Consider the following 137,225-nt stretch of genomic DNA (forward strand, 5'->3'; position numbering starts at 1 on the left):
AGTCATGGTTTTGCGAGACTTCTCAAGAGTTCTGAGTCCAGGATGCACCTTTTGAAAGAAGGAGCTGGAAGCCCAGGGACAATAGCGGTCTGTCCCACATTACACAGCCATTCAGAGGCAGGGTCCGGGCTAGAACCCAAGACTTCTAATGCGAGTCTGGTTTGCCCTCAACACACCGGGCAAACAGCCCTGGTCTGTGGCTGGAGCAGGTGGAGAGGCGGAGGTCAGACACGTGGGGCGGGACGTTCGAACTAAGAACTGACTCTCAGATTCGGCTCTGCCATGTGGGACCTCTGAGATTTCAGGTCATAACTTTACTGTCTGCCCCTAAAATGCAGCCCCTATGTCTTCCAGTTGCTGTTAGGCCAAGCAAGAAAATTAATACAAATGTTATTAGAATTTACTGAGCATAGGATCAGGCTCTCTGTTAGGTTCTTTCACGCCTTGTCTCGTTTAATCCTAAACAACCAGATGAGCTGGGAACTGCTATTGTTTTCCTTGTTGTGGTTCAGGTGCTAAGTCGTGTCTGACTCTTGGTGATCCCATGGATTGCAGCACGCCAAGTTTCCCTGATTTTTTATTCCGTTAATTCATTAATTTCTTTTTTTAAATTTTTGGCTGTGCTTGGTATTTGCTGTTGCTCCAGTCGCAGTGAGCGGGAGTCTACCCTCTAGCTGCAGTGTGCGGGCTTCTGATCGTGGTGCAGAGCGTGGGCTCACAGGCTTAGCTGCCACGAGGCATGTGGCATCTCTCCTGACCAGGGATTCAACCTGTGTGTGTCCCCGGCATCGGCAGGCAGATTCTGAACCACTGGACCACCTGGGAAGTTCCGGGAACCACTATTGCTTGCTGTCCTCCTCCATCCACGCCCATTGTTCGGAGGAGGAAACCGAAGCTTGGGAAATGTTAACTGCTAGCCCAAGGTCATCTAGCTGTGACTGCAGCCGAGCCAGGACAGCACCCGGCAAAGCTCTGCTCTGGGCCACTGAGCCACTCCACCCTGTTGCCACATAGGTGGAGAAAAAGAACCAGGAAGGCTCCGTGAACTCACCAGATGGAGTTGCCCAGAAGGAGGACGGGGCCCTGGGGGTCACACTGAGAGTGGGAGTGATGTTAAAAGGAGGGCATTCATTGATGAAGTCAGGACTCATCTAGTCTGTGTCCGTGTCCTGCCGCTTCTTCCACGTGACCTCCCAGGTCTCCACCCAGGGAACCCTCCTTCTGGGGCCGGGCGGTAGGGGTGGGGATCCATACATCAGCCAATTTGCTTGAGCTCCTGGGTGTCCCTTGGGGCTGCAGATCCATCGATGGCCATCAGAGGGCGGGCCAGCTCTGTGCCAAGTCCCGGGGACACAGCGCCCCGCAGAGAGCCCTGCCAGGTGTCCAGACCGGAATCAGATGAGCCCTTTCACTTTGACCCGAGGGCCATCAGCCTGGGCTTCCCCAGTGCTCAGTGAGCAAAGAGTCCACCTGCAAGGCGGGAGACCCGGGTTTCATCCCAGAGTGAGGAAGACCCCCTGGAGGAGGAAAATGGCAACGCACTCCAGTATTCTTGCCTGAAAAATCCCATGGACAGAGGATCCTGGTGGGCTACTCATCCAAAAGGTCGCAAAGAGGTAGACAGCACTGAGCAACTAAGCAAACGTACCCACATCAGCTTCCATCCCGTAGATCCCCAAACCTCTAACTGCAGAAGTTCAGTTCCATCCGACAGGGTGTCTGATTCTACTGAGATAAAGACTTAAGGATCACCATCCAAACAGTAATGACAACAGCTGCCACCGCCAACACTCGCAGAACCTCGTTTCACTAAGCCCTTTCTCATACCTTGACTTGCTGGAGACTTACTGGTAAGCTGAAGCATAACTGTGAGTGGTATAATCCCATTGTACAGATGAGGAAACTGAGGCCCCAGAAAAAGGAAGGCATTCTCTTTGGGTCACCTAGAGGACTCTGGTCTTCCGGAAGAGCTGTTTCCAATTTTCTGCCTGTCTGTAGGACAGGCTGGGGGTTGGGGGGACGGCCCAAGGGAGGGGAGGAACAAGAGGTGGGAAAGCTCTCCTGGGAAGATGGTATTTCCTGTAAATTGACACCCCCATCGCCCACCCTCGCGCCATTCATCCACCCGACCTGTTCATTGAGCACCTGCTGGGGACGCAGAGATGGAGGTGGCGAATTTCCTGCCCTCAAATAGCTGGCGGTCTAGTAGGGGAAAGTAGTGAGTCAGCACATAATTATAGGCAACCGACGCCTGGTAGTGGGATACGTGAGCACAGGGAATGTTCGCGGACTGGGACACACCCAAGTTCGAGGTGTCTCTTTGGGCTCCCAGGCCGGGATCATTGGCAGGGGCGCCCCCTTCCTGCAAGTCATCCTGGGATGGGAGCTCCCCTCCCAGCTCTGGGACCTGCCAGTATCGGGGGTCCCGGGTCCCCCCCCCAACCACCCCCTCTCCAAGAGCGCCAGCCCCGGGACCGATGACAGCGCGCACCTGAGTCAGCCCGCCGCCCACCCGCCCCTCTGCGTCTGTCTCCGCCTCGTGTGATATTTCGCTCCCGGGAGCCAGCCCCACCGCGCTCCGGAGCCAGCCCGGCAAACAAACCCAGCGACAGATTGTGCCGCGGCTCATTCCGGGGAAGGCCGCCAAATCCCACCCCGCTTCCCCCAACACTCCCTCCCCGCCGCCCCCTGCGGGCCCCCCTCCCGGGCGCGGGCGCTTCGCGGAGTGGGCCCCGGGAAGCGCAGGGACCCTGCTTTCTAGAGATGCGGGAGGGGGGACAGGGGCCCCGGGGCCGCCCCTCTGCATTCCCACCCCACCCGAAGGCTGAGTCGCGGGGAGAGGGCGTTTAGATGCTGGCAGCCGGGGAAGGGCAGGCAATGGAGCCGCCTGGGGGGCGCCCGAGCGCCGAGGGGCAAGAGGGCTGGGAGCCCGCGACTGAAACCGGGTGGAAAGGGAGCTGAGAGACACGAGGCCCAGAGATGGAGACAGGGGGTCTCGAGGACCGGAGGCGAGCGACAGACACACGGACAGAAAGGCGGACGCGGAAAGGGAGCGAGAGGGAAAGGAGACGGGGAGGGTGGGAGGGGACGGAGACCGGGGCCGTGAAATTAAGAGTCGGGGAAGAAAGGAGAGGAATCGGACGCGGACGAGGGACGCGTGAGACTACGGACGGACCGACAGTGAATGGAAAGATGAGATCAGCATTTATAGAGCGCCGACTGTATGCCAGGCGCTAAGTTGTTCTTCTGGCCCGGGAGGGAGAGGAGGAGCCCGACGGAGCGCCGAGGGCATCTGTCGCTTTGATCGCGGGCGGTGCCATCCGGGACGCCTGCGGGTCCTGCGCCGCCCGCCCCGGTCGTCCAACGCGCCGCACTCACATCCCCAGCCCGACCTGCGGCCCCGAAACGGCGACCCCGAGGGCCCCCCGCCCGTCCCGTGCCGGGGCGCTCCCGAGCTCCGGGTGCCCCTCTCCCTGGAGCAGGTGAAGGCCGGGGTGAATCCCACCGCCGCCTTTTGAGAAAACGCTTCGCTGTCGGCCCCGCAGGGATCGCCATGAGGGGCGCGAAGGGGTCCAGCAGAGGTCGGAATGCACCCCTCTGGAGAAGGAAGTCCGGGCGCGGGTTCCACCGCCCTCGTGGAGGAGACCGCGCGCACCCAAACTTGCCCCCGCTTGCGAGGGCATCAAGGGGCGTACACACGCCAGGACACACACACCCCGGGCACCCCGGCCGCAAGCTCGCCGGCCCCGGGCTCCCCATTCGCGCGGACCCGCGAGCGGGGGAACACCCGGCAGCTCATCGGTTCGCCCACTCAGGTGCCCGGGCCCCGCCCCCCCCCGCCCCGTAAGAAAGGTCAGGGCCAGCCCTGTCACACCTGCGCAAGCATCCTGGCTCGCGCGCGCTCACGTGGCCCGGAGCTTGCACCCACAAATTCTTGCTGACACTGTTCTTACACACAGGGCTCGGGGTCTGGGAACAGACGCGAAGGGGAATCTCGGAGTTCTCCCAGAGGGAGGAGCGTCCGAGGCCTGCGCTTCGGGGCCCCGGGCTGCGCAAGGCGGGGGGAGGTGACCCAGGAGCCCTTCGGGGGAGTTGCGGTGCAGGCGGGAACTGGGCGAGTTCACGGGTTTCCCGAACACGACCGCACCCCCTCAGGCGGGGATTCCTCCACCAGCGGGGTGATCGAACACAGCCCTCCGGGCCCCCCAGAAAAGGGAGGGGGCCGGACTGCCGGGGGCCGGGAGCCACTCCGCCTCTTGGCGGGCAGGCAAGGGTTAAGCAGGCGAGCCGGGAGGCGAGGGCGGAGCCAGTGAGCGCGGGGAGGAGGCGGTGGGAAGAGCTGCCTCGCCGTCCGCACTCTCGCTCGGCGAGCGGCCGGGGCGCGCGGACCGACGGACTGACGGACGGGCCCGCGCGCAGCCTGCGCTCCTAGGGGCGCGGGCCCCGGGCGTCGACGGCCAGCCCTAGCCCTCCGCGCCCAGCCGCGCCCCGCCGCGCCCCGTCGGGGCCGATGGCTGCTCCCGAGGCTCGCAGCCCGGGGGGCGCGGGGTAGAGCGCCGCGGCCCGGCCACGCCGCGCGGGGCCCTCCCGGAGCCCCGCGGGGTCCCCCGCCGTCCGTCCGGCGGGCTCGGGGAGCCCGTGGAGGCGCCCTCCCCCCGCCGCCCCCTCCTCCGAGCGCCGCGACAAGATGCTGCCCGGGCTCGGGAGCCTGCTGCCAGGTAGGGACCCACGCGGGCGGAGGGGAGCCGGGCGCCCCGGCCCCCAGGGCGCGCGGGTGGGGCCGCCGTGCGGGTGGGGGGCGGCCTGGCGGGGTGGGGGGAGCACGCAGCCCCGGGCCCCGCCCCCGGAGCCCGCCGGGCTGGGCGGGAGGCTCCTGAGCTGGGGGACACCCGGGCCGGGGGCAGGGGGGTGCTCCAGTCCCGCCGTCCCGGCCCTACCTGCTCCGGGCGATGCTGAGCACTCCAGGCGGCCGGGCAGCGCCGACTCAGCAACTTCTGGCTCCCGGTGCCTCAGCACTTTCCCGTCGCCAGGGGGACGGGGGTGAGGGCAGGGCGCTGTCTGGGAGGGGCGGGGGGCGGGGGAGACCCCAATGGCCTTCCCCGGTAGGAAAGCGCCGGGGGGGGGGGGGCGGCGCTAGAAAGGGCCTCTCTCCGCGGACAGGTGTGGCCGACCGACCAGGGTGTGGGCCAGGGACCGGGGGCTGGGCTGGGCTGGGAAGGGGCTGGCAGCGAGGGTCAGGCAAAGAGCAGTCAGAGATGGAGAGGGGTCCGCGGAGGGCGGCAGGGAGGGGGCGGATGAAAGGTTAGACGGGAAAGCTGGGAGGGAAAGGGGACCCCGGTGAGGACGGGGGGGGGGGGGGCGGAGAGAGGGGAGACCGGGCCGGGGGCGAGGAGGGCAGACCACTAGGGTCCGGCCCGGCTCCTGGGGGTGGGAGGGACGAGAAGGCGCTGAGGACTGCGATCTAGGGATGCTGAGGGCGCGGGGAGCGAGCAGCCAGCCCGCGAGCGGAGGAGGACCGGGCGGTGGACGGAGGTGCGGGGCCGGGGCCAGGGGACCGTGAGCTCCAGGCTTGGGCTTGGGGAGGCAGGGAGGAGAGAGGGGCCGGGGTTGATCAAGACCGGACCGAGGGCTAGGAAGCGCCGAAAGGAAGGAGGCAGAGGCCGGGGAGAGAGAGACAAAGAGACTTCTGGTGAGCACGTCCACGTGGGGAGCCCTCCATTTCCAAAGCGCCTGCCCGCACACCGCTCCTCGCAGGGAGTGGCCGGCGGGCCAGCCCCCCGCCCCGGGCTCTGCGCTGCGGGCTGGGGGGGAGGCAGCTGTGAGGGGGATTTGGGGGAGACCCGGGTGTGGGGTGGCAGCCTCCAGGGGTGGGCGCCCTGGCTGACCGCAGCTGCCATTTATATCTCTGGGCCCCTCTGGCCGTCGGAGGAGGAGGAGCCTGCCGTCTCCGCCACCACCGTGGCTGCTTATTTCGGGGTGTTACATTCTGGCAGAGTGAGAAGCTGTTTGCGGCGGCTCTAAACCTCCGTCACCCGCGCCAGTGCTCCTGGGCCCTGCGTCACGCCATTGCCTCCCACCTCCTCTGCCCCTACCCCCTCAACATCTGCCCGCAGGCCCCAGCCCTTCCCCGCCTTTTTGGGTGTCAGAACCCCAGGCCTGGACTCCCTCCCCAGGGAGCATTTTCCCTGGGGCCACTCTTCCCTGCCTCCTCCTCCAGCTTCTTCTCTTGCAGCGATCTCTGGACCAAAGGCTGAGAACTTTGGGAGCCTGAGGCCCCAGGGCGATCGCCCAGCGTCCTTGACGATGGGCCCGCGGTGAATGGATCATTTCTGGCTCTGGGCCCCTCTGCCTTCCGGGATCGGTGCCATGTTCCGATCTCTCTCCGTTCCCTCCCGGGTCAGTTCTGGCCGCATCTTCTGGACACAGGGCCTCTCTTCCTGCCTCCTGGATGGGGTGTCACCTCGGATGACCAGAGCCTGGAGCCCAGGGAACCAAAGTTGCAGAAAGCCCGGGTTTCCCCCTCGCCTCAACCCTGGACAGGCAAACAGAACCGGCATCACTGCTGGCCCAGCCTTGTGCGCCTGGGCCCAGTTTCCATCCTCGCTTTCCCCCAAGCCCAGCAACTCTCACACACAGGGTGGCTTCCATGGCTGACGTGGGGTCTCCCAGAGAAAGGTCAGAGAGTCCCTTTAGACAAGGAATTGTCCCATCCCGGTTCCGCCTTGGACCAGCTGCACGACCTGAGGCAACTAATTTCACACTTGAGAGCCTCCCTGTCCTCACTTGCAAATGGGGGGCCGGAATCTTGATCTCACGGGGGTGATGCTATGTTGATTCTGTGCACAAAGACGTGTCCAAATGCGGTGGCTGGCACACAGTAGGTGCTCAGTCACAGACGGTTTCTGCCCATCACTGCTCCACACTCCCCTGCAACTTGAGCATCACCTACCTACTGACTTCAGTGAAAAATAAAAAAGAAAAGACAGGGTGACATGAGCAGAGAGGATGGGAGGAGCTGTTGGAATGGGCTTTCCTTGGCCCAGATAGTGGTGGGGGGGTCAGATGGAGCCTTGGAGAAAGGGGCTGAAGGCAGACTGAGATTCGGGTGAGGGCCTAGGCCGCTCACTGATGGCGTGGCCACTGAGATAAGGGTCAGCCCCTGATGGCTGACGAGGTGTCCGCCATTCCTGCTCTGAGATTCTGTGCCTCTCGCCCCAGTGGTCACCAGGGATGCACGAGATGGGGCCTGGAGTGGACCTGTGGTCCTTGGGGAAGAAGGCGGGGCCTGGGGGGCAGGGATGGAGTGCTGGTGGGGAGAGGCAAGGGGCAGGGAGGGGGGTGGTGATCCGGAGGACCCCGGGCAGGGGCTGCAGGGAGCAGAGGGGGGAGAAAGGCACCGCTCACCAGGCCCCGGGGGCAGAGAAGCCCAGAGCCCCTCAGCCTCCCCTGCGCCTGGCTTCCAGTGTGAGCCGCAGCCTGAATTATGGATGAGGCTCCTTGGGTTTCAGCTGCCTTGCATGGCGGCGGCCAGGGCCAGAAATGGCAACAGAGTCACTGTTAGGCGGCAGCTGTCACAGGGGCCCCCTGCCCAGGGCCCTGCATCAGAGAGGCTGCGGGGGCACCACTAGACCACGGGGAGGTGGGCCGGAATGATGGGGGTGTCGGGGGCCGGCAGGGGGGCAGGGAAGTGTGGGCTAGAGGGTCTGATAGGGGCCCTGCTGAGCCCCCTGCCCCACCCCAGGCTGGAGGAGACCCTGGTGCCCTGGGGACTGGCTCTGACTCTGGAGCACTCTGGAACCAACCCCAGGCCCATCTCTCCTGGGGGTTCTCTGCTCTCTGTGTCCCCCTGTTCTCTGGGGGTTCTCCTGTTCCCTCTGCCTCTCCTGGGGGAACAGTCAACCAGGAGGCTGGGGAAAGAGCTCCATAATACTGGGGGGACAGGGGGTGGGGTGGGGTGGCTGGCTGGCGGCTTTCTGAACACACACGCTGCGAAGTGATGGATCAGCCGCAGGATTAAGAGCTCAGAGAGGGATTTGGCTTTCTCTGGTGTCGAGTCCTTGGGGAAGGGAGCCGGACGGGGACCCCACCAGGAAGGGAATGGCCCTGGCTGGCCACGGGGACCCTCCACTCCAGTGCTCGCTCCGCTCTGCTGTGTGACCTTGGCTGAGTCACTCGGCCTCTCAGATCCCTGGCCAGCAGGTCAGCAGAACCAGAACCCGGATGAGCCTGGAGGGCTGCCCGGCTCTGAGCGCTGCTGTCCTGGGCCCCAAAGCTCAGCCCTCCTGAAACCCCTGGGGCTCCCACCCCTGCCTGGTGGGGCTGAGGGGTGAGAGACGCGCCCCTGCAGCCCACGTGGCTCCCAGAAACCCCGGGAGGAGAGAGTGATCGTGAAACGCTGCTCGGGGGAGGGGTGAGAAGGGCCAGCAGCGCGGAGGCGGTGTGAACGAATGGAACAGCGGCGGCTGTGTCACTGAGTATTACATCACACCCGGCCCACACACGCACGGGGCCCGGCACTCACACACTCGGGGGGCTGCGGGCACACGCCTGCACGCTCGTGGGGGGCCGGGCGCCGGGGACAACCGCGCCTTTGCCGTCTTCCAGGGAGGAGGCTTCGCCAAGCATTCCTGACATCCGCTCCACACACTCGGCCTGTGTGCCGCCCTGGGGTGTGCGCTCCGTGTGTGTGTGTGTGCTGTGTGTGCGCGCCATGTGCCATCCTGTGTGTGTGTGCCGTGTGCACTCCGTGTGTGTGTGTGCCATGTGTGTGCCGTGTGCCACGCCGTGTGTGTGCCGTGTGCCATGCCATGTGTGCTGTGTGCCACGCCGTGTGTGTGCCACCCCATGTGTGTGTGCCAAGTGCCACCCCGTGTGTGTGTGCCGTGTGCCACCCCGTGTGCGCCGTGTGCCACCCCGTGTGTGTGTGTGCCGTGTGCCACCCTGTGTGCGTGCCGTGTGCCACACTGTGTGTATGTGTGCCTTGTGCACTCCATGTGGGTGCCATGTGCCACCCCGGACCCAGGAGTGCTACATGTACAGAGCACCTGGCTCACAGACGCATTCACACCTCTGATACCGGGGGTCACCGGAAGGCAGGGACCCCCTCAGGCTCTCCCCCGCACCCCAGGGCCCAGGATCTCAGATCCTAGCGTCCAAGGGAGCGGGTCTTCGGCCTTCCCAGGCCTAGCACACTGCCTGGAGCAGAGGGTGCCCTTTCCCTGTGTGCCCAGACGATGAGCACCTGGCCTTTGGGGGCTGCAAAACCTGCCGGAAGAAAATCCCGAGTCGTCGGGAAGCCAGCATCAAGGGTAGAGGTCCAGGTGGCCCCAGAACTTCCTCAGCTGCAATGAGGGTCAGAAGGCCAGGGTCAGGAAGGGAGAGGGGCCCACTGCCCTGCTGGCGCTCGGGGGGCGTGGGGGTCTAGACGTGGCTCTTTAGCCCCCAAGCCCCTGGGTCTGCCTCTCCATCTGAATCATAGCCAAGCTTCAAGAGTTACTTTGAAAAAAAAACAAAAACAAAAACAATTTTTTTAAAGTGACTTTGAAGGAGAAAAGCCTGGGGTGTAAAGTGAGGTTCCTGGACTGTACCCCTCGGGGCGGTGATTCTGCCCAGGCAGGGCCCAGAAGCAGCTTTCCTTCCAGGACACCCCATCCCCACTCTCCTGCAGGTTGCTGCTGGCCACAGGGAGAGACCCCCTGCCCCTGGTCCCTGAGAGCCCTTCCAGGGTGGAGAGGTGAGGGAGGAGGGCTGCGGTCACCAGGGGGCCAGAGGTCGTTAGACTCACAGAGGGTCTCCGTTTAGCTCCACCTCTTCCCAAATGGGGTCAGTTTTTCTTCCCAAGTGATACTGGCAATGATGTCTGGAGACCTTCTGGTTCTCGTAAGGGGGAGGAGTGTCACACATCTAATGCGAAGAGGACAGGGGTGCTGCTAAAGCCCCATACAGCCGCTCTCCCCAGCCTTTTTGGCACCAGGGACGGTTTCATGGAAGATGGTTCTTACACGGACCAGGAAAGGGGGTGGTCTGGGGGTGATTCAAGCGTGTTAGGTTTGTCGTGCACTTAATTTCTGCTATTGTTACATCAGCTCCACCTCAGAACAGCAGGCATCAGGTCCTGGGTGGGGACCCCTGCTGTATAGAACGTCATGTAGGACTGCCCTCCACCCCCACCCCCCCGGACCACACAGCAGTATGGCCAACACTTGACATTCGGGCCGTTCTTGACCCGGCCCAAGACCAGAGTCACCGTCAGGCCCATCACAGTGAAAAGGGGAAGGAAACTAGACCGCCACTCGTCAGACAACTTTCAACCTATCAGAGTGTCCTCTGGGCTTTGATCTTAACGTACCAGGAGCCTCCGAAAGTGGAAGTGGCCAGGGCCTCCTGCAACTCTTGCACCCCGAATCCCAGCCTCCCCCAACGTAGGAAGGCAAGGCTCTTGGCCCAGGTGCGCTTAGGGGTAGGTGGGGGGGGTGCGGCGGGCCTGCGGCTGGCACACCCTGCCCCCGCACCCCACCCCACCCCACGGCAGCCTGCCCAGCGCCCCCCCCCCCCCGCCGTCTGCCCGCAGGTCCCCTTCGGGGTAGGTGGGTGGGGTCTGCTAAGCCCCCGGCAGCCCCCCCAGCGCCCATCTGCCCGCAGGTCCCCCGGCCTGCGTCCTGCTGCTTCTCCTGGCCGCGGCCCCCGCCGCCGCCCGCTGCCCCATGCTCTGCACCTGCTACCCGGCGCCGCCCACCGTGAGCTGCCAGGCCAACAACTTCTCAGCGGTGCCGCGGGCCCTGCCGCCCGGCACGCAGCGCCTCTTCTTGCAGAACAACCTCATCAGCGCGCTGCGGCCCGGCTCCTTCGGGCCCAGCCTGCTCACCCTGTGGCTCTTCTCCAACAACCTCTCGGCCATCTACCCGGGCACCTTCCGCCACCTGCAGGCGCTCGAGGAGCTGGACCTGGGCGACAACCGGCACCTGCGCTCCCTGGAGCCTGACACCTTCCAGGGCCTGGAGCGGCTGCAGTCCCTGCACCTCTACCGCTGCCAGCTCAGCAGCCTGCCCGGCACCATCTTCCGCGGCCTGGTCAGCCTGCAGTACCTCTACCTCCAGGAGAACAGCCTGCTCCACCTACAGGTGAGCGCCGGCGCGCGGACGCGAACACAGGCGTCCCCTCCTGCTCGCCTCTCTCCCCCGGGACCCTCCCTACCTCGCGCCCCGCGCCTCCATTGCTCAGCATCTCCGTGTCTCACCCCTTCCCTCTGTGTCCCGGCCTCACCCTCCACCTCTCACCCCTTCCCTCCGTGTCTCACCCCCTCCCTCCGTGTCTAAGCCCCTCCCTCTTGTCTAAGCCCCTCCCTCCGTGTCTCGGCTCCTCCCTCTGTGTCTCATCCCCTCCCTCCGTGTCTCGGCCCCTCCCTCTGTGTCCTGGCCCTTCCCCGTGTCTAAGCCCCTCCCTCCGTGTCTCAGCCCCTCCCTCCGTGTCTAAGCCCCTCCCCCGTCTCACCCCCTCCCTCCGTGTCTCACCTCCCCACCCTCCGTGTCTCGGCCCCTCCCCCGTGTCTCAGCCCCTCCCTCCGTGTCTCAGCCCCTCCCTCCGTGTCTCGGTCCCTCCCCCGTGTCTAAGCCCCTCCCCCGTGTCTAAGCCCCTCCCTCCGTGTCCTGGCCCCTCCCCCGTGTCTCAGCCCCTCCCTCCGTGTCTAAGCCCCTCCCTCCGTGTCTCAGCCCCTCCCTCCGTGTCTCAGCCCCTCCCTCCGTGTCTCGGCCCCTCCCCGTGTCTAAGCCCCTCCCGTGTCTAAGCCCCTCCCTCCGTGTCTCAGCCCCTCCCTCCGTGTCTCACCTCCCCACCCTCCGTGTCTCGGCCCCTCCCCCGTGTCTAAGCCCCTCCCCCGTGTCTAAGCCCCTCCCTCTGTTTCTAAGCCCCTCCCTCCATTTCTCAGCATCTCCCTCCCTTCTGAAGGCTTCTGCTCCTCCCCTTGGTCCAGGGCTTTCCTTTGTCCCTTCCATCTTTCTCTGCTCCCCTACTCCCCCGTCTGACTCGCTGTCTGTCTGTCTCTCCCTCGCGGCCCCTCTCCATCTTGCTCACTGACTCTCCTCCCCCGTCTGTCTGCCTCTGCCTCTTCTGTCTGTCTCCCTTCACGCGCCCACTCCACACACACCCCCCCCCAAGTCTGTCTGGGTGGAGGTGTGTGTCTCTTCCCGTGATCTCTCCTCTCCCCCTTGCCTCCGGGAGACTCTGCCTTTTCGCGGGCAGTGCAGCCTGGAGGGGCATCGTGGCGGCTTTTCTCGCCCACCCGCAAGCCCTCCCACGCCCCGGGCAGGGGGACACGGAGGGCGGCGCCACTGCAGCTGGCACGCCACAGGAGGCTCCCGCTCACTGGGCTCACTGGGTGCCGAGGCCAGGGGAAACCCTACCCGTCCTGGATCCCATCCCCCCAAACCTACTGTCTCAGCGCAGTGGGAGGAGACAAGAAAGGGTAATGAGCTGTGAAGTTGCTGGGAAATGGATGCTCAGAAAAAGGGAGGAATAACAGTAATTGTTATTTATTATTATTATTGATCTAAATATTGTTCCCTGTTGTTCTTATGCTGACTGTCTGACAGTCAAGTCCTCCCACTGTTTCCCCAGGAAGCAATAACAGACCCTCCAAACCATCTAAGGAGAAAAGCCTCCCCTTTCAGTTTCAGGCCTTTGAATTTCCAACTGCAACCCTCTCCCCACACCCACCTGGACGGCCCTTCTCCCTCTCCACCCCGGGCTGGGGCCTGACTGCTCAGCACTGTGCGCATTTGATGCTGATAACGACAGTAACGATAGCAATAATAATCCAGCACTTACTGAGCACCCAGGAGGTGCTTGCTGGTGAAAAAAGGGCATCGAACAAAACGGAGGAGACCCCTGCATTTGTGGAGAGCATTCTAGGGGTGGGGAGAGACAGGAAGTACAATAGTGCGCTGGAAAATGTGTCGTGTTTTGTTCTTACTGCCTGTGCTTAGTTGCTTAGTCGTGTCTGACTCTTTGTGACCTCATGGACTGTAGCCCCGCCAGACTCCTCTGTCCATGGGAGTCTCCAGGCAAGAATACTGGAGTGGGTTGCCATGCCCTCCTCCAGGGAATATTCCCAGCCCAGGGACTGAACCCAGGTCTCCTGCACTGCAAGCATATTTATTGCATAATTACTGATAGTAATAGCCCACTAGCCTTCAGCCTAGTGGCTCAGTGGTAAAGAAAGCACCTGCCATTGCGGGAGACATGGGTTGGATCCCTGGGTCGGGAGGATCCACTGGAAAAGGAAATGACAACCTACCCCAGTATTCTTGCCTGGGAAATCCTGTGGACAGAGGAGCCTGGCGGGCTACAGTCCATGGGGTCACAAAGAGTTGGATAGGACTTAGTGACTAAACAACAAGCCATTAGCAGGCACACTAAGTGTCGGGTGCTGTGCTAAGGACTTTACAGGTATCAACCCTGTCATTTACAAGTGTGTGACATTTATAACCTCCCTGAGCCTCAGTTTTCCCATCTGTAAAATTGGAGTAGTCATAGCATCCATCTCCTAGGGATTTTAGAAGCGTTAAGTGCATGAATAATTTGTAAAGCACTTAAGATAGTGCTTGGCATACGGTAAGCATGCTATAAATGCTTGTTAAGATACTATTTTAAAAAGAGAAACCCGCCTCATTGAATACTGGTCTCGGTGAAATGGCTCATCTTGGGCCCTATCCTGAAGATATGGGTCAACTTCAAGGATTCTGCTGAGACCAGGGGTGGGTGCCGGAACACTCCTTTTTTTCCCTTCCTAACTTGGCTTCTCACGGTTTCCAAAGTGTGCGCAGTCACTTCATCTCATTTCTGCAGCCCTGTTGGGGGACTGTTCACACCTCCTTACAGATAAGGCAGCTGAGACCGAGGGTCCCAAAGACTTTGTCCCAAAGTCTTGTGAACACTGTCCCTGTGCCTGGGGACTTGCGTGATCTCAGCATCACAGGCCTCACAGCAAACGGGGAGCAGGGGCACAGAATGACGTTTCTGAGGCTGCACCACCAGGAAGACCCGGCAGCGCTTGAACCCTTGTGATCTGGTGACATTTCAGGCCGTTTTCATCACTCAGAACACTCCATGGGGGTCTGACCAGGTGCGGGGGGGTAGCACTCATAAGAACAGCAGAGTGGGCTTATTTCTGAAAGCCCATGCTTTAGAATCTGCCAGACCAGAGTTCAAATCCTGGCTCACGTGTGACTTTGGACAAACTACTCAACCTTTGTCCACGTCCATTTCCTCTCTGGCAATCATGATAGTACTTAATCATATCAATACTGATCTAAGAAGTTTCGTAAGTATTAAAATGTAGGGAATTCCTTGGCAGTCCAGTGCTTAATACTTAACACTACCCTTCAAAGGGCACAGGTTCGATCCTTGCTCAGGGAACTAAGATCCCGTGTGCCACGTGGCGCAGCCAAATAAGAGAAAATAAAATTTAGCACAGGGCCACATCAATAAATAGGCACTATAATTATTATTGCTGCTAAATATTACGTGCAACAACCACTGTTACTGAGACCCTGACCTCCTTATCAACATGTATCGGTTATGCCATGCAGGCTTTTAAAATGATCAAATCTTTGAATCATTAAATCTTTTTAACGATTAAAAAAGAGCCATCCGATTGCACTCCAGTAGGTTAGGGAATCTAGGGTCAGCAGACCTGAGTGCGCATCCTTGCTCTGTTATTTTCCAACTTGATTTCAGCAAGTTGGTGCCCCCCCACTCTGAACCTCAGTTTTCCCAACTTTAAGATGGGACTAGTAAAAAGAATACCTTCCATCAACAGCTGTAACAAGTCAATGAACTCATATTTGTGAAATCCTGTGCTGAATCAGTTTGATCATCACGGCCTGACCCGCCATCACAAATGGCAGCCGAGGCTGAGGGTCAGGAATGACCTGGGCAGGGGGCACCTTGAGGGGTGCTGGGCTCTTCTGAAATGGGGTGTGCCGGTTCTGTACGCCCCTGGCCTGAATGGCACGGGCGTCATGGGAAGGAAACGCCTGGCCCTTCACAGAAGGGAAGGAGGCAGCCTCTGCCTGTGAACGGCCGGGAGAGACTTGCCCGGGAGATGCCACAGGCAGATGGGGTGCACTCGCGGGGGTGAGGTCCCCAGGGTGCAGGCGTGACCCGCGATGGTGCCAGGCCACCCGGGAGGGGCGCTCTGGTGGAGGGAAGAGGACCCCAGCGGCTCAGGAGGAGGGTGGTGGAGCTGGAAACGGGTCGGGGGGTTCTCCCAGATGCCCCACCCTGGGACAAGCACCTTCCTCACAGCTAACTCACTGAGCACAAGCCAGGCTGCGTCCTAGGTTCCAGGGTGTCAGACGTGACCAAGGACAGGGTCCCTGCTCTCCTGCAGCACCATTCCTACTGGAGAGGAACTGTGTGATAGAGACACCGATCCTGTTTTGAATCCTTGGAGTAGCCTGCGTGGCACAAAAGAGCGGTGTTTCCATCAGGCAGATCTCATTTGCCCTGTGGCTTTGGGCAAGTTACTTAACCGCTCTGAGCCTCAACGGACCCATCCGTGAAATAGGGACAATGCCTTAAACCCCAGGAGTCCGTCTGAGGATTAAAGAGGATGCTGCTTGAAAAGGGCTCCGCGTGCCCAGTCCACTGAAGTGAAGTGAAAGTCAGTCAGTCAGTCCAACTCTTTGTGACCCCATGGACTATACCGTCCGTGGAATTCTCCAGGCCAGAATACTGGAATGGGTAGCCTATTCCTTCTCCAGAGGGTCTTCCCAACCCAGGGATCCAACTGGGGTCTCCCGCATTGCAGGTGGATTCTTTACCCGCTGAGCCATCAGGGAAGCCCTCTCCAGAGTAAGCATCATTCCCCTCATTCAATGGCTAAGGACACCGAGGCTCGGAGAAGTTAAGGCATCCCGTTCAAGGCCACTGAACGCATGAGCAGCACAGCCTAGAATCACTCCAGGTCTGTCTCAGTGCAGAGGGCAGCTGTTCGGAGGCCTGGCTCCAGAGTTCACGTCCGCACGTCACTTCCTATTGGGTATTGCACCCTAGGCCAGTCACTTGCCTTTCTCCGAGCCTCCCTCCCCTAATCTCTGAAAGGGGGAGGATAATATTTTCTGCCTCACAGGGCTGTGAGGATCCGGTTACTACATGGGATCTGTGTAGCACAGAGCCTGGCACATGGTAAGCGCTCGGTTACTCAGCTGCTGACGCAAATGATGATGATACCCGGGGTAGATGGGTGAAGCCGTCCGTGGGGGTGCCTGGCACAGAGCAGACACTCAGCGCAGCTTTGTTGAATGAATGAGGTACATTCCAGCACTCTCTTGCTCATTAATATCACATGAGGATGGATCTTAATGATCAATGACCTCAAGTTCCTTGTTTCACCGATGGGGGTAAAAAAAAAAAAAAAAAAGAACTGAGGCTCAGAGAGGTGCCTGCAGTTGCCCAAGGTCACACAGCCCAGCAGCTGACTGGAGGCTGGACCGGGGAGAGGCAAGGTTAAGAACAGGATGCTGACCAGGGAAGGGGGCAGGGACGCTGCGCTGAGATTCCAAATGGATGCAGAGAGCTGTGAACCGGCCGGGGCGGGGCGGGGGGAGGGGGATGTTGTGAGGGAAATGTGGTTTTTCCGAAGTGGAAGAGGATGACTTTAGCAGCTGCTCTCTGCCCAGAGGGAGGGTGGTGGGGGAGGGCGAGGGCTGTGAAAGTCAAGAGCTTATTAATGCACAGAGAACCGTTTTCAGAGCGGGGAGGGGGAGGGCTGTATCTGAGAGCTGCAGCCTAGAAGTGGCAGTGGGATTTGGCAACAGCTTGGATGGGGTGGGGGTGGGGGGTGGACCCCCCCCCCCCGCAGGCTGGGTCTCAGAAAGGGCAGGGGCAGGATTTCGGGGGAGAAAGACAGACTGGATTCAGGGAATTCTGTAGCGGAAAACTGGGGCTGCGGGTCGAGGGTGCCTGAGTTCTCTGGGGTCGCCCTTCCGGACCTCCGGAAGCCTCCGAAGTGCCCATCACCTCCGCCCTCTGTGCCCCTCCCTCCCATATCCTTCCTTGGACCCGGCATCTCTGGATGCATCTTACTCTTGCTGCCACTCCATTAAAAAGAGAAATGCTCATTAGGTGTTTGAGTGGAAGGCATTCAGCCCCCGCCCTGGGGGAGCCGAGAAGAGAAGGACAAGGACGCCTGGGCCCGCTGGACCAGACTCGAGGCCCCTGGAGGGAGACCTGAGCGGGGCGGGGGGCGGGGCGGCGGCAGGGAGCCTCAAGGTGGAGGGGGGCGGATCTCCGTGCCGCCGAGAGGAGGGTTCTTGGCAGCCGCGGTTCCTGTAGCGGAGAGGGCGGAAGCCAGATGGGAGGGGGCGAGACAACGCGAGAGCACAGGAAGGTGGAGGCGGGGGGGGGGGGGGGGGGTAGTGGTGGGTGTTGGGAGTCAGCGCCCGCCCCCCGCCCGAGAGCCTGAGACCCGGCGCCCTGGGTGGGGGGTGCCGGGGGGTCGTCTCAGGAACCGGAAATCCAGGGGGAGCTGGCTTGAGGGTGGAGGATGCTCCTGTCCCCCAGAACCAGATCCCTTGTGTCTGCGAACCACAGTGGTGTCTGCCACAAGGTGGGGGGGACCTCAGGACTGGGCCTCTGGCCGCCTCTCTGGCGAGCCCTTCATCTGCCTGGGTATCAGTGTTCTCTGTAAAAAAAAACCCGGTAGGTTGGGCTGGTGCACCCAGAAGCAGTCACTCCCTAACCAGGTTGCCCATCACCAATACCTTGGTGAACTGGCTAAAATACAGAGCCCGGGCCCCTGCTGGCTCCCCTCCGAGGAGCCCACCCACCCCACCCTTCCCCTCCCAGAACCCTTCCCCTCCCAGAACCACAGTTCAGGGCCCTTCCAGCACTAATACGATCCGATTCAGAGACTCCTCAGCCTTGGGCAGGGGGCACAGCCCCTGTCCCTGTGGGGTGGAGCTGCCAGGGTCCCCTTAATGTCCCAGCCTAGTAGCAGAACCTCCAGGCTCCAGGAAGGTCCTCTGTTAAAGGACAGGGGATGGAACCTAACTGTAACTAAGGCCCTACTGTCGTAATGCTGTTCTTGTTTAATAGCTGAAGTCATACCCAGCAAGACCCCATGGACTGTAACCCACCAGGCTGGGATTCTCCAGGCAAGAATACTTGAAGGGCTGCCATTTCCTTCTCTAGGGGATCTTCCTGACCTAGGGATCGAACCCTTGTCTTCTGAGTTGGCAGGTGGATTCTTTATTACTGACCATACAGGAAGCCCCCATTCATAATAACCATCATTTATTGATGGTGGTCTGTGTGCCGACTCGGTACCACATGGTTACCGGATCTCATGTAACCCCCCGCCCCGCCCCCCCCCCCACAAGTCTGCTGAAAGAGTTCTCTTGAGTTATACACACCGAGGAAACAGGCTAAATAACTTGTGGAAGGTAAAGCAGCTGCAAAGAGGGCAAAGCTGCATTTAAACCCTGACTTCACCCATCTCATCCGCACGTGGATTGTCTTTTTTAAGGCTCAAAACAAACCCAGGAGGAGGTACACTCACCCCCATTTTACGGATGAGGAGACAAATCGCTGGGCAAGTTCACAATAATGGCTAACTCAGGCAATGCCCACCCCATATATTAATACCTGTTGTTTCATTTAACCACATCTTACAGACAAGCACTGAGTCAAGTGACTTGCTCAAGGGTCAGTTAATAGTAGGGCCAGGATTTGGAGTCAGGAAGTCAGTAAGATGTGCAGATGAAATGAAACAAGGGAAATGCTCAACCAAATCGTAAGCTCTCAGCTCCAAGCGTGGCCCTCCCACCTGCAGCGTCTGCGTCACCTGAGAACTCGTGAAGACGTGCAGCATCTCAGCGCTCAGGCCGCAGACCTGCTGAATCGGAAACTGGGGGGCGGGGCAGGGCTCCGGGATCAGCAGGGGGTTCTGATGCACCCCAAAGTTCTAAGAACTACACTGCTTTCCCCGCACAAGTAGGTTAGAGGAGGCAGGATTCGAACCCAGGACTCTAGAAGGCGGACCCCTTCCTGGGCTGCCACGCTGCTCCCCGCCCTTCCCTAACGCCCTCCGAGGCCCTCTCATCTGTCTCATCTGTCTTCTCCCCCATGCCCTTCCCAGGATGACCTGTTCGCGGACCTGGCCAACCTGAGCCACCTCTTCCTGCACGGGAATCGCCTGCGGCTGCTCACGGAGCACGTGTTCCGCGGCCTGGGCAGCCTGGACCGGCTGCTGCTGCACGGGAACCGGCTGCAGGGCGTGCACCGCGCGGCCTTCCGCGGCCTCGGCCGCCTCACCATCCTCTACCTGTTCAACAACAGCCTGGCCTCGCTGCCCGGCGAGGCGCTGGCCGACCTGCCGGCTCTCGAGTTCCTGCGGCTCAACGCCAACCCCTGGGCGTGCGACTGCCGCGCGCGGCCGCTCTGGGCCTGGTTCCAGCGCGCGCGCGTGTCCAGCTCCGACGTGACGTGCGCCTCGCCACCCGAGCGCCGGGGCCGCGACCTGCGCGCGCTCCGCGAGGCCGACTTCCAGGCCTGCCCGCCTGCCGCGCCCACGCGGCCCGGGGGCCGCGCGCGCGCCAACAGCTCCTCCAACCACCTGTACGGGGTGGCCGAGGTCGGGGCGCCGCCGGCCGACCCCTCCACCCTCTACCGCGACCTGCCCGCCGAGGACGCGCGGGGGCGCCCGGGTGGCGACGCGCCCACCGAGGACGACTACTGGGGCGGCTACGGCGGCGAGGACCGGCGGGGCGAGCAGACGTGCCCCGGCGCCGCCTGCCAGGCGCCCCCGGACTCCCGCGGCCCCGCGCGCGCGCCCGGGCTCGCCGCCCCGCTGCTTTGCCTGTTGATCCTGGCGCCCCACCACCTCTGACCGCGGTGCTGAGACTGAAGCGGCCGGCGTCTCCCCGGCCCCCCCATCCCCGCCCCTCATCCTCCGTCTCCAGTCCCCACCGCGGGCTGGCGGCCTGCCTTCTCCTCCCAGCGCCTCGCATCCCCAGGGATCCGGCCACCTCTCCCCGCCTCCCGGGCCGCCCGCTGTTGGCAGCCCCCGAAGCGCAAGTCTGGTGGTGGCCCAGCCGCCCGAAGACATGGCCGGGGTTTTCTCCCCATCTCCGGCCGTCAACCCGAGCCCATCCCGAGGCTGAGTGGGCACCCCGGGCCGCCGCGGACCCCGTCCCCCAGCGCCTATGGTGGACTCGAGAGGAGCTTTGTCTGCGGAGCAGCACCCACCAGCAGAGCCGTCTTAAGCTCTGGGAAGGACGCCACTCCCCGGAGCCCTTTGGAGGGACGTCAGGCCAGCCCCAGGCCTCTGCTTAATCCTCGCCCCCCGCCTCAACTTCCTGACACTGGAGAAATACTTTTCTCCTAAGTCTACCCTGGACACTTTTGAGGGTGCCTGGAGAGAACGTTCCTCTCCACCATGGCCCCTGTGTGGTGAAGATCAACAGACATTGTTTCGGGGGGGGAAAAGTTTATTAAAAAATTCTATTATTTTATCTCCTGTAAAGTTTATTGGCTCAGGATCTCCAAAGTGGGAGAAGGGCTTAGAACCATCACGCTTTCAGGGGCCGGGAGAGTTAGACAGCAATCGAGAGCCATTGCACAGCATCCAAGTGCTTCCTGCTGTTGCCCCTACAAGAAGAGACTGAAGGCGGAGGAAGGAGGGGGGTGACTGTGGAGTCCCTGGCAGGTCAGGGAAATCCGAGAGCCAGGAGTGTGCTGATCACACCTCGCCTCCTCATCTGTCCAGGAGAAGCGGCTGCAGCCGACCCTGAATTGTCTGTGCCGGAGGAGCCAGGCCTGGGGAAGGCCTCCAGCCTGGCTAATAGGTCTCTCCCAGGTCCTGTTCCTTCAGGAAGGAAAAAGCAGCATCTCTCACTTTCCCCTGCAAAGAGGAGTGATAACATGGGCAGCGATGGTCACAGCCAGCCCAAACATGGCTTTGGGTAAACCTGAAAAAGACACCTCTTCCTTAGGGCAACACAGCTTCAGACCGCAGCAAACACTTTAGCAAACAGCAAAAGGCTGGAGTTCAGCTCACACTCGGCCCTTGTGCAGTGTGCAACCTGCACAGCTGGACACAGCAACCCTGTAGACCAATGGGTTCTTCCCGTTGGCTTCTGTGAGGCAGAAGACATCAGGGAGGAATCCGATCAGAGAAGCAGTTCTCCAAGCGGGTTAGTGGGGAAGCCGAGGGATTTTGGTGATCAGAGGGATGAGAATCCCAAGTGGGGGTGTCTTGCTCACTTGAGGTATGATGAGAAGCTTCATCTTTCCAGTGTGTGGAGGAGAGGCTATGGAAAGGGGAGAGCCTTGGCTGAGAAGGACTTGGGTGAGTCTCGTCTGCCAGAAGCAAGTGGGGGAGACTTGGATGGTTTAAATTTAGGGTTAAGAGTGTAACTTGGAAGCTGGGGGATGAAAAGAGGATACCGTGGTGCCAGGGTTTAAGGATGCTGAGGGCCTGTGGCCTTGGCCAGGGGTCCGAGAAGGCTGGTGGAGAGTGGAGGATGGAACAGGAAAGAGTTACTGTCTGTGGCCTGAAGCAGGCAGACTTTGGATAAAGGTGTGAGGTCGGGGTGCAATGGAGAGTGCTGTCTGGGGTCTCACAGGGGCGCCTGTCATACTGGCTTTGAGGAGGCTGATGAGTGGGCTTAGGGGGCCAGCCTGCACGAGCTCTGAAGGGAGAGGGACCGCTGGGGCCTGGGCAGGAAGGGGGAGGGGGAGGATGCTGGTAAATCAGAAGCAGGCGGTCCAGGTCACAGAATTATCATCGTGAAATATTCATGGGCCTTTGGTCCAGATGCTATTTCAGAGCGGTGAAAGCGAGGGGGGGCAGTGAGCCTCGGGAGGAAGCCGACAGCAAGGCCACTTTCCCCCACCCCTGCCCCCACCCGCCCAGACAGACCCACGGATGCCCATCACGTGCACACCCACGCTCACACGCTCTCTCACACACACTCGCACCAAAGGAGAGCAAGAGAGAGCACATGCAGGCCCGCCAACACCCACGGGCCCCACAAACAGGCAGATGCACCCCAAATACCACCGGGTGTGCACAGCCACTCCCGTGAGTCCCTGCACAGAGACCACCCCGAGATCTCACACACCCAGACCCCAGCCTCCTCAGACAACCCAGACGGATAAGCCTGAGCCGCACACCCTGAGACCGGAGGGCCTTGCAAGGCCATCCAGTCCACCCCCCAGGGATGCTCCGAGGGGGCAGTGCAGGCCCACTCAGAGAGGGGAGGGGGTTTGTGCAAGACTGCCCGGCCCGAGAGGAACCTCCTGGATGCCCCCCACCGAGTGCCCACCCTCCCCCCCCACCAGCCCGTGTTCTCTGGCTGCCCAACACCAGTGGCGGTGAGCTCCTCCGTTTCTTCCTTGAATCTCCCATCAGCTCACCCACCCAGTCCCCCCGCGGCCCCCGCCCAGCCCTTCCTTCCCATTCCTCCCCACCCCAGCACCCTGCCTGATGCATCTCCCCATTACCTCATGCTTAGAATGTGGAAGAAAATAGCAGTAACCTCCTCTCCCGATTTCCTGCATTCGATCTCTCGCTGCCTCCCGCTCTGCTGGCTCATGTTGACCAGATCCATCAGACCAGAGCTCGCATTATGCCATTCTGCTACTCAGGCACGGGCCACGGGCCCCTGTTCCCCTGCAAGTTAAAGATAAGACTTCTTAGCAAAGCCTTGGAGGCCCTGCAGCGTCCGGTCCTCCCTTTCTATCTTTTTCTCTCCTGCCCTCCCCCCCACCACCGACATCTTCACTCCAGCTGGAAAGATTGCACCATGTGGGCCCTCCATTACCATGAATGTGAACCCCACAAATCCACTTTGCACCTCTCCCCTAAAGTTCCTCAGTCTTCCCCAGATGTGGGACCCTCGCCCCCTGCCTCAGATAACAGAGTCCAAGCCCCTCCCCAAGGCTAAAGCTCCATCTTGCTGACCTTAGCCCTGGGGTTCTGTTCTCCTTCAAAGCTGCTGGGAGAGGCTCAGGCTAGGGCTGGCTCCCAGGAGGTGGCTGCCCCTTACCGGCCACCGTGGGTATCACAGTCAGGCGCAGGAACCCTAACCTGAGCGTGAGCATCTCTCCGCCTGGGGAGAGGCAGAGAAGGACACCAGATGACAAGGTCCATAAGCCCTTAAACCGCTAAGGTTCTTACACTCAGAGTGGGGGAGGGCTGTCAGCCCTGCTTTTTGAGCTGCTGACTCCCGATGTTAGCTCCCAGATCCATGAGAGAACCCCTCTCCTATGAAAGGCAAAGACTTGTGGGGTGAGGGTGGGAGGAGGCTCCCAGAACCCTGTGGAAGTGATGTTTGCCCCTCAGGCTCTGAGAGGCCGCCAGGCCGGGGACAGTCCAGGTGGTAGGCCCAAGGTCCAGCTGGGGTCAGGTTTCTAGATGAATTTTTAATGCTTCCAGCCAGACCTATCAGATGTTCCCTTTTCATCTCTGCACAGTCCCCTCTCCTGTCCCCACGGCCCCCGGGGGTGGGACAGGCAGGGCAGGCCTGGGGCGCCTCCCGGCAGCCTCCTGAGAGAGGCTCTGGGAGACGTAGAGGTGTGAATGACCGAGTTATTTTCCCACTCGCGGTGTGACCTTGAGCGAGTCACTTAACCTCTCTGAGCATCCCTCGTATGGTTTTGCATTCACAACCTGGGGGCGACAGCGCCTGCCTAAAGGGAGCTGTCGTGGGGAGTAAGTGCAAGGCCCTTGAAGGTCACCCATCTGTTTGCTGTTATCTTTCTCCAAGCCCTGCCCGCCTCCTCCGGTGTTTCTTTCAATCCCAGGGGTGCTTTTGCCTCTTTCTTGCGGAGGCGGGGACTCGGGTTCTGCCATTCCCTCCTAAGACCCAAACGGCCGGCCCATCCCAGGAGCCTTTGGCCTTCCTAGAAACTTCAGCTGAGGTGGGGAAGGGAAGGGAGATAGTGAAGCAAGGCTGGTGGCCTGATTGAGGACGACTCCCCGCTGCAGCAGAGGGCCCGGCACAGAGAGAGGAAGGCTAAGGAAGGCCCAGCTCAGAGAGGGAGCAGCAGGCACAGACTCACTGCTCCCTCCTTCCTCCCCCCTCTCTGCCTCCTTCCCGTCCTTCCTGGCACCTTCTTGTGCCCTGGAAGCCAAGGAGACCACACCGAGCAGGGGGGAGGGCAGGACCCTTCGAGAGAAGTTGGGAGTGGCCGTTCAGGAAGGCTTGTCCAGGCTTCCCAGTCCTTGCCCAGTGTTTCTGAAAGTGAAGGTCTTTCCCATCTGATTCTGGTGGGAAACAGCTAAGACGCAGGTTCCCAAGCCCCTCAGACCCACTGGGCCAGTTTCTCCCTGAGCCCTGGAATCTGCATCTTAGCACGTGGGGGTGGGTTAGGAAGGTCTCTGAAGGCGGAGAAACAGCTTCCTGGAGGTGGGGTGGTCCCGAGGGGGGCAGACAGGAGAAAGCAAAGTGAGAAAAATTAGATCCTGGTGGAAGCCACGGGCAGGACTCTTGCGTGGACAGGGTGATGCCGCAGATGGGGGTGGAGAAGGATGCAGGAGACAGACGGGGCGGGGCCGCGGCGAGGGTCGCGCCCGAGGTAAGCCGCCGGCGGGGACAGTCACTTGCACGCTGCCGCCCCCTTCGCGGGGAATCTGAGACCCCGACCGGAGATTGAGAGAGCCGCGTTCTTCTGGGGCGCAGGGTCGGGGGGCGGCCTCCTCTGCAGAAACCCGCGGGCCTCCGCGGTGGTCCCCATCACTGCCCTGGCGGGAGGGCGCCTCGGATCCCTCGCCCTCCAACCCCCGCCCTGTGCCCTGCCCAGCCCCCACCCCAGCTCATCTGCGTGACGTTCCAATTAGCACGTTTTTCCCCAGAAGTCTCGCCCCGCGTCCCGCAGCCCCCTCGCCCCTCGGAGCGGGGGTGGGGACCCCCATTAACCCTTGCGTCCGGCGGCCTGGACGCCGCCCGCTCTGGGGGTCCCGCGGGTGAGGGGCGCGCCCCCGGGGGGACGGCGGGGTTTGCGGGGGGTGGGGCTCAGGGGGAAGAAAGGGCAGGCACTTGCCCGCCCCCTCTTTCTGGGAAGAGGTGGGGAGGGGCGCTTCTCCCGGGAGACTTGGGGCGTCGAAATCCCGAGTTCCTCAGCCCCCGGCCCCCGCAGCCTCCTCCTCCCCGCCACGTACCCTCTCCCCCCCTCCCAGCCATCTGTTCCATTCGGCGGCGCCGCGACAAACAGGCTCCAGCTCGCGGCCGCCCCCGCCAGCCCCCTCCCCAAGCGAGAAGACACCCCGCCCCAAGGAGGCCGAGATCCCCGCCTGAGTCCCCCACCCGATCCCATGCCCTCTGGGCATGGGCGGGGGCGCGGTCGAGACCCCTCCTTCAGCCTCGAGGGTCGCTGGCTCCGTGGTAGGGGGGCACGGGGCTATCTTAGGGGAGGGGTCTGGAGATGCGACCCAGGAGAGGCTGACGAGCCGGCAGGGACTGTCGAGGGAGGGTGTGGGGTCCCCCGTGGCTCCCCCAACCCCGTCCCAGCCGCAGCCACGCAGCGCCGCCTGCGGAGCGCAGAGTCCGGGGCGCACAGCCGGGGTCCCTCCGCTCGCCCCTCTCCCGTTCATCTTTTGTGATCCGCTTCCACCGGACCGGACGGAAAGTCAAGGTCCCCGGGCACAGAGTGCAGAGAGACCCGGGCAAGGCCACTGGGCGCCCGTCCAACCCGTTGGCGGATGCGGTCCAAATCTGGTTTCCTACTTTGCGAAAAAGACACCGTGGGAAGCCAGGAGCCTGGGCTGCGAGCAGCCAGGGATGCGCCGTGTGGCTCAGCCACGTCTCCAGATCCCGCTGGACATCCGTCAAATGGGGGAGTCAGTCTACTGAATCAGCTTCTAAAGAGAGCTGCAGACAACGGGAGGGCTCCTCTGTGCTACTGTCCTCCAGGGCCATCATTTCTGGGTTCTCCTAGGTTTGGGGGGAGTAGGGTGGTACATAAGGCCTTTGTGGTTCCTCCCCGCCCTGAGAGGGCAGCAGAGAGCTGGGCTGACAATCTCAGAGCTTCCTTTCTAACGCTGATTGCCCCGGCAGTCCTGAGCTTGGCACTCAGCAGCCACAACGCCCAGCCCCACCACCTGCCAGCTCTGTGCCCCTGGGTCTCCGGGTCGTTTTGTAGAGAGAGGAAGGCTCAGACCCGGAGACACCGACCTCTAAGGTGAGGACGCAATGAGGGGCCTGTGTAGCTGGAACAGGCAGAGCCTCGACACACAGGCCCCTCCCCTCTGTGAGTTTCAGGGTTGTGTCCCAGGCCAGAAAGAAGCAGGAGTGGAATAAATGAGGTGTCGCTTCCTGGACGGCCCCTTGCCCTCAAAGATGGTGCCTCCCTTGATGTAGGTAACTTTTAAAGCCTCCCTTTATTCCTGAGAGTAAATATTAATATAGCACAAGGTGAAGCTCGAAATTTGCATCGTTTTAAGATAAAACAGGACACCCCCCCCCCAAAAAAAATGTTACTTTCAACAGATCTCCAGAGATGCCAGACAAGAAAGTTCAAGAGGCGCGCCTTAGCATTTTTCCCAAAGCCTCCTGCCTTGATCATAGGTAGGAAGAAGGGCCAACCTCCCTGCCAGACGTACCCCAAACCCTGAGAAGTGGCGGGGGAGGAGCTGAGTGCAGGACCTCCACCCGCTCCAGGGCACGGTAGAGAACAGGGAGCTGAGACAGGCAGCTGGGGGTGGACAGGCTGGCACCTTAAGTGCCCTAGTTAATGCCCAGCTGCGCCTGGGTGAGAAAGGGGGATGGAGGTGTGGGAAGACACCCCCCCACCCAGACACAGGCAGGCACACCGCAGCCGGTCTCTCACTTCCCTTTTTATTTCCTCTGAGATCTGCAGGCAGCAGCATCAGGGAGAGAACCCGCCCTTCAGCCCCCAGGAGGGGCTTCCCTCCCACGCGGAGGCCTCAGGACACGGCCCATTTCCCCGGAGGAGAAGGGAGTTCCACACGTGATCACGCATACCCTGGCCTCTGCACAGCTGAGGGGTCACCTGTTTGCTGACCCCACAGGCCCGCAGGAGCCACGAGCGGGCAGGCCCCTCGGACGAGGCCCAGAGGAAGTGCAGGGCCCCACCCCGGGCCCTCCAACCCCAGGTTCAAGAGGGTTCGATCCCGGCATGGGGGCCGTCTTCGGTCAATGGAGCGTGGCTTTGGGGATTTCTTTTTCTTTCTTTTTCACACGTTCCCACAAAAATAGAACTTCTCCCGTTATTTATAAATCCGTGGTCCCTGGTGCTGTGCGGAGGTCATAGGGAGAGTCAGTGCCTCTGTGCAGGCCGCGGCCGCCTGTGGTCCAGGCCCTGGGACTCGGGGGGCCTAGGCCGCCACCTTGGGGCCGCCAGGCGTCTTCAGGGGGGCCCCCCAGCAGGCGACATCTGCCCTCTGGAGCCGGGCGCGGTAGCAGAAGAGGTAGGATGGTAACAGGAACCCCAGGAGCGAGAAGAGCAGGAGGCCCAGATTCACCTGCAGCGGGGGGGAGAAAGAGAAAAAAAAGAGGCAAGCTGTCCACCCTCCTCACCCTCGGGGGCCGCTCAGCCTCCCTCAGGGAGAAGGCAGCCATCTGCACCCCGGGTCCTGTTCAGTGCAGTTCAGGCGCTGTCGCTCAGTCGTGTCCGACTCTGCGACCCCATGAACCGCAGCATGCCAGGCCTCCCTGTCCATCACCAACTCCAGGAGTTCACTCAGACTCATGTCCATCAAGTCAGTGATGCCATTCAGCCATCTCATCCTCAGTCGTCCCCTTCTCCTCCTGCCCCCAATCCCTCCCAGCATCAGAGTCTTTTTCAATGAGTCAACTCTTCACATGAGGTGGTCAAAGTACTGGAGTTTCAGCTTCAGCATCAGTCTTTCCAATGAGCACCCAGGACTGATCTCCTTTAAGGTGGACTGGTTCTGGGCCAGAAGATACACAGAGCGAGCCCTCGCTGTAGGCAGCTGCTCTCCGCCAGCATCTCACGGGACGCCCATAGAGCTCCAGAGCCGGGTCTGAACCCCACCTGACGCCAGGGCCCAAATGACCTGGTGTTGGCTAGGAGCCTGGGCTTCTGAGGATGTGGGTGGTGGGGTCCCGTGGCAGGGTGGTGGCAGGCGAGCATGGGCGCCGTGTGCAGCGGGGCCAGGAGGCCCGGGAGGCCCTGCTCAGACCCCGCACACAGCCCACCCCGTTCCTCATGGGGTGGCTCACGGACCAGTCACCTTGAGTCTACACCCCCCCTCCTCTGGGCAATGGTGGCCACGTTCAATAAAAATACACTAAGGACTGAGGCTGAAGCTGAAGCTCCAGTATTCTGGCCACCTGATGCGAAGAACCAACTCTCTGGAAAAGATCCTGATGCTGGGAAAGATTGAGGGCAGGAGGAGAAGGGGACGACAGAGGATGAGATGGCTGGATGGCATCACCAACTCGATGGACATGAGTTTGGGTAAACTCCAGGAGTTGGTGATGGACAGAGAGGCCTGGCGTGCTGCGGTCCATGGGGTCGCAAAGAGTCTGACAGGACTGAGCAACTGAACTGCACTGATGTACTTATCAGCGCCTGGTGAGCACTCGGGACACAGTAGCTGTCGTGCTCTGGCGGGAGGGTTGAGGGGAGTGCATGGACCCCCGGGGCAGATGTCAGCTTTAGGGAGGTGGGATCAGTTCAATGTGAGGAAGAGCCTTTCCAACAAGACCAACGGCTGGTACCCCAGCACTGTGGGTGTTTGAGCTCAGAAGATTTGGAGGAGCCTCTTTCTAGGAGAGAAGGTCCCTGCCTTGGATCAGGACTGGGCCAATCCCCAGGTCACCTGGGAGCTTATTACAGCGTCCTGGGCCCAGGCTGGGGTGTCTATAAGGAGGTTTGACCGACTGCCAGTTGGAAACCCCCAGATGAGAGAGTGGCTGAAATGAGAATGAAAGATTCCGCCACTTGCGAGAGCCCCCAACCCCCAGCTCCTCAGCTGCACCCAGGCAGGGGGGTCCCATGGCCCCCATGCCCCCTTGCCGCTCACCCAGAAGGGCTCTCCTTTCAGGGGCCCAACCATGGCCATGAAGAGCGGCTGCTGCAGCAGGGCAAACACGGCACTTAGGAGGGACTGCAGGCCCGTCAGCGTCCCGAAGTGTTTGGACGGGTACCTGCCGAAGAGAAGGGGGCCCCGCGTGAGGGGCACGCGCCCCTCTCCAGCCCAGCCTGTGCCCTCCAGCCCTGGACATCACGCTCTGTCCGCTGGGCGAGGCAGAGGTTAAAAGTGCAGGCTCAGGACGGGCCTGACAGTCCAGTGCTGAAGACTGCGCTGCCAATGCTGGAGGCGAGGGTTCCATCCCTGGCTGGTGAGCTAACATCCCAAGTGGCATGGCAAAAACATTTAAAAAGCCTCAGGCTCTCTGCATATGCCCTGGTCTCGAGGGTATATGCTATGACTTGAAGGCTACAGAGCCGGTTTGACACCTACTAGCTTCCCTCGAAGCTCAGTTGGTAAAGACTCTGCCTACGGTGCAGGAGACCAGGGTTCGATCCCCGGATTGGGAAGATCCCTGGAGAAGGAAATGGCCACCCGCTCCAGTATTCTTGCCTGGGAAAGCCCATGGACAGAGGAGCCTGGCGGACTACAGTCCATGTGGTCACAAGAGTCGGACACGACTGAGCGACTAAACCACCCCCAGCAGCTGTGTGATAACAGCAAGTAACTCAGCCTCTCTGAACTTCACCTCCTTCCCTAAAAACAGGGAGAGTGCTAGCCTCACCGGGCTGTTTTTATTCTTTTGACGCATTGCTTATTGAGCTCCTACCATGTGCCAGGCACTGTTCTAGGTGCGTGGAAAGAGCAAAGAACCAGAGCTGGAGGCGGCATTCTGGGTGGCTGGGTAGTAATCACAAAAGCAGCGAAGTAAACACATAGTGGGGACTTCCCTGGTGGTCCAGCGGTTAGGGTTCCTAGCTTCCACTTCAGGGGGACACAGGTTTGGTCCCTGGTCAGGGAATTAAGATCGGATGTGCCACTGGGCGGGGCAAAGTACCAAGAAAGCACTGCGTGTCAGAAGGTGACAGAGCTGAGGAACAAAGGCAAGCCAAGCAGGGGGTGCTTCCAGGGAGGTGGGGAAGGCTCAAAGGAGGCCCTGGGGGAAAGCCCCGAACAAGGCGCGGCAGCTGGCTTGTGGACGTCTGGGGGAAGAACGAGCCAGGAAGACGGGTGCTGGGGAGGAGCGCACGAGGTTTCTGCAGCAGGAGACAGGGGTGAGCACGGGGGGGGGGGGGGGGGGGGGGGGGGGGGGGGGGGGGGGGGGGACCAGACCCTGCGGGGCCTCTTTATTTGTTCTAATATATTTCTCCATTTGGCTACAGCAGGTCTCCGTCTCGGTTCGCGGGATCTTGGCTGCGTGCTTCACTGTGGCGCACAGACCCTCCAGTCGTGACAGGTGGGCTGAGCTGCTCCACAGCTTCTGGGACGTTAGTTCTCCGCCCTGGGATCGAACGCATATCCCCTGCACCGCAAGGCAGATTCTTAACCACTGGATGCCCAGGCAGGACGCTCTGAGCCATAACAGAGCCTTTGGCTTTTTCTCTACGTGAGACGAGGGAGGCAGCCATGGAGAGATGGGAAGAGACCTATGTCCCAACGGGTGTCTCCAGCTCCTGCATTAGAAATACCGGGGGCGGCAAGGGCGGACTGGGGGAGACGGGCGATCGCTGGGAGGCGGCAGCAGCCACGATCCAGGACAGGCATGCCATCGCCAGGGATGCTGTGACGGGCTGCATGTGGGTCTGTGGAGCGTGGAGCATGACCTGGGCTGTGAGCAATGAGCATGTGGAATCCAGGGTGACCCCGGCGGCCCCGGGGTCTGGATAAGGGAGGGGATCAGCGTCTCACCCTGCACCCACCGCGGAGTAAGCGCTCCACAGCTGTCACAGCGTTGCCCCCCCTCTTTCGCCATCACCCCTACAGCAGAGACACTCGGCATGGAAACCAGAAGCCACAGGGGAAGGGGAATGGGGTGCCAGGGGAGGGGGGTCGCCCCACATGAAGCAGGGACGTTATGAGGCAAAGAGACTGCGAGAAGAGTCCAGCAGGGCTGACGGGGGCAGAGGGGCCACTCCGAGAGGGCGCGCGGGAGCTGTGGGGGGAGATGCAGGGCCAAGCCAAGGATGTCAGCCGCCCCTAAGGGAGGGCGCCCTGACGGCGGAGCCGCCCCAAGAGGGCTGCCTTTGAGGCAGGGAGCACCCCGTCACTAGGGAGCTGGGAGAGGGCCCTGAGCTGGACCACCCCCTGATCCTCACCCACCCTGCAGCTGCTGCTGCTGCTGAGTTGCTCAGTCGTGTCCGACTCTGTGTGACCCTGTGAACCACCGGAGTCCCCAGGCTCCTCTATCGCTGGGATTCTCCAGGCTCGACTACTGGAGGGGGTTGCCATGTCCTCCTCCAGGGGATCTTTCCCATCCAAGGATCGAACCCAGGTCTCTTAATCCTAACCCTAACCCTAACCCTAATTGCAGATGGATTCTTTACCAACTGAGAAACCAGGGAAGCCCAAGAATACTGGAGGGGGTTGTCATGCCCGCCTCTGGAGGATCTTCCCCTCCCAGGGATCGAACCCGCATCTCTGACATCTCCAGCACTGGCAGGCAAGGTCTTCACCATGGAGCGCCACAGGCGCCAGAGTTCCATGGGGGGAGGCTGCGGAGGGGTGCGCCAAGGGGAGCCCTCGGGAAGGCCATCCGCCCGGCTGACTCACACCGCGGCGTAGAGGCCTCCGCAGGCCGAGTGGTAGAAGCCACGCACCATGGTGTGCAGGACGAAAGTCATGAACTGAAACGGAAGGGAGAGAGGGCAGAGGTGAGGGGCGTGGGGGCAGAGCGGGGAGCGGGGGAGGGGTTGTAGAGGGGAGGGGGTGGAGGGGAGGGGGTGGAGGGGAGGGGGGTGGAGGTGGGGGGGGTGGAGGGGAGAGGGGTGGAGGTGGGGGGGGTGGAGGGGTGGGGGGGTTGAGGTTGGGGGGGTGGGGGGTGGAGGTGCGGGGGTGGAGGTGGGGAGGTGAAGGTGGGGGGGTGGAGGTGGGAGGGGGATGAGGAGAGGGGAGGGGGTGCGGAGACACCTCCTGGAGAACCGGGCAAATAGACCCAGAGGATGAGGACCCAGCCGCAGCTGCCTGAGGCTGGTGCCGGGGAGACCACCGTGAGGCAGGGAGCGTGGGGCGCGTGGAAGTTGGTACCTGGAGGTGCAGGTTGTTGATAAGGCAGGTGATGCCAAAACCCACGAGCAGCAGGTTGGTCAGGGTGAAGGCGTTGATGGCGTTGGTGAGCTTCTGGATCTCAAGGTAGCGTGGTCTGACGGACTTGGTGGCCGCCCCGTCCCTGTGCAGGACACGCTGTCACTGGCCCCAACCTCTTCAGTGGCCGCCCTCCCATTTCAGGGCACCAGGAGAGGGAGAAAGTCTCTCTTCCAGCCACGTGCTTCTCAAAGCATGGCTCCTCCAGCACCATCTGGTATGCCTGCGTGCCTGCTCAGTCCTGTCTGACTCTCTGTGACCCCTTGGACTGTACCCCGCCAGGCTCCTCTGTCCATGGGATTCTCCAGGCAAGAAAACTGGAGTGGGTTGCCATGCCCTCCTCCAGGGGACCTTTCCCACCAGGGATCAAACCCAGGTCTCTGGCTTTGCAGGTGGGCTCTTTACTGTCTGAGCCACAAGTTCAATGGGATGACAATGAGAAATATGCCACCTTGAAGAGGGCCCTCACCCACCCATGCTGGCACCCCGCTCTTGGACTTCCAGCCTCCAGAACTGTAAGAAATAAATTTCCACTGACCCCAAGCTACTCTGTCTGCTATTTTGTTACACCGGTCTGAACAGACTCAAAAAGACTCTGAGCCAAAACCACCCAGCTAAGTCATTCCCAGATTCCTGTCTCTCAGAAACGATGAGATAATAAATATTGTTTACAGATGCAACGTTTGAGAGTAATTTGTTACACAGCAGTAGATATCTAATACACCAGATCTATTTCTTCCTAACCTTAAGAAGGCTCCAGAGTGTGCTCATCATGACAAAGGTTCTGGAACCTCCTACTAAAAGCTGTGTGATCTCGAGTCAGTTCCTGAACCTTTCTGCGTCTCGGCTCCTCTGTGAAGCCAGCATAATAATGTGTGTACCTAGCTCAGGGAGCCAGCGCAGGATTAAATAGGACAGCGCAGGTGCCTGGTGCACAGGCAGCATTTACTGCCAGCTATGCTCATCATCAAGGCAGCTGCGTCCCCTCCTGGTCTCAGTTTCCTCATCTGTAAAATGGGCACGAGCCCCTCCTCTCCTGGGTTCCTCGGGAGACTGGAATAAGACACTGGGTGTGAAAGCACAGAGCTGTCCCCACCCCAGGGCAGGTCACCTGGGAGTGGGGCCGTCCACGCAGTCCTTGATCCGCCAGTCCATGACGTAGCCAATGAGAGGGCAGGTGAGAAGGCACAACAGCTGCAAGGCCCCAAAGACAGAGGAGTAGAACTCCACTGGGAGGGCGGGAGGGGAGCGGGGTCAGGGGCTGGCAGGCGGGGAGCCAGCAGCCCAGCCTCAGCAGAGCGGGGATGCCAAGATCTCCCCCTCTGACCCCCAGATTCTCAGATCCCCCCCACAGCCAGACAATCCAGTGGGTACTGTCAGTCACCTCCAGTAGAGGCAGGGGAATGCCAAGATCTCCCCCTCTGACCCCCAGATTCTCAGGTCCCCCACACAGCCAGGCCGCATGACCCGAGGATGGGTCACCCGTCGATAGGGAGAGCAGGGCTCTGGGCCCAAGCTTGTGTCCCCCTACCTGTCTCTGTGGCCCTCTGCTTTAGGTCGTCCGTCTCTGTTGGGCGGGGGTGGGGGGGGAGGAAGCCAGGGTGAGGGGAGCTCGGCCAGCGTGCCCCACACACCCCCAGCCCCCCGGGGGCTCAGCAAAACCTCACCATGCTCCTGGCCGCCCGTCACCAGGTACTCCAGCATCTTGTTCATGGCAGCCATGTAGAAGATGACGCGCAGCTGGGTCACGCCCATGGTGAGGAGGCTCCACAGGAAAATGGGGGAGCAGAGGCTCCTACGCAGGGGCACAGACTCTGGGGGGACAGCAGGGGCGCCCCTGAGCCCCAGGACTCCAGTGTGCCACGTCCCAGGGGGGGCCGTTCTGGTGGGCACTGCCGCAGTGACCTCGGAGAGGGGCTGGCTTAGCCTCTCTGGCCTCCGAGGCGCCCAGCTCTGTAACTATCTCACTAGGAGACTTTTTTTTTTTCTGGCCACGCTGCGTGGCTTGTGGGATCTCAGCTCCCTGACCAGGGTTCGAACCCAAGACCTAGGCACTGGACCACCAGGGAATTCCCTCACCAGAACGCTCTCAGGTGACCTCCAGGTGCATACCCCAGGCTTAGCCTGGCAGTAGCTCTGGCTGCTGTTTACTAGGCACCCGCCGTGTGCTGCACCCCGGACACGCGCCATCCCACGTCATGAAACTGTGCTGTGCTTGGTTGCTCAGTTGTGTCCAACTCTTTGCAACCCCACAGACTGTATCCCACCAGGCTCCTGTCCGTGGGATTCTCCAGGCAAGAATACTGGAGTGGGTCGCCATGCTCTCCTCCAGGGGATCTTTCCAACCCAGGGACTGAAGCCAGGGCTCCCGCGCTGCAGGCAGCTTCTGTACTACAGCCCAGTGTGCAGCACACGGACAGATGGGGGACTGCAGCTCAGCACAGCCAGTGACCTGCCCAAGGTCCCGGGGCTGGGAGCCGCAGGCCAGAGGGACTCAGCCCAAACCCATAACAGCTGGGCCTGGGGGACCCATCAGTGGGGACCACCTCAGAACCTCACAGCATGCCTCAGTTTACAGAGAGCTCACGTTCCTCCCCGCGTTCAATCCTCCCAACTAACTTCCCTGTGAGGTGGCTGTTCTCAGTTCAGTCGCTCAGTCGTCTCAGACTCTTTGCGACCCCGTGGACTGCAGCACGCCAGGCCTCCCTGTCCATCACCAACTCCAGAAGTTTACTCAAACTCATGTCCATTGAGTCGGTGATGCCATCCAGCCATCTCATGCTCTGCCGTCCCCTTCTCCCGCCTTCAATCATTCCCAGCATCAAGGTGTTCTTAGTGCTAGCTTAAGGGACGGGGAAGGTGAGAGTGGGGTTAAGCGACCCACCCAAGTCACGTGGCCTGGAACCGAGGAGCTGGACTCAGACCCCCATCTCGGGACTCCCATCCTTCTTCCCAGCACCCCGCGGCTGACGCCCCGCCAAGCGGCCGGGCGGGAGGCAGGCGCAGCTCCCCGACGCGGCCAGCAGGGGCGCTAACCAACCGGGCCGCGCGGACCCAGCCTAGAGGCCCGCTCCCCCGGCGGCGTCCGAAGCAAGTGGCTTGGAGGTCGCAGGCAGCCCCGCGGAAAGAAAACCTCTCTCCCACAGGCCTGGAAGGGACCTGCCCCATTCCGGAAGCGGCCGCCGGATTCCAGGAATCCGGCCGAGGGCCCGTGAACCCGAGCATCCCGGAGTTCTCTGAGCTTCGCCTTTGCCCCCGTTCTAGAAAGGGAGGCGGGCCCACCTGTCCGGCAGGGGGGCGCGGTCTGGGGGGTGTTGTGAGAACTCAGGAGGGAAAATGAGCGCCCAGGCAAGGGTGCTCACTCCCCGTGAGGCCCCGGCCTCTCCACCCACCGAGGCCGTCCCGGGACCGGACACTCACTCTCAGCAGAGCTCTCTGCGCCGCCACGCACGTCCTGGGATGAGATAAAGAGGACCCCCTCCTCCAGGCTGGGGGCCTTCTGGCTCAGCCGCTGGCCCACCGTGCTCACGTAGGAGTAGAAGCGGTCCCCGGTCACCCTGTGGTCCAGGGCCAGCTCTCTGAGCTTGGTCTTCTCCCTGCCGGGAGGCGGGCAGCAGCTCGTGGGAAGCAGCCCCACGGAGCCCTACCTCTGCAGCCTGCCTCTGGTGGGTGCTGTCCTGGGTGTGCCAAGTCCCCTGTACCCAGCGCTGACGTGCTCCCCAGCGCAGGGCTTGTGTCTGGCGCAGCTGGGAGCCCAGGGCCGGGCTCAGCACCGGCTAAGTGAAGGGTGGATGAAGCCGCTTTCCACTTAGGCTGTTGCCTTGGAGGCTGCCGTAAGGACCCAGATTCTGGCGAGGGACCGGGCAGAGGGAAGGATGGATTAGGAGTCTGAGATTCACATATACACACTGCTCTACCTCAACATAAAACAGAGGACCAGCAGAGACCCACTGCCTAGTACCCAATGTTTTATAACAAGCTAGCAGGGAAGAGAATCAGAAAAAGAAGACATGTATATCTGAATTACCCTGTACACCTGGAACCAACGCAACATTTAAATCAACTGTACTTCAATAAACACACTTTTTAAACAGAAGAACTCGGGCTCTGAAGTTCTAGCTTCCTTTTGGCTGCACCATGAAGCTTGTGGGATCTTGGTTCTAGGACCGTGGATTGAACTCAGGCCCTTGGAAATGAAGGCATGGAGTCCTGGGGAGTCCCAGGTTCTGGAGTCCTGATCCCAGCCTTAGAGTCACCGTGCGGCCCCCAACCCCACCCCGCTCCAATGGTGTGACCCCAGGAAAGTGACTGCGTGCCCCTGTGCCTGTTAGGAATGGAGTTAATATCAGAACCCACGTCCTGAGTCTGAGAATGACCACCGGGCACAGGGCCTGGCACACAGAGGATGCTCGATCAGTATCAGCTACTTGACTGGCACCCGAGGTGCTTGGTTGCGGAGCATCACCCCAGTGCCCTGGGGAACTGACAGGGGCAGTGTGTGGGTATGTGTGTGTGAACTGACGGGGCGGGGGGTGTGTGTGTGTAAGTCGACGTTCAGGTTGCCCCACAAGGGCTGGGACATTACTCCTCTGCAGACCCCTTTTCTGGGTCCCCGTGGCGTGCGTCCCTGCCACTCTGACCCCATCCTGCAGCCTGGACAGAAGGACAGCACTCCCCAAGCCCGGCTGCCAGCGTCATGCCCCAGCCACACAGAACACCTGCAGGGGGTCAGATCGGGCCTGAGGTCCAGGTGAGAAAGCAGAGCTCGCTTTCCCTGACTCCGAGCTGCTCCTAGCATCGCGCCACCACACTTGGCTTCCAGGTCGGCAGGTGGGGTCCCCTCCCATCTCCCCCTCCCCCCACCGCCACGGTTGCTCACTTGTAGTTGACTTCCTCAGGGGAGGGAAAGGCCTCCCTGGGCCAGTTGAAGGCGCAGTTCAGAAAGATGAGGCAGGCCAGGCCCGACCAGGCGAACATAATGGCCATGAAGGACACTCCGGCATTGTAGATCAGCTGTGGGGGAGCAGGGAGGCCCGTGGCAGAAGCTGCCGGGCCCCAGCCCGCCCCCTCCAGCCAGAGCCGTAACCTGGGCCCCAGAGGCCTCTGGGGAGGTCTTTTCGAGCCCACCCCATGTGCCCAATTCGCAGATGAAAACACCAAGGCCAGACGCTAAGACCAGACCTAGAAGCCCCACAGCCCCCTCTCCTTTTCATCCCCACCCCTCCCAAGAGCGACGTGATTCCCAGCAGGTGCTGAAGAGGCTGGCCACAAGCGCAGCATGCCTTTGGAATCTCAATTTTTATCTTAAGAAGATACACCAGTGTTGCCTTTGACTCCTTTGTTCTCGTTTTCACACATAAGTCTTTTCACTTCATGGACAAGAGAGAAGGGCGGAAGCTCCCAGCCGTGTTTGTCCGGCCCCTTCCTGCCGCCCTCCCTGGGGGAAAGACAAAACCTCCACTGGAGAAGTCTTAGCTCAGCTCTCACAGGTGTGGTGGCCCGGGAGGCAGGGAAGCGGGATGCCGTGCAGTCTCAGGGCCAGCAGGCTCTGTCCTGACATATTCTGTGCCCACGGGTCAGCCCCGCAGGTGAGGCAGCGGCTAAGGGCAGAGCTGTCCTGCCTGCCACCCTCTGCCCAGGAGGACCACTGTCTGTACTGGTCCCAGGCCCCTGCTCCGAGCTCCGGCTCTGCCCGGGAAAACCGCTCCTCCTGGGCTCCGGCTTCAGGGCCCTTTTCTCCCAGGGAGCAGGACAGAGCCTCAAAGGGCCATACCCCAAGGGTCTGGCTCTTCAGATCTCTCTGCCTTAGCGGAGGGAAGGGAGACCTCCCCACCTCCAGGCCTGGTCCTGCCTGAACAACTGTCAGCCACCCCATAAGTGCGCACTGCACCGCCACTGGGACGGATGCTGAGCAGAAAGTGAAGGTGCTCAGTGGTGTCAGACTCCTTGTGACCCCATGGACTGCAGCACACCAGACCTCCCTGTTCATCACCAACTCCCGGAGTTTACTCAAACTCACGTCCACTGAGTCGGTGATGCCATCCAACCGTGGCATCTTGCCTGTTCACGCGATGCCAGTCCCTGTGTGCCAGCTACTGCCCTGTCCTATTGTGCTTTTCTAGCTGCTCCACTGTAAGATTAAAAGTGGTTTTCTTTCTTTTTTGTGTGTGCTTGTTTTTTAATGTGGTATTTGTATGAGAAGTATCATAAACCTATTACACACCTATTACATTACTATACAAATAGTATCAATCCTATTTCACATACAGCCAGTATTAGTTGGGTATGGAGGCTAACTTTGTTGGCCTTGCAAACAAATAGGATTTACACACGTGCTCTTGGAATGGAACTCACTCCTTTGCAGGGGACTTCCTGTAATAAATTAACTGCCCAGACCAGACTCTGAAGAGCATGCTTTGACCCAGCTGAGAAGGTGATTTGATATCAGAGGCAGGAAGGAGGCCCCAGGTTTGCCCAGAGTGAGAACGCAGGCCTTCTGGCTCTAGGTGGACCTGTCTTACAGCTGGCCTCACCTGGACTAGCTTGGCAACCTCAGGGCCCAAATCGCCCAGCCTCTCCAGGACAGGGAAAGGAGATGTGGCGTGAAAAGTGGGGTGACGTCCAAGAGCCCAGGGCCTGGAAGGCATGTAAAGGGGTTGTTTTTGATTCCGCAGGTGAAAGAGAGCAGGTGGGTGAGCTAGCTCTCCACCTAAGATCATTCTGGAAATCATGCGGGTGATCGCTCAGAGAGGGAAAGCACTGGAGGCAGGGAGACCGGCTGAGAAAGCACTGGCCTGGGAGGCAGCGTGAAGGCCTAGACTCAGACGACGGGAAAGGAAAGGATAACAGAGACCCGCTGGTCCGCAATAGAGACCCGTTGGTCCGCAGCAGCACCGGGCTCTTCCTACAACGCCCCGGGGCTTGTCCCTGTGGAGACGGGAGCTGACCTCCGCCCGGCAGGAGATGGGTCACCAGACATACCAGCCACCAGGCAGCCAGTTCTTGTGTCAAGGCAGAAAGAAGACCAAGCAACCTCACGGACCACCACCCACTCCCCGAGCAGCCTCATACCTTGATTCCTGGGTATGTGATAGCAGAAGAGGCGTAGGAGCCGATCATGAGGGCCATGAACGTGGAGCGCAGGTTCCCAAACATGTTGGGCAGCTGAGAGAGGAGATGGGTGCCCGTGAGCAGGGGAGACCCTGACACCCACCCAGGGCTCCCCTTGCCCTGCTTGGAAAAGCTTGGAAGCTTCTAATCCCAGCAGTCCTCAAAGCGAGCTCCAGGAACATGTGCCCCAGAGTCACAACAGAAAAGTTCTAAGGCAAAATCAATGAGGGAAACCGCTGTAACCCCCCTCCCACACACAGCACGTGTGCTAAGTCACTCAGTCGTGTCCGACTGTTTGCGATCCTATGGACTGCAGCCCACCAGGCTCCTCTGTTCTTGGGACTCTCCAAGCAAGAATACTGAAGCGAGTTACCATGCCCTCCTCCCGGGAATCTTCCCGATTCAGGGATCAAACCCGTGTGGCCTGTGTCTCCTGCATTGGCAGGCGGGTTCTCTACCACTGAGCCACCTGGTAAGCCCCCTCCCCTGCCACCCTGCACACACACACACACACACACACACAGAAGTGCCTGCAAAGAGAAATTCTGTTTAACCCCAGGGTTTCCCAAGTTAGGTACTTATGGAGTCCCTTAATCATGACTTGCCTATTAATAAGCCATGGTTAGGTATTTAAGAAATACCGGTCTAGAGCAACTCCTTTGATAGCTGAGCACTGGGACTCAGAAAGGGAAAAAAATGTACTTAAGTTCACGGAGCTCATTAGTGACTTTCTCCCCAGTTCTGGCCATATGAGCTCTATCCCAGACCCCAAGGCTGAGACTACCAGGAGGGTGCCTTTTAACCTTCTCAGTAGCCCCAAAGGCCACAGTCCATGGTTTCAGCTGAGCCAGGACAGGTAACAGGAGGGCTTGGGAGTGGAGGATGGGAGTAAGGGAGGGGATAGGGCCTACTATTCTCTTGATCCAGAAAACCCCACAAAATCATGCAAATCAGGAAGTTCAGATCTGCAATTCACTTTAAGAACACTCATGAAACTGCCCAGGCCATTAAAGGTATGCACATCTGAAAACCCCCCAAGTATCTGAAGGATGTCACTTTAAAGAGCAACGTGTGCCATTATGTCGTTGCAATGGTGGAGTTGGTAGGTGTCCATGGGCCAAACGGTGGGGCTGGACTCAGGGTCGGTGGTCCCACGAGAGTGCTGAATTTTTACTGCACATGCTCAAAAATGCAGAGAGCAATGCTGAACTGCAGGGCTTAGGTGTAGATTTTCTGGTCACTGAGCACATCCAGGTGAACAAAGCCCCAAGGATGTAGCAAAGGACTTAACAGAGCTCATGGTCGCATCAACCCATACACAAGCTCTCCTTGCCACACTGAGAAGATCCTTACTGAAAAAGAATAGATGGTTCCTAAGAAGGCTGCACAGAAGGAAAAAATATCCCAGGAGAAACTGAAAAAAAAAAAAAAAAAAGCCAAAAGCTTATGGCCTGGGGAATAAATGCCACAAAAAATAAATGCAAATACTAGTTTTTTTAAAAAAGGAGAATGACTGGTCTTCTGTTTACTGGCCTGAGCCAGGCCCTGGAAGGAGGGGAAAGCACAGTCGGGTATCCCCCACCCCGACCCCTACTCCTCACTGCCAGTCCACAGAGCCCCCAGCTGGAAGAGTCTTAGATGCCACACAGGGCTAAAACCCTCTCCGCAGAGGGGAAAACGCAGGCTCAGAAGGGGTCTGAAACAGCTCTGGAGAGGAAGGGGAATAAACACAGAGACCTCCACGCGGCTGGGAAACAGAGGCGGGGCCGGGATGACCCTACTCGGGCAGGGGTTTCCCCGGCAGCCTGGCTCTACAAGGCACGCTTGCCAAGGACGCCAGGGAAAGGGCCAGGGCCGGGCGAGTGGCCGGGGCCGCGGCGCTCCTCAGTCGTGCACTCCCACCCGCCTCCCGCCAGAGGTCCGAGCGCTGTCTCCGCCCAGCACTGCCTGGGCCGGCCTAGCTAAGCCAACGTTGCACTGGAATTCAGGCCGGGATCCGAGCGGCAGAACCAGCTCCGAGACCCGGGTAGGAACCCGGCCCTGCCATTGGCTGGAGATTACTAACGACGGGGCGGGGGCGTGGCCGGATCCGACCCTGCCATTGGCTGGAGAATTACTAACAGCGGGGCGGGGTGGGGCGGGGCCAGAGTCGGGCCCTAGCATTGGCTGGAGATTACTAACGGCGGGGCGGGGGCGGGGCGTCCCCTGGGCCCCGGGCAGGGTTCGAGGTCAGGCCCCAACGGCAGGGGAGGGGAGGGTTTCGGGGCCCCGAGCCAAGCTGTACGGAATGGAAGAGGGGCTGCGGAGCGCGGCGGGGAGGAGGGGACCCGCTTCCTCAGGGAGTTGTGAAATGTCCTGGGCTGGAATTAAAGGCAGCTGCTGGGTGCGGTGAAATCCAGCCAGAACACCCAGTCTGGCGGTCAGGCGCTCTCCTCTAAGACAAACAGCCCGGGGCAGCCCAGTCTGCAGCCCCTCCCAGCACCACGGACGCTACCCATAAGCCTCCATCCCTTCTGCTCACACACACACACACACACACACACACACACACACACACTCAGAGTGACGTATGCCAAGCACCCCCATACGAGGCCGAGCCAGGCAAAAGGGCCCTCTGAAAGTCAAGCACCGTCAAGCGTCGGCAATTGCATGGTTCAGTCTAACACACCGACAAACACATTAACCTACCTCGGACCGCACGGTACATACACCACGCGGCAAACACACACCCTCAGTCTCAAGCTGCGGGCCCCTCTCACTTCCGCATCACGAGGTTTATTCTTTCCAGCATTCAGGACAGCATGCATCAGTTTACTTGCTTTTAGGGTTGTCTGTTCCCCAACCCCTGAACATAAAGTTCCAGAAAGGGGAAATTATCAATTCTGTCTGTGCCATGGCCCCAGTGCCTAGGATGGAGTTCGACAGATGTATGGGCTTGGGAAACACACATACACACACACCCAGAATCCACACTGACAGCCTCATCTACACACACAGCCTCACACCTACCTTTCTCTGATACACACACACACGTACGTGCCTTTGATCTGCGTCCCTCTCCACCTTCACCCTTGCTAGCCCCTACCACCCACCCCACTCCTGGGAGCCTTGCTGCCAAGTCAGGGCCTGTCATACTCACTGTGAGTGAAGAGAAGGTTAGGCAGATGCCACCGAAACCGTTCATGGACAGTGCCAGGAATATCAGCGGAGACAGAACTGGGAAGGGGAGAGAGACGGATGAGGGCCTCTGGGGAGCTGGGGGAGGCTAAAAGCAGGAGCTGGGGCGCCATCCACCTTCATCCCACCCATTTTCTTCCTGTGGGGGCACAAGACGCCAGACGTCTCACCTTTGGTGTCCCAAGAGGCCAGGGCCATGAGGGAGCAGGAAGCAGCGAAGCAGGCACTACGGAGAAGCAGGGAAAGGGGAGCGGTTGCTTCCCGCCCCCTGCAGCACCAGCCCACCCTCCAGCCCCCCGCAGCCCCTTCCAGCTCCCCCACAGCCCAACCACCTCACCTGCCCATCAGCCGCGTGGGCCGGGGGCCGAAGCGGTCCATGAGGACCCCCAGCGGCAGGGTGGTGGCGCTGAGCACAAAGGAGCCGATGGTGAAGCCCAGGTTGAGCATCTCTTCCTGCTGGTTGCAGCTGGGCCACCCGTGCGGCTCGTCCTGGGTGGTGTTGGTGGTGTTCTCAGCTGAGGAGGGGAGAGGAGAGGCAGCACGTGACTGCGAGAGCCATCCCAGGAGCGCGTGCTGGGCTCAGGGGTCCAGCCCTCCAGTGCCCGGGCCTCTGCTTGCCTGCTGACCGGGGGACTTTGGAATCATACCTACTGTGATGGGGAAGGGGCTCCATAAATGGCAGCGACAGCTATTGGGCTTTCCTGGTGGCTCAGTGGTAAAGAATCTGCCTGCCAATGAAGGAGACCTGGGTTTGATCTCTGTGTCAGGAAGATCCCCTGGAATAGGGACAGGCTACCCGCTCCAATATTCTTGCCTGGAGAATTCCATGGACAGAGGAGCCTGGTGGGCTACAGTCCACGCAGTCGCAAAGAGTCAGACGCGACTGAGTGGGCAGGCATGCGGTTTATCACCCGGGGGGTCATACATCCAACCTGAGGCCTCGACTAGCTCCAGCAGGATAATACACATCAAAGTATTTACTGCACTGAAATATTCACTCAGTGTCCAAGGTTAGGGGGTGGCAGATCCTCAACAGGAAGCCCCCATGAGTCTGGGACAGCTTCAGGGGGTGACGTGCGAATGATGTAACAAGAATTCCCTTGACACTTAGAGGATCCTTTCCCCATAAGTGCACTGATAAAATGATAGCTCGCGTTTTTAGATTAATTAGCTTGGCTGTGCTGGGTCTTAGTTGTGGCATGCTGGCTCCAGTTCCCTGACTGGGGACTGAACCTGGGCCCCCTGCAGTAGGAGCATAGAGTCTTAGCCACTGGACCTCCGGGAAAATCCTCCAAGAGCTAATATTTGTGAGCATTTAACCATGCTCTAGGCATATTCTCAACGGTCACTGTATTAACTCAGGACAGTCCCAGCAGTTAGCTAAGAAAGTTATCTCCACTCTCCAGATGAGGAAACCAAGATACAGAATTTGGAGCATGGCACTGCCCTACAGGACAGTGGCATCCCCCAGGTAAGATGCCACCCGGGAGCTGTGACAGATGAGTGAGAAAGGCTGATGGGGAGGGAAAGAAGGGGTTTTCACTTCATTCAACGCTCAGTGAACCATGAGGCTGGGACTCTCCCCTCCATCCTCTTTTCACTTAGGCATCGTGGCCAAGGGCAAAGTCAGGGTGCGCCTGGAGGGCAGACAGACCAGTGTCTGAATTCCCACCCCAACCCCCACTGGCTGTGCAACCTTGGGCAAGTTACCTTCCTCTCTCTGAGGCGCGGGCCCCTTGCCTGAAACAGGGAGTGAAGAACGGCTAACCAAGCCTCCTTAGGAGATTCAGTTGGAGAAGGGGCGCAAAGAGCCCCGAGAAGATGCTCCCGGAACCGCTGATGAAGGGGTCAGTGGTGGCCCACGATCTGGGAGCCTCTCCTCCATGTGCTGGAGACCCCACAGTGAATGAGACAGCTCTCAGCTCTCACGGGGTCTGTACTAGACAACAGTCAAGAGGTCGCTGACATACAGAAAGTCCCCGACAAATGAACCTCAAGTTGCAAACGTGCGTTCCATAAATCTCAGGCACGAATGACCTTGCAGCTCGCCCTCTGTCTCCTACTGCTGATGACCCTTCAGCTCCACCGTCTCCCGCCGTTTCTCCCTCCTCCAGTCGGTAGCTTTTCTTGCCTGTTCCCTCGATGCCAGCCCCTGTGTGCCAGCTGTTGTTCCGTAGTACTGCACTTTTCAAGCGCTGTGCTGTGCTAAGTCACTTCCAGCCGTGTTCAGCTCTTTGCAACCCTATGGACTGTGGCCCACCAGGGTTTTCCAGACAAGACTACTGGAGTGGATTGCCATGCCCTCCTCCAGGGGATCTTCCCGACCCAGAGATCGAACCCACGTCTCTCATGCCTCCTGCACGGGCAGACAGGTTCTTTACCACTGGTGCCACCTGTACTGCAAACATTCAAAATGTTTTCTATTTTGTGTTTGTTTTTTATGTATTATTTGTGTGACAAGTATTACAAACCTATTACACACAGTACTTCATAGCCGACTGTGTTGGTTGGGTACCTAGGCTAAGTTTTTGGACCTACTAACAAAGAGACTTAAGAACATGCTCTCTTAATACATGCTCTACTTAATAGACTTAAGACCTACTTAATAGACTTAACAGACTTTAGAACATGCTCTCAGAACTCGGTGGTATGTAGGGGGTTACTGCAAAGAGCAACAGGTGCTGCTGCTGCTAAGTTGCTTCAGTCGTGTCTGACTCTGTACGACCCCACAGACTGTAGCCCCCCAGGCTCCTCCATTCATGGGCTTCTCCCGGCAAGCGCACTGGAGCGGGTGGCCGTTCCCTTCCCCGGGGATCTTCTCGACCCCGGGGCTGAGCCTGCCTCTCCCACCTCGCTACGTCTCCTGCATCCGCAGGCAGCTTGTCACCATTAGCACCACCTGGGAAGCCCCTCTGGGTTCGGGCCAGCCCCGGAATTTAGTGATCGTCATTGTCACTGTCTACTCCTCCGCTGGGCTGCTCTGCACCTGCCCCTTCCGCCTCCACACACCTCAGTGACATCTACTACACTACAAGCAGTGTGATCGGACTGCAGGTAAAACAGGAAGAAACGCAACGATAATTTAGACCAGAGGCTGCAAAGAGGTGGCCAGCAGGGAACCCTACAGGTATCGTGCTTGGCTTGCAAATTTTAATTGGGTGCCATTTACTTTTAGCTGCAACCGGACCTTGGTGACGACATGTGGGATCTAGCTCTCTGACCAGTCATTGAACCTGACGCCCCTGCATTGAAGGTGCGGCGGCGTCTGAGCCACTGGACAACTAGGGAAGTCCCCGGGTGCCAGTTTAAAATCAGAAGCTATCATCTAAAAATCCCAAAGTCTGGCTTTTCTTTATCATGTCAGAAGATCTGGCCACTGCTGGAGGTGAGTGGCGGCCACTCCTTCTCGTCAGGGCCTGCCCTCTCTAAGTCACCTCTCTGCTAGCTCTCCACCATTCACCATCCTGTAGCTGCCCTGATTGGCCTAATTATTATTATGGTTTTCATTGAAGTATACTTGACACATAATATATCAGTTTCACGTGCACAACACAGTAATTTGACATTTACATACACTGCAGAACGATCGTGACAATGTCTAGTTACCATCCGCCACCGTACAAAGCTAATGTACTATTAGTAGCTGTATTCCCCGGCTGGATATTAACACCCAACTGTCATTAACTGCCAGGCCTCTGGGTCTGCAGCCCCTGAATTAGACACGGGCCTCCTAAGTCTTTCACAATCAAATGATACTTTCTCTCACTAGCTCTCAGCTAATCAACGTTGTGCCAGGCTTTTCCATATAGTATATCATTTAATCTTCATAACCCTAAGAAGTGAGTGCGGTGACCCTCACAGATAGATGGTGAAGCTCTGAGAAACAAAGCAAGTCACACAGCTTCTTACAGGCAGGCCAAGTTCCAGCTCAAGACCTTCTCCAAAGTCAGCACTTCCTGGTTGCTCCACTGGGCTGCTCTCTCCAGAACAGAGCAACTTAGTAAGTTTCCAAAGCCAACGCTTGTGCTGGCAAGGACATGTGTTCTTCCGTGGGCGGAGAATTCTAGCCCAGTGGATAGCAAATAACTGAAGGTCCATTAATGCATTCACTTCTCTGGTTTCAGTCGGTCCGCCTCTTGTGAGTTTGACTCACAGGAGCTAGCTCCTGGATGGATAAAGCCAGACCTTTCTTTTTATAATGTACTTTTTATGGCAGTATAATTGAGTTAGTTTCTGCTGTATAACAAAGTGAATCAGCTATACATATACATATATCCACGCTTTAGTTTTAGTCTTTTTCCATATAGGTCATTACAGAGCATTGAGTTGAGTTCCCTGCTCCTTGTTAGTTATCTATTTTATATATAATATTGTGTATAAATCGATTCCAATCTCCAATTTACCCCCTGCCAACCCTTTCACCCTGGTAATGGTGAGTTTGTTTTCTACATATACGACTCTATTTCTGTTTTGTAAATGAGTTTGTTTATACCACTGTTTTAGATTAAGCCAGACTTCTGAACCAAGAGGGGAGCCAGCCCAGGATGCAAGGACCTCTTAGACCTCTGTCTGTGTCGGTTACAACAGGAGAGGTCTCTGAAATCTAATTTCCCCCATTCTATAGACAAGTGAAGCATGAGGTGCGGTGAAAGAAACGCACGCAGGAAGTTAATGCTCGAGTCGGGCTCTGAAGTCAGAGGAAACTGTTTCCCAAGTGTGGTATGCCCGGCATGTGTGCGCTCAAGCTGGGTTTACAGGCGCCGCGGGCTCTTGAGCCGCAGGGGGCTGGGGCCTCAACCTGTCCTCTGCGAGGACACCTGCCTGCAATTGAGTCAGCCCGACCTGCTCGGGGTCCCTCCATATCTGCGTTTCTGCAGCTGCAGATTCAACCCATCAGGAAGTGTGCAACCTTGTATGATTTACTACTGAAAACAATCCTGAACGGTTCAAACCTGTGCTGTTCAAGGGTTAACTGTACCTGACTCACAGTTGTTAGTTATTTGAAAGTGTATCTTTTTTATAGTTATTAGTTATTTAAAAGTATATTAAACAGATACATGTACATACGTATACATATGTAAACACATATCCCTTCATGGGTCACAGCCTCGTCCTGGGAAAGGGGCTTGTGTAACTCAGTACAGCTACGAGCCATGCCATGCAGGGCCACCCAAGACAGACGGGCAACCTGATGCCAAGAGTCGACTCATCAGAAAAGACCCTGATGCTGGGAAAGACTGAGGGCGGGAGGAGAAGGGGGCGACAGAGATGAGACGGTTGGATGGCATCACCGACTCGATGGACATGAGTTTGAGCAAGCTCCAGGAGACAGCGCAGGACAGACCTGGCAGTCTACCAGGTCACAAAGAGTCAGACACGACTTGGTGACTGCACAACAGCAAAGAGACACATATGTACCATGTGCAGCTGTGAGTAGCGTCAAGCCCAAGGTTCCAAGAGCATCACACTCTAAACTGAGGCTTTTTTAGGGGGCTTCCTTGGTGGTCCAGTGGTGACAGCTCTGCTCTTCCAGCGCAGGGCGTGTGGGTTCCATCCCTGGTTGGGGAACTAGGATCCCACATGCAGCGTGGCCAAAAGTAAGCGAATAAAATGAGGCCTTTTAGTATTACGTACAGCTGATTCACTTCGCTGTACATCGGAAACTAACACAACCTTGTTACGCAACTATATATACTCCAACAAAAAGATAATTTAACAAAGGAAAAGAAAATGAGGCTTTTAAAACTTTGTTTTTCTTTGTTTTCATGAGGCTTTTTAAGTGGACTGATGTAAAAGGAAATAGGAAGTAAATAATGGTACCTATGGCACACAGAAATGTAGAATCAGGCCGGTGAACTGCACATGAGCGGTCTGGGAAACACTGGGGAAGGGGATGGTTGCTTCTGGCTCCACTAGCTGTGCGGCTGAAACCCTGAGGCTCTGTTATCCCATCTGTGAAATGGGTTCAGCGGTTGCAGCTGTAGGAGAGGATGGCTGTACGGACTGCTGTGCGCACACACAATACTCACAGAAAGATCCCATTCTCTTTGTCTCCCGGGTCTGTGAGCCCTTCCTCACCGTCACCCCTCCCCCCAGCCCCAAGATTCGCCATCCTGCAGCTGACACAGCCACAGTCCCAAACACCCACAGGTCTGGGCTCTGGCTGGCTGTCTTATCTGTACCAGGACTCCCACAGGAGGACTCTTGGGCTAAAGGCCACGGGAAAAGGTTCTGGGGTCTGAGCTGAGGCTGAACACTCACTCTGCTCCTTGTTTGTTCGCTGTGTGACCTGAGGCAAGTTACTTACCATCTCTGAGCTTCAGCTTTCTCCTCTTTGTTTTTAACATTTATTTTGTGCTTGTGTGCTCAGTCAAGTCCGACTCTTTGCAACCCCGTGGACTATATATAGCCCTCCAGGCTCCATTTCATCTGGCCGTGCCAGGTCTTAGCTGTGGCATAAGAGGTATTTAGCGGCAGCATTAGTTGCAGTATTTGAGATCTAGTTCCCCAGCCAGGGGTTGAACCCAGACTCCCTGCTTTGGAAGCACGGAGTCTGAGCCGCTGGACCACCAGAGAAGTTCCAGCTTGCTCTACTACAAACGCAGAGCTGTCGTGAGGGCCTCACAACATCGTGCGAGCTCTAAAGATCTCACCAGCAAACAGTCAGTGCTTGGTGAGCGCTGGCTGCTGTTCATATTGTGGCATTTATGCAGCAAACGCAGTTGTGCGGCATCAACTGAGTCGCCTCTGCCTACCTTCTGAGTAACAGAGTCCCCTTCAGCTGCGATGCCCCTACGGTGGGTGAGCCATCCACCAAAGCTGAGAAGAAAGAAAGGGGTGGTCGGGGCACCCCAAAGCCAATGCTAATAAGTGCCTTGATAATGAACTCAACATCTGTTAAACGGCATCACTGGTCCTCACGTCATTTCCCTGAAGCAAGAGGGATAAGGGTTGTCCACTCCACTGTACAGACTTAGGCGTAGAGATCCAGAGAGGCTACGGAACTCGCCTAGGGTCACACAGAAAATGCTGGGAGAGCAGGGCGCAGAACAAAATAAGGAAGCGCACCTGGCGTCTGAAATTTGTATGCTGGCTCTCATTTCACTTTCCCAGCAGCCTCGAGAGGTAGGGACTGGCGGTCCTACTTTATACACAGGGTAATGCAGATATTAGTGGGCTCCCCGGGCGGCTCAGTGGTAAAGAATCTGCCTGCAATGCAGGAGTCGTGGATTCGATCCCTGGGTCGGGAAGATCCCCTGGAGAAGGAAACGGCAACCCACTCCAGGATTCTTCCCTGGGAAATCCCACGGACAGAGGAGCCTGGTGGGCTACGGTCCATGGGGTCAAAAAAGAGGGGGACGTGACGCAGCGATTCAACAACAACAACATTAAGAAAGGTGAGCGACTGGCCGCAGTCAGCCAAGCAGCGCAGAGCAGCACGGCAGCCACGCTGTCTCCTCCCACTCACAGTGGGGACCCAGAGTCCCGGCCCGAGTCTGTGTTCTTGGGACCCTGTCGAGGGAAGCTTCAGGAAGCAGAAAGCAGGTGCGCTGGGCAGAGCGGCAGGTGTGGCAGCCCCCAGGAGCCAGCCGTCTGGAGGCTGAAGTCCTCTGCGTGAAAGAGAGCCCTGCTGCGCCCGCTTATCAGAGTGCTCATAAAGTTCTAAAACAAGGAGGGCTCACTCTGGCGACCGCTGGTGACCCCAAGGAACCAGGCTGCAACACACGCTCACGTCTGGGCAACCGGGAACACCGGATGGCGACCGGACACCGCCCACAAAAGTAAGTTCAACTGGCTTAGAACTCTAAATGCATCAGCTAAAACTGTAAACCTCTTAGAAGAAAGCACAGATGGGAATCTTTGTGATCTTAGATGAGGCAATGGTTTCTTAAACATGACACCAAAGCACAGATGTCAAAAGAAAAGATAGCTTGGACTTCACCAGTATTAAAACCTTTCATGCTCCAGACCAAATTTATGGTTACCATAAACCAGATTTCAGGTTACCAAAGGGGAATGGGGGAGCGAGGAGAGGGAGAGATTAAGAGTGTGGGATTAGCAGCTACAAACTGTTATCTACAAAACAGATAAACAACAAGGACCTACCGCATAGCACAGGGAACTATATATTGAATATCCTGTAATAAGCCATCATGGAAAAAATATGAAAAATAATTATATATATGCATGTGTATGTATTAACAGATAAAGCTGCATCACTTTGCTGTACACCAGAAAAGAACAAAGCACTGTAAATCAGCTCTACTTCAGTTAGACAAAAAAAAGTTCTGTGCTCCGAAGAACACTATAAAGAACGTGAAGACAGGGCTTCTCTGGTGAGTCAGGGGTAAAGAATCTGCCTGCCAACGCAGAAGACACGCGTTCGATCCCTGGGCATGGAAGATCCCACCTGCGAGGAGCCCGAGGCCGGTGTGCGCGGTGACTATGGAGACCGTGCTCCAAAGCCCAGGAGCCCACACACCCCAGAGCCAGTGCCCTGCAACATCCCTAGGGAAGCTCCTATATCTGGTAAGGGCCTTGTACCTAGAATACAAGGAACTCTTATAACTCAGGAATAAATATAACCCACTTCAAAAATGGGGAGCGGACCTAAATGGATGTCTCCAAGAAAAGATACATTAGTGGCCGAGAAGTACATGAGAAAGATGCTCAAGCGTCATCAGCCGCTGCTGCTGCTAAATCGCTTCAGTCGAGTCCGACTCTGTGTGACCCCATAGATGGCAGCCCACCAGGCTCCCCCGTCCCTGGGATATTCCAGGCAAGAGCACTGGAGTGGGGTGCCACTGCCTTCTCCGTAGCCGCTAGGGAAATGCACATCAAAACCACAGAAAGATAGCAACGTCCACAATAAACCAGGTGAGAAATAACAAACATTGTCTGGGATATGGAGCAGCTGGAACTCGTGCACTGCCAATAGGAACGGAAAACGGCAAGCAGCCTGCAGTTCCCCAAGTGTCAGAGTTACCCTATGGCCCAGCAACTCCACACGGAAGGAAAGCACATGTCCACCCAGGACTTACGCATGAGTGTCCACAGGCGCATCGCCATAACAGGCCCAAATGGAAACAATCCGATGTCTAGCAACTGTGGTAGGGAGAAATAAAACGTGGTGGCAAAGGACTTGGAAGAGAACCACGTCTTGATACCTTTGCCAACACGAAAGAACCTTGAAAACATCATGCTAACAGGAGCTAAAAAGCCTCCTGATGAAAGTGAAAGAGGAGAGTGAAAACGTTGGCCTAAAGCTCAACATTCAGAAAACAAAGATCATGGCATCTGGTCCCATCACTTCATGGGAAATGGATGGGGAAACAGTGGGAACAGTGTCAGACTTTATTTTGGGGGGGCTCCAAATCACTGCAGATGGTGACTGCAGCCATGAAATTAAAAGATGCTTACTCCTTGGAAGGAAAGTTATGACCAACCTAGATAGCAAATTTAAAAGCAGAGACATTACCTTGTCAACAAAGCTCCGTCTAGTCAAGGCTATGGTTTTCCAGTAGTCATGTATGGATGTGAGAGTTGGACTGTGAAGAAAGCTGAGCGCTGAAGAATTGATGCTTTTGAAGTGTGGTGTTGGAGAAGAATCTTGAGAGTCCCTTGGACTGCAAGGAGATCCAACCAGTCCATTCTGAAGGAGATCAGTCCTGGGATTTCTTTGGAAGGAATGATGCTAAAGCTGAAGCTCCAGTAGTTTGGCCACCTCATGTGAAGAGTTGACTCATTAGAAAAGATTCTGATGCTGGGAGGGATTGGGGGCAGGAGGAGAACGGGACGACCGAGGATGAGATGGCTGGATGGCATCACGGACTCGATGGACGCGAGTCTGAGTGAACTCCGGGAGATGGTGATGGACAGGGAGGCCTGGCGTGCTGCCATTCATGGGGTCACAAAGAGTCGGACACGACTGAGCGACTGAACTGGACTGAAATGAACCCTAACACAAGATCATCTGTTGTAAGATGCGATTTACACGCAACGTTCAGAATAAGCAAGTCTGTGTCTGTCATAGCAAACCTGTAACAGAACGGAGATGAGGGGTGCCTCGTACTGAGGGTGAAAGAAGAGGCAGGGAGGAGTGGGCACTGCTGTTGGGTCCAGGGTGACTTTAGGGGGCAAAGAAAATGTTCTAAAAGTGGTTGTGGTGATGCTGGAACAACTCTGAATAAATTAGAAACCATTAACGTGTATCCTTTTCCTTTCCTGGCCATGCTGGGTCCTCACGGCTGCACGCGGGCCTCCTCTGGCTGTGGTGGACAGGGACCTGCTCTGGCTGCGGTAGACAGGGGCCTCCTCTGGCTGCGGTGGACAGGGGCTGCTCTGGACGCGGTGGACAGGGGCTGCTCTGGCGGCCGTGCAGGCTTCTCTCTGCGGTGGCTTCTCTTCTGGGGAGCAGAGGCTCTAGAGTGTGCAGGCTTCAGCAGCTGCAGCCTGCGGGCTCATCTGCCCTACGGTATGCGGGATCTTCCTGGACCAAGGATGGAACCTATGTCCCCTGCATTGGTAGACGGATTCTTAACCACTGGACCACCCAGGAAGCCCCAACTTGTGTACTGTCACTGGGTGAATTGTAAGCTATGAGACTTCTATCTTAATCAACCTCTATCCATATTTTTGCTGGACAATGGGCAGCAAAAGGGAAGGAGTTTTGCAGGTGACAGAAATATTCTAAATATTAAATATGGTGATGGTTCCTGACGTGCGTAAATTTGTCCAACCTCATCAGAATGCTTGATATAAATTAATCTTCAATAAAGTTGATTAAAAAAAAAAAACAGGTGCAGAGGGCTGGAAGAAGCCACTGGACTGGCAGAGACAGGCATTAAGGCCAGGAGGCAGCAAAGGGCAGGTCTCCCCAGTATCCAGGGCAAACAGCTCAGCACAGACGTGGACTCCTGGTCTCCCCTGGCACAGGGATGCCCCGGCCCTCTGCCTGATTCTCCCAGCCACCCTAGGATGCCCAGCACGCCACCCCAAGCCAGCGCCTCCTGACCCAGCCTGCCCCTCCTAACCAGCTGCCAGCTTGAATCCCCACTTCCTCGGGCCCCCCATCAGGCTGTGCATGCCCACGCATCCTGCACCCAACCTGCTGCTTACGGATTAGTCGGGCAAGGGGTTGGAGCTGAGAGGGTGCAGAAATCAAGGGAGCCCCAGCTCCACCTCCACGAAGGCAACGGTTTTCTCTCACAGCCAAGGCAGGCTGCAGGGACCAGAGTCAGGAGTTGCGAGAAGCCAGGAAGGACACTCACACGGATCACGTACTGTTCCCTCTCACTGCATAGACACTGCCCTTCTTCCACTTTGCAGAGCAGGCGTCTAAAGCTCAATGGTTTAGCCTGTGTTCGTGCTCTCTACAGTCATGCCCGACTCTATGCGACCCCATGGACTGTGGCCCGCCAAGCTCCTCTGTCCTCGGGATTCTCCAGGCAAGAATACTGGAGTGGGTCGCCATGCCCTCCTCCAGGGGATCTTCCCAACCAGGTATCAAACCCTCGCCTCTTGTGTGTCCTGTATTGGCAGGCGGGCTCTTGACCACTAGTGCCACCCAGGAAGCGCTCAGCGCTTTAGAGACCTTGCCAATGTCAGCCAGCTCCTGGGATTCTAACCCAAGCTGGCCCTCTTCCAAAGCCAGTTCCTCAGCCAGGCGTTTGGAGGAAGAGGATAAGCAGGCCAGGGCCAAACTCCATCCACATCCCTCCAGCTCCTTGGGCTGAGCCTGTCAGCTCAGCGCCCTCCTTCCCAAAAAAGAAAGATCCCCGTGTCAGACGGGAGGAGAAACTCAACTCCCAGGCAGCAGGCGGGGCAACTCCTTGTCTCTGGGCACTTGAAGACAGCCAGGGTTCCCAAGATTGCTAGAATTGTCACTCCAGCCTTCAGGGCCCCTCATACAAAGCCCAGGGGACCAAAATGGGAAACAGAGATCCCCATGAGCTGGGGCCCTAGAGGAAACGAGGCTACTAACTTTGTATAAGAGGTGACTTGAGGCCTCCAAGGGCCTGGAAAAGGAGGCACACCAACCCCCCCACCACCTTGACCATCAAATCCAGCTTGAATACCCACCTTTGCCTCCTTCAGCCTGACAATAGCCCCAGCAAGAAAACCCTCACTCAGCTAGCAGCTGCAGCGCGCCTTGCCCTAGGCCTGAGATTGCCAAAGGCTCCCACCCAGAACCTGGCTGCCGGCAGGAAGCTTGGGTTTCAGTGCAAACGGAATTCGGTTAGTGGGTTCTTCTCTAGAGAAAGTTTGGAGGAGACGTGGGGGTGCCCAAGCCCCTGGGGGAGCTCGGTCTCCAGCCTCCTATGGCGCCCCCGCTCCCCCCCCCACCCCCTCCCCGTGTGCCGCCCCGCTGGTCCCTCCTCGGGGTACCTGAGCACACGCTGGAGTAGAAGCCCTCGTTCTTGAGCATGATCAGCAGGGAGCTCCAGCCCAGGAGCACGGCGGAGAAGAAGAGGTTCTCCAGCACCGCGGTGCACGCCATCCACCAGCGCCGCCGGTACGCCTGCTCCAGCGTGGGGGCCATCCCGGTGGCCAGCCTGCCGGGGCACAGGGGACTGAGCCAAGCACCCAGGGGACCCCGAGAAGCACTCTTTATCGTGGGGGTTCTAGAGATCCCCCTTGAGCCCGCCCGCTACGAGGGGACGCCCTTCACGGTGGCCCCCATCGCGTCCTGGGCTTCCCAGCGGGTCCCGCTGGGCTGGCTCTGGGCGCACGGGCAGCGCCGAAGCCTCTGGGGTTCCCCCCGCCCCCCGGGTCACTATCAGGGACCGGAAGGTCCTGTCTGCGCGCCACGGACTCCTGGCGCGCCTCCAGGCTTCTCCACCGAGGCCCAGGCACGCGGTGCCCGGCTCCGGGCGTCCAAACCCGCGCTTCCCGGAGTCCCCAGAGGTCAGCCAGGGGCAGGGCGCGCTCTGAAGCCGCCGCCGGCTGCCAGCCAGCCTCCAGCTCCAGGAAGGAACCCCCGAGGCGAGCAGGATGAGGAAGGGGAAGTCCGATGGCAGCCCCGGGACAACCCCCTGCCTCCCTCCGTCTTCCCGTGGCCCCGGGGAGACCACTCCTCTCCCCCGGGGCCGGGCTCCCGCGGGCCCTGCCCCTTCCCGCGCCGGGCGACCCAAGTGCCCGCGGGCTCTCGCCCCCGGCGGGCAGCTGCCACGTGGAAGGCGCCCCAGGCGGGCCCTCCGCGCCCCCCGCGCCCCCCGCTCACCCGAGGCGCCCGCCCGTCCTCTCCTGTCCGGGGAGGGGGCTCGGGTTCCCGCAGGAAGTCCGGCGGCCGCTGACTCAATAAGGGCCTGGGCGGCGGAGGGGCTGGCGGGCGGGCGTGTTTACCAGAGGCAGACAAGCCGCCCGCGCTCCCCCCGCCCTGCCCCCGCCCCAGCCTCGGGCACGGCCGCCGCCGCGGGAGGGGACAGCACGCGGGCGGCGCCGGGGCGGAGAGCGGCCGGGACTGGGGGAAGGAGAGCCCGAGGAAATCGCAGAGGAGAGGGGCGGGCCGGGCCGCAGAGCCCGGCCCGGTGGGAGGGGTGGGGGGTGGGGAGGCGCGAGTGCCTGCCCCCGGGAGCCTCAGTATTCCCATCTGTGAAATGGGCCTGGGCCTTCGGGCGCGCCCGCAGGTGCGCACGGCCTCCGACGCGAGTGTGGCTCAGAGCGGAGGGAGGGCCGCCGGAGAGGGCGCAGAGGGCCCGACCGAAGGGGCGGGAGCCGCGCGCTCAGGTGACAGGGTTTCTTGGGGCGCCTGGAAGAACCGGCAGGAGCCACCCGGGGAGCCCCGGCTCTCGGGGACCCCCCAGCCCAGCCCCGCCGGCCGCTCACCTCTGACCCGGGCAGACGCGCCTCGCGTGGCCGCGGACCCGTCGGCGTCTGGTGTCCGGTGCCCGGCGTCCGGCGGGCCCAGCTCGGGACCGTCCCGGCGCTCGCGGCCTCGGAGGTTCCGTCTGGGGCTCTCACCGCCCCTGTTCCATTGGAGGAGGTCGGGGCGAGGGGGCACGACGCCTCCGGGCGGCTCCCAGTCCGCGCGGCGAGGCTAGGACGAGGTGCACCGACGAACGAGCCAACAGCTGTATTGACGCCCGTCCGGGGCTGCGCCCCGAGCTGGGGGCGGGGGTTCCCTGCCCAAACCCTGCCCCTAGGTCGAGTTTCACGAGCACGTGACTCGATCCCGAATACCCAGACACCCTCCCCGGCACACGGCCCTGCGCCTAAAATGTCCACCCACCTCCCTGCCCCTAGCCTCTGCCCCGGCCCCTCAGGAGAACCAGGCAGCCCTCTCTGCATCCTCGGCCACATCAAAGAACAACTCGGCCGGCCGCAGCGCGCTGACCGCGATCCCGGGGCGGGGGCGGGGGCGGGGGCGGGTGGGGTTTTGAACTGTGCAGTTGGGGAGCAGAGTTTTCCGAGGGAGGCAGAGTGACACGGATTTCCTTGCAGAGGTAGTCAGATTGAGCTCCGAGAGTGGACGTGAACACTGCCCTGGGCTACCTTGAGCGAGTTGCTTGGCCTCTCTGAACCTCCCTTTCCTTCTCTAAGTTGTGGTAACAACAGCACCTACCTTACAGTGGTGCCTATGGGAGGACTGCTGGAGAGCTGGGGGCTGGAATTGGGGGTTCTGAGGCAGGCAAAATGCCCGCGGCAGCTCTTGGCACAAAGCAAGCATAATCAGACCTCACTGCGGCTGTCACTGGTGCCATTATTATTATTATAGAAGATGTGGTGAGGGGAGCCCTCCAGACAGTCCCTGGGCCTCCCTGAGCCTCCGTTTCCTCCTCTGTAAAGCAGAGGGTGAACTGTGGTGTGGACTCACGGGATGAGGGCGAGGGCCCATCAGTACAGGTGTGAGTTTATTGCGGTGTCTGAAGAGGGATGTTGATGCTGTTCGCAAAGCTCTTTGGCCGTGTGAGCAACTGCCCAGGACATTCCAGGCCCCAGACAAGAGGGACTCTCTAAACAGCTGAGCCATTTCGCCGTGAGAGGAACTCACATTTGCCGAGTGGCTAGTATATGCTGGGCACTTTCCAGGCAAAGTGTTTGTCGGTCGCTCAGTCGTGTCCAACTCTTTGCGACCCCATGGACTGTAGCCCTCCAGGCTCCTCTGTCCATGGGATTCTCCAGGCAAGGATACTGGAGTGGGGGATCTCTTCCCTTCTCCAGGGGGTCTTCCTGACCCAGGGATCAAACCAGGGTCTACCACATTGCAGAAAGACTCTTTACTGTCTGAGCCTCCAGGGAAGCCCATATTTTTCCAAGCAAAAGTTACCATTAAATCCTCAAAACATCACAGGCTCATTTAAACCTCGGAGCTTGTCACAGGAGGGCAGGCCTGGGGGCTAGCAGCTGGAAAACAGTAGGTCTAAACGGGATGGAAAGTCAGGGCTGGCTGGCTTTGAAGGGTGGTCTTTCCCATACCTCCAGGTCGGGAGGAAACAGCGAAAGCAGAAGCTTAGCAGCTGGAGAGGCGCCAGGACTTCTCTGTGGCAGGGGTGCAGTTGGTCTCAGGCACTGAGGGTTTCGCCTCTCAAAACACACGACTGGCTCCCAGAACTTCCAGATCAAGGTCAAACTCCTTAGCTTCGCACCAGGGGCTCTAGAATAAGGACCCCGTGACCCAAGGCGGTCCTGGACAGGTCTCTTCGAGAAAGTAATAAAATGGTATGAGACCACTCCCTGTGAACAGGCCTGTGTGAACACACAGACACACACATATCTACAACCAAATTCCAGGGGCTTTGTGGACCCAGCTCCGCAGACTCTGGGGGTCCACGGCTCCCCTGTGACTGTTAATGCTTGCCTTTCTCTCCAGCCCATATTTGCATCTTTTCACCTGGGGACCTGTCAGCTGCGTGGGGACCCGTCGGCTGTGTGGGGACCCGTCAGCTGTGCGAGGACCTGTCAGCTGCATGGGGACCCGTTGGCTGCGTGGGGACCCGTCGGCTGCGTGGGGTCCCGTCAGCTGTGTGGAGACCTGTCGGCTGCATGGGGTCGAGGGTCAGGTCTGCTGTGTTCACTGCGGTGTCTCCAGCGCCAGAACAACCCCTGGCAGCTAAGGGCACTCAGGAAGCACCTGTGGAATGGAGTGTGAAGCTGCTGCTCCCACATCGCCTTCCCTTTGCGCCTGTGATTCCTTCTTGTGGGAAAGACAGATTCCCTCCTTCATCTCCTCCTTCGCAACTCTTCTCCAGTTTCCCCTTTTGGCTGGAAGCTCTGATCTCCTAGGCTGGGTTAGAGGTGCTCCCCCGCCCCTCGCTGGCCTGCTCAATGCTATTCTATCCTGAGATGAAATGCTCACCCTGATCTAGAATCAGCAGTATCTTGCCTGCTCTCTCCCCAGGAGCTAGAAGTCCCTGGAGGGCAGGCACAGTGGGAACCACGTTGTGGCTGGTTTGTATTATGCCTACAACCCATCCCAGGACCTGACCTATAACAGCTGCCGGTAAATGTCTGTCCAATAACGGGAAGAGCAGAGTGAGAAAGGGAGCTGGAAAGGATGGCTGGGGTCAGTTTAGAAGAACCTCTGCCAGGCCAAGAATTTCCCACTTTGTGAAATCAGTCAGTTCAGTTCAGTTCAGTCGCTCAGTCGTGTCTGACTCTTTGCGACTTCAAGGACTGCAGCACGCCAGGCCTCCCTGTCCATCAGCAACTCCCGGAGTTCACTCAGATTCATGTCCATCCAGTTGGTGATGCCATCCAACCATCTCATCCTCTGTCGTCCCCTTCTCCTCCTGCCTTCAGTCTTTCCCAGCATCAGGGGCTTTTCCAATTAGCCAGTTCTTCGAATCAGGTGGCCAAAGTATTGGAATTTCAGCTTCAGCATCAGTCTTTCCAATGAATATTCAGGACTGATTTCCTTTAGGATGGACTGGTTGGATCTCCTTGCAGTCCAAGGGACTCTCAAGAGTCTTCTTCAACATCACAGTTCAAAAGCATCAATATTTCGGTGCCCAGCTTTCTTTATAGTCCAACTCTCACATCCATACGTGACTACTGGAAAAACCATAGCTTTGACTAGATGGACCTTTGTTGGTGAAGTAACGTCTCTGCTTTTTAATATGCTTTCTAGGTTGGTCATAACTTTCCTTCCAAGGAGCAAGAGTCTTAATTTCATGGCTGCAGTCACCATCTGCAGTGATTTTGATGCCCCCCAAAATAAAGTCTGCCACTGTTTCCACTGTTTCCCCATCTATTTGCCATGAAGTGATGGGACTGGATGCCATGATCTTTGTTTTCTGAATGTTGAGCTTTAAGCCAACTTTTTCACTCTCCTCTTTCACTTTCATCAACAGGCTCTTTAGTTCTTCTTCACCATAAGGGTGTCATAAGGGTGGTGTCATCTGCGTATCTGAGGTTATTGATATTTCTCCTGGCAATCTTGATTCCAGCTTGTGCTTCCTCCAGCCCAGCGTTTCTCATTATGTACTCTGCATAGAAGTTAAATAAGCAGGGTGACAATATACAGCCTTGACGTACTCCTTTTCCTATTTGGAACCGGACTGTTGTTCCATGTCCAGTTGTCACTGTAGCCTCTTGACCTGCATACAGATTTCTCAAGAGGCAGGTCAGGTGGTCTGGTATTCCCATCTCTTGAAGAATTTCCCACAGTTTATTGTGATTCACACAGTCAAATGCTTTGGCATAGTCAATAAAGCAGAAGTAGATGTTTTTCTGGAACTCTCTTGCTTTTTTGATGATCCAGTGGATGTTGGCAATTTGATCTCTGGTTCCTCTGCCTTTTCTAAAACCAGCTTGAACATCAGGAAGTTCATGGTTCACATACTGTTTGAAGCCTGGCTTGGAGAATTTTGAGCATTACTTTACTAGCATGTGAGATGAGTGCAATTGTGTGGTAGTTTGAACATTCTTTGGCATTGCCTTTCTTTGGGATTGGAATGAAAACTGGTCTTTTCCAGTCCTGTGGCCACTGCTGTGTTTTCCAAATTTGCTGGCATATTGAGGGCAGCACTTTCACAGCATCATCTTTCAGGATTTGAAATAGCTCCACTGGAATTCCACCCCCTCCACTAGCTTTGTTCATAGTGATGCTTCCTAAGGCCCACTTGACTTCACATTCCAGGATGTCTGGCTCTAGGTGAGTGATCACACCATCGTGATTATCTGGGTAATGAAGATCTTTTTTGTACAGTTCTTCTGTGCATTCTTGCCACCTCTTCTTAATATCTTCTGCTTCATACCATTTCTGTCCTTTTTCATGCTCATCTTTGCATGAAATGTTCCCTTAGTATCTCTAATTTTTTGAAGAGATGTTTCCCATTCTATTGTTTTCCTCTATTTCTTTGCACTGATCGCTGAGGAAGGCTTTCTTATCTCTCCTTGTTATTCTTTGGAACTTTGCATTCAAATTGGTATATCTTTCCTTTTCTCCTTTGCCTTTCTCATCTGTTCTTTTCATAGCTATTTGTAAGGCCTCCTCAGACAACCATTTCACCTTTTTGCATTTCTATTTCTTGGGGATGGTCTTGCTCCCTGTCTCCTATATAATGTCATGAACCTCTCTCCATAGTTCTTCAGGCATTCTATCAGATCTAATCCCTTAAATCTATTTCTCACTTCCGCTGTATAATCATAAGGGATTTGATTTAGGTCATACCTGAATGGTCTAGTGGTTTTCCCTACTTTCTTCAATTTAAGTCTGAATTTGGTAATAAGGAGTTCATGATCTGAGCACAGTCAGTTCCCGGTCTTGTTTTTCCTGCCTGTATAGAGCTTCTCTGTCTTTGGCTGCAAAGAATATAATCAGTCTGATTTCGGTGTGGCCCATCTGGTGAGGTCTGTGCGCAGTCTTCTCTTGTGAGAAGTCTTACTTTGTGAGCTAGGTGATGGGAACGCCCAGATTCTGTTTGCTTTTAGTTTAGTTTGTATGTTTTTTAAGGAAGGAGATCGATACGGTCGGGTTTCTGTGTTTAAGGAGTAGAAAGAAGAGGGACTTGAGAGCAGGTAAGAAGCCACTGTGATGCTTCAGAGAATAATAATTTAAAAAATAGGGCTCCTCTGGTGGTCCAGGGGTCGAGAGCCTGCCTGCCCACACGGGAGACACAGGTCCGATCGCTGGTCCGGGAAGACCCCTCTTGCCAAGGAGGAACTAGGCCCTTGGGCCACAGCTGCTGAAGCCGCATGCCCAGAGCCGCTGCTCTGAGACAAGAGGGGCCAGTGCGATGAGAAGCCCTTACATAGCCGGGGAGCAGCCGCTGCTCGCCTCAGCCGGAGAAGGCCCGCTCACAGCCGTGGAGACCCAGTGCAGCCACAAATTGATAACTACAGTTTGAAAAGAGAGGGACTTTAAGGCAGCGGCACCCACTCCAGTGCTGTTGCCTGGAAAAGCCCATGGACGGAAGAGCCTGGTGGGCTGCAGTCCATGAGGTCGCTAAGAGTCGGCACGACTGAGCAGCTTCACTTTCACTTTTCACTTTCATGCACTGGAGAAGGAAATGGCACCCCAGTCCAGCGTTCTTGCCTGGAGAATCCCAGGGACAGGGAAGCCCGGTCGGCTGCAGTCCATGGGGTCGTACAGGGTTGGACACGACTGAAGCGACTCAGCAGCAGCAGCAGCAGCAGCAGCAGGGGCACATGATAATGGCAGGTAGGGTCCTAGTTCCCAGACCAGGAATTAACCCTTGGCCCCTGCAGTGGAAACCTGGAGTCTTAACCACGGGGACCCCCTGGAAAGTCTCAGAGAAGAGACCAGAGACTCACCCCCGTATCAGAGTCATAGGGTTCACCCGCCCCCATAGTAACCCCCGTCTAGACTCTGACCCAGAGCGGAGGACACCTGGGCTGTTGCCTTGCGTGTCCTGTGAGCTGCTGGCCCACCAGCCTCCCCCTGGGGTGTCAGGACTGCATTCCTGGTCGCAGCCGGGCTCCCCTTCTCACCCTGCAGCCCGTCATGTGTGCGGATCTGCCCGAGGCACTCGCAGTGCCGAGCCTCCCTCTTCCAGGAGGTAACAGTCTCCAGCTCACAGCGGAGAGATGATTTATTCAGCCCCGCAAATAGTCACGGTCAACCTTTGCACGAGGAATGTAAATAAAACGGTGCAGTGACTTCGGAAAAACGGCTTGGCCGAGCGTCAAATAATTCCAGAGTCAGCGCTGAAACCCAGAATTTCCTCTCTTAGGTATATACTGCGGAGAACTGAGAACATTCACTTCAGTTCAGTCGCTCAGTCATGTCTGACTCTTTGTGACCCCGTGGACTGCAGCACACCAGGCCTCCCTGTCTATCATCACCAACACCTGGAGTTTACTCAAACTCATGTCCATCCAGTTGGTGATACCATCCAACCATCTCATCCTTTGTTGTCCCCTTCTCCTCCCGCCTTTACTCTTTCCCAGCCTCAGGGACTTTTCCAATGAGTCAGTTCTTCCCATCAGGTGGCCAAAGTATTGGAGTTTCAGCTTCAACGTCAGTCCTTCCAGTGAACACTCAGGACTGATTTCCTTTAGGATGGACTGGTTGGATCTCTTTGCAGTCCAAGAGACTCTCAAGACTTTTCTCCAACACCACAGTTCAAAAGCATCAATTCTTCGGCTCTCAGCTTTCTTTATTGTCCAACTCTCACATCCATACATGACTACTGGAAAAACCATAGCTTTGACTAGACGGACCTTTGTTGACAAAGTAAGTCTCTGCTTTTTAATATGCTGTCTAGGTTGGTCATAGCTTTTCTTCCAAGGAGTAAGCGTCTTTTAATTTCATGACTGCAATCACCATCTGCAGTGATTTTAGAACCCAAAACCATTATGTGGACACAAAAACTTGGACACAAATGTTCATAGCCCTGTTATCCATAAAAGCCAAGAAATGCAAACTACTCAGTTGTCCAGGAATAAATGGACAAATAAAAATGTGTGTCGCAGGAATCCCTGGGGGTTCAGTGGTTACCACATGCCTTGCTGAGGGCCTGGGTTTGATCCTTGGTTGGGGAACTAAGATCCCACAAGCCCTGCACGGTGACCGAAACTAAACTAAACTAAAAAATACGTAAGTAATATTCAGTGTATTATTACTGGTCATAAAAAGGTCCTGATATATGCTACAACACGGATGAAAGTTGAAAACATCAAGCTGAAGGGAAGAATGTGATGCAAGACATCACATACTGTAGGACTGCGCGCATCCGAAATGCGGAAAACGGGCAGATACATGGAGACTGAAGGTTAGCCGTCAAAAACCAACGACTGAAAGTAACAACAAGGGGAGGGAGAAATGGGAGGAGGGTGAAGAAAACGTGCGATTAAATAGCGGTGGTGATTGTAGAGCTTTGTGAGTGTACTAACATTCGCTGAACTGAAGCTTTCAAAAGAGTGGGTTTTCTCATCATGTGAATTAAGTCTCAGTTTAAAATAATGTTTTTTAATACTTTCACAAGCAACAGGCACTAGGGAATTGGAGGGTGAATAAGGCACAGAGTCTCTCTTCAGAGAACAGGAAGTCCCGTGGAAGGGAGGCATGGAGGATTCAAATTATCACCTTGGATTAGTCTCTCGGTCGGGTCGGACTGTTTGTGCCCCCGTGGACTGTAGCCCACCAGGCTTCTCTGTCCATGGGATTCTCCAGGCAAGCATACTGGAGAATTGAAGCTTTTCTTCCAAGAAGTAAGCGTCTTCACCGCTGAGCCGCCTGGGAGGCCGGTCCTCCCTTTTGGCGCTGCTAAATCAGACGCGGGAAGTCTGCTGCAGTCCGATCTTGGCGCCGCAGCCGCTTCGGGGACTCCGTGCTGCCCTCTGGTCCGGATCACTGCCCCTCCCGGGTGACTCGCGGCAGCACAGAGCCTCTGCCCCGCGTGGCGCTTCCTTCAGATGCAATTGCGCTTGCTGTGTGATAATTGGGGGGCTTCCCTGGTGGCTCAGAGGTTAGAGCGTCTGCCCCCAATTCGGGAGACCTGGGTTCGACCCCTGGGTCGGGAAGATGCCCTGGAGAAGGAAATGGCAACCCACTCCAGTATGCTTGCCTGGAGAATCCCACGGACAGAGGAGCCTGAGGCGGGCTACAGTCTGTGGGGTCGCAAAAAGTCAGACGCGACTGAGCGACTGAACAAGAGCAAGAGGAGGACGCAGCGCCGAGGAGGGCGCCCGGGCCACTGCGGGGGCTGACGGGGCGCCCGGACCGAAGCGCGCGCACGGGGGTGGGCTGTGGCGAGAGGGTGCAGCTGGGAAGTAAAGACAGGCCAGCTGTACAGACGATGAGTGCTCAGTGAGGAGGAAAGTGACCCTCCTCCCCTCTCCCTCGCTCTTCCTCCCTTGCTGCCTGGGTCTGTAAAAGCGCCACCTTGCACGCAGTGGTTTAAGCCCAAACTGGAGTTATCTGGTCTCTGCTCCCAGCCCCGCCTTCCACAGGTGAGCCTGTGGTTCCATCTCTGGCGCTTGACTTCCTGGCGGTCCAGTGGCTAAGACCCCGCACTTCCACTGCAGGGGCGTGGGCGCGCTCCCTGGTCATGAGTGACATGGCCAAAATGTTTTTTAAAAAACAGAGAGAGATCTCTTCTCCATCGACTACTGTCCCGAAAGCCTGGGTCTCATCAGATGCGACCTGGACTCCTGCAGCCTTTTCACCCTGGCCTTCCGGATTCCTGCCACTCATACAGGCAAGTCCGCCCTCCAGGGAGAATTACAGGCCATTCCCCGCGGTGGTTTCCCGCGCCTGTTGAGCAAGCGTCCAGGCTCCCAGCAGCGCCTCCTGGCCCGTCTGGGCCCTCCTGCCGCCCCCTTCCCCCTCTGCCACCTCCCCTCTCTGTGTTTGCACCCGGGTGACCTGTCATCCGCCAACACCCTGTGTTCTCCCACCTGGGCCTGGACCATCCTTCTGTCCCGGTCTGTCTACTGGTCCTCCAGACTTTGACTTAACCATCCACTTCCTACAGGAAGGCTCTGACTCCAACAAAGTCCCTCCGCTATATGACTCATGAGTATCTGAGCCGCCCTTTGACGCATCTCATCACGGTGTGTGTCTCCTCTGATGGGCTGTGTGGGCTGGCGGGCAGGGACCAGCACCCACCCCCCACCACTGACACTAACCTGCCACTTAGCACAGAAGCCACCCCCTCCCCCCCCCCCTGTCCCCCCCCCCCCCCGGCAAATTCCTACCCAACCTTCAGGTGTCTCTCACCTGTATCACTTTCAGGGTGACCGTCTTCTCTGAGCACTCGGACCTGGGGTGGGGGGGCTCATCCCTTTACGTAGCACTCTTCACAATTATAAGAGGGACAGATTTTATGGAACTGCTCTGATGATGGTCCAATGGCTAAGACTCCACGCTTCCAACGCAGGGGGTCCAGGGTTCAATCCCTGGTCAGGGAACTAGACCCCACAGGATGCCAGCAGGACTCTACATACCGCAAGGGAAAGATCCTGCAGCTTGGAAAGACCTGGTGCAGCTCAATTACTTTTTTAAAGTGCCTGATTTTAATATCTGTCTCTCCCCAGATACTTTAATTTCTGTCTTGCTTCTCTTTGCCCCAGCATTCAAACTGATTCTTGTCACGAGATTTCCCTCAGGTCAGCCCACAAGAATTTTTATGAAACTTCCTGAAATTGCATACGAAACTCCACGTGCGCATACAATTTTCCGAAGAACCAGTCTGTGGCTTTTGTTGGGAGTTTCAGAGTGCTCCAAGAGCTGAAAGGTTAAGAACTTTCTCCCTTCTTTCCTTCAAAATAGCATGCTGCTGCTGCTAAGTCGCTTCGGTCGTGTCCGACTCTGTGTGACCCCATAGACGGCAGCATGACGTCTATGTAAAACCATTGCCCTAGAATGTAAACTCCAGGTTGGCAAGGATCTTTACCTGTCCTGTTCCGTGGTGCACCCCAAATGCCTGGAATGGTGCCTCAGTCCTTCCAGGTGTAGGTACAGAATGACCGAGCATATTCTCTGACAACCGTTAACGGTCGCGAGAACTATTAGTGGTTGTTAACTCTTGCTGTGTAACAAATGACCCCAGAAAATAATGGCTTAAAGCAGCCTTTATTATCTCAGCTTCTCTAGGCTGGGAGTCAGGGTGCAGGTCCATTCTGTCCTCTGCTTCAGGGCTCTCACAGGGCTGCAAAGTGCCAGCCAGGGCTGCTGTCATCCGACAGCTCGACTGGGGAAGGATCTGCATCCCAGCTCACTCGGGCGGGTGCTGGCAGGATTCAGTCCCGCGCTGACTGTGCGCTGGAGGCTGCCCCGAGGTCCCCACCATGCAAGTCTCTTCCCAGGGCAGCTGACAACATGGAAGCTCGCCTCCTGAGGGTTTGCAAGCAAGAGGAGAAGGGGAGGACAGAGAGGAGGGCGGGGGGCGAGAGGAACTCTACAAGGACGGCCATTACGATCTTTCGTGCCTGGACCTTGGACGCAGTTTTCATCCCCTTCGCTGTGTTCTGTTCGATAGATGCAAGCCTCTACCAGGAGGAGTGAACACTGTGTTTAAAACGGATAAGCAATAGGGAGCTACTGTGCAGCAGTGGAAGTCCGCCCAGTGTCACGTGGCAGCCTGGACGGGAGGGGTATTTAGGGGAGACTGGGTACGTGTATATGTATGGCTAAGTCCCTTTGCCGTTCACTGAAATTATCATATTGTTTTCCAGCTATGTTGTTTAGTTGCTAAATCACATCTGGTTCTTTTGCAGCCCCATGGACTACAGCCCACCAGGCTCCTCTGTCCATGGGATTTCCCGGGCAAGAAGGCTGGAGTGGGTTGCCATGTCCTTCTCCAGGGGATCTTCCCAATCCAGGGATCAAACTCACATCTCCTGCATAGGCAGGCGGATTCTTAATCAGCTATACTCCAATGCAAAATAAAAAGTTTAAAAAAGGAAAAAAAAAAATCCAACAATCGAAAGCCTCTCTGGAGGTTGGGTGCACAGTGGAAGATCATACTGGGGGTGAACAGCAGTGAGCAGAGTGGGTGGGTGGTTAGGAGCCACCTTGGAGCCCGCCCGCTCCCGGACAGGACGATGCGTTTTCTCATTCAGCGTCCGGCTCAGCTGAAAACCCAGGGAGCGCATGGCACAGCGCAAAGGCCTCCAGGGCAAGCAGCTGCCGAGGAGGGGAGATGCGGGCGCGGGAAGGCTCGCTGGGCGGCAGAGGCCCTGCCCGTCCTCAGCAGACCCCAGCCGCGCAGGAAAGGAGGCGGGCGTGTCAGCTCTTCTAACCTTTCAAAAGAAGCCGAAGTCCTGGTTCTTCACGAGACACTCCTCGCTTTGTAAATCTGACAGTCTAGTGAGCGCGCATGAGGACTGAGTTTTTGACCCTTCTCTTCGTCTGAGAAGGCGGGCCTCGCCTATCCCACCACCCTTCACAGGTCTGTGCGCCTCTCCACGCCTCCCCTCCCGCCCCACACTGTTCACTGAAGGCAGCGTGCGTGCCAGCTCATTCCGTTGTGTCCCACTCTCTGCGGCCCCATGGACTGTAGCCCGCCAGGCTCCTCTGTCTGTGGGATTCTCCAGGCAGGGATACTGGAGAGGGTTGCCATTCCCTCCTCCAGGGGATTGAACCCACATCTCTTACTGGGATTCCTTACCTCCAGCATCACTTGAGAAGCCCTCACTGAAGGCAGGGACCTAGCTAATTCACTTTGTACAGTTCTCTATCGCTCTCTACACGTGGCAAGGCAACAGTAGATACTGTTGAATGAAATATGACTTTGCTGACATACACTGCATTAAGGAAGACTCCCCAAGTCCACCCTCACCTCCACCCAAGAGGAGTGGGTAAAAGTGGGCTCTGAATTAGCTGCAATCCTGCCACTTGCTTGTTCTAGGACCCTTAGCAAGTTACTTACTTTTTGGAGCCTCAGCTTCTTCATCTACGAGAACCACAGTACCTGCCTCAGAGCTGTTATCAGATCCTAATGAAATAATAATACACTCACTAGCGCAATGCGCAACGATAGGTTGTCGTTTTAATTTCTTGCTCTTTCTGGCTGCGCTGGCTCTCTGTCGCCCTGTCGCCCCGCGCAGGCGCTCTCCGGCCGCGGCCGGCAGGGGCTCCCCTCTGCTCGCACCGCGTGGGCGTCTCCTCACAGCGGCTCCGTGAGGGCTCTCGGCGCCCCATGGCGGGGGGATCTTCCTGGACCAGGGATCGAACTAGCGTCCCCCGCATTGCAAGGTGGACGCTAAACCTCTGGACCCCCAGGGAAGCCCTCGACGGTACTTGTACTCGAATCCGCACACACAGACACACACACGCGCACACACACCCATTTTCTCACTGGACCCTTGGCATGTCTGCCCCGAATCCTCGTCACCCATCCACCCGGCGGGCAGCTGGAGGGAACCTGTAAAATGCAGACCTGTCGTTTTCACCGCCAGGGTTCACCTCCTTCCAGTTTGCTGATGCCCTTCGGAGAACACCCAGCCTTTTAACACAGCTCTTCAGGCTTCCCTGGTGGCAGCTCTTCAGGCTTCCCTGGTGGCTCAGAGGTTAAAGCGTCTGCCTGCAATGCAGGAGACCCAGGTTCGATCCCTGGGTCGGGAAGATCCCCTGGAGAAGGAAATGGCAACCTGGCAAACCACTCCAGTATTGCTTTGAGAATCCCATGGATGGAGGAGCCTGGTGTTCTACAGCCCACGGGGTCACAAAGAGTCCGACACCACTGAGCGACTCCACTTTCACTTTCAGGCTTTGGAGCTGCGCTGGCCGGGCCTCGGACAGGGCTCTTCACCACCCACCTCCCATCCCATCCCACTCCAACATGAGCTTATCTGTAGCTGGAACCTCTTCTCTCCACCCCGACCGGCCCTGCTTCTAATATGCACCCTGGGAACTCCCGACACTGCTGCTAGACCTGAAGGCAGGCACAGTCTGTTTTCCTCACCACTGACCCTCCCCAGCACCAGCCCCGCTGAGCACCCGCGGACCGGCCCCGGCGGGCGGACTCCCACGGGCGGACGGCGCCACCTGCTGGCCCACACCGCCACTGCAGCACCTGGACGCGGGCTCTCAGCTCACCCTGGAGGTGATTTTTTAACAATGATTTTTTAACTTTTCTGGGACTGTTATCCATGTCTCCTTACACCCAAGTTAACAATTTTTTTAAAAAGTTAATATTATGAGTATTTAACATGGGAAAGGCAGGCACTTTCCCAAGTGCCTTAGTTATTAACACATTTAATCTTCATGACGACTCAATTAACTGGCTTTATCACTTGACTGACAGGGTAACTGAGCTGGTGCTGGCCGTGAAAAACCTGCCTGCCAGTGCAGGAGATGGAAGAGACGAAGGTGCGATCCCTGGATCGCATGATCCCTGGAAAAAGGGCATAGCAACCCACTCGTCTCCTTGCCTGGAGAAGCCCGTGGACAGAGGAGCCTGGTGAGCTGCCGTCCGTGGGGTTGCCAAGAGCCGGACATGGCTGAGCGCGCACTCAGCTGAGGCAGACCGGTCAGATGCCTCCCCAGGAGCGCACAGGCTGGAACTTTCACCCCAGGCGGTCTGACCTGAACCTGTTTTTTCCCGGATGCTCTGTGCAGTTTGTGGGATACTAGTTATCCAACCAGGAAACGAACCTGGGCCCTTGGCAGTGAAAGTGACGCGGCCCAACCACTGGGCGGCCAGGGAATTCCCTGAGGCTGTCCTCTGTAAGCCTGGCACGTGCTGCCGCTACTTGTCCTGCGTGCCCAGGGGCCTGGTGAGGTTACATGCCGGACGCCAGCCTCTGCTACCACGGCGGCACTGGGGTCACCGAAGCTCCCGGTGCAGAGCCGCCCTTTCTGAGCTGCAGTTCTCCAAGGGCACCGTCAGGACAGGAGTCGCTGCGGCCTCTCCTCTGCGAGGCAGCACGTGCGGCAGTCCATCCTGGCATCCAGGCTACCGCTCCTCTCCTGTGACCCAGAAACCACCACCTCTTGGAGGCCCCGTTTCCTTAGAGGGCCTCTAGCCTGCTGGGTGGATCAGACCGCAAGATCCCACCAAGGGTGAGGAGTGGGGTCCCCAGGGTGGACTCAGATGGACCCCGGATGGCTAACAGCAGTTATCACTCAGGCCCTCCCCTGGATCACACACCGTGCGTGACGCTGGGTCCCTTCACAGGTTCCGCTATGGCCGTTTAGCACCAAGACGTTGTGGCTACCCAAGTTCCATCTCCTTCCCACCCGCTCCTCTAAATAATTTCTTTTCCATCATCTGGGAGAATGATGTGCCGGCCTGCACTTTAGCTGTTAAACATAAGGCGCTGGGCTTCCCTGCTGGTACAGTGGTCAAACAGCCACCTGCTGGTGCAGGAGATGCGGGCTTGATCCCTGGTCTGGCAAGATTACACCTGCTGGGGAGCAACTGGGACCATGAGCTGCAGCTGCTGAAGCCCCCGTGCCCACAGCCTGCACTCCACGAGAACCCCACACGCCGCAGCCAGAGAAAGCCCACTCCCAGCAACGAAGACCCAGTGCATCCAAACCAGACAAAGCGTATGCTCGCTACAAAAACAGAAGTATCTCGGGAACCTTCTCTGGCCCAGTCATACTATAAGTGGTGTATTCACGTTAACTCTCCTTACCTTCCCCCAGCCCTATGACCGTCCCCCACTTTACAGATGAGGAAGCCAAGCACGGTGAAGTCAGGCTCACGCAGCGAGCGGCTGACGGGGACTGCCCGCTTAAGCCACAGGACTGGTCTCTGCTTTAAACACAACGTCAGACTCCCTCTGCCGGTAGAGGCTGTGCCTGCCGCCTTCACTCCCAAGTGCCAGGCACACTGCTTTGCACACCGTGGGTGTCAACAAACTTGTTTTAATATATAACATATATACACACACACAGTCACAGGGCCCGCCTGGGAAAGGGCTCCACCATACTCCAGCTCCTGGAGACTCTCCAGGAGTCCAGGCCGGGCAGTCTTCACAGATGCCCGACGTGGGGCACTTTCAGGAGACGGGTGGGGTGGGGTGCACCTCAGGGTGTGCCGCCGCGCCTCACACAGGCCCAGAGCTCTGCTGCGCCCTCTTCATCAGCTCCTCATCCTGCATAGACAGCTCTGTCAGCTTCTTGCCCATCCGCTCGTGGATGTCCAGGTACTTGGAGACACAGCGGTCCAGGCACACGGACTCGCCCTTGGACAGCTCTGCTTCCTTGTAGTGGGGAGGCACGCACTTCCGGTGGCAGGCGCTGGTCATTCTAGAAAGAAGGGTAAGGCCGGATCAGCAGCCTGCTGTGGCAAACCAGGAACTCGCGACCCCTCCTGCCCTGCTACCCTGATCTCACCTGCCAGGAAGGCAGTGCAAACCCCCAGTCTGCGCCTCTGCCGTCCAGGGAGGCCCTTGTCTGGCCCACGGTCACCCCGTGTTTCTGACTCATCAGACAGGAACCATTAGGTGAGTACTGGCTACGTTCCAGACATCATGCTAAGTGCGTGACGTGGATTCCGCCATGCAGTCCTCGGGATGACTCTACGCAGTCGGCACGATCGTCACCCCCTTTTTACAGATGAGGGAGTGAAGGAACAGGGAGCCTCAGGATGACATAAAGCTGGGCTACGAGCCCAGGGGGCCTGACTGGGGGCTCCCAGGGGGCGCAGTGGTAAAGAACCCACCTGCCAACGCAGGAGACCTAAGAGACATGGGTTCGATCCCTGGGTGGGGAACATCACCTGGAAGAGGGCATGGCAAGCCACTCCAGTATCGCTGCCTCGAGAATCCCACAGACAGAGGAGCCTGGTGGGCTACAGTGCATGAGGCCGCAGAGTCGGACGCGACCGAAGCAACTCACACGCACGCGTGGAGCCTGACTCCACAGCTCACTCTAGAAAATCATTCTCACAGACAGCCTCCAAGACAAACCCAACTAACCAAAGGAGGATGCCAGACAGTTTTAGCCAATAAAAATAGCAAATATGGGAGGGGGATTCAGGATTGGGAGCTTGTATACACCCATGGTGGATTCATGTCAATGTATGGCAAAACCAATACAGTATTGTAAAGTAAAATAAAGTAAAAATAAAATTAAAAAAAAATAAAAAAATATATAATAAAAAAAATTTTTTTAAAGCAAATAATTATTGACTGCCTACTTGTGTTGGGCTTGATAAGTCTTATATTTTAACATTTAATATTTATAATGTCTTTATGAGGAAGGTACTATTCAGTTCAGTCGCTCAGTCGTGTCCGACTCTTTGCAACCCCATGAATCGCAGCACGCCAGGCCTCCCTGTCCGTCACCAACTCCCGGAGTTCACTCAGACTCATGTCCATCGAGTCAGTGATGCCATCCAGCCATCTCATCCTCTGTCATCCCCTTCTCCTCCTACCCCCCATCCCTCCCAGCATCAAAGTCTTTTCCAATGAGTCAACCCTTCGCATGAGGTGGCCAAAGTACTGGAGTTTCAGCTTGAGCATCATTCCTTCCAAAGAAATCCCAGGGTTGGTCTCCTTCAGAATGGACTGGTTGGATCTCCTTGCAGTCCAAGGGACTCACAAGAGTCTTCTCCAATATTACGCACCCCATTTTATAGCTGGGATAACCACCAGTCTGCAAGTCCAAGTAACTTGCCCAAGGCCAGAGTAGTAGTGGTTGATGTGGCTGTGATTTGTTCCCAAATCTGCCCAATGACTCGTCTGGAGTCAGATTGAAGTCCTGGTCCTGGCACTGCTACCGACGAGCTGTGGACCCTGAGGAAGCTGCTGAACCTCTACAAGCCTCAATGTCCTCACCTTAAAAATGGGACAAGGGAACTCAGTGGAGATTATAAAAAGATAATGCCTACAAAGTGCTCAACACTGCTAAACGGGTTATGCCAGATCTGTCAAAAAGCAACTGCTCTGCTGTCCCCAGAACCCAACCAGAGCCTGGTCTCTCTTCCTGCACAGCTCCTCCATCATCAATTCCATCCCAACCCCAATGTCCAAGTCATTCTAGTGAGTCCACGTTGCGGCTGCATTAGCCCTTAACCATGGAGGTGGGTGGAGAAGCAAACGCAACCCACTCAGTCTTACCTGGGAAATCCCATGACAGAGGAGCCTGGCCGGCTACAGTCCAAGGGGTGGGAAAGAGTCAGACACGACTCAGCCACTGGGCATGCATGCATGCTTGCATGGGGGTGGAGGTGGGTGCTGGGAAGTATGGACCTCAGTTTATCCTAGATTGAGACGAAGATTTTTCGGAAGTCGCCCACCTCTGCCCTTGGAGAGGATGACTTGGGAGCAGTCTCTAAGACGTGAGCAGCAGGACCGGCCTTACCTGTTGTACATGTCGGCCATCATCTCTACCTCCAGCTCTGCGGCCAGCTGCTGGGCCCTGAGGGGGTCCATCTCAGCCCTGCGCCCTGGAAGAGATCTCCAGCGGGCCTCCTAGTTCCTGGGTTTGGGGGTGGGGGTAGACATCACGGTCAGCACCCAGCCCGCCCAGCCGCTTTCCCGTCCAGGGGCTGCAGGACGTGGAGGAATCGCAAGGGCATCCGACCAGGAGGGGCCGCTGACCTCGGCAAGCTCAAGCACTCAGTGTCAGACGTCGGAACCGAGGCCCCGCCCAAGGTCGCAGAGCCGGCGACGGCAGGCCTGCAGAGCGGGTCCCGACGCCCTGACGCCCAGCCCCTCAAGGTGGCGTCTCTCCGGGAGAAGAAGCTGGGGTCCGGGACGGGGCCCCGAACGGCCTGCACGAACGCGCGGGGCCCTGCGGACCCGATGCGACGCGGCCCTGCGGGGCCGGGCCCGAGGCCACAGCCCTGGAGCGGCGGCGCCGTCGTCGGGGTCGCCGCGCGATCCGAGTCTCTCCCCGAGGCCCGGGCCTCCCCCTCACGCCCCCAGGGCCCCCGGCCTCCGGCACACGCCACAAACTCACCGTGGGCGCTGCTGCGGCAGGGCGGAAGCACGTGGGGCGCGGCAGGCGGGAAGTCCCGCCTCCCTTCCGCTCAGGCCGCGCTTCCGGCGTGAAGGCCCCCGCCGCAGGCGGCGCCGGGAATTCCGCCACCATAGAGAGGGAGCGGCTGGCTCCTGCCGAAGGCGAGGGAGTCCTCCAGGTGCTAGAGAGGACTGCAGGGTACCATAGAGGCTGCGGCGGGGCGTAGAGCGCCCGCAGCAGGTAGCGTTAGGGTCCCTAGCGGGGATGGCCGAGCGGCTTGAGTTTATGGGTACTGTCAGAGCGGGCAGGGGTACCGAGCTCGGTGAACCTCACCCTCCGCGGAGGTCGGAGTGCAGGTCTGGTGCAGAGAAGGAAGGGCGTCCTCAAACGGCAGCCCTTAGATGCATGTAACCCCACCTGGGCCGCCTAAAATCACCCCAGTGTCCAGGGCCCACTTCGCACCAAATAAATCAGAATCCCTGGGGCCAGGACCCAGGCATCGGTATGTGGTGGGAGTGTGTAATTTCCTCGGTTCTGTCTCGTCACAGCAAGAATTTGAAGCGACGGAGGTTAAAACCCTTGGATAGCTCCGTGTTACAGCTCTGTTGTACTTAGAAAATAAAGGAAAGCCAACCCAAACGGCGCGGAAAGGGGGGAGAGAGCGCGCCCTGGCCCTTGGGCCCCTCTTTGTGTGTGTTTTTCCTCCCCTGGGCCTGCCCTGTGTAAATTGGGCTCGCCAGGGGTGCTGTTTGTTTTACCTGAGGTCCTCACTCTGGTCCTAGGACCTTCCTTCATTCTATTTTCTTGGGCTTTTCCGATCCTTGTCTTTTAGCCACCGCCATCCTGGGCTCCTTTTTCCTATTCTAACTACTTAACAGGTCCATTGTAGAATTCCCCTGCGATTCCCCTGTGCAGGCAGGTTTGAGAGCCAGAGTTCAAGAGGGCTTTCCGGTGAATACGGCTGTGAGGAGATCCCTGAATTGTCTCTGGGGTTGCAGAGACCAGCGAGGCGCCTTCTTATAGAAAGAGGAGTCCAGTATACAGTATGTTTTATTCAGCTTCTGTTAGACTCCCGCCCCCCCCCCCCAATCACAGACAACTACCCAATCTGATAACACGGACCACAGCCTTGTCTAAATGAAACTAAGCCATGCCCTGTGGGGCCACCCAAGATGGATAGGTCATGGTGGAGAGGTCTGACAGAATGTGGTCCACTGGAGAAGGGAATGGCAAACCACTTCAGTATTCTTGCCTTGAGAACCCCATGAACCGTATGAAAAGACAAAAAGATAGGACACTGAAAGATGAACTCTCAAGGTCAGTAGGTACCCAGTATGCTACTGGAGATCAGTGGAGAAATAACTCCAGAAAGAATGAAGAGATGGAGCCAAAGCAAAAGCAACACCCAATTGTGTATAGGACTGGTTATAGAAGTAAGGTTCGATGCTGTAAAGGGCAATATTGCATAAGAACCTGGAATGTTATGTCCATGAATCAAGGCAAATTGGAAGTGGTCAAACATGACAAGAGTGAACGTCAACATTTTAGGAATCAGTGAACTAAAATGGACTGGAATGGGTGAATTTAACTCAGATGACCATTATATCTACTACTGTGGGCAGGAATCCCTTAGAAGAAATGGAGTAGCCATCATAGTCAACAAAAGAGTCCAAAATGCAATACTTAGATGCAATCTCTAAAATGACAGAATGATCTCTGTTCGTTTCCAAGGCAAACAATTCAATATCACAGTAATCCAAGTCTATGCCTCGAAAAGTAACACTGAAGAAGCTGAAGTTAAACAGTTCTATGAAGACCTACAAGACCTTCTAGAGCTAACACCCACAAAAGATGTCCTTTTCATTATAGGGGACTGGAATGCAAAAGTAGGAAGTCAAGAATCAGCTGGAATAACAGGCAAATTTGTCCTTGGAGTACAGAATGAAGCAGGGCAAAGGCTAATAGACTTTTGCCAAGAGAATGCACTGGTTATAGCAAACACCCTCTTCCAACAACACAAGAGAAGACTCTACACATGGACATCACCAGACGGTTGATACCAAAATCAGATTGATTATATTCTTTGCAGCCAAAAATGGAGAAGCTGTATACAGTCAGCAAAAACAAGACCAGGAGCTGACTGTGGCTCAGATCATGAACTCCTTATTGCCAAATTCAGACTTAAATTGAAGAAAGTGGAGAAAACCACTAGACCATTCAGGTATGATGTAAATCAAATCCCCTATGACTTGGGAGTGGGAGTGACAAATAGATTTAACAGACTAGATCTAATAGAGTGCCTGATGAACTATGGACGGAGGCTCATGACTTTGTACAGGAGACAGGAATCAAGACCATCCCCAAGAAGAAGAAATGCAAAAAAGCAAAATGGCTGTCTGAGAAGGCCTTCCAAATAGCTGTGAAAAGAAGGAAAGCAAAAAGCAAAGAAGAAAAGGAAAGATATACCCATTTGAATGCAGAGTTCCAAACAATAGCAAGGAGAGATAAGAAAGCCTTCCTCAGCAATCAATGCAAAGAAACAGAGGAAAACAATAGAATGGGAAAGACTAGAGATCGCTTCAAGAAAATTAGAGATACCAAGGGAACATTTCATGCAAAGATGGGCTCGATAAAGGACAGAAATGGTATGGACCTAACAGAAGCAGAAGAGATTAAGAAGAGGTGGCAAGAATACACAGAAGAACTATACAAAAAAGATCTTCATGACCCAGATAACCACGATGGTGTGATCACTCACCTAGAGCCAGACATCCTGGAATTCGAAGTCAAGTGGGCCTTAGGAAGCATCCCTACGAACAAAGCTAGTGGAGATGATGAATTCCAGTTGAGCTATTTCAAATCCTAAAAGATGATGCTGTGAAAGTGCTGCACCAATATGCCAGCAAATTTGGAAAACTCAGCAGTGGCCACAGGACTGGAAAAGGTCAGTTTTCATTCCAATCCCAAAGAAAGGCAATGCCAAAGAATGCTCAAACTATCGCACAATTGCACTCATCTCATACGCTAGTAAAGTAATGCTTAAAATTTTCCAAGCCAGGCTTCAGCAATACGTGAACCGTGAACTTCCAGATGTTTAAGCTGGTTTTCGAAAAGGCAGAGGAACCAGAGATCAAATTGCCAACATCCGCTGGATCATGGAAGAAGAAAGAGAGTTCCAGAAAAACATCTACTTCTGCTTTATTGACTATGCCAAAGCCTTTGACTGTGTGGATCACAATAAACTGTGGGAAATTCTGAAAGAGATGGGAATACAGAGCACCTGACCTGCCTCTTGAGAAATCTGTATGCAGGTCAGGAAGCAACAGTTAGAACTGGACATGGAAAAACAGACTGGTTCCAAATAGGAAAAGGAGTACATCAAGGCTGTATATTATCACCCTGCTTATTTAATTTATGTGCAGAGAACATCATGAGAAACGCTGGGCTGGAGGAAGCACAAGCTGGAATCGAGATTGCCGGGGGAAATATCCATGACCTGAGATATGCAGATGACACCGCCCTTATGGCAGAAAGTGAAGAACTAAAAAGCCTCTTTATGAAAGTGAAAGAGGAGAGTGGAAAAGTTGGCTTAAAGCTCAAAATTCAGAAAACTAAGATCATGGCATCCAGTCCCATCACTTCATGGCAAATAGATGGGGAAACAGTGGAAACAGTGTCAGACTTTATTTTTCTGGGCTCCAAAATCACTGCAGATGGTGATTGCAGCCATGGAATTAAAAGACACTTGTTCCTTGGAAGGAAAGTTATGACCAACCTAGATAGCATATTCAAAAGCAGAGACATTACTTTGCCAACAAAGGTCTGTCTAGTCAAGGCTATGATTTTTCCAGTGGGTATGTATGGATGTGAGAGTTGGACTATAAAGAAAGCCGAGCGCTAAAGAATTGATGCTTTTGAACTGTGGTATTGGAGAAGACTCTTGAGGGTCCCTTGGACTGCAAGGAAATCCAACCAGTCCATCCTAAAGGAGATCAGTCCTGGGTGTTCATTGGAAGGACTGATGTTGAAGCTGAAACTCCAGTACTTTGTCCACCTCTTGGGAAGAGCTGACTCATTGGGAAAGACCCTGATAATGGGCAAGATTGAGGGCAGGAGCAGAAGGGGACGACAGAGGATGAGATGGTTGGATGGCATCACCGGCTCAATGAACATGGGTTTGGTTGAACTCTGGGAGTTGGTGACAGACAGGGAGGGCCGGCATGCTGTGGTTCATGGGGTTGCAAAGAGTCGGACATGACTGAGCGATTGAACTGAACTGAACTAGACGCCCCAGGCCATCTCTTCATAAAGATGATTAGGCAGCCATTGCAGCTGCCAGCAGAGCCATGCTAGCATGTCTGGGTGAAGAAGAAGGGCGTTTGTGAGTGTGAGTGAGTGTGAAGGGCGTTTGTGTGTGTGAGTGTGAAGGGTGTTTGTGAGTGTGTGTGAGTGTGAAGGGTGTTTGTGAGTGTGTGTGAGTGTGAAGGGTGTTTGTGAGTGTGTGAGTGTGAAGGGCGTTTGTGAGTGTGTGTGAGTGTGAAGGGTATTAGTTGCTCAGTCATGTCCAATTCTTGGCTACCCCATGGACTGTAGCCCATCAGGCTCCTCTGTCCATGGGGATTCTCCAGGCAAGAATACTGGAGTGCATTGTCATGCCCTCCTTTAGGGGATCTTCCCAACCTAGGGTCAAACCCAGGTCTCCCACCCTGCAGGCAGATTCTTTACCATCTGATCCAGCAGGGAAACACAAGAATACTGGAGTGGGGAGTGGGTAGACTATCTGCTCGCCAGGGATCTTCCCAACCCCGGGATTGAATCCGGGTCTCCTGCATTGCAGGCAGACTCGTTATTGTCTGAGCCACCAGGAATGTGCTTCTCTGCACGCCTGTCTCCTGCTCCCCACCCTCCTCCCCCCACCCGAAGAAAAAGCCCACTTCAATCCTGGATTTTTCAAGGGCCGTCCCAGTAAACGAAATTTAAGGATGCAAGTTAATGATGCAAGGGTACGCTGCCCCCAGGAGAAGGTGGGCCAGACACTTTATACGGTTGGTCACGGTGTACTTCCCTGGGAAAGCCATGATTCTAAACATTGGGTCTCATTACAGCAGTGATGTAAGGACTCAACCCCTGTGCCAAACCCTGTGCCCTGACACTTTAAGATTGAGGTACAGGACTTCCCTGGAGGCACAGTGGATAAGAATCTGCCTGCCACCGCAGATAGCTCGGGTTCAAATCCTGGTCCAGGAAGATTCCACATGCCTTGGAGCAGATAAGCCCTGAGCCAGGACTACAGAGCCTGGACACCTACAGCAGGTGCTCTGCAGCAAGAGAAGCCACGCAATGAAGCCCGCACAGTGCGACGGGCAGGAGCCTCCCCGCTCTGCAGCTGGAGGCAGCCGCATGCAGCAGCGAAGAACCAGGCGACCAAACATGAACAGATTCTTTAAACAGAGGTACAAAATTCAGACAGTAAAGTGGTAACATGCAGAATCCTAAGCTTAAGTTTTAAACAGATATTCATTTTTATAACCGTTACCCAGATCAAGATAGAAGATACTTCTGGCACCCTAAAAAGTTATCTCATGTCCCTTCCCAGTCGATATCTCCTCTCCTTCAGTGAACCTCTATTCTGACTCCTATCAGCATCAATTAGTTCTGCCTACTCTTGAACTTCATGTAAGTGAAATTATACATTATTTTCTGTTTGTGCCTCACCTCTTTAGCTCAACGTAGCATCAGTGAGATTTCAGCCATACCATCATGCACATCTCTTATCCACTTTTCTTTATTGTTGTCTGGTGTTTGACTGTATAAATCAGCCATAATGCATTTATCTGTGCTCCTGTTGATGAACTTGTGGGTTGTTTCCAGTTTGGGCTATTATGATAATACTGCAATGTACATTACTGTACATATGTTATCCTGGTTTTTGCTTTTGAAAACAGTATAAATATATGGAATATTAAGAAATTACATGGAAAAGGAGATGGGTTCTTGCAAGAAGAATCTGCTTCCTAGATGGGATTTTTAAAATTAGATTTTATGAATGATTGTGTAACTGTATGATTCCATTTAAATCACATTCTGAAAATGACAAAACTATAGCGATGAGAGAAAGGATTAATGAGATTGCCTAGGGTTAGAGTTGGTGAGAGAGGGAGGGAAGTGTGCCTAAGGGAATAACACAAGGCAGATCTTTGTGTGGGTGAAATGGTTCCGTGTCCTGATTGTGGGTGGAGGTTTTATACAAATCTAAGCTGTCATAATACCATACAAGCCATCATATCAAGGCCAACTTCCTTGTTTTGATATTGCATATAGTTATGTAAGATTCAGCTTTCAGTGGATAAATCTTAAGCAAAATGTAACCTTCAGTTCCCTTTCTGTACTACTTATATAACTTCCTATAAACCTATAATTATTTCAAAATAAAGTTTTAAAAATCATTACAAAACAAACAGAAAATAACGTATCTAATCCATGACAGTTGCTCAATAATAATAAAGTGTTGGGTTTTTTTTGGAGTTTCATTTATTTGGGCAAAGTTTAAAAGTACGGAAAACGTTTCCTGTGGGAGCTGCCGGGTTGAGAGGAGCATGGCCTTCTCTCCCCACCATGGCGTGTGCTCGTCCACTGACCCCAGTGTGCTCCGAAAAGGGGGGGTCCTCTGGCAAAAATGTCACTTTGCCTGCTGTGTTCAAGGCTCCCACAGGACCAGATAGTGTGAACTTGGTTCACACCAACTTGCGCAAAAGCAACAGACAGCCCTCTGCTGCCAGTGGGTCAGCAGGCCATCGAACCGGTGCCGAGTCTCGGGGTGCCGGCAGAGCTGTGGCTCGAATTCCCAGGGTTCCAGGAGGCGGGACTCCCCGTTCTGGCCAGGGTGCTTCTGGAAATATGTGTTGTGGGGGCCGCCTGTTTGCGCCAACCAGGACCTGACAACGCTGGCGCCGCAGAGCGAGTATAGCGCAGCAGTGATGAGCCATCTCCTCTGCGCCAGCCGCCTCAGCCTCGCCACCGCTGGCCATGCCGAGGTCACCGTGCAGAGGAAGCTCCTGAACTTCCTTTGGTGGCTGAAGATAAAGTTGAAAGCTACAAGAAGACCAAGCAGGCTGTTTTGCTTCTGAAGAAACGGAAGGCCTGGAACGATATCAAAAAGGTCTACGCTTCTCAATGAATGAGAGCTGGCAAAGGCAAAATGAGAAACCGTCGCCGTATCCAGCGCAGGGGACCCAGCCTCATCTATAACGAAACATCCCTGGAATTACTCTGCTTAATGGAAGCAAGCTGAACATTTTGAAACTTGCTCCTGGCGGTCATGTGGGGCGTTTCTGCATTCGGGCTGAAAGCACTCTCCGAAAGTCAGATGAGCTGTGTGGCACTCAGCATCAAGCAGCCTCCCTGAAGAGTAACTACAACCTCCCCATGCACAAGATGCTCAATGCAGACCTCAGCAGACTCGAAAAGCCCAGAAATCCAAAGAGCACTCTGAGCACCACCCAAGAAGATTCATTGCAAGGTCCTGAGAAAGAATGCACTGGAAAACCTGAGGCTCACTTTGAAGCCGAACCCACACGCCAAGACCATGCGCCGGAACGCCATTCTTCGACAGGCCAAGAACCGCAAAGTCCACCTGGATAAGGCGGCGGCAGCGCTAGAAGCCAAATCAGATGAGAAGGGGGCTCGGCGCAAGAAGCCTGCAGTGGGAAGAAAGGCCGCAGGGCACCAAGAAACCAGCAGCTGAGAAGCAGCCCGCGGGAAAGAAGGCCGCCCCAGAGGAAAAGGAGGCTGCTGCGCACACGTACACTGGCTTACTCCGTAAGTGCCAGCTCATTTTGAATAAAAACCTGGACAGAGAAGCAAGGAGAAACATGAAAAATAAGTAAAAGTCCAGAAGAGTGGCGAGCACGGTGTACTGAATTTTCAGATACTAATCACCCATCACAGGACTTGACAGTTGTCAGCATTTAGCCGTATTTTCTCCATCGAACTGTATCTCTAACAGATGAAATCTGTTTTCCACAATGCAGTTTTCAGGCCCTTAAAGTTATAGACGTCTTCACGCTAAGCACGGCTGGCAATGAACAACATTGCACCATTCAACCGCTGGTGCCCAAATCGGGCTCTCAGATCATGCCAGGCAGAAGCCCCCGAGTGTTCATTTCATATTTAGGCTAGCTAAAGCATTTCTTATCTAATGCCTATCTGGTGAGCACCCCCTCTGACCCAGGCAATTTGCTGGGCCCCGGGCATATAGCCGTGAGCAGGAAGGTAGAGCCTACCTACCGGCGCTCAGAGTCCAGAGAGAAACTCCAGCGACACATGAATACAGTGACTTTGGATTTCAAGAAATACACAAGAAGGAAATAAACTATGCGGAGATGATGGAGAGGAACTCAAGGTCACGGGAGGCCTCCAGGAGGAAATGAAATTTGAGAACAGAAGACAGTCTTGCAAAGAGCAGGAGCGGAAAGGTGGTAGTCCTGAGTACAGATAGCAATCGATTTATTGAAGGAATTACGGAGGCCAGGATGGCTGAAGTGGTGGGGATGGTGTGGGGGGGGTTGGGGGGGGGTGGGGGGGTTGGGGGAGTCCCAGCTTTGTAAGTCACAGCCCCCCTCACACATTCTCCAAAAGCAGTTCCCTTCTTAGACCGCAGGACCCCTGGAGAAGGTGAAGAAAGATGTTCTGTTTTTCGGAGCAAAAATCTCAATTCAGCACAAAAATTTGCTCTGAGCCTATTGTGTCCTGGTCACTTCGGCTCAAAATAGAGCTCGGTTTGTATCAGCTGGACTCGCAAGCCGTGAGCTTGGACCCTCTCCCTTCTCTCTGCCCCTCCCCCACCCCACCCATCGGGGGCCCCCGAGACAGGTCCCGATGGCAGCTGTCCACTCACCCCCTCCCTCGCCAACCTCCCATAGCTGCTTTAGTCCGAGGACGGGTAAAGGGACTGTTTAACGGAGCGTGGAGGGCAGAGAGGTGCAGGACCTGGGCTCTGGGTGGGCAGGGGAGGCCGGACGGCTGGCGACCATGCTCCACAGGGGCCTTGGGGGCCGCCCAGGCCGGGCGAGGACAAGGGGAAGGAATCGGGCCCAGGATGGATGTGGGCCCGGGCAGGCAGGAGGGCCCGGCAGTGATTGAAAGGTGCCACCTGTCAGCGCTCCACGGGAAACCCGAGCCTCCCCGTCCAGGGGGAGTGTTGTACCAACAGGGTAGTAAACAATGCTAGTCCGTGGCCCCGGGCCCTTGCAGTGGGGGGGTCGGGGGAAAGGTGAGGGGAAGGTGGGGGCTAGAAGCCCGGGGGCTTAAAGACAGCCCGGGAGAGACACCGCTCAGCTCGAGGAAGGAGACGGCTCCAGGACCCCAGACAGAGGCCCCACAGGTAGGCGAAGCCCTGCGCCCCTTTCCAAGCAGCCCCTCCGTCTGCCGACCCCTCTGCCCACCTCCAAGGGCAGGAGCCTCTGAGCAGTGGCCCTGGTTGGAGAAACCCTCTCTGACTCTCTCCATCACTATGCCAACTCTTTTGAGCTCCCGTCTCTTCTGTCCTGATGGGCAGAGAGGGCCTCGGAGACTTCCGAGTCCAGTTGGGGTGGGAGGCGGCATCTCTGAGCAGCTGAGGGGGCATCTACGAGGGATGTGGCTGGCTGGAGGACCACCGGAAGACAGACCGAGCGGCAGAGGTTGTGGAGGTGTCAGCAGAGCCTCCCAGCACCGTCTCCACTACGTGGGGCTTGGAACTCAGGCTCCCGGCTGCTTTGCCTTCCCGTCTGCCAAGGCAAACAGGAAGAGACGGAAGCTGCCCCAGCGGGCACAAAGCCGGGGCAGAATGAAGGCTTCCTGGGCAGGGCAGGCGGACGGAGGCTACCGCGCGCTTGGAAGCGAGAGCCGACCTCCTCAGCCACATCTGACGGCCCTCCTGGGCCCCCTCACCCTGGCTGAGCACCTTCCACGGGACCCTGGCTGAGGAGCCAATGGGGGCAGCGTCTCCGGCAGAAGCTCTGGGCTGGTCGTCAGGAGACCAGGGTTCTACATACAGTTTGGCCATTTAATTGTCCTGAGCACCACTATAGTCAAGGGATTTCCACTCCTTGATCCTCAAATCCCTCCATCTGTAAAACGGGGCCAATAACGCCTATTCCGAGGGGTTAGAGTGAGGAAGCGGGGAGGTATAGGAGGGCGCCCGCGGTGCAAGCTGTAGAATTGTTAGTGCTGGAGTGTGTGTGTGTGTGAGTCATGCCTGACGCTTTGTGACCCCGTGGACTGTAGCCCACCAGGCTCCTCTGCCAATGGGATTTTCCAGGCAAGAATACTGGAGTGGGTTGCTGTTCCCTTCTCCAGGGGATCTTCCTGACCCAGGGATCAAACCCAGGTCTCCTGCCCCGCAGGCAGATTCCTTTCCATCTGAGCCACAGGGAAGCCACTGCTGGGGTGGGTGGTGGTATCCTAGCAGCTCAGTGTTCTGTGTTTCTGCACTTCTTGGCTATTTCCGACAGGCCTGGAGGGTGGAGAGCTGAGGTGAGAAACACGCAGGATGGCTGAGGGGTGTGTGTGTGTGTGTGTGTGTGTGTGTGTGTGTGTGTGTGTACACGCCTGCCCTTCCCCTCCACAGTGCTGTGTGTGCGACATGTGGATGTAGGGTAAGACGGCTGCAGGGCTCAGCTGCGTCTTAGCTTATCACTGCCACACTTTGAGGCATAAAAACGGCTCATCATCTTACCGGTGTTCAGTTCTTTTGCCTTGTCTTACCAACTAAATGCCCTCCTGGCTGAGTCAGGACCTTAATCTGGCCCAGGGCAGGGCAGGAGCCAACCTACGCCACACAAGCTGATGTATGCCGCGTCCTCCTTCTGTGCCAGGAGCACCCCCAACTACGCTCTATGCATTGGCTTTCTTAACCCTCCACCATCCCTATGAGCTGAGACCTATTTTTATCTCCAGAACTCAAAACCCAGGCAGGGTAAGAAGCTTGCTCAAGGTCGCAGTGGGAGCTTGGAATCCCCTCATAGGAAGCTGAAGCATCAGTGATTTTCACCAGTGCGCCATACCACCTTCCAAACGAGCGCAAGGCAGGGATGGGGCGTGTGGACCATTTAGGCCAGCGTTCACTATAGTTTCTCTGCTAGAGGTGGCATTGCTCAAGAGGGCGGCAGAGGCGCCTCAGCATTGCTATTCAGTCGTTCAGTCGTGTCCATCTCTCTGCGACCCCATGGACTGCAGCACGCCAGGCCTCCCTGTCCTTCACCATCTCCCGGAGTTTACTCAAAATCATGTCCATTGAGTCAGTGATGCCATCCAACCATCTCATCCTCTGTCATCCCCTTCTCCTCCTGCCCCTCAATCTTTCCCAGTATCAGGGTCTTTTCCAATGAGTCAGCTCTTCACATCAGGTGGCCAAAGTATTGGAGCTTCAGCTTGAGCATCAGTCCTTCCAATGAACAGCCAGGACTGATTTCCTTTAGGATGGACTGGTTGGATCTCCTTGCAGTCCAAGGGACTCTCAAGCGTCTTCTCCAACCCCACAGTTCAAAAGCATCAGTTCTTCAGTACTCAGCCTTCTTTGTGGTTCAACTCTCACATCTGTACCAGGGAAGCCTGTGGAAATTAGGGCCTCCTAAGACATTAATAGGGCTTCCCAGGTGGTGCCAGTGGTAAAGAACCCGCCTGCCCCTGCAGGAGGAGAAAGAGACTCGGGGCAGAGATTATCTCAGAGTAGATAAAGCAAAATGGAAAGAAAACTCGAAAAAGAAAACCCAAGGCCAAATATGTTTGGCGAAAAATGAGTTAAAGGAAGCTAAACAAAGTTAAGATTTCTTCACCATGGGGTATCTGGACTCTAAGGGCTAACGAAGCTGTAAGACTCTAAAACGGTTAAGAGTAGGCTGTTTCTGGAACAATCTTAGCCAGTGAACACCCTCCTGTACCCGACGCATCCTTCATTAATGTCTTGTTCACTCACTAGGTCGTGTCCGACTCTGTGACCCCATGGACTGCAGCCCACCAGGCTCCTCTGCCTGTGGAATTTTCCAGGCAAGAATACTGCAGTGGGGTGCCAGTTCCTTCTCCAGGGGATCTTCCAGACCCAGGGATCGAACCCGAGTCTCTTTCGCCTCCTGCCTGGGCAGGCGGGTTCTTTACCACTGGCACCACCTGGAAAGCCCTATTAATGTCTTAGGAGGCCCTAGTTTTCCACAGGCTTCCCTGGTAGCTCGGGGGGTAAAGAATCCACCCATAATGCAGTAGACCCCAGTTCAATTTCCTGCATCAGGAAGATCCCCTGGAGGAGAGAATGGCTGCCCACTCCAGTATTCTTGGGCTTCCCCGGTGGCTCAGCTGGTGAAGAATCCTCCTGTAAGGTGGGAGACCTGGGTTTGACCCCTGGGTTGGGAGGATTCCCTGGAGAAGGGTTAGGCCACCCACTCCAGCATTCTTGAGCTTCCCTGGTGGCTCAGCTGGTAAAGAGTCCGCCTGCAATGTGGGAGACCTGGGTTGGGAAGATCCCCTGGAGGAGGGCGTGGCAACCCACTCCAGTATTTTTGCCTGGAGAATCCCCACGGACAGGAGCCTGGTGGGTTACAGTCCATGGGGTTGCAAAGAGTCAGACACGACTGAGCGACTGAGCAGACCACGGTTTTCCACAGAACACAGTTTGCCAACTTGATCCAGACCAGCCCCATCTGTGTTGGAAGTGAAGACTCTCCAGAGAGGCAAGGAGCCTCGCTCCGGTCCCAAGCTCGGGGCTGAGGTCAGGGCAAGCGCCTAGCTCCCTGCCGATGGGCGTTCCATCTCCCGGCTTCACTGACTTCCCTCCAGCTTTAACTCATGGCCAGGGCTGTGAACCATGGGCTGTAACGGGAGCAATGGAATTGAAGGGCAGCGGGAGCATCTTTGAAAGTCCCAGCCCGCTTCCTGGGGAAACTGTGGGCGACTGAACCAGGGACCCCCAGAGCCCGAATGGCTAGCAGGAACAGGGCCCCGGCCCTCGTATGCCCGTCTTCCCGCCTCTGTCCCAACTGCCCAGGTGACAGGGTACTGTACCCAGAGTGACGGCTCTGCAGGGCGCAGGAGGTATTTTTAGCCAGTGACAGCAACGTCTGCTTCTTTTACTGCCTGAGTCATGCCCTGAACATTATTCGGGGATTATTTTCTCGTAAACAGACCCCCCAAGAAGGGCAGAAGGAGCTGGCTCTATCCCCCCACCCAGCTATTTTCGTAGCTGGGACAGCACAGCCATCCCTCAGTGTCAGTGGGGAAGCAGTCCCAGCCTCTCTGGTGGACACTAAGATCTGCGGATGCTCTCGTCTCTCACATGAAACGGGGCAGCGTCTGCTTATAACCTACACGGTCCTTCCTGATACTGTAAGTCAGCTCGAGATCGCTTGCAATACCCAGTACAATGAAAATGTTATGTAAACAATTGTTAATGACAGTGTAAATGCTACGTAAATAGTTGGAGCGCCTGCAATTCAAGTTTTGCCTTTTGGAATTTTCTGGACTTTTTTTTTTCCCCAAATATTTTCCATCTGAGGTTGGTTCAGTCCACTGAGCCCGAGGACACGAAGGCTGACTGTACATACAGTGCTTGAGGAGGAAGCCTCACGCTGAAGCAGCACGCGCTCCATTTCCTCCCACCCCCGGCAGCTGGAGGATCAGACTTCCCTGCGGAAGTTCATCAGGGAGGGCACATATCTGTTCTTCACCAAAGGGAGCTCTGCCAGACCCAGGGCCAGCTCTTCAGAGACTCACACACAGCCTGGCAGAGACCCAGACCCCATGCAGGCCCAGGGCTCCCCAAATCTCAGGCATCCTTACGCCATCTCTGCGGCTTAGGTATCTTATATCCTGCTTTCCTGAACGTCTTCCTTCGAATTAGCTGATTTTAACTTCAATAAATGCATTTATAAAAGAAACTTTATATCACTATTGGAAATGGAAACTCCACGTCACTGGCCAGAAATAGATCGTAACTGTAAAAATAAATCCAACTGGAATCAAAGCAGTCTTCTTTGATTCTATCTAGAGACTCCTGTCTGCTTTGGGCTCTGAGCCTGCGGGCCCTGCGGACAGCTCCCTCCATCAACAGGGAGGAGGGACAACCGTGCAGGGATGCGAGTGTCAAACTGTAACCACCTCCCTGACTTATTCCAAAAGGGGCCAAATCTTTGCAAAGGCATTATGTGACTCTGTTTTTTTTAAGTGTTTTTGTTTATTTATTTGCCTTTAGCTGTACCCGGTCTCTGCTGCTGTGCCCAGGCTCTCTCTAGTGGCAGCGAGTGGGGGTACCCTTCCCTGCGGTGCCTGCGGCTTCTCTTGTGATGGCTCTGGGGCCCCAGAGTGTGGGCTCGGTAGTCGTGGTCCAAGGGCTTAACTGCCCCTCCGCATGTGGAATCTTCTCCTACCAGGCATCAACCCGTGTCCCCTGCATTGGCAGGCGGATTCTTAACCACTGGACCACCAAGTCCTGACCCAGTGTTCTTTAAAGCCCAAGTCACAACCTGCAGAGGACCCTTCCGTGGACATCAAGTAAACAGAGCTGGCCCAACACCCCATTTCGGGGGAAGTGGTGCCCTCCCCCTTCATTTAACCAGGCGGAAAGTGGGTGCTGGTGTCTCATGTCCAAGCAATGGGGGCCCTGGGACTGAAGTGCAGGCGTCTGGACTCCAGGGCCTTCACCTGGAGAGAGGGGGCATGACCGGGTGTGTCTGTCTTCTCTTTCCAGAGATGGAGCAGAAGGCGGGGAAGGCCTCTGAGGACGGGGCCACTGTCCCCCCAGCCGCGGACGCCCCGGAGACCGCGGGAGGTGGCGGCTCTGCGGAGGAGGAGGCCGCAGGCCCCGCTGAGAGCGCCGCCAGAGCAGGGCCGGCCGCGGCGGGGCAGCAGGAGCGGGCCCCGGCCGAGGACGGCGTCTCCGCTGAATGCCCGGCAGACGGGCTGGGTGAGGCCGAGGCGGAATCCCAAGGCGAGGCTGAGCTTCAGCAGGAAGACCGGGGGCAGGGAGCGGCCACCGCGGCCCCTCGGAAGACCGCCAGGAAAGAGCAGGCCGACTCTGCGCCCGCGGGGGCTGCAGCGGACGGGGAGGGCGCGGCGGCCGCTGGGCAGCGGAGCGCCGATGAGAGAGCGGCCAGGCCCGGGTCTAGGGAGACAGTCGACGCGAGCGGAGAGGCCCGGGCTGAGCTGAAGCAGCCTTCCGGGGCGCAGGAGGCCGAGGCTGGAGGCGGGGAGGCCGAAGGGCCGGGCGAGGCCGCCGCGGCCCCTCAGGAGGAGGGCGGCCAGACGGAGGAGCCCCAGGCTGAAGCCCAGGAGGAGGCCGGCGCGCCAGCGGCCCAGCTGGACTCTCCGAAGGCCGCCGAGGCGGACGCGGCCAAGCCCGAGCCACAGGAGGAGGCGACGGAGGGGGTGGTGAGTGAGGGAGCGGAGAGGAGGGAGGGGGCCCCACGGCGGTCCAGAGCCCCCCCAAGCAAGCCCCTGTCCCGCTTTACTCCTCGGGGAAAGTCTGAGGGCCTGGGTGGGGGCAGGTGGGGGAAGCCGTGCTGGGCCCGGGCTGCCTTCTAGATCTTTCTGAAGCCTCGGGCAGGCACGAGCCCACCCAGTGCTCGTTCGTTCCAGGAGCCAGGCGGTCCTGATGACGAGCAGGACCAGGGTGCGGGGGCAGAGGCTGAGGACGGGGCAGGGGGGCCTCCCAACTCCCCGGAGGGATGGCCCGAGAGCCCCACGGAGGAGGGCGGCAGCGCCAGCCCAGGTGAGGGGGCGCCTGGAACCCACCTGCTGCAGGGCTGGCCTGGGGGGATGTGTGGGGGGCGTGGCCAGGAGCCCACCTGCTGCAGGGCTGGCCCGGGGGTGTGGGGGGGCGTGGCCAGGAGCCCACCTGCTGCAGGGCTCACTGGGGGGCGTGCAGGGCCCTCAGGAGCCCACCTGCTGCAGGGGCCACCCTGGGGGGCATGGGGGGGAGGGGCCAGGAGCCCATCTTGCTGTAGGGCCTGCCTGGGGCCGGGGCAGGCCGCAGTCACCCCGCTTCCCTCCTTCCTGTTCCTCTCCCTCAGAGGGGCTGAGCCCAGACACTGCCGCTTCTGAAGAACCCGGTCCTTCAGCCAGGTAATGTCAAACGCTGGAGCCCCAGCTCCCCTCCGCACCACAACCTGATCCCTTCAAAGCCTGGTGTCCCCTGAGACTGGGCCTCCAGCATCTAGTCTCGAGATATGCCAGGAATATTGCTGCCCCCTAGCTCAGGGCAACCCACTCCAGTGTTCTTGCCTGGAGAATCCCGGGGACAGGGGAGCCTGGTGGACTGCCATCTATGGGGTCGCACAGAGTCAGACACGACTGAAGCGACTTAGCAGCAGTAGCAGCAGCTCAGGGCAGAGCCTGGGAAGTGAGAAGAGCTGGAGCCGGGAGCAAAGGGCAGTGGAGCATCCCTGGTTGGCCTCCCACCCAGTGCTGAAGAAGCCTCCTCTCCAGCACCCCTAGGATTCTTCATGGGAGCCCCCAGTCTTGTCTGTCTCCGCAGTCTCAGCATCACCAGTCGTGTGTGAGCAGAAAGCCTGAGTCTGGACAGCGACGCTGCCACTTGCTGTCTTAGTTGTTAGGTTGGTCCTGCCTGACTCTTTGGGACTCCATGGACTGTAGTCCACCAGGCGCCTTTGTCCATGGGATTTCCCAGGAAAGAGTACTGGAGTGGGTTTGCCATCTCCTCTTCCAGGGGATCTTCCCGACCCAGGGATGGCACTCGAGTCTCCTGCCCCCGCAGCCGGTTTTTTTTTTTTTTAACCGCTGAGCCCCCGGGGAGGCCCCACTGTCTGACCGTGGCTGTATCGCTCCCCCCTTCTCCCCTGGGAAGTGGGCACAGTCAGGGCACCTGCCTCAAAGGCTTCTCGTGAGGCTCAGATGACGTCTGTGTATAAAACACTCAGCCTGACGCCTGGGGCCTGAAAGGTGCTGGGTAACACGAGAGCCTTCCTCTTGCCAGGACACAAATTTTGTTGTTAAAAAAGCCTGCCTTTATTTTGAGCTGAAAGTCACCTCCATGTGACTGTCTTAGGGAAAGGTGCCTGGTGAGTGCTCACATTCCCCTTCTTACAGAGGCCTTAGACCCACCTTGTCAGGTACCTGTGCCCACTATACAGATGAGGAAGCTGAGGCTCAGAGAAGTGACGTGACAGTCCCAAGTTGTTGTTCAGTCACCAAGTCGCACCTGACTCTTTGTGACCCCATGGAAATCAGCACGCCAGGCCTCCCTGTCCATCACCAACTCGTGGAGTTTTCTCAAACTCATGTCCATTGAGTCGGTGATGCCATCCAGCCATCTCATCGTCTGCCGTCCCCTTCTCCTCCTGCCCTCAATCTTTCCCAGCAGCAGGGTCTTTTCCAATGAGCCAGTTCTTCGCATCAGGTGGCCAAAGTATTGGAGTTTCAGCTTCAGCATCAGTCCTCCCAGTGAATATCTAGGGTTGATTTCCTTTAGGATGGACTGGTTTGACAGTCCCAATGGCAAGTAAGTCACATGGCAAATAAGAGGCCTAGGCAGGATTGGAACTCAGGTCAGACTTCAGATGTGCGCTAGTTCTAACCTACGCAGTCAGACTGAACTTCACTCTTCCTTCCCAGCGCCTCCCAGTGCTGGGTCTGGAGGCATGTGTGTGAGGCGGGACAGTAGCTCTGTAGCCTCTTGGGCCGGCAGGGACCACTGCCCAGCCAACCTCCTCCCTGCAGAGGCGCGTCCCAGCCCCCCTCACGCTCCTCTGAACGTTTCCAAGCAGTGACTCTTCGCCCAGCGATGTGCCCCAGAGCCCCACGGAGCCCCCTCCGTCAGAGGAGAAGAAGAAGGAGAAGGCTCCAGAGCGCAGAGTGTCCGCTCCTACCCGTCCCCGGGGACCCCGAGCTCAGAACCGCAAGGCCATCGTGGACAAGTTCGGGGGGTAGGCTTTGGGCAAGGGGCTGGCGGGGCTGAACTGGTGGAAGGGTGGGGCGGGGGAGCAGCCCCAGAGGGACATCTGATGGGTCCCCCCCCCGCCCCGGGAGGACTGCCGTCTGATGGGACCCCCCTTCCCGCCCCGGCGCACAGGGCGGCCGCGGGCCCCACGGCCCTGTTCCGGAACACCAAGGCGGCGGGCGCGGCGGTGGGCGGCGTTCGGAACATGCTGCTGGAGTGGTGCCGCGCCATGACCAGGAACTATGAGGTGCGCGGGCGGCGGCCGTGCGGGGGCTCCGGCGGGGCTGGGCGCGGGCGGCGGCCGTGCGGGGGCTCCGGCGCGGCGCGGGCGACAGTGCCTGGGGGTCCGGGGGCCCGGGGGTGCCGGGCGCAGGCCCCTGACGCGGCTCCGGGCCGCCCCGCAGCACGTGGACATCCAGAACTTCTCCTCGAGCTGGGGCAGCGGCATGGCCTTCTGCGCGCTCATCCACAAGTTCTTCCCCGACGCCTTTGACTATGCGGCGCTGGACCCCGCGCAGCGCCGCCACAACTTCACGCTCGCCTTCTCCACCGCAGAGTAAGCCGGGCTGGGGGCGCCGAGCGGCGGGGACCCGGGCCGGGGCCGGAGAGGGACGGTCAGGCCGAGCCCGTGGCCGCAGCTCCTTGAACCCGACAGATTTCCTATTCTATTTTATACTATTTTATTTTTTGGCCCTTCCGCGTTGCATGTGGAATCTTAGTTCCTCAACCAGGGATCAAACCTTCACTCTTGGCGTTGGAAGCACAGAGTCTAAATCACTGGCCCACCAGGAAAGTCCCGTGACTCACACTCTAAAGAGAGAGACAGCAAATACACATACATGCGGAATAAAATGTGAGGGGACAGGCGGACAAAATGCAGGCCGGTGAGAGATAAAGGAGGGGAAGACTGGGAGTTTGCAGAGATCTGGGGCCAGATTCTGACCCTGACTTTTGTTAGCTGTGTCATCCGAGCCTCTATATTCTGACCTTTAAAATGGGCATGACATTCGGCAGGGCTGTGATGAGAATTAATAATTAAAGTCCCTATCACAGTGCCTAACCCATGGCAAACATTTCAAAAACAAAAATCCTAGCTGCTGTTCCTGTACTAAAATGAATGATATCACAATTGATACACATTTTTAAAATTAATTTATTTTTGGCTGCACGGACTTTCTCCAGTTACGATGAGCAGCGGCGACTCTTCTTCATGTGGCACTCAAGCTTCTCTTGTCCAGGCTCTAGGCTCTTGGGCTTCAGCAGTTGTGGCTGGCCCACAGACTTAGTTGCCCGGAGGCATGTGGAGTCACCCCAGACCAGGGACTGACTCCATGGTCCCTGCCCTGGAGGGTGGATTCCCAACCACAGGACTGCCAGGGAAGCCCCTGTGATGATACTCGTTATCCGCTGTGGGACCTGGAGGGAGATTTATTGCTGAGGTTCACACAGCTGGGTGCTGGGGCTGCAGAGGGATGGGAAAGGGGTGGACTAGACAGACAGGAGGGGTGTGAGAAGCAGCGGGGCCCAGGGAAGACCCTGAGAGGCGAACACAAGGCTGCCAGGCGGTGGGGAGCGGAGGCATTCTCCCCATCCAAAGCCTCAAAGCCGGACTGGGCCAGAGGCTTCCACCTCTACCCCAGAGGTCCCACGATGGCCTTGAGGCTCTCCAGGGGCTCATGCCTGGCTCACGCATCCTTTCCTGCCTGGGGGAGGCTTCTGAGCCACCCGGTCTGGGCAGAGGGTGTCATCCACAAGGACAGCTCTGAGGCCTGGGAAGGGACGGCTGAGGGCACTTCTGCAGGCCCAGAGAAGGGAGCAAGTCACTGGGGATGTTGGCAGCATCTTGGTCCGGGAGGCCAAGCCCTCTGGCGAGTTCAGGCCTGGCCACCAACCCTTGGGGAAGCCTGGGGCAGCCACCCTCCCCCTCTGGGTCTCTGTGTTCCCATCGGCAAAACCAGTTGGCTGACACTGACCGGCGCTTCTCAGATGGGTCCCCCACCCCACCGGCAGCTTCTTCAAACAAAACAGTAAGTGGATGCCCAACCCAGTAAACAGATGTAAGGGTGGCTTTTGTAGGCTGGGAGGGCCTCCTGGGGCACCCCAGATCAGTGTCCAACCCCCCTCCTAGGATGGTCCTGAAGCATGTCTCCTGGGCCCTTGGGCACTAGATGCCTTTGTAGGCTGGGAGGGCCTCCCGGAGCACCCCAGATCAGCGTCCAACCCCCCTCCTAAGATGGTCCTGAAGCATGTCTCCTGGGCCTTCGGGCACCAAGGATGCCTTTGTAGGCTGGGAGGGGCTCCCGGAGCACCCCAGATCAGCATCCAACCCCCCTCCTAGGATGGTCCTGAAGCATGTCTCCTGGGCCCTCGGGCACCAAGGATGCCATCTGAAAACTCCCAGACTTGGTGCTCCAGAAGTGCTTCCCAAGTGGCTCAGTGATTTTTTTAAAAAACCTGCCTGCCAATGCAGGAGACACCAAGAGACCCGGGTTCAGTCCCTGGGTCGGGAAGATCTCCAGGAGGTGGTGGTTTAGTCTCTAAGTCGTGTCAGACTCTTGAGACCCATGGACTATAGCCCGCCAAGCTCCTCTGTCCACGGGATTTTCCAGGCAAGAATACTGGAGTGGATTGTGGTTTCCTTCTCCAGGGGATCTTCTCGACCCAGGGACTGAATCCGGGCCTCCTGCGCTGCAGGCAGATTCTTTACTGAAATGGCATCCAGCTCCAGTGTTCTTGCCTGGAGAATCCCATGGACAGAGGAGCCTGGCAGGCTGCAGTCCGTGGGGTCACAAAGAGCCAGACTCAAGGAGTACACCTGCACACATGCGGAGCTGGTGCTCCGGAAAGCCCCTTCCGGTTTCACATTATCCTGCCCTGGGGTGGGGGCAGTGCCCTGGGGTGGGGGTGAAGGGGTCGGGAGCCCCATGTCCTGCTCTGAGCTCGGAAGCACCTTTAAGGGTCATGACAAGCCACGTGAACCAAGCGTGATCAGATGCCAGGCGTCCTGCTAAGCGCTTTCCTTGGATTGTCTGATTTGACCACCATAACGATGCTTGTATGGCTCCCAGCAGGGAGTTATGGGAGGCTGGAGCAGGAGGGCAGTAGCCAACCCGGCCCTGGAAAGGGAAACTCCTGGCTGGGGGTGTGAGCTCTTGGTCACCATCAGAAGGATGTGTGGCTTGGCCCTGACCAGGCGTCCCTGGCCTGTGGCCACAGGTCATTGTCCTGCAGCTGCCAGGCTGTGCGGGTGTGGCTGTGCCATCAGGCATGCAGGATCTTAGTTCTCTGCCCATGGGAGACCGGGAATCACACGCACACCCCTGCCAGTGGGGGCTCCAAGCCCTGACCACTGGACCATGTGGGAAGTCCCCCTCCCTCGCTCTCTGACCCTCGGCAGCTGACGGAACATCTCCTAGGGCTGGGTATGAAGACGAAGAGTGCAAAGTAAGGGGCCCGGCCACAGCTGGCTCCCTTCTAGAAGGCTCCTCTGGTTCCCCGGGAGCCCAGCGCTGGGCCCCTGGGGAGCTTGATTAGTGAGCTGCTGGAGGAGCCCGCCCTGGCTCCCCAGGCCCGGTGGGAATGAAGCGTCCGCCTCTCCTGGGTGGAAACCGCACCTCGACCCATACCCAGGAGCTGACAGCACGGCGTCGGTTGCGGGGAGCTCGTCCCGGGCCTCAAAGCCCTTCAGTCCGTGCTCCTCACCTGCCCCCAGGCCCGTCTGGCTCGGCTCTGAGAGGATGTCCTCCGGGACCCTGGTGGCCCCGCTCGCTGGCACCCTGTGCAGTTGGGCGTACAGCCGGGTGTGTCCGGCAGGCCCGCGGTGGAGTCCCAGCTGAACTGCTCGCTTTGGGCAAACCACCAAGATGCTGTGAGTCTCCGGCTCCCCTTCTGCCGGTTGAACACAGAGGAGTGGAGTGAATGAGAGCATTCAGGAGAAGGCATTCAGAAGCTCCCTGCTGGCCTAGTGGTTCGGATTCCAGGCTTTGACTGCCCTGGGCTGGGCCGGGTCAGTCCCTGTCAGGGAGCTGAGATCCTGTAAGCTGTGCAGCGTGGCCAAAAAAAAAAAAAAAAAAAAAGAGGGGAGAGGGAAACACTTGTTAAGGCTCCCAGCACGTGGTGGCAAGGCCCCAACAGTGCTTAGATCAGATGGTTGGCCTCAGCGAGGCCAGGAGTAGCTCGTGCTCCCAAAGAGCAGCTGGGAAGTTAGGGAAATAGGACTTGCTGCTAAGTTCCATGCAGTTGCTCAAGCACTCCTGCCTCAGGACGTTTGCACCTGCTGTTTTCTGGAACCCCCTTCTTGCAAACATGTACCCGATTTACTTTCCTGAGCTTAAAAGTACTATTTAAGTGAACTTCTCCTATTAAAAACCCCTTAGGGGAACTCTGGGCTTCCCTGGTGGCTCAGATGGTAAAGAGTCTGCCTGCAGTGTGGGAGACCCGGGTTCGATCCCTGGATCGGGAAGATCCCCTGGAGAAGGAAATGGCAACCCACTCCAGTATTCTTGTCTGGAAAATCCCGTGGATGGAGGAGCCTGGTCAGCTACAGCCCATGGGGTTGCAAAGATTTGGACACGACTGAGCGACTTGTTTCTCTCTCTCTTTTCGGGGAACTCCCTGGCGGTCCAGTGGTTAGGAATCTGCGCGCTCACTGCTGAGGGCCCAGGTTCAGTTCTCGGTGAGGGAACTAAAATCCCAGAAGCTGTGAGGCACTGACAATGAGTAAATAAACGCCACCACCAACATATTACAAAAGCAAATCCCCCTGAACACAAACATGTCCTGTCCTTCCCTGCCTTATTTTTCTCTGTAGCATCTCTCATCCTCTGACATACCGTCAATTTGTTTGACGACTGCCTGTGTTCTGCCACGAGAACGTTGATGAGAATGGGGGGTTCTTATTCTGTTCAGTGTTGAACTCCCTGGAAGAACGCCTAGCACGTGGTGCCCCTCAGTGCATGCACAGAGCCTGGCTGAGGTGGAGAGTTGAGGCTGCAAGCCCACACTGTAGCCAGGATTATCGTTCTGTGCTGTTCACTCCTCCCGCGGGGCCTGTCCTTCCAGAGGACGGACACAGGGGCACACAGACGGGTGGGTTACCGCGGAACCCCAGACCGGAGGGCCCCGCTCCCACGTGACGACACGTGGGGCATAAACACACAGGTTTTGGAATCAAAACCTGAGTCTGAGTCTTGACTCCGCTGGGCCTCAGCTGTCTCATCTGTACAATGGGATAGTTGCGCCAGACGAAGTCCCAGCGCTGCCGCACACAGTCCTGCGGGCTTCATCCTTGGGGGGCTGCCCCACCCCGTCCCTTAGACCCCCACCTCTTTCCCTGTCGGCTCTCTGAACCCCACCTCTCACCCCTCCCCGTCTGCCCCTCAGGAAACTGGCCGACTGCGCCCAGCTGCTGGAGGTGGACGACATGGTGCGGCTGGCGGTGCCCGACTCCAAGTGCGTCTACACCTACATCCAGGAGCTGTACCGCAGCCTCGTGCAGAAGGGGCTGGTGAAGACCAAGAAGAAATGAGGGGCTGGCCGGTGCTGGCCCGGAGCCCCCTTCAGCTCCACGGAGGTGGCGGCCCCAGTCTTAACTGCATTAAAGGCTCTTTTGTAAAATCCCGTCTGGCTCCCCGGGGCTCCCTCCCTACCCTGCTGGGGACCTCTCTCACTCTGGGATAAGCAGCCCCGGCTGCCCGCTTTCCTCACCTGAGGTGATTTTCTCAACAACCGTGACAGGCATCTGTGCCAAGAAGCTGTGTGTCCCTGGGCAGTGAGCAAAGCTCTCTGAGCTTCAGCTCGCCATCTGAACGGGGATAATAGCAGCTCAAAATCCCGCAGGTGCTGTGAAGGTTAAATGGGATTACGTAGACAGTATCACTGGCCCAGTGGTCATGATTTTGAGCAAACTCTGGGAGACAGTGGGGGCCGGAGGAGCCTGGCGCGCTGCAGTCCATGGGGTCAAAGAGAGTCAGACGTGACTTAGCAATCTAGCGACTAACAATGACAACAAAGGACCAAAGACCTGGCCTGGGGCCTGCCACATACACGTTCTCGGACAAGGAGGCCTGGCGTGCTGCGACTCATGGGGTCGCAGAGAGTCGGACACAACTGAGCGACTGAACTGAGGCAGTGGCCCAAAGAAGCGACATCCTCACGCTTCCAGCCACGGGTGGCACCTTCCCACGTTCTTCCCTCTTTCCACACTTCTCCTACATTAGGGAATTCCAGGACAGGGACTGGAGGAGAAGATTCTCTAGAACCCTCACTCAGACTCGGCTCATGGGGCCTGGAGGTGACTCCTTTGACCCTAAGATACTCCATGTTCTGTCTCTGAAGGGCCAGTGGTTGGGGATTTCCCTGGCAGTCCAGTAGTTAAGAGCCCACACTTCTACTGCAGGGGGCATGCATTCAATCCCAAGTCAGGGGACTAATATCCTGCATGCTGTGTGGTGCGGCCAAAAATATGGGAAAAAAAAAAAAATGCCAGTGGCTTTAGAAGCTCCTCCAGAAGCTCCTCCTTTGTGCCAAGATAATCCCTGAACTCTGGCTGAGGTTTTGTTTCTGTTTTCCACTGCTCACTAGAGACGAGCCCTAGAGCTGAGTACGCTGCTGCAGCTGCTTGCTTAGTTATTTCTGTCGCGCCCGACTCAGTGCGACCCCGTGGGCTGCAGCCCGCCAGGCTCCTCTGTCCATGGGATTCTCCAGGCAAGGATACTGGAGTGGGTTGCCATGCCCTCCTCCAGCGAGACCTCCTGCCTTGCAGGCAGATTCTTTACCGCTGAGCCACCAGGGAAGCCCAGAGCTGACCCTAATTTCCTAACAATCCTGTCTGGCTTTATCAGCCGTTGGGAGCATGTGCGCTGATGAGAGCGGCTCAGGAGAAACACAGAAATGAAAGCCGCCAGCTCGGCACTGTGGCAGAGGTGCAGACTCCGCCCAGGTCAGCAGAGGGGATGTGGCAACCCACTGGAGGGCTCGGTTAGCCTTGGTCGCCTGCTGTATAAAACAGGGGGCGTTACCCCTGTGGGTGGGTCTACGACCCCTCTCGCTGAGGATGGCCGGGTCCCTCACAGCCAGCTTTTCCCACAGCGCTTGGGGTCACACAAGGATCCGTGCCCCGCGAGCCCTCCGTTGATCCGGAAGCAAGCATCTTTCATTCGACTGCAGCTAAACAAGCCTCCTCCTGATGAACCACTTGCCCCCTCAGTGAACGCTCAGGGGTGGACCCTTGTGTTTAACAGCTGAGCAAACTCACGGTCTCCATGGCTCCCCTTGGACTCAAGCTGGAAGGGAAACCCCTCCTGGCGTAAAGCCGGACGCTAGGAACCGGCCACCAAACCGGACAGCAGTGGTTTAAAAACCATGGAGTCGGGGCTCCCCTGGTGGCCCAGGGTTAAGACTCCGCCTTGCAGTGCAAGGGACGCCAGTTCGATCCCTCGTCGGGGAAGACTGCACAGGCCGCGGGGCAACTAAGCCCACGTGCGACAACTACCGAGCCCATGAGCTGCAGCTGCTGAGTCCGTGAGCCTGGGGTCCGCGCTCGGCAAGAGGGGACGTGCGATGGGAAGCCCGGGGCTGCAACGAGCGAGGAGCTCCCCCTTGCCGAGACTCCAGGAACTGCAACTAGCGTGTCGCTCCCCCTTGCCGCGACTCCAGGAAACCCAGCAGTGACGGTCCCAGCTCGGCCAAAAAATGAAATACATAAGTAAATCTTTAAAAACAAAACGAAAGACAGTACAGTCAGATTTCTGGGGTGGAGAGGAGATTCTTCACTTTATGATTCATCAGTGGAAACAAAGGTTTTGCACCTAAATCCATACAGGTCTACAATGCAACCGCTCCATCCCCAGAGCACTTGGTTTTAAGAGTCCCTCCTCCCCCTGACCCCCTCCTGGTATGCATCCCACCTGACTTGCTGCCCCAAAGCAGGGCTCTGTGAGGGGCGGGCATTCGGGTTGGCTGCTCATCTGGCTGGGAAGGTGACCTGAGTCTCTAAGATGGACCAACCGGTGGGACCAGGAACCCCATCACGGAGCACTGGAGAGCTGGATTTTGAGTCTGCAAACCTAAATGCCTCTGGCTCTGGGGCAGAGAAAGGGGCTGGGGAAAGCACATCTGTGGCCAGTGGGTCCACACTCATAACGGCAGTCCCCTCCCCGTACACACACACACACACACACACACACACACACACACACACACACACACACACAACCTAAGAAGGAAATCTTGGAAGACACGAGCAAGTGCAAGATCGCAAAGAGGCTCTGGCCCCCCGTCCATGAGGGGCGTCCATCCGTCACACAGAAAGCAGGCGGGTCAGAAGCCGGCTTAGGAGGGCCGGTCCACTCCAAACTGGAGGGTGAACTCTTGGGCCGTCCGGTCAAACAGCTCTGGGTCCTGCGTCAGCTGCTCCGCGAGCTCTAGCCGAACGGGCTCTCCCGGCTCCGGCTGATTCACCAGCACGTTGAGGGCCTCCAGGACTGGGGAGAGAAGTCAGATCAGGACATCAGGAGGGAGAGAAAAAACTCCTGGGAAGGAAGCGATGCCGCCCACTCCCAGATCCTCCCGGAACCCACACCGACCCACGCCTTAGGACGGCTCTACTAGGATTTGCTCTCTACGAGCAAATCAGATGCCACTCAGGGTCCCCGATGACGGCGTCCGAAGCTCTCATGAGCAGTTATCTCCGCGGTTTCCAACCTGTGTTCCACGGTGTCACAGAAGCTGTTCAAATGGGGCCCCAAGGGTCGCGAGGGTCGGTGAAATCAATGCGGTGTCTGAGTTCTGTTCCCTTTTCAGCCAGAACTCTGCTTTTGTTGCGTCTGACTCTCTGAGACCCTGAGGACTGCAGCACGCAGCCTCCTCTGTCTTCCACTATCTCCTGGAGTTTGCTCAAATTCATGTCCACGAAGGTGGTAACAGGACTCCAAAACTTTTTATTTGGGGAAAAAAGGGTTCCGAGGCTCAAGACTGGAAACCACTCCTGCCTTGTGGCTTGAAATCTTTCACGGGTGACTTTGGGAACCGGGAAGGCAGTGCCCCCCCCTTGTGCCCGTAGGCATGCACACAAGCGTGCGGCCCTGGGCTCGGGGCGCTCTGCAGAGCTCTGGTGCTCACCAAGGACCACGCCTCTGCCTCTCCCCAGCACTCGTTTCCAGGGTTAAGAACTCCCGAGCTGATCCAGAGGTGGGATATTTTTTAAAAGCATTTATTTATTTATCTGGCCTCCCTGGGTCTTCATTATGGATCTTTAGTTGCAGCCTGTGGGATCTAGTCCCCTGATCAGGGATCAAATCAAGGCCCCCTGCATTGGGAGTGTGGAGTCTCAGCCACTAGACCACCAGGGAAGCCCCCAGAAACAGGACTGATCACATACTGATTACGTCCACGACTAGGGCCACAGTGCCTGACCTGTCGCTGCAGCCATGTGTGGTCATCTTGATTTAAATTAATTGAAATTCATGACAATTAGGAATGCAGTTCATAGTCCCAACAGCCACACTTCAAGTGCTTGAAAGCTACATGGGGCCAGTGTCTGTGGCATTGGACAGGGCCGCTATAGACCGACTCCATCACTGAAGAAAGTTCTGCTGAGCCGCGCGGTTCAGAGCCGGCCAAGCGAGGCCTCGAATCCCAGCTCTGCCGTCTGCCAGCTCAGGTAAGAGCTCAGCTTTCACAGGCCCGTGTCCTGATGGGGCCGATGAGAGCACTATTTCAAGGGGCTTCTGGGGGACTGAATGAGGCTGATGTGTTAAAAATGGCTGATTGCCCTGGGTTAGAAAGTTCAGGTTCTCAGTGGTGCAGGGACGTATGTGAGACCAAGTCCTCAAGGGCCATCAGCTCCATTTTTGTATTCCTGAATTATGATTAATCCAGTATAATTCCAATTTGTCATCCATGGATGTACACCAAAAATACCATCTGGAAGAAAAAAGTGACTTTTTATGCTGGAGAGGGTGGGTGGAAGAGAAAACCCTCCTACTTTGTTGGTGGGATATGTAAATTGGTGAAGCCACTATGGAGACCAGTAGGAGGTTCCTTAAAAAAATAAAAGTAGAGTTGCCGCACGATCCACCAATCGCACCCGAGCATATACCCAGAGAAAACGCTAACTCAAAAAGCTACGCACACCCCAACGTCCGCAGCAGCACTGCTTACAACAGACAGGACATGAGTGCGACCTAAATGCCCACCGACAGACAAGCGGGTAAAGAAGACGCGGTAGACACGCACCGGGAAACAGTACTCAGCCGCAAACCACAGTGAAAGGACGCCATCTGCAGCAACGTACGGATGGACCTGGAGATCACCGTATCAAGCGAAGGAAGTCAGGCAGAGAAGGACAGATACCGTATGATATCCCTTACATGTGGAATCGTAAAAAGATACACGTGAACTCACGTACAAAGCAGAAACACTCACAGACCCAGGGGAAGCAGGAGAGGAGGGCGACACCAGGAGCTAGAGGTGAGCAGATACGAACTGCTGCACGCAAAGACAGTCAGCAAGGCCCTGCTGTGTCGCCTGGGAAACCACTCAGCACCTGTGATAGACGCAGTGGGAAAGAGTGTGGAAGGAACGCATATTCACGTGGATCCCCGGATCACTTTGCTGTGTGCCATAAACCAACACGACATTGTAAATGAACCGTAAAAGTAAAGTGAAGTCGCTCAGTCGTGTCCGACTCTTTGCAACCCCATGGACTATATTAGCCTGCCGGGCTCCTCTGTCCATGGCGTTTTCCAGGCAAGAATACAGGAGTGGATAGCCATTTCCTTCCCTCAAAATTAACCATACTTCAGTTAAAAAAAAAAGTGAACTAAAAAGACACCGTGTGAAGCTTTCAGCGCAGTGTCAGAGTGCCTGCTGAAGCGACGCACGTCATCGCTAGGCCCGCCCTTCGGCTGTGCTTACAGCACCGGACCTTGCGTCCACCACCAGTCCCATCCGCAGCTGCGGACTGTTTCTGCTTTGGCTCTGGCCCTTCGTTCTTTCCGGAGTTATTTCCCCACTGACCTCCAGTTGCATGCTGGGCACCTCCCCACCTGGGACGTTCCTCTTTCAGTGCCCTATCTTTTTGCCTTTTCATACTGTTCATGGGGTTCTCAAGGCAAGAATACTGAAGTGGTTTGCCATTCCCTTCTCCAGTGGCCCACATTCTATCAGACCTCTCCACCATGACCTGCCCGTCTTGGGTGGCCTCACACGGCATGGCTTAGTTTCATTGAGTTAAACAAGCGAATTCAGCGAATTCAGTCACTCGCTCACGTCTGACTCTTTGCAGCCCCATGGACTGTACAGGCTCTTCTGTACATGGAATTTTCCAAGCAGGGATCGTGGAGTGGGCGGCCATTCCCTTCTCCAGGGGATCTTCCTGACCCAGGGATCAGACCTGGGTCTCCTGCGCTGCGGGCAGACTCTTTACCATCTGAGCCCCCAGTGAAGCCCTGGTAGTTTCTTGCCTGGGAAACTCCGCGGACAGAGGAGCCTGGGGGCTACTGTCCCTGGGGTCACAAAGTCCGGCGTAACTTAGTGACTGAACGGCAGTAAACAGGAGCCACCGACACGAAAGTGGCCCCGTGACCCCCGCCCCGACTCGGTCTGGGGCCCTGTCCTGGCGGGACCCAGCCCACCTTGGCAGGTCTTGGTGCTGGCTTTCCAGTTCTTCTTGTTGATGAGGGGCAGGCACACCCTCCCGTCCCTGTCCACGTTGGGGTGGTAGATCCTGGTGGTGAATTTCACCGTGGGGGGCTGGAACGGGTACTCCCTCGGGAAGCTGATGCACAGCCTGAAGGCCTTGAGGTTGTAGGGTGGCCTCTCCTGTGCGAGAGAAGGAGTCATGCTCTGGGCAGAGGCACCGCTGCCCTCCTCCCCCAGGACCTGGGCCTGGCTCCCCCTCCCCGCCCCGCCCCAGCGTCCCAGGCTTCCTCTGCTCCACTCCGAGGAAGGACCGTGAATGCAGACACAGACGGCACGTGCACCCACGTAGCAACTGGACTGTGCGTCAGAGCCCCCTGGCCTGGCACTCCCACGAGTCAGATCCTGGCTTCTGCTGTGTGCCCGAGGGCCAGCTGCCTCCCACCCCTAAGCCTCAGCTTCCTCCCTTGAGAAATGGGTGCAGTTTGACTGGAGACATCCTCAGGACCACCTTAGCTTCTTTTTATTATATCAGTAATTAACATCTTTCCAGTTTTATTGAAAAATAACTGATACACATCACTAAGCTTAAGGCGTCGAGCTTGATGGTTAGATTCACATATGCTGTGAAAGAATTACCACAATAGGTTCAGCTGACACCCATCTTCTCATATAAAAAAACGAAGAGAAAGAATAAGGAAAAAAAAATTTCTCCTCGGGGTGAGAGTTTTTAGGATTTACTTTCTTGACCATTTTTCTAGGACTTGTCTGGTGGCCCAGTGGTTAGGAATCCGCCTGCAGACATGGGTTCGATCCCTGGTCCAGAAAAATCCCATATGTCCCAGAGCAACTAAGTCCATGAAAGTGAAGTTGCTCAGTCGTCTCTGACTGTGTGATCCCATGAACTGTAGCCCACCAGGCTCCTCCATCCATGGGATTTCCGGGGCAAGCATACTCGAGTGGGTTGCCATTTCCTTCTCCAGAGGATCTTCCTGACCCAGGGATCGAACCTGGGTCTCCCGAATTGCAGGCAGACGCTTTACTGTCTGAGCCACCAGGGAAGTCAGCTAAGCCCGGGCGCCACAAGCACTGGGTCTGTGCCCTAGAGCCCGGGAGTGCATATCCCGAAGCCGTCTCGCCCTAGAGCCGTGCTGCACAAACCGAGAGTAGCCGGCGCTCACTGCGACTAGGGGAAAGCCTCTGCAGCGACAGAGACCCAGCAGAGCTTAGGCAGTGCATACTATTACGGGTATTTTACCACCTTAAAACAACAATTCGGAACCGGAGTGCCTAAGCGTTGCCAGGAGCCAGCAGAAGACCCTCTGCTGCTGCCGCTGCTGCTAAGTCGCTTCAGTCGTGTCCGACTCTGTGCGACCCCAGAGACGGCAGCCCACCAGGCTCCCTCGTCCCTGGGATTCTCCAGGCAAGAACACTGGAGTGGGTTTCCATTTCCTTCTCCAATGCATGGAAGTGAAAGTGAAAGTGAAGTCGCCCAGTCACGTCCGACTCTTAGCGACCCCATGGACCGGCAGCCTTCCAGGCTCCTCCGTCCACTGGATCTTTAGCAACTGGAAGGCTTTCCTGCACCCGTTCTGTGCTGCCTGCTGCTAAGGGCTTGACACGCATTAGCCCATGCAGCAGGGTGTAGGGGTTACGTGGGCTTCAGGCCACGCGGCTGGAGTGTGAGCCGTCGCTCTGTCAACCCCATGCCTGTGCGACCTTAGGCGAGCTGCCGAACATCTCTGTGCTCTCCTTACAGAGAGTCACAACCTCCTCCACAGGGCTTGCCCGACAATTAAATGAGTCGATTCACTTTTCTTCTAAGGTAGTGAAGAGTGCACCAGCTTATTTTATTTTATTTTTTTTTTACTATTTATTTATGTATTTGGCTGCACTGAGTCTTAGTTGCAACATGCGGAATCTAGTTCCCTGACCAGGGATGGAACCCAGGTGCCCTGCGCTGAGGAGCACAGGGTCTTGGCCACCGGGCCCCCAGAGAAGTCCTGTGCTAATTCACGTCAGGGATCTAGAATATGGCCAGGCACATGGCAAGCACTCCTTATGTGTCAGCTCTTAGGGTACGTACTTTGAGAACTCATAGTATTAGCATCAGGATTTCCAGAAGAAACAAGTTCAGCATACACAAGTGACCTGCCCAGGGTCACAGCAACAGTGCCCGATGGGGACTCAGCACGGTCGACTGGACTGTTCCACACGGGAGCAGTAACCCACACCCCTAGTGGGGGGGACCCCAGGGCTCGGATGAGCCCAGCACAGCACACAGGGGCCTCCAGGCTGCTGCGAAAGCTCCAAACCCTTTCAGAACCTTCGTGGCAGAGAAGGCAGGAGAATGACCGTCAGGACGACATACGTGGGACTTCCCCGGCGGCCTGGAGGCTAAGACTCCGTGGTCCCAGTGCAGGGGGCCCACGTTCGACCCCTGGTCAGGGAGCCGGATCCCACAGGCCGCAACTAAGACCCGGCGCAGCCAAATAAATAAGCCTTTGAAAAAAGAATGACATACGGAAGTTCGGAGTGAAGGTTTTAAGAAATTCCCTCTTCCTGAGCAGAAGGCAGAAAGGGAGCTGTGGCAGTCATGGGTGTGTCCGAGCAAATGCTGGGCAGATAAAGAACATGTGTTCTCGATACCGTGCAGAGGCTGGGGCTGGGGCACAGACCCAAGACCAGGGGTGAGGCCTCAGCAAAGGGGGGGCTCTAGGGCTTCAGCAGTCGTGGCAGGTGGGCTCCGGCACTGTGGGCCCAGGCTCTAGACCACAGGCTCAACGCTTGGTTGCTCCGGGTGTGTGGGATCTTCCCGGGTCGGGGATTGAACCCATGTCTCCCGCACTGGCAGGCGGATTCTTTACCACTTAGTCAACAAGGAAGCCTTTTGTTGTTGTTTTTGATGCTCTTTGTCTGCCGAAGCTTCCATGACAGGCTCGGTAGCTACTGGCTTGAAGAAGGGGTCTCCGACTAAGCCCAAAGGCCTTTTAGCCTCTGCATCAGTTGGCCTGGACGTCAGAAGCAATCAATGTAGACAGAGACACCTCTGCCAACGATTATCTCCAGTGAAAAAAGGGTTCTATGACTTCCCTGATGGGCTAGTGGCTAGGACTCCACCCGCCAGGGCAGGGCACACGGGTTCCTCGCTGGCCCGGGAAGACCCCACATGCTGTGGGGCAGCTAAGGCAGTGTGCTGGTTAGTGAGCCCGTGCTCCGAAGCGAGAGAAGCCACCCCAGTGAGAAGCCTCGGCACCCAACTAGAGATTGGGGCCCAGTCGCCGCAGCTAGAGAGCGCCCGCGTGCAGCAGCGAAGTCCCGGTGCAGCCAAAACTAAGAAGAAAGGACTCTCAGGCAGGAAAGTCCTTGCCCGGTCCAGCCCTCGCGGCCCCAGCCCCGGCCCTAAGTGGTCCAGTCCCAGCAGGCCCCGCAGACACTCACAGGCAGCAGCAGCGCGTGCCACACCAGCACGTTGTCCTCCTCGCTGCACAGGTGCCGCAGGTACTTGGGAAGCTGCTTCTGCAGGTCTTCCAGCTCCTGCAGGGGCACAGAGCGGGCAGCTGGCCGAGCCTCCCCTCCTCCGGCACCCCGCCCCCCCCGCCCCACAGCAGACCGTCCCCAGTTCCAGGCAGGACAGAAGCCGGCATTCACTGCGCACTGTGTGTCCGGCCCGGTGCTCAGGGCCTTAAGTGAACTGCCCGGTCTTTAGCTTCACTCCAGCTCTGTAGGTACCAGGTGGAGGATGATGCACATCACCAGGTCTAGATACTGTAACCTGGGAGTAAACCTCTTGGGGCTCAGTGGTAAAGAATCGGCCTTGGAATGCAAGGGACACCTGTTCGATCCCTGGGTGGGAAAGGTCCTCTGGAGAAAGAAATGGCCACCCGCTCCACTATTCTTGCCCGGAGAATCTCGTGGACAGAGGAGCCTGGCAGGATACAGCCCACGGGGTCGCAAAGAGTCAGACACGACTGAGCGACTAAATACCAGCAACGCAGCTCTCTGAGGAGCCTTTCCTGCAGAAACCGAGGCGCTTCACGTCTGTCCTCTGGTTCTCCTCCTAGGGAGCCACGCCGCCCTGCCTCCCTCTACCCACTGGTGAGCAGGATGGCGACGCGCCCTCACCGTGCCCGGGGCAGGGCGGGGGCAGCAGAGACGTCAGCCTGCCCCTGTCAGACTGCCCCAGAGCAGGCCTGGGGAGGGGCACCGCTCAGGCAGACCGCACCCGAGGAGAATGCCACACGCCGAGCAGGGAAACCAGAGGACGAGCAACGACTCGCCTGCCCAGGAAGGCGGCCCGTCCCCTGAGCACCACTGAGCTCTCCCAACAGCGTCTTCCACGGACCCGCCACTAGGGCACGGGCCCCTCGAGAGCTTCACTGGAGTGGTGGAAGGAAGACGCTGTGATTCTGTGAATAAAGTGTGGACACATCATAGGAGGGGAAAGGAAACAGTGGTCGCTTAGTCGTGAAAGACGCCGGGATTCTTGGCCTCTGGAGGAGACGAGTTCAATCCCGGGCCTGTGACGAGGCTTGATCGCGCAGAGCTTTTGTGTCATGAAGTTTTATTAAAGCATAAAGAGATAGAGAAAGCTTCTGACATAGACATCAGAAGACGGCAGAAAGAGTGCCACCCTGCTAGCCTTTAGCAGCACGTCATATACTATCAGCAGGCTGCTAACTGGGGACAGGAGATGTCTCAAACCTCAGAGCAGCACCAGGCCCCTCACCCGCAGCATGCCTTCTGACATGATCCTGGCACCAGATGGGTCATCCTGGGCCATAAAGCGATTGACACGAATCCTGAAGAAGGACAGGTTTCAAGGAAATACATAGTTTCATTAACATCGATGAGGAGAACAATGTTTGAGTAAAACATACAGGTTTGTTGAGCCCTTAATCGGTCTGAGTCTTAAGCTGAACAGACTTGAAGAAAGACAGAGTCCAGGGTAAATGCATAGCTCATTAACATAGCTTAAGACAAACATTTCCATAAGAAAAGGTGCTGGTAAACTCTAGGTTTGCGAAAAGTTAACTTCAGGTGGAGCCAGGGGTCGTCTTGGCAACACAGAATTTTAAGAAAAACCTCCTTTTAAATTTAGAGAAGGGAAAATATGGAGAAAAACACAGAGAAGGGGAAAAAAATCTCACACTTGTTTGTTTCCTCCTGCCGCTTAAGAGAGAGCTAAAAAATGCCTGACACTTGCAGCCTGTCTCCTCCGTTTGGAGACCCCTGGCCTTCCTGCCTGTTACCCTCTCAAAAGGAGAAGAGAGGAGAGGGCAGGGGAGGGGAGCAGGGGGCGTCACACGGGTGACCCTGAGCTGGGCCCTGCAGCATGAACAGGAGTCCGCCAAGCAGGGAGCCGGCGAAGCCCCAGGGCAGAGGGCCCAGTTAGAGCAGAGGTGTGCAGCGTGTCCCGTGCAAAGTTCACAGTTGTTACGGGAAAAGGATTCCACGGTCAAGCACATTGGGAAACACTAGGCTAAACCGAGTTCTTCCCTGCAGGACTTTCCAAAGCCTTTAACACTCTGCTGCCCAAGCGTGCAACACATCTCAAATTTAGTATTAGACCAAGGAATCCCGCTCTCCATTTGGGGTTCTTTTCGTGAGACAACAGACCTTTTAAAAAATGTATTTTCGTTTCTTTAAAAAAACTATTTTAAATTGAAGTATAGTTGCTGGGCAATATTATATGTTATGATATAGTGATTCACAATTTCTAAAGGTTACACTCTGTCTATAGTTATTATAAAATATTGGCTATATTCCCCATATTGTACAGTATATGTATCCCTGGGGCTTATCTTATACCCAGTAGTTTGTACCTCTCACCCCCTACTCAATGCTGCCTCTCCCTTCTCCCTTTCTCCTCAGCAATACACCTTAAAAAAAAAAAAAAAGATATAAAGACATTTAGGGAATTCTCTGGCTGCCCAGTGCTTACGACTCCCACGCCTTCGCAGAGTGTGATCCCTGGCGGGGGAACTAAGCTCCTGTATGCCACATAACACAGCCAAAATATAAGTAAATGTATTTAAAAAGAGACAGTCAAGGGCCGGTCATATTTTCCTGAAACACTCAGTTCCGTTCCGTTCAGTTCAGTCACTCAGTCGTGTCCGGCTCTCTGCGACCCCATGAATCGCAGCACGCCAGGCTTCTGGGTGTAGACCAGAAGTTCTCAACCAGGGCGTTCCTTTATCTACCCGCCCCCAGCACTTTTGGCACTGTCTAGACCCAGAAAAACATCTATTTCTGCTTTATTGATTATGCCAAAGCCTTTGACTGTGTGGATCACAGCAAACTGGAAAAATCTGAAAGAGATGGGAATACAGACCACCTGACCTGCCTCTTGAGAAACCTATATGCAGGTCAGGAAGCAACAGTTAGAACTGGACATGGAACAACAGACTGGTTCCAAATAGGAAAAGGAGTATGGTCAAGGCTATATATTGTCACCCTGCTTATTTAACTTCTATGCAGAGTACATCATGAGAAACGCTGGGCTGGCGGAAGCACAAGCCTGGAGAAATATCAATGACCTCAGATATGCCGATGACCCCTCCCTTATGGCAGAAAGTGAAGAGGAACTAAAAAGCCTCTTGATGAAAGCGAAAGAGGAGAGTGAAAAAGTTGGCTTAAAGCTCAACATTCAGAAAACGAAGATCATGGCATCTGGTCCCATCACTTCATGGGAAATTGATGGGAAACAGTGTCAGACTTCATTTTGGGGGGCTCCAAAATCACTGCAGATGATGACTGCAGCCATGAAATTAAAAGACGCTTACTCCTTGCAAGAAAAGTTATGACCAACCTAGACAGTATATTCAAAAGCAGAGACATTACTTTGCCAACTAAGGTCTGTCTAGTCAAGGCTATGGTTTTTCCTGTGGTCATGTATGGATGTGAGAGTTGGACTGTGAAGAAAGCTGAGCGCTGAAGAATTGATGCTTTTGAACTGTGGTGTTGGAGAAGACTCTTGAGAGTCCCTTGGACTGCAAGGAGATCCAACCAGTCCTGGGTGTTCTTTGGAAGGACTGATGCTAAAGCTGAAACTCCAGTACTTTGGCCACCTCATGCGAAGAGTTGACTCGATGGAAAAGATTCTGATGTTGGGAGGGATTGTGGGCAGGAGGAGAAGGGGACAACAGAGGATAAGATGGCTGGATGGCATCACCGACTCGATGGACGTGAGTTTGAGTGAACTCCGGAGTTGGTGATGGACAGGGAGGCCTGGCGTGCTGTGGTTCATGGGGTCGCAGAGAGCCGGACACGACTGAGCGACTGAGCTGGGCTGAGACCCATTTCTACCACATGTGGAGGCGTGCTGCTCCATCCAGAGGGTAGAGACCAGGGCTGTGATAAACATCCTCGAGAAAATGATCCAAGCTCAAATATCAGTGGCGACAAAGTTGTGAAATTCTGGCATAAACAAAGGCAGAGAGAAAGGTCCCCAAAGACGGTCCACAGCTGGGGGAACCCTTCATACTATGCCCCTGCTAAACTTTCTCTGAGCCCCAAAATACAAGCACACCCTTATCCCCTGTTTCTTATCTTTCTACACTCCACCTGTGTTCATGCCAGCAAAGGGCCCAGAGTCTATGACCCCTCATTGATCTGTTACTCCAAACTAGAAGCATCTCCTGCTACCAGTTCCAGGATCGTCTGTGACTCCTGAGCAAGAAGGAAGCCCCACGCTGCGCAGAAAAGCCCTGGAAGAGACATTTTCTCAACTTTACCAAAACTGAAGGAACTTGGACTTTACCTGTCATACATGAGTTCTGCCAAGACTTTCGCAAAGCCTGGAGATGTTGAAACCCACAGCTGTTTCCCGAGGCCTGCTCAGAAGTCATCTGACTCAGAGGAACAGAAAATGAAAGTAGAGAAGCCACTGAAAGAACCTCTGGGTTGGAGCCTCACCAATCCGGGCTCAAATCTCAGCCCCACCACTGCCTGCCAGGTGACCCAGGACAATCAATTTAGTCTTTGTGAGCCTCAACTTCCCCACCTGTAAAATGGGGTAGAGGACTCATCTCACAGGGTTGCTGAAACGACCGCTGTAAACTAGCTGCCATTTAATGGTGCCAGGGGGGACAAATGCTGGCTCCCAGCTTTCCTGCTTGGTGGGAAAAACTCTCTGCCTCATTTTGTGCCCAACCTCGAGTTCAGTCCTTCTGGGCTGAGCCTTCTCTGGGTGCCCCAACCTGTGATCATTTTGTTCCCAGAGGCTGAGGGTAGCACCTCCTGTTCACCCTCCTCATGCCTGCACACAGGAGGGGCACCTTCTGAGAGACTCACAGCCTCAGGGGTGTCAGACCCACATCCCCAGAACTGCTCCACCGTCAGGGAGATTCTTTACCATCTGAGCCGCCAGGGAATACTCCCCCCCACCTTCCCCATCTATCTCCAATCCCAGCCACACCCCAGTCCCCCAAACACCTTGGGTTTTCCCACCTCCTGGGGAAAATCCGTCCCTCGCCATCCTTCCCGATCTCACTTCAAAATTGTGTACCCGATCAGAATGAAGATAGACTTTTCTCATTTTCTCTGCCTCCCTACTTCCTAGAGCAGGAACCAGCGTATGGGAGGCATTCAACATCTGTAGGCCAAATGAACTCACAACCATCTACTCCAGGTAACCTGGGTTCGCCCTGGCAGCTTTTCTTCCGGAGAAAACCCTGAGAACTTTGCTCTCAACTCCTACTCAGCATCCCATACTTCCTGGGACTTTTTTTTTTTTTTTTCCCTGAGCGCGGCGGGCGGGGCGGGGCGGGCTGGGCGCTGGGGTGTCGCTGCACGACTTGAGGGATCTTCGTTCCCCGACTGGGGATCCAACGGTGCCCCCGCCAGTGGAAGTCCTAACCACTGGACCACCAGGGACGTCCCCCTTCTTGGGGCTCTAATGTGGGCACCAGAGCACGGGGGTCCTGGTTATCTCTGTTTAAAAGGCAGCTGCCACCACTGCCAACAGAGCGCCTGGCTCCAGGAAGACGCCAGGAACCAACCAATCCTTCCCGCACCTGAACGTGAAAGCCGCTCAGTCGTGTCCGGCTCTTTGCGACCCCACGGCCTACTGGAGTGGGTAGCCTTTCCCTCCTCCAGGGGATCTTCCCAACCCCGGAGTCGAACGCAGGTCTCCCGCTTTGCTGGCGGACTCCTTCCCAGCTGAGCCACGGGGGAAGCCCGCACCCGGGACGCAGGTGACTCAGAGTTTCTGGCCGAGAAATGAAACTGAAACCGATTCGGGGGAGGCGGCTCACGCCCCAGCACAGCTCAGGGAGCCGGCGACACCCCCGCCCATGTCCTCCCACCCCCCGAAACTGCAGACCCTCTGGCAGCCGCACCGGTCCTCGGGGAGGGGGCAGGGACGCAGGGACTCAGCGGGCCTGGGTCCCCCGAACGCGCTCGGGGCGCAGCGGGCGGGATGCGGGGAGCCCCGCGGGAGGGGTTACCTTCGCCACCCGCTTGCTCGCCGTCATCTTGGGACCGAGAGCGGGGCTCCGGGGGACGAGCCAGACTCGGGAGCGGCCCGCGGGCTCGGCGCGCCCCGCCCCTGGGCCGCGCCCCCACGGGCCCCGCCCGCGCTCCGCTCCGCCCGCCGCGGCCGCGGGGCCACCGAGCACGGGGGCGCGCGCGGGCCCCGATGGGCTCCGGAGCCTGGGAGCTCGAGCGCTTCCTTGTCCGGAGCCCGGCGGGCCTGGGAGCGCGCGGCATCGCGGGGCGCCGGGCACCCGGCCGCGAGCGCGCGCGGGGCGCGGGGCCGGGGCCCGCCCATCCGGGGTCTCCGGCAGCGCTGCCGCCCGAGGCCGCGCCGGGGGCTCCAACCCCGTCGTCAGCCCCCGCTGCTCCAGACGCGCGCGCCCCGAGTAAACCCGCGATGCTCGCCGTGCACGCGCGGCTCTGGACCGGCCGCCTGGGGTCCACACCGTCAGACCGGCGCCCTGAGCCCCTCCAGCGGATTCCCGGAGTCCACCCGGCCCCCCCGCCCCGGGCAAACCATTAACCCTCTCTGGCCCCGAGTCCCCACTCTACAAATGGCTGGGAGACACCGGAGACGATGTCCGCCCCCACGCCCCTCCCCTGGGAGCACGGGGTCCTGTGTGCTGTCCGCACTGGGTGGGGAAGGCAAAGACGCCTCCCCCACGTGACCGCTGGGTACAGAGCACCCCGAGGGGCGCCCTCAGCCCCGTTCTCTAGCTTCAGCGGTCTGGGGGGCCTTTCAGTCCTTTTCTAGGTTTAGTATTTGGTAGTCACGTGTGGAGAAGGCAGTGGCAACCCACTCCAGTACTTTTGCCTGGAGAATCCCGTGGACAGGGGAGCCTGGTGGGCTGCAGTCCATGGGGCCACACAGAGTGGGACACGACTGAGCGACTGAACTGACTGACAGTGAAGTACCTACCGCGCAGGAGGGCGTGGGCAAACCACTCCAGTCTTCTTGCCTGGAGAATCCCACGGACAGAGGAGCCTGGTGGGCGACAGTCCATGGGGTCACACAGAGTCGGACACAACTGAGCGACTGAGGATGCTCACAAGCACCTATTACACGCAGATCTGGGAGACGGGTGGTGGCACCCCAGCATAGACTTGGGTCCTCCCTTATCTTACCATCGGTCCAGTACACACTGCAGGCCCCAGAACGCGGGCAGGGCCTCTTTCCTCCAGCGTGAAGGGGAGGCCCTGGTGGGCTTGAAGCCCGGGAGCACTGGGCAGCATCTGGGGGTAATCGCCTAGTAACGATGAGACTGGGTAAGCCTGTTTCCCTTACCCTCATCTCCTTCAGCTCAGAGGAGGAGGAAAACCAGAAAACATTCTGGGCATGTATTTTGAGTTCTGAATTCACTGCCTCACTTATTGTTTATCTAGGTGTCTTGATACCAAACAGCTTCTCTGCTGGTGTGTAGGATGTGTTTGCAGAATGATTTATTCTCTGTTTCATTGAATTCAATGAGTTTTAACAGGGAATCTTCTTGTTTTCTTTCTTTCTCTCTCTCTCTCTCTTTTTTTTTTTTTTTATGTAGTTCCCTGAGCAGGAACACAACAGTTTCCCACAACAGTGAAAGCACGGTCTTACCCACTGGACTGCCAGGGAATTCCCAAACAGGGCGTCTTCTCTCTGCCAGAAATGAATGGGACACCGTCCACAAGCTCTTAGCATAGGTAGAAATGAAGAACTGAGGCCTTTGAGCCCATCTCTGGTTGTTCATCTCAGTTAATAAGCATTTACTAGGGAGCGCCAGGCAGTGACCACAGTGAGAACTTGGGGTCCTTGTACTTGAGAAGTTTTCGGCTGTTGAGATGGAGAAAGAATACAGTCCCTGCATTTTTAATGCAAAGTGATAAGCATTAGGCTACAGGCAATCGTCTGATGCTGTGGGAGCGTGCAGGAGGGTCACTGGATCCAGCCTCAGAGAGGGGCAATGGTTTCCTGGAAGAGACAAAGTGAATTACAAGTGAATTGCAGACAGTAGCCTGTGAAATTACTCAGCCCATAAAAACTAACCACACCAGGTTTCAGGGCCTCTCTCTTCTGAGATGGCTCCCACTCTATCTGCGGAGTGTGTTGCTCTAAATAAATCCACTTCCTACCTATCACCTTGTCTCTCCCAAAATTCTCTCTGTGATGAGACACTGAGTGCTTCATCAAGTTCAGGTCCGAGTCTGAGTCACAAGGTTTCAGAAGAACCGTTTTTACTTTTCTCTCATGTAGTTGGCTTGCATTCGTTTCTTCCACAAAATTTATTCAGTGCCTGCTTCGGTGAGGCCTGTGCTGAGCTCTCTGCAGGACATGGAGAGGGCTGAGGTCAACCTCTGTCTTTACCATTGAATCAGAGACGCGTGTCTGTACAGAGAGCAAAAGGTTGCGGGAGAAAGGCCTCTAAGTCACCTCTCTGTGGAATCTAAACAAACAAACCGAAAACCAAGCGCATAGATATAGAGAAGAGGTGGGTTGGGAGAGGTGAGGGGTGGGAGGTGGGGGAAGTAGGTACCAACTTCCATTATAAGTAAGTCTTGCAGAAGCAACGTACAGCCTAGTTACTAATAGTTAAGGATACTGCATTTTACATGTGAAAGTTGCTTAAAGAGTAGATGCTGTTGTTCAGTCGCTCAGTCGTGTCCGACTCTTTGCGACCCCACGGACTGCAGCACGCCATCACCAACTCCCGGAGTTTTCTCAAACTCACGTCCATTGAGTCGGTGATGCCATCCAACCCTCTGGTCCTGTGTTGCTCCTTTCTCCTCCTGCCTTCAATCTTTCCGAGCATCAGGGTCTTTTCCAATGAGTTGGCTCTTCGCATTAGGTGGCCAAAGTATTAGAGCTTCAGCTTCAGCATCAGTCCTTCCTATGAATATTCAGGGTTGACTTCCTTCAGGATGGACTGACTCCTTGCTGTCCAAGGGACTCTCAAGAGTCTTCTCCAGCACCACAATTCATTTCTTCGGTGCTCAGCCTTCTTTGTGGTCCAGCGTTCACATCCATACATGACTACTGGAAAAAACACAGCTTTGACTAGACACACTTTTGTCGGCAAAGTAATGTCTCTGCTTTTTAATAAGCTGTCTAGGTTGGCCATAGCTTTTCTTCCAAGGAGCAAGCGTCTTTTAATTTCATGGCTGCAGTCACCATCTGCAGTGATTTTGGAGCCCAAGAAAGTAAAGGCTGTCACTGTTTCCACTGTTTCCCCTGTTTATTTGCCATGAAGAGATGGGACCAGATGGCATGAATGTTGAGCTTTAAGCCAACTTTTTCACTCTCCTCTTTCACTTTTATCAAGAGGCTTTTTAGTTCCTCTTCACTTTCTGCCATAAGGGCGGTGTCATCTGCGTATCTGAGGTCATTGATATTCCCCCCAGCAATCTTGATTCCAGCTTGTGCTTCCTCCAGCCCAGCATTTCTCATGATGTACTCTGCATAGAAGTTAAATAAGCAGGGTGACAATATACAGCCTTGACGTACTTCTTTTCCTATTTGGAACCAGTCTGTTGTTCCATGTCTGGTTCTAACTGTTGCTTCTTGACCTGTAGAGGTTTCTCAGGAGACGGGCAAGGTGGTCTTGTATTCCCATCTATTTAAGAATTTTCTGCGGTTTGTTGTGATCCACTCAAAGGCTTTAGTGTAGTCAATGAAGCAGAAATAGATGTTTTTCTGGAATTCCCTTGCTTCATCTATGATCCAACAGATGTTGGCATTTTGATCTCTGGTTCTTCTGCCTTTTCCAAATCCAGATTGTACATCTGGAATTTCTCAGTTTATGTACTGTGGAAGCCTAATTTGGAAGATTTTGAGCATTACCTTGCTAGCATGCAAAATGAGCACAATTATACAGTAGTCTGAGCATTCTTTGGTAGTGCTCTGCTTTGGGATTAGAATGAAAACTGACCTTTTCCAGTTCTGTGGCCACTGCTGAGTTTTCCAAATTTGCTGGCGTATTGAGTGCAGCACTTTAACAGCATCATCCTTTAGGATTTTAAATAGCTCAGCTGGAACTCTATCACTTCCACTAGCTTTGTTCACAGTAACGCTTTCTAAGGCCTGCTTGACTTCACACGTCCGGATATCTGACTCTAGGCGAGTGACCACACCATCATGGTTATCTGAGTCTTTAAGACCTTTTTTGTATAGTTCTTCTGTGTATTCTTGCCACCTCTTCTTAATCTCTCCTGCTTCTGTTAGGTCCTTACTGTTTCTGTCCTTTATCATGCATGAATTGACATCTCCGATTTTCTTGAAGAGATCTCTTTCTTTCTTGAAGAGAGGGCTTTCCCATTGCAGTGTTTTGCTCTATCCCTTTGGTCTTCTTTGATATAAATGAGAATATACTCAAGGGACTTCCCTTTGGTCCAGTTCTTAAGAATCCTGCTTGCAATGTTGGGGACTTGGGTTCGATCTCTGATCAGGGAACTAAGACCCCACAAGCTGCACCAACTCAGAGCACGCACCACAGCTGATGAGCTGGAGCGCTCCGGGGCCCGTTTGCCACAGCTAGAGAGTCCATGTTGGGCAACAAAGCATCCCACATGATGCAATGAAGATCCTGCAAACTAAAAAAAAAAAAGAATATAATCAAGACTGGATTTGTTATTGTATTTATTTTTCCTTTTGATTAAAAAAATTATCAGAATATAGCTGACTCACAAAGTTGCATTCGTTTCTTCTGTACAGCAAAGTGTATCAATTATCCATATACATATATCCACTATTTTTAAGATTCTTTTCCAATATAGGTTATTACAGAATATTGAGAAGAGATCCCCGTGCTATACAGTAGGCCCTTATTAATTATATGTTTTATGTACAGTAGTGTGTGTAGGTCGATCTCGAGCTCCCAATTTATCCACCCCCCAACCCAGCTTCCCCCCTTGGGAACCATAAGTTTGTTTCCTACATCCGTGATTCTATTTCTGTTTTTTCCTTCTGATTTTAAAAGAAATTAAAATTAAAGCCTTTTCACAGGCTCCTGAAAGTATTCTGGGCTCAAGGTCCTGTGTCTGGTTGGCCCTGATTCATTCTATCTTTGGTGAGGGCTACTGAGTTTCCATGTACAGAGGCAAAGTCAAATTTCCTTTTTATATACGTGTATTCAAGTAAGCAAAATGAGTCCCTCAGTCAACTCAGGCTGCCGTAACAAAATGCCCTCTTCTAGGTGGCTTAAACAATATAAATTAATTTTCTCACCGTTCTGGAGGCTGGAGGTTTGAGATCAGGGTGCCAGCATAGGAGATGCTTGGGGAGGTTCCTCTCCTCTGTGTCCTTAGCGAGAGGAGGTGTGTGTGTGTGTCTCTCTCTCTGCCTCTTCTTAGAAGGCCTTTGTCCTGTTGAACTAAGACCTCCCCCTTAGGGCCTCACTGAACTTTTTTTTGGCCCCGAGACATGTGGGATCTTAGTTTCCTGAGCAGGAATCAAACTCGAGCCCCCTGCATTAGAAGCAAAGTGTCTTAACCACTGCACAACCAGGGGAGTCCCTCACTGAACTTATTGTTGCTGTTTAGTCACTAAGCAACCCCACGGACTGTAGCCCACCAGCCTGCTCTGTCTGTGGGATTTTCCAGGCAAGAATGCTGGACTGGGTCATGGAACTTTACTTACCTCCTAAAGATTATCTCCAGATTCAGCCACACTGGGGGTTAGGGCTTCAACATATGAATTTGGAGGGCACACGGGGGAGAAACAACTCGGTCCACAGCAAATATGGAAGTACATACTAGTGCAGCAGTGAGAATATAGCGGAAAAATATGTCCACTGCTTTACAGATGAGAGGTCTGGGAATAAACCCTGTGGGCCGGGACTGGCATTCCTAAGCCTTCTCAGTTTGTGGCAAGGCACCTGGTGGCTCAGCTGGGAAAGAGTCCGCCTGCAACGAGGGGGACCTGGGTTCAACCCCTGGGTTGGGAAGATGCCCTGGAGAAGGGAAAGGCTACACACTCCAGTATTCTGGCCTGGAGAATTCCATGGACTGTATGGACTGTAGCCTACTAGGCTTCTCCGTCCATGGGATTTCCTGGAATAGGATGATCCCTGAGGTTTAGACATTCAGCACAGGAGTTGGGGGCTTACCCCACAGCCTGTTCTGCCCAAGCCCTTGGGACTGGGGAGTCTGCTGTGCAGAGGACCCTACAAGGAAATTACATCCGAAATGGGTTTTGTTTCCATCAGAACACTGCTTTAAAAACTATTCTGAAAGGCCAACAAAAGACAAAGCCTCTTGAAATCCAGCTGGCAGCCCCTTGTTAAGAATAATAATAATAATAATAATAAAGCAATGAGGGGGCTTTGAAGAAAAGTGAATTAGCATTCTGGCCCGACCTGACTGGTCACCCAGGGAACCACATCCTGATCCGGGGACACTTCCAGAGCTACCCCCCAGGGTTTTGTCCGCTCTTCTTTCTCCATTTCAGCCCACAAGAGAAGCGGCAAGGGCAGAGCCCAGAGACCTAATGGGGGACGCAGAACCCAGCCATGGCGCCAGCTTTCTGGGTCAGCTCTCTGGATGGCAACTAGAACTGACGGTGGGAGATGAAACCGTCATCTTTGAAATGCGGGCAGGACCAGAGGCCTTTGAGCTGGGAGCATTTGCCACTAGTCCGAGCTGCTCTGTGGTCTGAAGCCTGGCCAGAAAGGCCCTGTGGAGCTTCTGACGGAATGAAAAGACGCAGCCAGATTTGGATCCTCAGCAAACACCAGTAAGACCTGGATGAGGTGAAGGGATGCCGGAATGCGTTTGGGTTGGCTAGGAAGCATCAGTCTAGCCCTATCTGTGACATTAAATTTTTTTTTACCAAAAGGTCATTTTATTGTAGCCCACATGTAAACGGATGCGATTCGTGTTAATGTTTAAATGTCTACGTGTTCGGCAAGGGAGGAAAATGAGAGTAAATCAGGGCTTGCGGTCACAAGCAAAGCATGAGTGGTGTGTATCGGGGTTGTGCGTGCGCGCTTAGGCATGTCCGAGTCTTTGCGACCCCCTGGGCTTGTAGCCTGCCAGGCTCCTCTGTCCATGGAGTTTCACAGGTGCAGATACTGGAGTGGGTTGCCATTTCCTTCTCCAGGAGGTAGTACCGAGGCTGGGGTAGGACAGAGATTACGCCTTGGCCTTGAATTGTTACAGCGCCTGGTGCAGCCGTTTCTCTGGAATTTAGGGGAGGGTGTGCTCTCCCCACTCCACCCCTACTTCCATGTAATGTCTTTGCGTCTCCCCTCTCTTAGCCGTATCAGTTCTTGCGAGGAGGCAACATGCTTCGCCAGCCTCCCTAAGTAGCAGCTGCCAAAAGCGCCTCTTGGGGTGTGTGTGGGAGGATGTAACTGCTAGACGCCGTCGTGGGCCACTTTCCTCTCTGTCCTTGATGGCCAGTGTCCAGCCACCTTGCTCATCCAGTCATTCAAGGAACATCTGGTGAGTTTATTCTGTGCACCAGCGGGTGAAAGGAAATCGCGTGGACCAGGAATGGAGTCAGAGCTTCTCACAGGTGGGGGAGAAGTCCGATTCTGAACCATGAGAATGTACCACATTAGCCCCCAGCCGCAGCAGAAGTTAGCAGCAGTCACCAGTGCGCCACTGGCGCGCTTTAACGCTCATTCTTCCTGTTTATGGGTGGTTGTCTTCCTTTAACTCACGTGAGGATGGGGAGGGATCAGAAAGATGGAATTGTTAAGGACCAGCACGTGGAATCCCCTGGTCAACGGGGAAAAAAGTGCACAATGTGAGAGTTGCGAGTTAAGCTTTTGAATTTACTTTTCTTTATTTCTTTCTTTGGCTGTATCAGATGGCATGGGGACTCTCTAGGCGTGGCTTAATTGCCCCAGGGCGTGCGGGGTCTTCGTTCCCGACCAGGGATTGAACCTGGGTCCCCTGCATCACAAGGAGAATTCAAAGAGAATTCTAAAGTCACTGGACCACCAGGGAAATCCCATGAGTTCAGTTTTATTCCGGAAAAAATGAGGACTATAGCCTGAAAAATGGAATTTCATACAGAAACTGCCCTGAAGAGGTAGGTGTTGACTGAAAAACAAAAAACCACAGCCTAAAAGTTGAGAGTTATGTTTTATTCAGCAGACATTCTGAGGACTTCAAGCCCGGAGACAAGACTCTCAGATCACTCTGAGGGACTGCTTCCAAGAGGCAAGGGGGAGATAGGAAGGGTATACAGGAGTTTTTGTGACAAAGACCAGATAGTTGGAACATCAAAAGGTTACTGTTAATTAAAGGAAATGAGATATCTCAAACTAATTTAGTGTTTTCTGTGTGTGAAAGAAAGTGAAATCTCTCAGTCGTGTCCGACTCTTTGTGATCTCATGATCTGTAGCCCACCAGGCTCCTCCATCCATGGAATTTTCTAGGCAAGAGTACTGGAGTGGGTTGCCATTTCCTTCTCCAGGGGATCTTCCCGACCCAGGGACTGAACCCGGGTCTCCCGTGCTGTAGGCAGACGCTTTACCATCTGAGCCACCAGGGAAGCCGTTTCTGTGTTTGGGAAGATGCGCAATCTGGGCCCACAGAAGTTACTCCTTTGCAGCGCACCAGGCTACCTAGGGCCAGTACCCTACGTTTTCTCCCTGAGCCTCCTCAGGGTGCACTCTCGGGTGTGGGGGCTGCTTGCAGGACCCCGAGCTCCCTCAGGGCTCACGGTTCAGGTGGCTCTAACGATGGGGTCACGGCTGCCACATCCTTTGTTTCCTGATATTTTTAACTCACAGAGGGAAAGCCAAGATTCTCCGTGATTTCGGCGAAGGGAGAATTGCTGTCAAGCACACACTTTGGCAAAGGCTTGCTGCTGGCCACGAAGAGCAGAGGTCCCCCCCTTTTTTTCTTTTGTTAATTGGAATATAATGGCTTTACCGAGTGGTGTTAGTGAGTCGGCCATGTGCGCACACATGTCCCCCCTTCTTGAGCCCCCCGCCCCACGCCTCTGGGTGATCACGGGGCCCCGAGCTGAGCGCCCGTGCTGCGCGAACCTCTCGAAATTCGCCCCGCCTTCTCCTTCCCCGCTGTGTCCCCATGTACACCCTCTGCATCAGCGTCTCTGTTCCCGCCCTGCAGACAGGCTCAGCAGGACGTTTTCCCTAGATTTCCTATGTATGTGTTAATAAGCAATATGTGTTTTCCTCTCTGACTTACTTCACTGAGTATGTCAGACTCTAGGTTCATCCCCGTTGCTACAGATGGCCCAATTTCACTTCTTTTTATGGCTGAATAATACTCCATTACATACATGTACCACCAGACGCCACCTTTAATGACTTCAGTGCTTTTCTGAATAGGAGGAGATGCAGGAATGACTGGGCTCATAAAATCTCCTGAAAACATGAAACTATCTGAAAGCCTGTGCTGCCAGTTTTTCCCGGAGCACAGAGTGCCTCCTTCCTGACCTCCTCCCTGAGCCCCTTTCAGGGGGTGTTGAAAGCCAGTGGCCCAGCGGCTGTGCCTCCATCCTTGTGGAGGCCGGCGCCCGGCGAGTTTGTGGTTGGCATCCTCTCACTGGGTGGGGAACACTTCCACGAGACTCAGTGACCCAGTTCTTCTCCCAGACACACACACACACACACACACACACACACACGAGGCTGTCCCTGACGGTTACACATGATCCCTCGAGATTCTCAGCAGCTCATTAAGTTCCCACGAGCAGTCCCCACGCTCAGGACGCCTGCCTTTCCACTCAGGCAAGACACATCCAGTACAGTGAAAACACAACACTGTAAAACAGGCTTCCTCCAATTAAAAAATAAATTAAAAAACAACTGTCCCTCGTGATAAACGCAGTGAGAAAACCAGAGGACACTGGGGTACACAACAGTGAAGCTTGTCAGGAAGCCCACTCTGAGAAGAATCCAAAGGCTTACGGGGGGGGGGGGCGCTCCGCAGACAGAGAGGGGCAGCGGAACTTCCCCCAGCAAAGCCGAGGGGTCCTGAGGAGAGGTGAGCCTGCTGTCCGCCAACCCAGCCCCCCGGCAAGCGAAAAACAACCAGACACAACAGGTCTTCCCGCTAAGCAGTTCCACTTTCTTCCCACAAACTCTTGGTTTATATAGGCAAGCAAGGGGGTTTTGCGAGGGACTTTCTACAGTTGCACCAATCATGTTAAAGGTCATATCGTAATATGCCATAGTTGCACCAATCACGTTAAAGGTCAAATCGTCATGTGCCTTTATTATAACAGGAGTCTATGGCGATCACGCGCTGTCCACGTGCACGGAAATCAAGAGAGCCAATCAAAAGTTCTGACAAACAACTTAGGCCGCGCCCTCATCTCTTCCGCCAGGCGCCATCTTAGCTCTAAACCGCAAAGCTAGCCCTTCTTTTTTAAGGTTTCCCGTTTAGGGCCCCACAGAGGCTCACACGCAGGACTTCCCTAGTGGTCCGGTGCCGAAGTGTCTGTGCTCCCAATGCAGGGCGCCTGGGTTCGAGCCCCTCCCAAGGAACTAGATCCCACCTGCTGCAACTAAGACCCAGTGCAGCCAAATAAATAGATAAGATATTTAAAAGGATAGTTATGCAGGCTCAGATCCGAAGGACGAACCAGCCGCGCAGAAAGTCAGTGAAGGAGGAGTCCTGTCCCGGGAACAGAAAGGACAGAGGCAGCAGGAATGTGCGTGTTCTAGAAGGCGGGGACTCGATGGGATGGGGGCGCTGAGCAACACCAGGGGAGACTGGGCAGGGAGGCCGAAGTCAGCTGGGCCCAGCCTCTCATGCTAGACAGGCTAGAGAGCTGACGTCCTCTTATGAGTGCGGAAAGAAAGTCGTTCCTGTGACTTCCCATCAGGATGGTCTTCTGTGGAAGATCAACTGCTGCTTTTTACAATTCTGGCTGCCAAATGCAGAATGCATGGAAGACGCAGCGTGGACGCATGGAAACCAGTTAGGAAGCTGTTCAGTGGTCCAGGTGACGAAGGACTGTCGGGGGACTGGGGTCATGCCCCAGAGGGGAGAGGTGAGTGGATTCAGGATACGTTCTGGAGATGTGACTGCAAGGCTTGCTGATGGACTGGATGGAGGCAAAGCTCCAGACCCTCTGGGTGAGAGGTCAGTCAGTCTCCTTCCACCTTCCAGCCTTATACAGGGAGCCCGAGGTGGAGGTCAAGGGTTCAAATTAGGATAGAAAATTTTTTAAATATTTATATATTTATTTGGCTGCACCTGACCTTGGCTGAGGCATGCAGGGTCAAACTTGGAACATCTGCACTGGGTGTGCCGAATCGCATATATATATACGGTGTGGGTTGTATGTGTGTGTTCTGGATGTTTTGACAGACAAGGGGAGAGAGAGAAGTTTATTTTGAGGAACTGATTCACGTGATTATGGAGGCTTGGTGAGTCGTAAACCTGATGGGGTAGGCTGGCAGGCTGGACTCAGGAAAGAGTCGTTAAGAGTCCACAGGCTGTCTGCTGGCAGAATTTCTCCTTGTTTAGGGGCAGTCAGTCTTTGTTCAGTTAAGACCATCAGCTGATTGGATGAGGCCCGTCCACGTTATAAGGGGTGATCTACTCAAAGTCCACTGGTTTAAATATTAATATCTTATAAAAAAATGCTTCAGAGAAATATCAAAACTTCCAGAATAATGTTCAACCAAATACCTGGGCACGATGGCCCAGTCCATTTGATTCATAAAGTTCACCATCCCAAGGTCTAACACAACAGTTTGATAAATTGCTAAGAGAGTTTAAACCGCAAACTGACTTTGGAAGTGGTAGAGAAAATGAAGGTGCTCACACCGTCTTACTCAGCAATGACCGTCCTGGGGACAGACCCCTAGAGAAACTGGCCACATATACAGGTATATTCATGGCTGCCTCGTACAGAGCTGGAAACAAGTGCCCATCCGTGCTAGAGCCGACGACACTGTGGTGTGTTCACACAGCGGAACTCTGCAGGACAACAGAAACGGACGAACCATAGCTACATGCCACGATATGGACAGATCGTAAAAGCACACTGCTAGTGAGAAGACGTGGATGCTCAAGAACGCACACTGCGTGATTTTATTTATATAAGTTTCCAAAATGGGCAAAATTAACGATGTTTTTTAACAGCGGTGACATAGGCGGCAAGTACGTAAAGAAAAGTAAGGAAGCGATGACTGCAGCGTTCCAACCGTGGCTTCCTGTAGGGAAATGGGCTTGTGATTAAGAGGCGAACAGAGGATGCTTATAGCATGGCGATAATAACTTAGTTTTTGAGCAGGGTGGTGGTTACATGGATGTGAACTTTATAATATTTGTTGAACTGAACATTTGTTTTGTGTAATTTTCTCTATGAATCACTGGTTTTTTAATGTTACAAAGACACTGGGCAGCCGTTGCAGGTTTCTTTTGTGTTGTGTGTTTCATCGTAAAATGAAATTAGGGGCTTCCTTGATGGTCCAGGGGTGAAGACTCCATGCCTCCAATGCAAGAGATGTGGGTTCGATCCCTGGCTGGGGAACGAAGGTCCCGCAGGCCGGGAGGTGAGATCAAAATATAAAATAAATAAAATTAGAAGTCTAGATGGGCTTGCAAGGATGCTTGACTCAAGAATAAACCCCTTTTGATGCAAAACCCCATTCATGAGCACCCAATTTATGACCAAGCTAACGGGGAACAAAAATGACGGCTGTTTCTGGAACTTATCGGAAGGTAGTCATCAGCACTCAAAAGCTACCTTTTCAAATAAATTTTAAGTATTTGTCACCTGTCTTACCTAATCCTCAAAATAATTCTGTAGGGGAGACAGTGCAACCTCCATATCAATCAGATTCTGAAACTATGACTCCTCAGAGAGGTTAACACCCCCCACCTCCCCAAGACAGTCAATAAGTAGAAAAGTAAGGACTTCCCCTGTGGTCCAGTGGCTAAGACTCTGGACTCCCAATGCAGGGGGCAGGGGTTCAACCCCTGATCAGGGAACTGGGTCCCACATTCGAATTCAAAGTTCACCACAACTAAGAATCCTGTGTGCCACTGCTAACACCCAGCACAGTCAAATAAATTAATGTTTTTTAATAAATAATTTTTTAAGTAGAAAAACAGGATTTGAATCCAAGTCAGGGTAACTCAAAGATACATCTGCTTTCCCTTCTGCCTTGCATCTGATTACACAGCCTCGGGCAGGAATGTGTAGCCCCTCTTCTATCTGAAAAACTTCCATTTGCAGCAGGTAAATATTTGTACGATGAGATGCTTGCAAGGCTTGTAGAGAAAGGTAATTACATGCTAGACAATAGAGCGGAGAAGAGTCCTCAGCAGGGCTATCGAAGTGGGCTTCGCATCCACTTCGGGCGGCACCGACATGTTGGCTCCCTGTCCCCCTTGTCAGGCAGGGATGGATGAGGACTGGGCAGGCGGGCTGGCCCCTGGGGCTGGGGCAGGCGCTGTCATGCCGAGGGCGGCAGGCAGGAGCAGCGGGTCAAAAGCAGAAATCCCGGTCCGGGAGGAACCAGATTCACAACTGAGTAAACTGTCCAGACCTGGGTTTTCTACCCAAAAAGGAGACACAGAGAGTTGGAACCAAAGGTTAGAGGCATAAATGTGGCAGAGAAGCCAGGCAAGCTGCTGAGTAAGGGGAGTAAGCCAGAGGGGGCCTCCTGGAACCGCAGTGCAGGGATGGGCCCGGCTGGTGTTCAGTCGCCAGGTCATGTCTGACCCCTTTCGACCCCATGGACCGCAGCACGCCAGGCTCCTCTGTCCTTCACCATCTCCCAGAGTCTGTTCAAACTCATGTCCATTGAGTCAGTGATCCCATCCAACCGTCTCATCCTCTGTCGTCCCCTTCTCCTCCTGCCCTCAGTCTTACCCAGCATCAGGGTCTTTTCCAGTGAGTCAGTGATTCACATCAGGTGGCCAAAGTATTGGAGCTTCAGCTTCAGCATCAGTCCTTCCAGTGAATGTTCAGGACTGATCTCCTTTAGGATAGACTGGTTGGATCTCCTTGCAGTCCAAGGGACTCTCAAGAGTCTTCTACAGCACCACAGTTTAAAAGCATCAGTTCTTTGGTGCTCAACCTGGGAATCAACCCAAATGTCTCTCCGTGTGAGATCAAAGAAAGTTAGTGATCAGTTCAGTTCAGTAGCTCAGCTGTGTCCGACTCTGCGACCCCATGAATCACAGCACACCAGGCCTCCCTGTCCATCACCAACTCCTGGAGTTCACTCAAACTTGTGTCCATCGAGTTGGTGATGCCATCCAGCCATCTCATCCTCTGTTATCCCCTTCTCCTCCTGCCCCCAATCCCTCCCAGCATCAGAGTCTTTTCCAATGAGTCAACTCTTCGCATGAGGTGGCCAAAGTACTGGAGTTTCAGCTTTAGCATCAGTCCTTCCAATGAACACCCAGGACTGATCTCCTTTAGGATGGACTGGTGGGACCTCCTTGCAGTCCAAGGGACTCTCAAGAGTTTTCTCCAACACCACAGTTCAAAAGCATCAATTCTTCGGCACTCAGCTATCTTCACATTCCAACTCTCACATCTATACATGACCACTGGAAAAACCATAGCCTTGACTAGACGGACTTTTCTTTGTTGGCAAAGTAATGTCTCTGCTTTTGAATATGCTATCTACGTTGGTCATAACTTTCCTTCCAAGGGGTAAGTGTCTTTTAATTTCATGGCTGCGATCACCATCTGCAGTGATTTTGGAGCCCCAAAATAAAGTCTGCCATTGTTTCCCCGTTTCCCATGAAGTGATGGGACCAGATGCCATGATCTTTGTTTTCTGAATGTTGAGCTTCAAGTCAACTTTTTCACTCTCCTCTTTCACTTTCATCAAGAGGCTCTTTAGTTCCTCTTCACTTTCTGTCATAAGGGTGGTGTCATCTGCATATCTGAGGTTATTGATATTTCTCCCAGTAATCTTGATTCCAGCTTGTGCTTCCTCCAGCCCAGTGTTTCTCATGATGTACTCTGCATATAAGTTAAATAAGCAGGGTGACAATATACAGCCTTGACGTACTCCTTTTCCTATTTGGAACCAGTCTGTTGTTCCATGTTCAGTTCTAACTGTTGCTTCCTAACCTGCATATAGGTTTCTCAAGAGGCAGGTCAGGTGCTCTGGTATTCCCTTTTCTTGAAGAATTTTCCACAGTTTATTGTGATCCACAGAGTCAAAGGCTTTGGCATAGTCAATCAAGCAGAAATAGATGTTTTCTGGAATTCTCTTCCTTTTCCATGATCCAGCAGATGTTGGCAATTTGATCTCTGGTTCCTTTGCCTTTTCTAAAACCAGCTTAAACATCAGGAAGTTCATGGTTCACGTATTGCTGAAGCCTGGCTTGGAGAATTTTGAGCATTACTTTACTAGCGTGTGAGATGAGTGCAATTGTGCAGTAGTTTGAGCATTCTTTGTCATTGCCTTTCTTTGGGATTGGAATGAAAACGGACCTTTTCCAGTCCTGTGGCCACTGCTGAGTTTTCCAAATTTGCTGGCATATTGAGGGCAGCACTTTCACAGCATCATCTTTCAGGATTTGAAATAGCTCCACTGGAATTCCATCACCTCCACTAGCTTTGTTCGTAGTGATGCTTTCTAAGGCCCACTTGACTTCACATTCCAGGATGTCTGGCTCTAGGTGAGTGAGCATACCATCGTGATTATCTGGGTCGTGAAGATCTTTTTTGTACAGTTCTTCTGTGTATTCTTGCCACCTCTTCTTAAAATCTTCTGCTTCTGTTAGGTCCATACCATTTCTGTCCTTTATTGAGCCCGTCTTTGCATGAAATGTTCCCTTGGTATCTCTAATTTTCTTGAAGAGATCTCTAGTCTTTCCCATTCTGTTGTTTTCCTCTCTTCCTTTGCATTGATCACTGAGGAAGGCTTTCTTCTCTCTTCTTGCTATTCTTTGGAACTCTGCATTCAGATGCTTATTTCTTTCCTTTTCTCATTTGCTTTTCGCTTCTCTTCTCTTCACGGCTACTTGTAAGGCTTCCTCAGAGAGCCATTTTGCATTTTTGCATTTCTTTTCCACGGGGATGGTCTTGTTCCCTGTCTCCTGTACAATGTCACGAACCTCCGTCCATAGTTGGTGATACATGCACACAAAGGAGCACTAGGCAGCCGTAAGGAAGTATGAGGTACGACTGCCTGCAACGACGTGAAACAGTGTCCGTGACACTCAGATGAGGAAAGAAATTACGGAAGAGTAACAATGATGTGTGTGAGAGGCAGACGTAACTTCACAATTACAGAGTCTCTAAGAATACACTTGGAACTGTTGCCCGAAGCAGTGTCTGGAATAACTTTTCATTTTATAAATGTCTGGACTGTTTGAAAATTTTTACAAAGCACACATGTGACATTGTAGTGGTAATTTTGAAAACACAGCATAAAATTTCCTTGAAAGTGAAAGTGTTACTTGCTCAGTCATCTCAGACTCTCTGCAGCCCATGAACTGTAGCCTGCCAGGACGGAGACTTCCTCTGCCCGTGGAATCCTCCAGCAATACTGGAGCGGGTAGCCACTGCCTTCTCCGACCCAGGAACTGGATCTGGGCCTCCTGCTCTGCAGGTGGATTCTTTACCGCCTGAACCACCAGGGAAGCCCATAAAATTTCCTTAGAAAGAAAGAAATGAGTCCATTTAGAACACCCATCCGGAGTCACAGTACATTTTTGTTCCAACCAGAAAAGCTTTATTTTCCTTGACCTTCCAGGGTCTTCAAATAGGTTGTGAGTCAGGGTTTGGCGTGTGCTTCTCAATAATTATTTGGACCTAATCCAAGTCTTTGTCTTCCATTCCCAGCTATGTCCTCCCAGTTGACTGACGGAAGATGAAAATAGAGGGTTTTATTTTATTTTATTGTGATAACACTTAACATGAGGTCTAGTCTCTTAAATTTTTTTAAATGCACATTGGTGTGGACTGTAAGTACAATGTTGTACAGCAGATCTCCAGAGCTTGTTTACCTTTGTTTTGGCTGTGGCTTGTGGGATTTTAATTCCCTGACAAAGGATTGGTCCTGCATGCTCAGCAGTGGAAGCACGGCGTTCCCCCGACTGGACCACCAGGGAACTCCCAAGGGCTGTTCTTCTTACCTAACTGAAGTTTTATGTCTATGGATCAATAATTCTCCATCCCCATCTCCCATCCAACTCTGGTAACTACCGTTCCAGTCTCTGATGTCATGGATCTGACTGCTCGAGGTGTCGCGTGTAAGTGGAATCAGGCAACACTTGTCTATGTCTGGCTTCTTTCACTCAGCGTCATGTCCTTCAAGCCCATTCCTGTCGTCTCGTGTTATAGAATGTCCTTCTTTTTCACGGCTGAATATTTCTCCATTGTATGTCCACATCACATTCCCTGGGAAGTGGAGCAGAAAAGAGCCCATGGGGGACAGCTTGGTGAGAGGATGTACAGGAGTTCTGGCTGCAGGACCCTCCCCCGGCCGTCACCCTCGGTGGCCAGCCCTGGCCTTCCTGAGAAGACTGCAGGAAATCAGAGACAGGCTCCGCCAGTGCTCCACCGTCCTCACAAAGCACCAGCCCCACACCAGGGAGAGCTGCGGGTAGGGGCCGGGCGGCCCCGGTGCCGCTGTGGATGTTTCTCCTGGCCCTTCCCCTCCAGAAAAAAAAAAAAAAACAAGAATTAAAAAAGGAAAGCTAAGACACAGCCCTCAGAAGGGCAGAAACATGATTCCCACACAGATATACAGCGAGACCATTAATGAGGCAACAATCAGATGGACAGAGCAGGTTCAAAGAATGATGCAAGACGCTGGGGTGTGTGTGCGTGTGTGTGTGTGCGTGTGTGTGTGTGTGTGCGCGCATTGGGCATGTGTGTGCACACGTGTGTGCGCGTGTGGTCGATTAGGCGGTGTGTTGCTGCACATACGTAAGAGAGGTGGTTGGATTAAGTCACACACGTCCTAGGTAAAGCTGTGCCTCTGGTCTACCTGGCAGGGCTAATATAGAGACGTTTCCACCTCACTCGCCTCTCTGGCAGACAGAAAAGATTTGCATCTTATCCTTTTGCGGCAGGTCAGCATCTGACATTACAGACCCTGGGCCCTGATCTATAGTAAATAAGAAATGCGGGACTTCCCTGGTGGTCCAGGGGTTAAGACTCTGGGCTCCCAATGCAGGGGACCTGGGTTCAATCCCTGATCAGGGAACTAGATCCCACAGGCTGCAATTAAGACCTAGTGCAACCAGATAAATTAAAGTAAAAAAAAAAACAAAAACAAAATTTTATTCTCTTTGGATGGTGCTCCTTACCCAGGATTCTGAAGAGAGGACTGTGACCCACGCCCAGGACATTCCTTGTGCGTACTCGACCTCTCTGCGTCTGCACTGATGCTCGTGTGCCCTCTGTGAGTGAAACAAGGAAACGGTCATCCGAACTATTCTCTGTGTTCTGAGAGTCTGGAGACCCTGAGTCTCCTGCCCTAATCCCAGCTTTTGGGTAATTCTTCTTCCGAGGAGACACTGCAGGCATGTAGGTTGTGAGAAAGCCTTCACCCATAGCAGTTGGTACCTGCGTGTGGACCGGAGATGGAAAAAAGATGATAAAACGCTTTACAGCAAGAGCTTCCGTGCGAACTTGAATCTATCCAACGCCAGGAACCCTGCAGGGAGGAGAAGCCATGCACACACGCAGGGGAAGGGCCTCCTGTGAGCTTATCCCTCCTCGCCCATTGGAAGGGAAGGTTCCCATGACAGAGAAACCCTGCACTTGCTGAGCCACAGAAGCCCAAGAGTACTGGAGTGGGGAGCCGTTCCTTTCTCCAGCGGATCTTCCCAACCCAGGGATCGAATCCAGGTCTCCCGCATTGCGGGTGGATTCTTTACCAGCTGAGCCACAAGGGAAGCCCGAGAATACTGGAGTGGGTAGCCTATGCCTTCTCCAGCTGGTCTTCCCGACCCGGGAATCGAATCAGGATCACCTTCATTGCAGGCGGATTCTTCACCAACTGAGCTGTGAGGGAAGCCATCCGATTGCCCTCACTAAGGCAAACACCCTGATTAAGTCAACCTCAGGCCATTCACAGTGGAAAAGGGCTTCAGCTTGGTTCCCAGTTTCACCGGGCAAGACAGTAGCCACAAAGCAGAGACACCCTTTAAATGTCCAGAAAAGATGCTTTGGCCAAGAGCTGAGAAGTTCGAGGAGCTTGCGAAGACCTCTGCGCCGGTCCTTGTCCGCCCTGAGACCTGGTGCACAGAGCTCCATGGTCCTGCCGCCGGATATGGGATGCTCACTGCTGCCAGCTTCAGACCGGCTCATGGCCTGTGCCAGGAATCCACAGGGGCTAACGCCGGGTCTGGAGCTCAGACAGACGGGGGCCACATCCTGGCCCTGTCACTAGCCGTGTGATGTCAGGTGAACCGAGTGACTTCCTGTCAAGTCTCCTTTTTTAAATTAATTGGCTGATTCTTGGTAGCTCTGGGTCTCGGTTGCTGTGCTCAGGCTTTCTCGAGTTGCAGCGAGCGAGGACCACCCCTCATTGTGGTGTGTGGATTTCTCACCGCGGTGGCTTTTCTGGTTCTGGGGCATAGGCTCTGGGCACACAGACTTCAGTACCTGCAGCTTGGAGGCGGGGGCGGTGGGGCAGGCCTCATCAATTGGGGCGCACAGGCCTAGCTGCTCCGAGGCACATGGACTCTTCCCAGACTGGGGATCGAACCCGGGTCCCCTGCATTGGCAGCTGGGTTCTTATCTACCACACCACCCAGGAAGTCAAAGTGTCATTTTATAAAATTCGTTTCAGATGGAATTAATGTTAGCACCCATGTCGTAGATGTCATGAGCATTAATGAAAGGATGAAGGAGGTGGCTTTCCACCAGCTTCTCTTTGTTCAGCTGTCTCCTGCGTCCGGGCGGCCCCAGCTCGCGCCGGGGGGCCGGAGGAGTACCACTGTCTGTACAGCAGTTGGCAGCCACGGCACGATGTAGAGGGACTTCCCCCCAACTTGGGAGGCTCCCCCGAGGCCCCAAGGAATGAGGACCTTCGAAGCCGGTACCGTCTTTGTGAGTCTTGCCCACGGATGCCCCCAGGAGCCCATAAATGTTCTCTTGTCCTTGTTCCTGGTCAGCCTGTTGGAACAGCAGCTCTGGTGCTAGCAGCCAACTTTCCAGAATGTGCCAAACAGGACAGGCCTGGCAGTGACCCGACCACAGAGCATCAGAGCTGTATCAGGCCATCAGAGACCACCGTGTTTTGCAGAGGTAGGGTTGCCAGATTTAGCAAGTAAGATGCAGAATGTCTAGTTAAATCTGAATTTCAGGTAAACGTCCACACACACACACAAATTGGTTTTAATGTAAGTAGGTCCTGATATTGCATAGGACATATTTTCAAAGAAACTTTTCTTTGTTTATCTGAAATTCGAATTTAATTGAGCTTCTTCCTGTACTTTACCTGGGAACCCTGAGAGGGAAGCTAGGTGTGGAGAGGGAAAGCAACTTGCTCGGTCCACACACAAGCCAGGGCTCAGAGCGCGGTCTGTCGGCCCCCAGTCCCCGGCCCCCCACCCCTGGACACAGATGCCCAGCTCTCTGGGCTATTGCTTTTCCTTTCTGGTTTTGGTTTTGCTTTCCCCAGGTTTCTGCTTTTCACTTGTGGCAAATGCTTGCTGGACTGGGTGTCCCAGATTCCGCGCGTGTTACGGAAGGGTAGAACCACGGACTCCAGGTCACCAGGAAAATAAGGGGGGACAGCCGCAGAGGAGAGCAGGGGTGAAGGCAGGACCTCAGGAGGTCCAGTCCAGGCTTTATCTTCAAGAGGAGGCTTGCCAAGTGAGCCAGACGTTTAAATGCTGCGCGGCTCTTAGCTATTACATCAAGCGGGCACCACTGGGCCTCTTTCCAGAGCGTTCCTTTAGGGATCCAGCCCAACGAGCAGTTCCAGGAAGGCAGCTTGCTGGTAAGCTGCAGGTCCGGGACATTAGGGGTCTGGGACGGCTCCATCACGGCCGGTGCGGAGGGAGCAGGGCGCCTGGCTGTGCCCAGCTGAGATCTGCACCCCAGCTTCCCCAGCCTGGATCTCCAGGGACTTTGAGCTGAAATTCCAGGAGGGGGCTGGACCAAGTGGTCCGGCCCAGCCTGATTTACGGGAAACCACACCAGCACTCTGTCCGCCTTAATTTGTAACTGAACAGTGTCCTGGGCCAACCAATAGCTACCACCGAACCCCCACTCATCGCAGCCTCCCTAACCCTGGGGGACTAGCTGCTGAGTCGCCCCGAGGCAGGGCAGCGATCGGAACTTCGGAGCAGGTTTGTGCTGGCGGATGGGGGTTTGGGGAGGAAGGCGGTCTCCAGTCCTCACTTCCCTCGCTCCCGCAGGCCCCCCTTGTCTCTGCGGTCTCTGGGCGTCGCCGCTGCCCCTCCCCTCCCCTCCCCTGGACCCCTCCGACCCTCCTCCCTCCCCGCCCCGGCCTCATTGTTGAGCTGCAGCGGGACCCTCTAGATGGAGCAGGTGGACAAGCCCCCGGGCCTGGGAGGGGGCTGGGACGAGGGGCCAGCCGAGCCCCGGAAAGGCACGCGGTCTGGGAACAACAAAATAGGGGGAGGCGCCGGGAGGAGGCAGCTCAGGCGGGAGGCGGTGGGGGGCGTTGAATGGGGGCGGGCCCGGGGAGGGTGGGCGTGCGGGAGGGCCCCTAGGCCCCCAGGCTCGGAGCTGGCACCCGAAGCTGGCTGGCCCTGCAGGTCCGGGCTGACGTCGCCTCCCAGATGGCCTCCAGGCTGACCCCGCTGACCCTCCTGCTGCTGCTGCTGCTGGCTGGGGTGAGTGACCCCTGCGAGGGCCAGGAGGGAGCAGGGTTGAGGTTAACCCTTCAGGCTCCGGGGAATTCGGAGAGCTCCTCGTGGGATCGGCACCGGGGGTCCTCCCACCAGAGTTGAGTACACAGCTTGGAAAGAGCAAGGACTCAGACCCACCTGGGGTCTAATCCTGCCTGGCCCCCCACCCCCGTACCCACTGTGGTGGCCCAGACCCTGGCACTTAGGTGAGCTGACCAGCCCTGATGCGCAAAGGGGAGAATAAAGCAGAAAGGCAAAGGAGATGGGCAGCATTTTGAAACTAAAAAGCAAGAGCTCCTGGTGGAAACCTGAGCTGCGGGGTGAGGGTGGGAAGGCTCCCTCCAGTGGTGCCGGAGGTCAGGGGTAAGGGGTGAGCCAGGGAGAAAGGGGGTGCATTCAGTGGACATGTGCGGAAGTTGACTTTAGCATTGCCCGTTGAGATAGATCAGATGATGTGGTGGTGATCAAGGCACCTGGAAGCAGAGACCCAAGCCTGACCCCTAGTTTTTCCTGCAGCTTCTCTTAAGACCCTTTGCTAGTTGCTGAATTTGTCTCAGCATCGGTTTCTTTTATCAGTTATATGGGATAATGTGGGCTTTCTCTGAAGCAATCCATGGTGGGGCTCTAGGGCAGGCCCCTGTCCTACCAGGCTTTGCCAGGAACAATTCTCTGATATCCCACCTCTGATGGCCTGGTGGCTCAGTGGTAAAGAATCCAGCTGCCAATGCAGGAGACACAGGTTCGATCCCTGAGTCAGGAAGATCCCCTGGAGAAGGAAATGGCAACCCACTCCAGTGTTCTTGCCTGGGAAATCCCATGGACAGAGGAGCCTGGTGGGCTACAGCCCATGGGGTCGCAAAGAGTCGGACAGACATAGCAACCAAACAACACATCCCACCTTCTCTTTGAGTGTTTGCGTTTAAAGGGGACTGTGCCTCATAACGAAAGAAAGAAAGAAAGTCTCTTGAACCACAGGACAGAATCGCCTCAGATATGATCGTCGGCCCAGACAGCTTACAAGAAGGGGAGAGTGAAGGAGACAGCCAGAAAGGAGGTATTCTCGACAGCGAGTCCCTTCAAGGCAACGAGGACCCTCCCGCCTTGCCGATGGCTAACCTGACTGGCGCCGAGCCGCTGTCACCGAGCCCTCCAGCTGTCACCGAGCCCTGCAGCCCGCCCGCCCCCGAACTGGCCCAGTCGACCAGTCCGCCCGCTGCTGAGCCCTTCTGCCCGGCGCCGGTCACCTCCTGCCCTGACTCGGAGATCCGCTCAGCGGAGGCGGTGCTGGGGGAGGCTCTGACAGACTTCTCCCTGAGGCTCTACCACGACTTCTCAGTGTTGAAGAAGAAGGAGACCAACTTCATCTTTTCCCCCTTCAGCATTGCCAGCCTCCTCACCCAGATCCTGCTTGGTAAGAACCCGAGTTCTCTCCAGCTCCTGTGCTTGACGTTCCCTTGAGGTGGGGTCCCTGATAGCTCAGTTGGTAAAGAATCCCCCCGCAATGCAGAAGACCCTGGTTCGATTCCCGGGTTGGGATGATCTGCTGGACAAGGGATAGGCTACCCACTCCAGGATTCTGGCCTGCAGAATTCAGGCCAAGGAGCTACAAAGAGTCAGACAGGACTGAGTGACTTTCACTTTCACTCACTGAGGCGGGGGAGGTATCTGGATATAGACGCAGCAATGCCAAAGGATGGGGAAGGCGATGGCACCCCACTCCAGTGCTCTTGCCTGGAAATTCCCATGGACGGAAAAGCCTAGTGGGCTGCAGTCCATGGGGTCTTGAAGAGCTGGACACGACTGAGTGACCTCACTTTCACTTTTCACTTTCACGCATTGGAGAAGGAAATGGCAACCCACTCCAGTGTTCTTGCTCGGAGAATCCCAGGGACGGGGGAGCCTGGTGGGCTGCCGTCTATGGGGTCGCGTAGAGTTGGACACGACTGAAGCGACTTAGCAGCAGCAGCAGCATGCCAAAGGAGGGAAGCTGTAAAAATGGGCTACATTGGGGGTGGGGGAGGGGAATCTTTATTCTAGAACTTACATTTATTCTTTCATCTAACAATGATTTAATAGGCACTACTTATAATAAACGGCTTTCCAGGTGGCTCAGTGGTAAAGAATCTGCCTGCCATTGCAGGAGACATGGGTTC

General features: G+C 55.7%; 6 protein-coding genes, 2 long non-coding RNA genes, 1 other non-coding gene and 1 pseudogene across 26 annotated transcripts in view; 6 read left to right on the forward strand and 4 right to left on the reverse strand.

Moving 5' to 3' along the window:
• Window positions 1-4,355: 4,355 nt before the first annotated feature.
• On the forward strand, window positions 4,356-20,513 carry RTN4RL2 (reticulon 4 receptor like 2). Of its 2 annotated transcripts, none has more exons than XM_027979780.2 (3): window positions 4,356-4,718; window positions 10,642-11,120; window positions 19,139-20,513. In XM_027979780.2, exons 1-3 carry the CDS (start codon window positions 4,688-4,690, stop codon window positions 19,886-19,888), a joined length of 1,260 nt encoding a protein of 419 aa, XP_027835581.1. In that variant the 5' UTR covers window positions 4,356-4,687; the 3' UTR covers window positions 19,889-20,513. The 2 variants fall into 2 exon arrangements, with proteins under 2 accessions (XP_027835581.1, XP_042089490.1); XM_042233556.1 differs by lacking the exon at window positions 4,356-4,718 and adding an exon at window positions 10,342-10,447.
• On the reverse strand, window positions 20,472-23,116 carry LOC132657841 (uncharacterized). Its single transcript, XR_009596558.1, has 3 exons — window positions 22,967-23,116; window positions 22,507-22,675; window positions 20,472-20,902 (listed from the first exon to the last, which is right to left on the reverse strand). It is a non-coding gene; the product is annotated as an uncharacterized LOC132657841 (long non-coding RNA).
• Window positions 23,117-24,449: 1,333 nt separating this feature from the next.
• LOC114118467 (uncharacterized) lies at window positions 24,450-27,266 on the forward strand. Its single transcript, XR_003591812.3, has 2 exons — window positions 24,450-26,359; window positions 26,493-27,266. It is a non-coding gene; the product is annotated as an uncharacterized LOC114118467 (long non-coding RNA).
• SLC43A1 (solute carrier family 43 member 1) lies at window positions 26,820-56,629 on the reverse strand. 11 transcript variants are annotated; one of them, XM_042233559.1, is made up of 16 exons: window positions 55,773-55,872; window positions 54,938-55,104; window positions 43,198-43,278; window positions 42,888-43,065; window positions 42,721-42,776; window positions 42,513-42,589; window positions 39,335-39,427; window positions 37,143-37,276; window positions 35,684-35,859; window positions 33,931-34,077; window positions 33,795-33,830; window positions 33,375-33,492; window positions 32,207-32,348; window positions 31,733-31,806; window positions 29,015-29,138; window positions 26,820-27,487 (listed from the first exon to the last, which is right to left on the reverse strand). In XM_042233559.1, the coding sequence occupies exons 2-16, from the start codon at window positions 55,089-55,091 to the stop codon at window positions 27,341-27,343; spliced, it is 1,737 nt and encodes a 578-aa protein (XP_042089493.1). In that variant the 5' UTR covers window positions 55,092-55,104; window positions 55,773-55,872; the 3' UTR covers window positions 26,820-27,340. The 11 variants fall into 11 exon arrangements, with proteins under 11 accessions (XP_042089493.1, XP_042089492.1, XP_027835584.1 ...); XM_042233558.1 differs by lacking the exons at window positions 31,733-31,806; window positions 55,773-55,872 and adding an exon at window positions 56,378-56,629; XM_027979783.2 differs by lacking the exon at window positions 43,198-43,278.
• A 12,322-nt stretch (window positions 56,630-68,951) lies between these two features.
• TRNAC-GCA (transfer RNA cysteine (anticodon GCA)) lies at window positions 68,952-69,023 on the forward strand. The gene has a single exon. It is a non-coding gene; the product is annotated as a tRNA-Cys (tRNA).
• Window positions 69,024-71,257: 2,234 nt separating this feature from the next.
• On the reverse strand, window positions 71,258-74,348 carry TIMM10 (translocase of inner mitochondrial membrane 10). 2 transcript variants are annotated; one of them, XM_012096449.4, is made up of 3 exons: window positions 74,316-74,348; window positions 73,716-73,832; window positions 71,258-71,657 (listed from the first exon to the last, which is right to left on the reverse strand). In XM_012096449.4, exons 2-3 carry the CDS (start codon window positions 73,784-73,786, stop codon window positions 71,456-71,458), a joined length of 273 nt encoding a protein of 90 aa, XP_011951839.1. In that variant the 5' UTR covers window positions 73,787-73,832; window positions 74,316-74,348; the 3' UTR covers window positions 71,258-71,455. The 2 variants fall into 2 exon arrangements, with proteins under 2 accessions (XP_011951839.1, XP_011951840.1); XM_012096450.4 differs by having other exon boundaries at window positions 73,955-74,348.
• Window positions 74,349-80,885: 6,537 nt separating this feature from the next.
• LOC101120693 (large ribosomal subunit protein uL4-like) lies at window positions 80,886-82,650 on the forward strand (annotated as a pseudogene).
• Window positions 82,651-83,649: 999 nt separating this feature from the next.
• SMTNL1 (smoothelin like 1) lies at window positions 83,650-97,857 on the forward strand. Of its 2 annotated transcripts, none has more exons than XM_027979788.2 (8): window positions 83,650-83,697; window positions 89,032-89,711; window positions 89,919-90,051; window positions 90,353-90,404; window positions 92,063-92,224; window positions 92,371-92,485; window positions 92,643-92,794; window positions 97,621-97,857. In XM_027979788.2, the coding sequence occupies exons 2-8, from the start codon at window positions 89,034-89,036 to the stop codon at window positions 97,763-97,765; spliced, it is 1,437 nt and encodes a 478-aa protein (XP_027835589.2). In that variant the 5' UTR covers window positions 83,650-83,697; window positions 89,032-89,033; the 3' UTR covers window positions 97,766-97,857. The 2 variants fall into 2 exon arrangements, with proteins under 2 accessions (XP_027835589.2, XP_027835591.2); XM_027979790.2 differs by having other exon boundaries at window positions 92,066-92,224.
• A 2,126-nt stretch (window positions 97,858-99,983) lies between these two features.
• UBE2L6 (ubiquitin conjugating enzyme E2 L6) lies at window positions 99,984-113,604 on the reverse strand. 4 transcript variants are annotated; one of them, XM_027979791.3, is made up of 4 exons: window positions 113,328-113,363; window positions 107,320-107,415; window positions 103,875-104,061; window positions 99,984-100,721 (listed from the first exon to the last, which is right to left on the reverse strand). In XM_027979791.3, the coding sequence occupies exons 1-4, from the start codon at window positions 113,352-113,354 to the stop codon at window positions 100,570-100,572; spliced, it is 462 nt and encodes a 153-aa protein (XP_027835592.1). In that variant the 5' UTR covers window positions 113,355-113,363; the 3' UTR covers window positions 99,984-100,569. The 4 variants fall into 4 exon arrangements, with proteins under 4 accessions (XP_027835592.1, XP_027835593.1, XP_060255566.1 ...); XM_027979792.3 differs by lacking the exon at window positions 107,320-107,415; XM_060399583.1 differs by lacking the exons at window positions 103,875-104,061; window positions 113,328-113,363 and adding an exon at window positions 112,330-112,564.
• Window positions 113,605-134,139: 20,535 nt separating this feature from the next.
• The window catches only part of SERPING1 (serpin family G member 1), a 14,675-nt gene continuing 11,589 nt past the window's right edge, over window positions 134,140-137,225 (forward strand). Inside the window, exons 1-3 of one of the 2 annotated variants that reach the window (XM_027979794.3) lie at window positions 134,140-134,195; window positions 134,980-135,057; window positions 136,048-136,483. In XM_027979794.3, the coding sequence (XP_027835595.1) occupies window positions 135,004-135,057; window positions 136,048-136,483 (490 nt within the window). In that variant the 5' untranslated portion in view covers window positions 134,140-134,195; window positions 134,980-135,003. Of the gene's footprint in view, window positions 134,196-134,505; window positions 134,548-134,979; window positions 135,058-136,047; window positions 136,484-137,225 lie in introns of those variants that run through there. The other variant, XM_027979793.2, reaches the window with a different exon arrangement.

Source organism: Ovis aries, chromosome 15, assembly GCF_016772045.2.
Source record: "Ovis aries strain OAR_USU_Benz2616 breed Rambouillet chromosome 15, ARS-UI_Ramb_v3.0, whole genome shotgun sequence".
NCBI lineage: Eukaryota > Metazoa > Chordata > Mammalia > Artiodactyla > Bovidae > Ovis > Ovis aries.

Coding starts and splice junctions, on each gene's coding strand:
- SMTNL1 (XM_027979788.2), top strand. CDS start 89,034: ATGGAGCAGAAGGCGGGGAAGGCCTCTGAGGACGGGGCCACTGTCCCC. Junction 89,712..89,918: donor AGGAGGCGACGGAGGGGGTG/GTGAGTGAGGGA, acceptor CGTTCGTTCCAG/GAGCCAGGCGGTCCTGATGA. Junction 92,225..92,370: donor ATCGTGGACAAGTTCGGGGG/GTAGGCTTTGGG, acceptor CCCGGCGCACAG/GGCGGCCGCGGGCCCCACGG.
- RTN4RL2 (XM_027979780.2), top strand. CDS start 4,688: ATGCTGCCCGGGCTCGGGAGCCTGCTGCCAG. Junction 4,719..10,641: donor GCTCGGGAGCCTGCTGCCAG/GTAGGGACCCAC, acceptor ATCTGCCCGCAG/GTCCCCCGGCCTGCGTCCTG. Junction 11,121..19,138: donor ACAGCCTGCTCCACCTACAG/GTGAGCGCCGGC, acceptor TGCCCTTCCCAG/GATGACCTGTTCGCGGACCT.
- TIMM10 (XM_012096449.4), bottom strand. CDS start 73,786: ATGGACCCCCTCAGGGCCCAGCAGCTGGCCGCAGAGCTGGAGGTAGAG. Junction 71,658..73,715: donor ATGGCCGACATGTACAACAG/GTAAGGCCGGTC, acceptor CCTTCTTTCTAG/AATGACCAGCGCCTGCCACC.
- UBE2L6 (XM_027979791.3), bottom strand. CDS start 113,354: ATGACGGCGAGCAAGCGGGTGGCGAAG. Junction 107,416..113,327: donor CGAGCAAGCGGGTGGCGAAG/GTAACCCCTCCC, acceptor GTGCCCCTGCAG/GAGCTGGAAGACCTGCAGAA. Junction 100,722..103,874: donor CAGCACCAAGACCTGCCAAG/GTGGGCTGGGTC, acceptor TTCTCTCCCCAG/TCCTGGAGGCCCTCAACGTG.
- SLC43A1 (XM_042233558.1), bottom strand. CDS start 55,091: ATGGCCCCCACGCTGGAGCAGGCGTACCGGCGGCGCTGGTGGATGGCG. Junction 37,277..39,334: donor TCACATACCCAGGAATCAAG/GTATGAGGCTGC, acceptor GCTCCCCCACAG/CTGATCTACAATGCCGGAGT. Junction 33,493..33,794: donor GCAGAGGGCCACAGAGACAG/GTAGGGGGACAC, acceptor CCGCCCTCCCAG/TGGAGTTCTACTCCTCTGTC.